At 42.4% G+C, this 120,348-nt stretch overlaps 1 protein-coding gene and 15 non-coding genes across 16 annotated transcripts; 10 read left to right on the forward strand and 6 right to left on the reverse strand.

The window, feature by feature from the left end:
- The first annotated feature begins 3,977 nt into the window (after positions 1 to 3,977).
- On the forward strand, positions 3,978 to 4,034 carry LOC148666118 (U7 small nuclear RNA). Its single transcript, XR_015938927.1, has one exon. It is a non-coding gene; the product is annotated as a U7 small nuclear RNA (small nuclear RNA).
- A 7,878-nt stretch (positions 4,035 to 11,912) lies between these two features.
- Positions 11,913 to 14,845, forward strand: LOC148666119 (zona pellucida sperm-binding protein 3-like). Its single transcript, XM_088631702.1, has 9 exons — positions 11,913 to 12,498; positions 12,600 to 12,715; positions 12,791 to 12,897; positions 12,979 to 13,153; positions 13,231 to 13,348; positions 13,547 to 13,647; positions 13,724 to 13,797; positions 13,956 to 14,222; positions 14,650 to 14,845. Exons 1-9 carry the CDS (start codon positions 11,941 to 11,943, stop codon positions 14,673 to 14,675), a joined length of 1,542 nt encoding a protein of 513 aa, XP_088487828.1. The 5' UTR covers positions 11,913 to 11,940; the 3' UTR covers positions 14,676 to 14,845.
- A 10,379-nt stretch (positions 14,846 to 25,224) lies between these two features.
- On the reverse strand, positions 25,225 to 25,297 carry trnak-uuu (transfer RNA lysine (anticodon UUU)). The gene has a single exon. It is a non-coding gene; the product is annotated as a tRNA-Lys (tRNA).
- A 2,884-nt stretch (positions 25,298 to 28,181) lies between these two features.
- On the forward strand, positions 28,182 to 28,254 carry trnak-uuu (transfer RNA lysine (anticodon UUU)). Its single transcript has one exon. It is a non-coding gene; the product is annotated as a tRNA-Lys (tRNA).
- Positions 28,255 to 30,652: 2,398 nt separating this feature from the next.
- On the forward strand, positions 30,653 to 30,724 carry trnat-cgu (transfer RNA threonine (anticodon CGU)). Its single transcript has one exon. It is a non-coding gene; the product is annotated as a tRNA-Thr (tRNA).
- A 15,143-nt stretch (positions 30,725 to 45,867) lies between these two features.
- Positions 45,868 to 45,949, forward strand: trnal-aag (transfer RNA leucine (anticodon AAG)). Its single transcript has one exon. It is a non-coding gene; the product is annotated as a tRNA-Leu (tRNA).
- A 455-nt stretch (positions 45,950 to 46,404) lies between these two features.
- Positions 46,405 to 46,478, reverse strand: trnat-agu (transfer RNA threonine (anticodon AGU)). The gene has a single exon. It is a non-coding gene; the product is annotated as a tRNA-Thr (tRNA).
- Positions 46,479 to 48,154: 1,676 nt separating this feature from the next.
- trnal-aag (transfer RNA leucine (anticodon AAG)) lies at positions 48,155 to 48,236 on the forward strand. The gene has a single exon. It is a non-coding gene; the product is annotated as a tRNA-Leu (tRNA).
- Positions 48,237 to 57,423: 9,187 nt separating this feature from the next.
- Positions 57,424 to 57,496, reverse strand: trnav-aac (transfer RNA valine (anticodon AAC)). The gene has a single exon. It is a non-coding gene; the product is annotated as a tRNA-Val (tRNA).
- A 109-nt stretch (positions 57,497 to 57,605) lies between these two features.
- Positions 57,606 to 57,678, reverse strand: trnaf-aaa (transfer RNA phenylalanine (anticodon AAA)). Its single transcript has one exon. It is a non-coding gene; the product is annotated as a tRNA-Phe (tRNA).
- Positions 57,679 to 69,963: 12,285 nt separating this feature from the next.
- trnal-caa (transfer RNA leucine (anticodon CAA)) lies at positions 69,964 to 70,076 on the forward strand. Its single transcript has 2 exons — positions 69,964 to 70,001; positions 70,031 to 70,076. It is a non-coding gene; the product is annotated as a tRNA-Leu (tRNA).
- Positions 70,077 to 75,923: 5,847 nt separating this feature from the next.
- On the forward strand, positions 75,924 to 76,036 carry trnal-caa (transfer RNA leucine (anticodon CAA)). The gene is made up of 2 exons: positions 75,924 to 75,961; positions 75,991 to 76,036. It is a non-coding gene; the product is annotated as a tRNA-Leu (tRNA).
- A 12,571-nt stretch (positions 76,037 to 88,607) lies between these two features.
- On the reverse strand, positions 88,608 to 88,701 carry trnai-uau (transfer RNA isoleucine (anticodon UAU)). Its single transcript has 2 exons — positions 88,664 to 88,701; positions 88,608 to 88,643 (listed from the first exon to the last, which is right to left on the reverse strand). It is a non-coding gene; the product is annotated as a tRNA-Ile (tRNA).
- Positions 88,702 to 98,381: 9,680 nt separating this feature from the next.
- trnal-caa (transfer RNA leucine (anticodon CAA)) lies at positions 98,382 to 98,494 on the forward strand. Its single transcript has 2 exons — positions 98,382 to 98,419; positions 98,449 to 98,494. It is a non-coding gene; the product is annotated as a tRNA-Leu (tRNA).
- Positions 98,495 to 104,569: 6,075 nt separating this feature from the next.
- Positions 104,570 to 104,651, reverse strand: trnal-aag (transfer RNA leucine (anticodon AAG)). Its single transcript has one exon. It is a non-coding gene; the product is annotated as a tRNA-Leu (tRNA).
- A 925-nt stretch (positions 104,652 to 105,576) lies between these two features.
- trnat-agu (transfer RNA threonine (anticodon AGU)) lies at positions 105,577 to 105,650 on the forward strand. Its single transcript has one exon. It is a non-coding gene; the product is annotated as a tRNA-Thr (tRNA).
- Positions 105,651 to 120,348: the final 14,698 nt, after the last annotated feature.

Below are 120,348 nucleotides of genomic sequence, written 5' to 3' on the forward strand. Positions count from 1 at the left end.
TTGTCCGGGCTGAGTCTCAGGATGGTCAGGAGGTGCTCTGCGAGAATGTCCTGCCCTTGGGAGCCTTCTGCTCCTGGGCCGTCCTGCCCTGGAATTCTCCTTTGAATTCCCTTTATAAAAGTCCACAGAATTCTCCACTGAATCTTCTCAGGCCCTCTGTGTTGCCTGTTTTTACCTGGAGGAACTTCAGCTCGTTGATTGGCTGAAAGTTCCATGGGCATCAGAGTCCCACGTGGGTTACTCGGCCCTACCAGTCCCTGATTGGTTGATCAAGGTGAGATATGAGTCACTTACTCCTGACACTTAGGAATGTAGTCCAGATGTCCATCTGGCACTCCCTAGACAGATAGGCGCCAATGGATGACCATTGATCATGATAGCCAGGCTTAGCTAAGTGCATCCCCCTTTGGGAGCTGTCCCTTATCAAAGGAAACCTTAAATCAGCCTGCATGAATAGTTTCTCTGTGGCTGTACCACAGAGATGAACAGAGATGGGACCATTTGGGAAAGCTCAGAACACTTAGTTCTTTCTTATTAATAACCCTCGCCGCTACACTGACATTTGCTCTGCTTTAAGTAATCAATGAAGAACACAATGTGCTTCACTAGACTCTGGTCCAAACAGGATTAAAAGCCAGCAAGTTTACCTTTTCAAATTGACGTCAGCAGGGACTAGATTGGCACTTTAACCAGTGCCTGATTGGCTCAGTCAGTAGAGCATGGAATTCTTAATCTCAGGGTTATGAATTAAATTTTGGGTGATACAGGTGTTCTCATTAATTAAGTTTCCTGTTCATCTTTGACCATGTTACATCTTGATGGTGACTCAGATTGAGAAAAAAAGGACTGATCTAGCTCCTCATCTGAGTAGATAAGTCAAAGACTCCGTAGATAACCTATTCATACCAAGCACTTGGATGCAGCTTTACCTATCACAACTAGTATTTAACATTATAATAGCTCCTGTCTATTTACACTATAATTTACACTAGTGTTTCCTTAAAAATTGCTTGTAAGAATGAGACATTACACATGTATTCCAATAAAATAAATATTATTAATCTTTTCACTGTAACAGTTTCACTGTGACTTGGCAGATAACTGGCAGTGATCAATAACCACACCGAAAAATATGGGAAAGCAATGGGGAAAATCGACTCTTCAACATGTGGAAATGTATTACTGAGAGGAGGAGTCCTTTTCTCTTAGGTCAACACTCTTTGTAAGAGTCAATTCTCCCAGCTCACATCCGCGGGTTTCCGTAGTGTGCCTGCAAAGAGTGATCAATTTGAGATAGGTAAACGTCCTGATTTTATTTAACAAAGCTAGATGCACATTTGCTAATGCTGCCTTCATTGTAATAGGCAGTTTATTTCTCGAAAGCATGTTATGTAAAAAAAGAAAAAATGAAAACATGGATAATAATTTTTCAAAGCTAAAGATTTTACTTTTGAGAAATGGACATTTTATGTTTCTGGGTGCTTTTCAAATGCTGGTTTTAGAACTTTGCTGTGCTTCAAGCATAATTTTTCACCTTATAAACTGGGTATTGAGTGTTAGGGTTAGTGTTTTTTATTTTGATGACTTAGTAAAATGTCTGGAATTTTTTCACTTTGATATTATAGAGCACTTTGTGTTGATGAGTGGCAACAATTCTCAGTTAAATACATCATGGTTCCATACTGTAACACAATAAAATGTGAAAAGGCCAAGGGGGGTGAATAGTTTTTATAGGCACTAAACGTATTACAAAAATATAATGCTTCATTTTATGGAAACTTCTTACTATAACCACCAACGCACTCGCTGTTTAAGCAATGGGGGTTTCACAATCCTCTTTCTCACTGGTAATGTTATGAGCAGGAAAAACACCATTGAAAATGGATTTCAATCACTCAAAACTAATAGTTGTCACACCCTCTACAGCTAGAGGGCGCTCCCACTCTGTCCTGTCCTAGTTTCCCTGTGCTTTGCTTGTCCTTCTGGTTTGTCTTTGTCTGGGGCTATATATTTCCGGGTCACCCTTTCCTCCTCATTCAGTAGTGAGGGTTCATATGTCTTCAGACCTGCCTAGCACCAGGCCATCTCCTCCGCGGCCTGATGGCTTAAGTTTCTACCTGACATCATCTGACCTCCTAAACGGGCTAACACCTGTTTTGCCACTACACATAGGGCCTATTTTGCTCTCCTGGCCATTCCACGGCATGCCCTTATAACTTCCGTGACAGAAGTTCCAACGCTGTGCTGCCCTTTTAATTAACATTGGCTGAAACAATGTGTTGTTTTTGTCTCTTAAAGGGTCTGCTCCTTTACTCCGTCTTGCCAGTGTCGTATAGAATTGAGTACCCATAAAATCTGAGACCCCTTTCAAAGTCTGCATGTGCAGTGGACATAAGAGGCTTGGCGCGTGTCGCAATTGTTGCCCTATCTACTAAGCCCATCCTCCAAGTTTGCACTTCTGTGATGTAGTCTCACAGGCCTGAGAGACATAGATTTCACACATGTAATTACTTATAAAAGCCAACAAACCTTTTCTGAGTGGTCTAAGGCTCTGTGTTAAGGTTGCAGTCCCCCTGAAAGCTGGGGTTATAGTCCTGACGTTATACTTCAACTAATTCTCAGTAAATAGATCTTGCAGTACTCTGAGTGCCAGCTAGCTATGTAACAAGTGCGCTATAAAGACAGAAATTACACATTGTTTGTGAGGCTGTGTGCTCCTGTATGGTCTAGTGGTTAGGATTCTGGATTTTCACCCAGGTGGCCTGGGTTAAACTCCCAATAAGGGAAACTTTTCTCTTCCCTTATGTTTTCCAAATAAGCATCTCAGTATAGAAAAGAGCCCTGTTATGCACTGTCGGGAGAGCTAAGCTTTTGATAAAAGAGATAGCTTGTTTCCTCCTGCTTTCGAACTGAAACCCTTCGGTGTGTTAAGAGAACGTGACAATCACTACACTGCACAAGGTGGGGAGGAGTGACTTGCAGAGAAAAGGACTCAATCCAGGAAAATATTTCCACATTCTGGAGAGGAGATTTTTTCCATTCCCCCACTTTTGCAGCCTGACCTCCTCTATTTCTAGAGATCTGTAGAATGTGGAGAAAACGTTTGAAGTTGTTACTGCTACCTCCCCTCGCTTTGAACAATGTGTGGAGTTTTTTGAGTCAAAAAGAGTGATGGTTCAGGCCCATGGGAAGATCCATATTCAACTGTGCATGTTGTTTTGTTCTCAGAGTTTGCAAAGATGGAGGACATTCGCACCTGGCTAAGCCAGTATTCTATAGCCCTTCATGGAAATGAGTTCAGAGGTGCTGACGGAATAAAAACAGGAGGTTGAGGAACACGGGGGTGTTCAAAGGCATTGAGGTTCCAGTCAAGGGAGCAGGTAGCCTGGCCTTGTCCATTATTAGAGCACCATAACCTAAAGAGATGGTTTCATATATATTGTTTTGGGTATATTTATTAAAGTTTCCTATTTTGTGATTCTTTGTGTTTGTTTGTGAAATTAAAATAGTTCTTAAAAAATAAATGGAAGGTTTTTCTGAAGTCAGAAAGCCAATTTATTTGGTGGAAAAACAGATTGGTAAAGCTCCAACAAATAAATCCAGTTTATTTGTTTACTTTTTTTTCTGAAACAACTGAATTAGATGAAGTGTGCTAATATGTAACCTAACACCAGTGTGAATAACTAGAAGAGGGGGGCAGCTCCATTCCAGACCAAGGGAGCTTTGAGATTGGCTGGGCCAGATCTCTCATTTGCATATATGATTTGGAAATGTAACACTAAACCTCCTTCTTGCATGGATTTAACTTGCACTCAAGAGTCACCTACTGTGTATTGCCACTTCAGTTTTTTTATGAGTAGCTGTGATTACCAGTTGACAGCTTTTATTTGTTGAATTATAAATGGTTTTGTATTATCACCCTGAATGTCCTGTACTCAAGGTTTGGTAGGGTATGTGTTTTCATTTCATTTACCAAATGGAATTTTTGCTCTTTTAGTATTTGTCTAGAAGGCTTTCTGATTCAGGAAGCCCATTTATTTGGTGAAAAAAGATTCTGTATTAATATTAATATTTCTCATACAACATAAATAGGGTCTTTAAGGAATAAAAAGATCTTGCACTTGGAAGTTTTAATAAAGCTGTGTGCTTCCATACACTCGAGCAGTTTTGATTCCTAATATTTGACCTTAGGTGTGGGAACGGGTCTTTTTTGCCATTTGATTTCCAATTGATCAGCACAGTATAGAAAATAGACCCATAAAGCAACCTCAGCAGTGACAAATGTGCAAAAAGTGATCACTTGTTTTTGCCCGCTTTCAAACTGAAACCCTTTGGTGTGTTAAGAGAATATGATAACCACTACACTGCGCAAGGTGGGAATGGGTGACTTGCAGAGAGTGTTGAACTTCGAGAAAGGACTTCTCTCAGGAATATATTTCCACATTCTGAAGAGGAGATTTACTCCATTTCTGTAGTCTGACTTCCTCTTTTGCTAGAGAGCTGTAGAATGTGGAGTCACCTATCCAGCTCTGGGAGCAGTGTGTAGATAACAGGTTTGTTACAGCCAGATGAGCACAGTAAATTAATACAGCAGAATAAACACACTGAGTATTTGAAGGGAATTAACAATCTTTTACGTCTCGCCATGTTCAATGCTGCTGTCATTTCTGTAATATTGTGATTATCACGTTCATCACACATGCGCAAGATCCCCTGTTTGAAATTGGGCAGAAACAGGTGTCTTTTTATCTTCTCACATTTTGCACTCCTGCCAGTGTTTTATGGATCTTGTTTTGTCTTATTGTAAGAATTCGAATTTCCTGTGTCATTCATCACATCACATCAAACAGCCAGCAGATCATGTCACCTTTCAGATAATCATTCTTCTGCTTCCTAAATTTCCTAGAGACGGGTCTTTTCAGCAGAACTGACAAACGTGGCAAAGCAACCTGATAAGACCAGGTCCTAGAAGTCACTACTCAGTCAGTTACTACTGCCGAAATGCAAGCCCTTCCTCCAGCCTGAAGAAGTTGATCCTACATTACTCAGGAAGAAGATGTATCTACCAAACCTCAGAGAGCTGAGTTGGATCACTCCCCTTCTGAATGACGTAACACTCTACCACTCCTCTTCATGCACTCATGCTGGAACTTTGGGAGGCTACTGCAGACAGCAGAGGTTGGATCATACACAGAGGTTGAAATAGCTCAGCTGAGAAAGCCTTAGACTGATGCTCTAAAGGTCCCTGGTTCAATCTGGGGTTTTGGCATTTTGTTTCGTTGCGCCATTTGTTCCTCTCTGCAATGCCCTGTGTCCAAAGTCACACTTCCCTTTCTCAGCCTGAATCCCAAACTAGAGTCTTTGTGTCCTTGAGTCCCTCTTTTACCGACACTGATGAAGTACAGAAATAACTTAACATGTTTTGCACTCCTTATGGTGTTTTATGGTGGGACCTGTATTTCTCTATGAATTTCCTTAGTGACAGCCCATTTGTTTTCAATATATTTCTGGTGAAGTTATTACATCGGTCTCCCCTGGTGGCTTGTTTTCATATCCCACTTCTGACAATGACTTTTCTTATGTCACTTTGATGGGAGTACAATTGGAAAAAAAAACTAAAATGTGTGTAGTTGTTTCCATATCAAACCTGTCTTCCATTTTATACAGTATTCCACAGGAGTGAATCAATTCCTTGTTTAATTTTGCAAATGATCCTGCTGTCAAAAAAACTAAATTCCCATGTAGCCAAGGAGTTGCTGAAAAGCAACTTCACTTTGATGTTTTGTGTTGTTATAACTAATTCATCTCCTTTTTAAAAAATAGATTTCTGTAGAAGAAAGGTGTCTCACACTACAGTTTAAATTGTAAACAGGTCATAGAAAAAGCTCCTTAGCTCCCTGTCAGGAATCAAACCCCACTCTCCTGTATGACAGGCAGGGATTCTCACCATGGTTAAATTGCAACCGTAATAATATTGACAACATTAATAAATGCATATATAATTGAAATTGAAAACATATCTAACACAGCATCTTTTCTGGTTATATACCACAATGCATTGCTGATATTTGTTGTTTGCCATTTAGGTTAAATACTGTCATGTTTTTCTCAGCAATCGTCTTTTGATGCGTAAGTATAAATAATGATAATACTATTTGAATACATACAGGTCTTAATATTATTTTGATTAAAAATAGTACGTTAATAAGCAATAAATGGCATATAAAACAGTGTGAAGGTGAAGATCACACAAAATCAACTACAAATGTGGGAATTTTACATTTTTAGGATTATAAATTGCATGTAGCACATTAGCAACACTACAGTAATGCTAATATAACAATAGTGTAAAAAAAATCCTGACCTAATTCCTTACAAATGCTGATACAAAATGTGAATGATTTCAGAGTTTCGGGAATTGGGTCTCCTGATAGAGATCAGAGATGAACTGAGGCATGTGGGAAAGTGTACAATGGAAGAGTCCTGTACACACAAGTGAGTCCTTGACAACATGGACAATCAAAACCTACTGGTATGATATTATATTCTCTCTGTGTTGTAGAAAATATTCACTACTAGTATTCTAGGTTACAGATAGGTCATTATATGACAGCTTACATCTGATTAATAGGATCCATCTCTGGCATACATTCTTATTTTTAGTTTATAATGTATAATCTTGCTAATTTTTTAATGCCAAAATAAAGTGTTTTATAAAAAGCTTCATGTTCTAAGAAATTACTACAACTTTTGAACTTTGAAATATTGCCACTTTGTATTCTAGGACTTAGCAAATACTGCAGAAAAGTGGAGTTAAAATGTGAAAATGTGTAATGGGTATGTCTGATTAGTTGATTAGTGAAGATCCAGTAGTAAAAATAGCTTCTAATATTATTTCTAATATAGTATTATTTCCAGATCAACCAGCTTTGGAGAGTAGGCAACAGTGATTTCAAAGAATGTGTGTTCACAGTGTTGTTAAGGTATTGCTTATAGATTTTTTAAATGTTTTTACATTACATTTTTACTTTGATCAAGTTAAAATATCCACAAAATTTAGCTTAAAGATACCTTGTTAACCACTGAATTTGCAAGGTGTAAAACTGCTAAATTGTCTTTTAAAATATAAGGATTACAGTAGTACATTTGATACTAAATATTTGAGTAAATAAACATTGAGTGAAAACTCGCTTGAGAAATGTCTAAGCTCAGGCATAATTTGGTTTTCAGACTTAAGACAAATTAACTGATGATGGAATTCAACTTCGCTGGCACAAACCAGAAAGATCAAAGACAAAAGAGGTGCCTGGGAGACACAAATCTTTTTAGAGCAATTAAAGTTAAGAACTTTAATTAAGAACTCTTATTCTATGTTGTACTTTCAAACCTTGGGTACTCTTTAATTAGGACAGACTTTATTGCTCAATTACTATGATGCAAGCTAAACTTAATACACTGATTAAGCTTTGATCTTAGTAAACCTTAATGGTTCTTTTTGAGATTATATTCAAGAAGAGATTAATCATCATTTGTCGATCATTTGTTCATTTGTTGGAGAACTTGACAATCTTTGACAATTATTATTAAATGAGCATTATACAAATGTGCGTTGATATTTTTAATATGTACCTTAATTGTAATATATATAAACACAATTGGTTTGATATGGATGTTCATTTGAAGGATTTGAGGAAACTATCAAGGATCGCAGAACAACCAAAGATACATTTGGGTCTCTGCTATTGGTAAAGATGAAAGAGTACCGTAAGTGTGAAGCTTGCATACACACGAGAGAAAAATCAGTTTTAATGCACTTCATTAAACTGATGGTGTGCTTATCAATCGTGCATAAAAAAATACATTGCAGAGGATGGTTTCGATCCATCGACCTCTGGGTTATGGGCCCAGCACGCTTCCGCTGCGCCACTCTGCTCACAGCTGTAACAGTGTGATTCAACACAACTGCTCTATCTTTGCTTTCTAAAAGTGCGCCCGAGATGAAAAGTTTCAACGGCAAACGCAGACGTCACTTTGAGCACTTGGTCTTTTATAGTACGAATCATCACACGCTGCTCTACATGGGCGTGTCTTTAAGATCGTTGAGAACCAAACCTTCTGCTTTCCGAGGCAACTGATTCTTTCCTTGTTAATTCACAAATCTTCAATGAGAATCAGTGAAACGAAAACCAAACACATGTACACACTCGCGTCCTAGCCTGAAAGAAAAATGATGGAAGCATTTGAGGAATAACAAGAGTAGTCTGAACAGCTCCAGTCTATCAACTGCTCTACAAAGTGATCGCTACTTCCACACCCAGTTTATAACACTGAAAATGATTCAGGAAGCACAGCAAAGTTCTAAAAGCAGTGGTTAAAAAGCGTCTAGATACATAAAATGACAATTTCTCAAAAGTAAAATCTTCAGCTTTTAAATATTGTCATCCATATATTTTCGTTTTTCTCTTTTTTACATAACACGCTTTCGAGAAATAGACTGTCTTGTAATGAAGGCTGCATTAGAACATGTGTATCTACATTAAAATCGGGTTTATGACTTTTGCGTTATTCAGCTTTCTTAGCGCTTGGGTCTCGATTCAGATATTGCAATGAAAGCAACAGGGGAGTAAGTTTTCCTTTTCTAAATCAAAGGTGATCTGCTCACAAGGAAGTATAAAAACTTCAGCGTTTACTTTTTGAAGACCGCAAATTGTCGAAACACTATTGCTTCATAAGCTAATAAGTAAGGTTTCTGAGCACGCATTGTATTACTAATGCTGTTATTAATTAAAAATAAGCTTAAATTCACATAATGGAATTTAGACGGCTCAAAGTAGTCTATTCTTTGGACAACTTTACTTGCCCGCTGAGTAGAGTTTAAAGCAACGGCAGCAGTAGCAGTAATAGCAACAACGTGGTTGGAGTGTCACAATACACTCTATGAAATTATTGCGGCTTCAGATCGTTTTGTTCTGTTGAAGCTGCCTACAGGCTCTGAATTGCTGACATTGGCTGTGATCTTTTTTCAGGTTTCATGAAATTCTTCACATATTTGAAATATTTAATTCGGGTTCGCCTAATACACGGTGCAAACCGTACCTGCAGCAGAATGCTGTGGCACATGAAGCCGTTTTGTTTATCGGTTGTAAGGATTTAGGAGCGTACTACAAATCGAGCAAGCGAAAAGAAAACTTAACAGGAGTGACTTTTTGGATTGCTAATTCATTGTGCTCTGCTCGTCTAGGTTCAAATCCTATCCTTGTCATGGTTAAGGCCTGAGACGTGTGTGTTTTTTCTTAACGGTGTTTGCATTTGTTTCCTCTTTACTCCTGTAAACTCAGGATTTTTTTTCCTTGGTGGCAACAATACGCTTCTGCAATACAGTAAATGGTAGACTCTGCTTTCAAATTAGCTGCACCGGGATTTAAAATTCAGGAATATGAATGGCCAATTGCTTACAGCTAGGGTTTTTACGTTTTCTTATTTAGCGATTTGTGTATCAATCTTTTAACAATTCATTAAAATGCTAACAATATGTAAAATCAAAACAACAGCACCGTTAAATGCTGGGGAGACAGGTAGTTGTTTTTTTCATCAGATGCCAATCTCTGATGCTGCTTTTCTCACATTTTCTGACAACTATTCCAAAGGGGCACCCTGTCAGCTCCTAATACGTTTTAAAAGTCTGCCTGCATGTTTGATTATTGTCGTTTTATTTAGAAAAAGTTCAATATTGATCATAACTAAAGAAAATTAGGATCACGAATAAAAAAAGGGCTGAAGATGCGAGTCGCTCTTGAATCAGAGCTGGGCGACACGGGCTTCTGTTCTGATATGATTGTACGAGAAGCGGGAGGAATCTCTTCTCTCCTATGGAGCATGAGCTGAATCAGGAGTGAGACATTTCGTATGCTCGTGCATATGTTAACGCATGACCTACATCGTAAAACAAAATTAAAAACTAACATTATGTTGTCAAAGACATTCATTTATATACAAACAAGAGACAGACATAGCAATGGTTCTACATTAACTTGTCCTACACTGATCAGACTAATTGAAATGTATGAAAGCCCGTTTCTGCCAGGGAGTTAAAAAACGCGCTATGGTATCGCAGAATTCCGACTAAGTAACTCAAAATTGCGACTTGGTAACTCAGAACTCCGACAATGAAATATGGGCTATTTCGAAGTCGCAAATGTGAAAGTCAAAGTTTTTAGAGTTTTTAGGTCGCAATTCTGAGATACCATAGTGCATTTTTTTTACTCCCTGGCGGAAACGGGCTTCCATTGGTTCTCAGTGCTGCGAAGCAAAAGCAATCTCTGGAAAATCAGACAAATTATTATCAGATCATGTCAAAAGCTGATCAGTATTTCTTTACTGGGAAGCAAAGAAATGCTTGTATTACACATTTTAATATGACATGTAATTACACATAAAAAATAGTAAAATTATTTTCATTGCGGTACGTGTTGATAGAACAGCCCCCTCGATAAAGGAAAGTGTGGACGGACGTGTCGCATGTTCCGTACTCTGTCTGACAGCGAGTTTAACACACTGTCCTTGGAAATTAGAAACTAATTGAACAATGAATTAATCTGAGCAAATTTTACACGTGTGGGTGATTTAATTCTGTCGAAATTGCGTGGAACTCCTCCGCTGAGCTCAGATACACACGGGAAAGTCTGCAGGCTTCTTCACGGAGTCCCGCCTCAGATTGGAACGCTGAGAACAATCCGGGTCTCTGTGTGTAATTGATTGTGTTGATTGAGCGGTAGTGTGACCATGTGTGTGGTAGCATAGTCCTGCCAGTATAAAAACCTAGTCACCGCGTTCACACTTTATGCTCTCTTGCTTCAACACAGTTTGGTGGTTTACTTGTCTTACTTCTGATGTGGCTGTCTCTATTCTATCTAATTGCATCTCTGACATAAAAATTTGGATGACTCAAAACTTCCTTCATCTTAACTGTGACAAGACTGAAGTCATGCTTATTGGTACCCCCCATCAACTTCATAAAGCCAGTCCTGTAACCCTGTCTGTAGATGGCTCTGTACTTGAGCTCCAATCAAAATTGAAAAACCTTGGGGTTATATTCGATTCTGGCTTAACATTCGACCCACATGTACAGCATACTGTCAAAACATCTTTTTTTCACCTTAGAAATATCGCAAGACTACGTCCTATGCTATCATTAACTGTGGCTGAAAAGCTGATCAACATATTTGTATTCTCTCGAATTGACTACTGCAATGCTCTGCTCCCTGGGGTATCTAAATCTACTCTGAACAAGCTGCAGTATGTCCAAAATTCAGCAGCCAGAATCCTGACCAGATCTAGTGCAAGTGTTCACATTACTCCTATCCTGGAGTCCTTGCACTGGCTTCCGGTCAAATTCCGCGTAGGCTTTAAAATCCTCATGCTCACCTACAAGGCTTTACATGGCTTGGCACCTCAATACCTGTCTGAACTTTTATCGCCCTACTCCCCACCTCGCAACCTCCGCTCTTCAAATTCTGCCCTCCTTACTGTCCCCCAAGCCCGTCTACATTGTATGGGCGACAGGGCCTTCTCCTGCTATGCCCCCAAGCTCTGGAACTCCTTGCCCAAGGATATTAGAGAGTCACCTTCTCTAAACTCCTTCAAATCCAGACTCAAAACCTTCCTTTTCAGAAAAGCCTTTACTTAACTGGTTCCATTCTTCACCCCTCTGCTCTTCTTAATACCATCTTCCACGGTCTCCTCTATTGTTATTGTTGTATTGTTGTAATTATAATTGTGTCCTGTCTAGTGAAATTTTCTTATTTATTGTTGTAGTCTTCTTATTTATTGTTATTGTCATCCTGTAAAGCGCTTTGAGAAGCCACCTTTAAAGGCGCTATATAAAATAAAGTTTATTATTATTATTATTATATAGCAGTTTAGCGGGACGTCAATTTGGCGATGCGCTCGTTTCTCTTTGTGCTGTGCCTGTGCGCAGGGGCTGGGCTCCCCGCACTAATCTCCGCCGGGCCGGCTGGCTGGGACTCTCGGGAATTAGCACTCCAGGCCGACTTCCCGGCTCTCGAAGACACAGCCCAGTCGGAGGACTTGAACCTGGCAGATGCGCCCTCTGAAGACCTGTCTGCAAGCGAGAACGACTCGCAGTCCTTGGCTCCCGATTTCCGCCACCTTCCCGTGTCCAGAGACGCGTACTCGCCCTACTTCGACAAGGAGAAGATGAAGCCCGAAGCCGGCAGCCGCCCCTTACCCGCCTACATCAAGAGCGTCCTGTTTCCTCCCCAGCGAGGGCGGCAGCCGGCTCGCCCGGCCATCGGGGGCACCCGAGGAGTGGCTGTGTGGTGCGACTCCAGCAGGATGTACGTGAGGGTCAGTCGGCTCCTGTTCGGCTTCAGCTGTCGGCCATCGGAGGTGACCTTGGGCAACTGCAGCGTCAGCCGAACCACACGCAGTTACTTCTACTTCATCTACGGGCTTCACGAGTGCGGTACCGAGCGATCGGTAAGCGGGTCTTCATCTACAGGCAGTGTAGCGATGTGAGCTGTAGGGCCAGTGTCGGGGTTGTCTTTCCTGGGAATATCCCTTCCTCTGTGACCCTGCAGGTTGTCCAGAGCCGCCTGGTGTACTCCAACACTCTCCGCTATGCCCCGCCCTCCTCCAGTGCACCTGTGCATCGCTTCATTCCCTTCTCCGTGCCGGTCAAGTGCTCCTACAACAGGTAGGCAAGGCTCTGCTGCTGCTGAGAAGCCGCTGGGAAAGTGTCCAGAAGCCCCTCATCCCCTCTGTCCTGCAGGTTCCACTACTCCTACAAGGTTGGCTATGTCCCCACGTGGGCCAGGAGAAGGACCTTCTTCAAGGACCTGAAGAACAAGCACAGCTTTGTGCTGCTCACCACCAACTGTAAGCTCCTTGAGCGAGTGGCTCCTCCTTCCTGCAGAGGGTGCTGTGTGCAGGTGTAATGCTGCCTCTCTCTCTCTCCTGCCCACTGGGTCCGGCTCTCTCCTAAGGATGAGTACTTCCTGGGTCAGCCCATGTACTTCCAGGCCACTGCCTACTTTGCCACAGCGGAGCAGAGGCTGTACATTCACTCGTGTTACGTAACGGAGAAACCGGACCAGCACTCCCAGCCCCGTTTCCCCGTGATCGACAACTTGGGGTACGGCCCCTTCTGGGAGGAGAGGTGGACAGGAGCCCCGAGAGCCTGCAGGGGTTCATCCTTGTCCTTGTCCCCAGGTGCATGGTGGACAGCAAGGCAGATGGCTGCCTGTCCAGGTTTGTCCCCTCCAAGCAGAAGGATGTGCTCCGCTTCACAATTGATGCCTTCCTCTTCCAGAAGAAGCTGTCCAGGAAGGTACTGCTCTCAAAGGCTGCTCAGCCTTCCTGCTCTACTGATCCATGGTCTGCTTTTCCATCCATGATCTAGATGTGAACCAGACTGTGGCAGCTGTAGTGCCTAGAGCTGCCAGCTTGCCTTCACTGATGGCAGAAGTTCCTTCTCTGTCCCTCTATTGGCCTTGATCCCTTAATGCTGTGACCATCCCTCTTGCAGCATGAAGTGACTGAGCTGTACATGCACTGTGTCATGGCTGTGGCTCCTGCTAAAGCAACACCAGGGACCAAGTCCTGCACCTACAACAGGGAGGCAAAGAGGTACTTCTGCAAGGAGCCTGCTGAGGGTGCTCTGGGACATGCCACGTGGGACCTCACCTGTCCTCCTCTCCTCCAGGTGGGAGGAGCTGTATGGTGACCATGAGGTCTGTGCCTGCTGTGAGTCCAGGTGTGCTGGCAGACAGAATGGAGGTGGGTCTGGTTCTCTATCCCTTGTTGATACATCTCTGCCCAACAGAGAACTATGAGGAATGATCCTTCCTGGGCAAAGTGGCTGTTTAGATGAGTAGCATCACTGTTGGTCTCCAGCTGAAGCAGATCCCTCGCTGCTGGGTGCTGCTTGTCCACAGGTACCAGGAGCCTGGTGACCAGCAGTAGGGTGGCTGTGGCACCAGTAGAGGGTCCTCTGGATGTGGAATCTGCCTGGACTGAGGATGAGGAGGGAGACCCTCAGAGCTCCAGTGAAGATGCTGAGGGGGCTCGAGGGGACAGAGAGGCTGCAGGACAAGATGCTGAGAGCACCAGTGAGGATGTGGAGGGAGCAGAGGACTTTGGAGAATCATCACCCCCTCCCCTCCCCCTTTTCAGCTGGGGGGGCGGCTGGAGTAGTAAGTGGGGTAATGTACCTAGGTTCAGTTTAAGCACTAAGACATGAGGAGACTAAAGTAAGTCTTTTTATCAAAGACTGTAATATTTCTAATGACCAAAAGCACAGAAAGGTGACAACTTGTTCTGCCACTAGCAGTGACAGTTAATTGGGAAGTATGTATGCAGGAAAAAAGGGAGGGGTGGGTTCATAAGGCCAAAACCATCACAAAGAATTAACCCACACCCTTCACTCTGTAGTTAATCTGATTTCTGAACAAAAGTCTTTATGCACTTTTTCATCAAACCTAAAATAATGGGAGTTTTGGGGGAACATGACTGACTTGCTGCACTTATTTGGGCTTCAGGAACAATACAACAGCATGTTAAAAACAAAGCTTTTGCTGTTGGTCTCATATTTAAGGTGTTTTTGAGATTAAATGCTTTCTCAATTGACAGGAGCCACTTCCTTATTCAGAGGGTAGTGGGAGTCTGGAGCCTACCTGGGCATCCTGCAGGTTACAGGAGTAATCACAGACTGTACCCCGAGAGCCATTGTGATATACCTCAACCCTCCCAGAGCAGGCACCTCCTCCAGCTAACCTGAGGGACCAGTGGTCTAGAGAACAAAATAAAGCTGATTAACAGACAGAGACACTTAATTTTAATGTTTCTTTATTAGCCCTATACAATTTCTTGCATTAGGAATTCATCTTTTCACATACCGCAGCTTTTCTCTGTGAAGACATAGACGGGGAGCAAACCTTGGGGTCAGAGCACAGGGTCTGCCATTGTATAGCACCCTTGGAGCAGTTAGGGTTAAGGGTCGTGCTCAGGGGCCCAACAGAGTAGGATTCCTCTGCCAGCTGTGGGATCTGAACTGGCAACCTTCCAGTCACGGGGACAGATCCTTAGTCACAGAGCCACCACTCTGCTACCACTTTATGCTCCAGTCTATTTTCTTCCTTCCTGGCTTGAAACATCTATTAAACATCAATGCAGAATACAGCTAGGCTACTCTCTGGTTCAGTGCACTGACGCGATTGGTTATTATTTTTTTTTAAAGTGTATGTAGCCCCTATCTTGTTATGTGGCGCATACCTGTGAAACAATTTAAGAACTGATTTACTTTATCAACTTATGGCCACATCCTGTAAACTCACTTGAACATGTTTCCTGGCCTGAGGCTGTGGAACAGGATTTGAGACTCCAAGGCACAGATGTCTTCTCTTCAGCTAAATGCAGTGGGGAAACTCCTCATTTGGAAGATGAAACAGCACCATCTGTCTGGCTGAGGTGAACTGCAGGGGTAGTGAGCTTCACGTACGGAACTGCTGGCATGCTCCCCTGGGACAGAGTGACTGTTGGCACAAGGAGGATGCTGTGGTCACCTGTACAGGTGAGTGGGAGCAGCTGGAGGTCTCAGGGTGTTCAGGGCTGCTCTCACTACAGGAATACAGACGTAAATAATAATGAAGAAGCCAACACATTCTGCCTATTAGAAAAACAATTAGTGTGAGCCCTGGCTATTAAATGCTCTATATTAATGTAGTGTGTATTTGTCTTGGCTATGATCTCTTTTGTGCTTTCTGAATCTCAACCATCCCTTTTCCTTTTTCTTCAGGTTTGGGATCTCAAAACCATCCAATGATGACGGGTAATGGAGTTGACAGAAGGGAATACGAGACGCTTCCATTCGTCTAAATGCTGCTGCTGATTCTCAGGAGTACTGCTGTCTATAAACCATGGCCTCTCTGTTTCATTTTTGTCAAGAAATACAGAAGAACTGCTGTGAATCTCCTCATCAAAACCATTTTATCTTGTATTACTGCTCTTCCTACTTCAACCAGCACTTCTTCCTTGAAGACGGGTAAAATCCCCAGTTTCTAGTCTCTGTACAGATGAACACAAGATTAAGACACAAGTTCATTTTCTGATCTGTCTCCTTGCTCAGGCAGCACCAGGACAACACCCCAGACAGGCTTGTCCATCTCACCCCTGGTCCTCCTGCTGCTGGGGGCTCTGCTCTTGTAAGTGCTTGCCCTGTTAGCGGGGCAGCTGATCCAGAACAGCAAGCTGAAGAAAGGTAGGGAGGGAATTCACCGTCCAAAAACTGTCCTCTAGTGGTCATTACTGTCACACAAAACTGATCTACATTGAACTTCAGGAAAACATTCTGCTCTAAATGATCAATTACATTCTGTCTAATTGAATGTGGATGTTGGATGTGAACAATTTTAATAGGGTGGAGAAAACCATCTTAAATTTAGGAAAGAGTATAAATAATTACAGATGAAGATCTGAAGAAATTTGCTGATTTATGTGATTATAAAATTTACTGTATATAGATGCAGCCATTCAAAACGAGCAGGCGATACCTCATTATTTTGCGGTGCGCTTGACGCAGCCTACCACGAGTTACCATAAATTCTCGTATAGTACCTCATAATACCACGTGGTACCTTAAGTAAAATAATAGTATCCGGAATTTCCACAAGGTGGAGCTAATAAAGCACAACCTCTCATGTTTGAGTTGTCGCCATCAAAGTCTTTAACGAAGATATTACTAATAGTATTAATCATGAATGACCTTGGACAAGCTGTAAACTCAAAGTATTGCCCTGGTCCACATTCTTTTTTTCGTTGACCGTCTTTGTAAAAGTAACACCACAGCGTTTCGCAATCACTCATTTGTTTCCAATCATGCAAAGTACAGTAATCTTTGAGAATTTCCGATTCACCATGCCTTTCGCATCACATGCTCATAAAAGAGATTGATTTAGGAACATAAACATATTACTGTATGCAAACTGTACTGTATACAGTATGTATATGTATATTTAATGTCTTAACTGTGCCCGTTTAAGTATTGAATATTTATATGGAATTTTACCACTGAAGGGAAATCTTGGTAGCTGAGCATAAAAAGAATAGGAGCATACTGCAACGCGTGTGAAGGCCATAAACGATATTAATTTTGGAACATAAACATACAGTATATATTTGATTAAAAGGGAATATAATATTGAATAGCGTATTTAAAGAAATTAATAATGATATAATTATATTCATGTACCGCAACACAAGAATAGTACACGCTGTACAATGTCTGCTGATACTGTTTCTCTAGGGCTTTTTCAACACACCTCATGCGACCTTGCCAGTGGTGCTGTGGGCTAGGTTACTGACTTGTACATCTCATGTAGGGTGTTTGAATCCAGCTACAACCATGACTTTTTTTTTAACAAACATTTCTTTGAAAAAATAAAATGGTGTAGGGTTACTGTTTTGATTTAAGGACGATCTGTCAAAGTGCAATGAAATACAATGTTATTGTTGTTTTTATCCTGTAAAGCGTTTTGAGAAGCCACCTTTTAAAGGTGATATATAAAAGCGCCAATTCTTATGGAATGTGTTTTCTTTCTTTTTTCAGCGTGGAATAAACCTATTACTTGATTCTTATGGATGCCCGGTTCCGCCGGGGATTCAATTTTTTTTAAAAATTTTTGTAATCGCGTATCTGAGGAAATAGCAGTATAACCTTATTCATGCACAAACAGGGGCATATTACATTATTAATTGGGGTGTCTCCTCTTGCCAGAAAGCTCTAAATTGCATTTTGAGTGCGGTTTTTGACTTTTTTTTAAATTGCAACCCATAAATAAAGCTGATACTGTTTAGACTTTTAATTATTTTAAACTGTATTACAGCAGCACAATGCAATGTAAATTGCAAAAATGCACTTGGAATCTGTCCAAGCCCTACTCTGTCAGGCATTTTCTTTTACTGTAAAGGACACAAAAACTCCCTTGCTTTTAACAGAGCGTTTCATAATTTCCAACTACAAAAATTATTTAAACTGCGACACTTATCATCCAACCAGAGCTCGAAATATCACAAGGATCCTCAAGAGCACAGCAAAGACTGTATTAAAAGTATACTAGTGACAAACTAGTATACTTTAGATCTTTTTTTTCTGAACCGGGGAAAATCTGATCATGTTTCTCTATAACAATAATAAAAAACATTATTTTACATATCACCTTTATGAGATATCACCTTAAGGACAGCACATACAAGGGTTAATTGCACAATGAACCGCGCCAAGAAATTTAAAATAGTCTTCTTTAGGTGTGAGGGTAGGAGTGGATCGCAGCAGGCATAATCAGCAAATTAGGAAAACAAAGAACAGGACAGGTGAGACGTGTATCCAGAGAGCGAGTGATCAGAAAAAGGAACTGCTGTTACGCCCAGGTTGTCGACGCAATTGTTTTAACTTGCTAATGCATCAGACACATTTCCTGGCGTATTGTGTTTTAAATAAAATAGGAGTCTTTCCCCGGTATAAGCTCATCGGTATGGTGTAAGTTTTATCTGTACCATACCATACAGTATATAGGTACAGAATTCAAGCTGCACTACTGTATCGCTTTGGTAAGGAGACGGACAATGGCCAAAATCACGAAGACTCTCTCACACCAAATAATGAAGATGAAAAGAAACGGGAAGTCAACACGGGACATTGTACAGCATTTGGCTTCGATGGACATCTTCGTTTCTGAAAGCACAGTGAGACGACATCATAAAGCGGAGAGGAGGCAAAGAGAATCTAAACTGAGGACGATTCAAAGGTAAATAACTTTCTAAAAATACCTTTCTTGCATGTAAATACAACTACGCACATTATTTTTAAAACTAACTGTTGATCTCTTTTTTTTCAAGTCCTATTGTGCGAGCTATCGACAAGCTGACTGATGAAAATGATGAGCTGCCGGCGATGCAAGTCCAAAGACGGCTATGGGCTGACCTCGGTGCGAACATTAGCCTGACATCGATAAGAAGAGTACGCAGCAGGCTTGGATGGAGATACAGAAAAACCAACACATGCCCCATGATAAGGCTAAAAAACAAAGAGGAAAGACTCAAGCAAGTGCTCCAATGGATTGAACAGGGGGAGGCATTTCAGGATGTACTTTGCGTGATGTACACAGGCATTCACGACAGCAACATACGAAATGTTTGCACGTACTGTATAGTTAAGTTATTACTTGGTTTTCAAAGTGCAATGAAATACAATATTGTTGTTGCTGCTGTTCTGGTTGTTTTTATCCCGTAAAGCATTTTGAGAAGCCACCTTTAAAGGCGATATATACTGTAAAACCGCTGATTCTTATGGAATGTGTTCCGCAGGAGATTCAAATTTTTATTTATTTTTAAATCGCGTATCTAAGGAAATCTCAGTATAACTTTGTTCATGAACAAACAGTGGCATGTTATATTATCATTAGTTTTTTTAACAAGGCTCACCAGCTAATGTGAATCGAAACCTGTCTTGCTAGCTTTTAAAGGGAAGAAGGTGACTATTCATAGTTATCAAAAATGACTTAGAATCGATCATGTTGCAATATTTTGAAATATAAAAGTCAATTGATTGTCCATAATATCGCTATTCTATTTTTTCGAAGAAATGTTTGTTAAAAGAAAAGTCCAGCACCAGCTAGATTCAAACACACAACCTGTGCATTGTTAGTTACACACCTAGACCAGTATGCTACAAGACAAATTGCATGAACAGGGAGGCGAAACAGCCCTACACAGCCCTGTCGCAGTACACGAATATAATTATACCGTTATTAAATTCTTTAGATACGCGATTCCATATTATATTCCCTATTAATCAAATTCTAAAAGTATGCTTGTTGACTCCGGTATCACGTTAGTTAAAGACTTAGATGCTTAGAATGTTTAGGGAGAAATGGAATACTGGTGTGTATTTTTTTCTTTAAAGTACCAAGACCAGCTATATACTGTATGTTTATGTTCTAAAATTAATATCGTTTATGGCCTTCACACGCGTTACAGTATGCTCCTATTCTATGCTCAGCTACTAAGATTTCCCTTCAGTGGTAAAATTCAATATCTACAACGGGCACAGTAAAGACGTTTACAGTAAGTCTTTCTACAACAGACCAACGGAACACGAGTGCCCTGTCGGTCAACCAATCACGGACCGCGTCATATTGCGTCATGATACGCGATACCGCAGCCAATTACCTGCGGTACGTGTCTGTACCGCACACTTTGAATGGCTGCATCTGTACGTCTTTTGCCCACTGGGAAAACTACAGCAGCAGGAGTAACAATAATGACAACAACATGTTTGGAGTTCGGCATTTCATTTATTCTGCGGAAACATCGTATCGGAATGAACTGCCTGAGATAAAAGAGTAATTGCGGCTTCAGATCGTTTTTACAGAGCATTGCGTTGTTCTGTTCATGCTGACTACACGCTTTACATTTGTCATTTACTGCAAGCGTTGCTTTTCCAGGTTTTTCTGAAATTCCTCGCATTTGAGCCAGCACTAAAATATTTCATTCCCGTCGCTGAATACATCGTGAAAACGGTATTTGCAATGGAATGCTGCCACACATGAAACCTTTTTGTTATTCGGTTCTGAAGTTTGAAAATGAAAATAAAACGGGGGTCACTTCATAGGCTTGAAAGAAGTCCAAGCAGCATAAAAACCCGCGAATTCTCACAAAGGCTGCACCTTTCTTCTGCTGCTGTTATAAATCAGCCTTAAACATTTGAATGCATACCTTACTACTGCTCATCACATTCACGTGTTTACTAAGCTTTTTTCTGTCCGTTATGTTTTTGCTAAGCAGTTTCTCCGTTTTCCTCGTACTGTGATTGTCAGCGAGCACAACAAGACTGAAACAGTGTAAAGGCAGGTAAAAAAGACAGGGTAAAACGCCTGATTGTCGGGAGTGGGATTTGAACCCATGCCTCTATTTGGAGAGCGAAACACAAAGCTTATAAGACACGAAGCTGTGAATTTGCTGTTTTAAACTGCTCGACTATCCTGAAAAAATGTGTGCTGATTGCACCAGTCGCATGCAATTTTCCGTAACTTTAGGATGATTGATACGAATGGACGAACACAATTTGTGGCGTTTAGCATGACATGGAAAACGGTACCGGAGCATTCGGGTCCGGAATACCAGACTCAGAAACAGTTTTTACCCCCGCACTATCAAACTATTAAACTCCCAGCCTTTCTCACTCTCTCCTCACCTCTCACCTATGATCTGAGCCTCACAGTGCCTTCTTTCTTACCAAAAACCCAGACACACTGAAAATCTACCTCTACCATACATGTCAAAAGCTCACTCCCCATCATTTCTATCCCTTTATTTCATTCTTTTGATGCATGGTTTTGCACATAACCTGTTACATTTTTGTTGTTTTGCACACTGCCTGTTGTTGTTTTTTGCACATTGGTTGTTGTCTCTGTCTTTCTTTTGTTATACAATTGTATTGTTGTTGTGTTTTTTTCTTTGTACTACTTATGTCCGAGAGCTAGCTAAATAGCATTTCGTTATACCATATACCTGTGTATGAGTATAATGACAATAAACTTGAACTTGAACTTGACATAGTCTTGCAGGCAGTATATTATTTTATCGTTTACTCGTTTAAAAAAACACGGTCTTCTCGTTCCTAAGTCAGATTTTTAGTGATTTCGAACGTTACTTCCAACCTGGACTGACAGCTCACCCGATTTGTTTGTGATCAGACCGTGGAGTGGGGGGCTGTACCAAGCGCACGTTCCTTTCCAATGCTGAGGCGATCATTCGGAAGATGGGTGTGAAGAGAGACAAGCTTTGTCGACTAAAAAACAAGGCAGGATATGCAAGAATACTAATCACTGGCTGCAGTTATGCTCTCTTACTATTGAGACTCCTACATATGGAGTTTTTGAAGACTTTGAAACCAAAGGTAAGCGGAGACAAATAAAACAGGCACGGGAGAGGCTTGAACACACAATCTTCGGTTTCCGAGACCAACACCTTACCACTTGTCCACCACGCCTTCAAGTAAATATGGGAATAATGTTGTTCAAATTATTTTTTTCTGAATCTGGTTTACATCGCCTGGAGGCAGCAACAACAATAAAAGGGATACTTAACAAGGCGATACACTGTAGCAGTGTGACTCCAACAGATGCTCCTGAAGAGCCTGGAGGTTTAAGCCAGCTCCTTAGAGCGCTTGGCCGCGTTGTTCTCAACAGCAGCTCTTCACCTTTTGTTGTTTGACGTAGTTGTTTTATAAAGCGTGGAAACGACCGCAACTTTGGCATCTCTGGCTATAGTTCTTCTGTAGAGCAGGCTTTCACACCTCTGCTTAAGTGCCCTTGAAGTCATTTTATTTTTACAGGAAGACGCATTCCCTAACGATCTCTCCTGTTTTAGAAATGCTTCATAAGGCGTGTTTGATTCAGGACAAACAGTATACTAATTGTACAATGCAGATTTATGCGGCATTCGTACTGGATTTGAGTGGGATTCTGAAATACTTCTTGCAAAGGTATTCAGACTTTCTTGAACCTATAATAAAAACACAGACCTGAAACTCCCTAGCTTCCAATCTCTGATGTTGCTGTCCTTAAACTCGGACGTGATGGTCTGCAGACGTGTGCATAATGTCCTGTTTTCTTACAGTGTAGACATTTTGCTGTTCACGCTCCGCATTCATCTGCTTTGTGCATTGTTAGTCCGCACCTGTAACATGTAATGTCAGCCGTCCCCTGTTCTTCTATATCTCTTGCATGACTGCGTCCTGCTGTTGGGCTTTTGGTTGTAAAGTTTGAGCGAACGCCCCGTTCAGTGTCACTTTGTCACTGTGGTCAGAAAGCATTCTTGATTCTGCTTGAGCATGAATTCGTGAATTCTAGCGACTGTAAGAGCTCTTTCTAAAGTCAGCCCTTCCTCCTGCAGCAATTTATAGTCTCTTATGTGCACATTTTTCCACAAGTTGATATCTTAACATGTCAGTTTCCAATACTCCAAAGTCACAAGATTTAGCCAGTTCTCTTAGTACAGTCACAAAAGCAACAACAGATTCATCCTGAGACTAAGTTCTCTGCCTAAATTTATGCCGTTCCAAAACCACTTTTCTCCGCGGTGTAAAGTAAGCGTCTAAGGCAGCTACAGTCTGTTCATATGTACCTTTTTCTCCAGGGAGGTTGGCGAAAATCCGCTGCACGGGAGCCCCGATACAGTGCAGTAGTGTAGCCCGTCTTACGGCATCCTGAGCTTCTGTAGATCCACTGGCTATTTAAAATAATCTGTACGACTCCATCCATATCTTGTATTCCTTATTCAAATACGGAGCTCCGAGGTTCAGTAGAAGCGGTTGAAAAAGCTGGGCCTAAGCAAACCTTCTCGGCGTGGCTGCCATATCTTCCATGGCGCAAGCTAAACGAAAAGTCCGAAAATTCAGAAGTTCGTTTCTACCAGCAAGAGAACTAAAATCTGCAGTGTTCTGCTCGCTTTGAGTCCGTCAACCACTCATCTCTCGTCGCCATAAATGTTGTGTATCTTAATAAAGAGACGTTTTTATATTATTTTAACTATTTTGTTAACTACACAGATCACGCCCTTACACCATATATTCCCGCCTTCTACTCTCTCGTTCTGTTGTCTCGCGATGTCTACTCACTATACTGTAACGCAACGGGGGCTCAGGCAGGCGCCCTTGCCGCATCTGGTCGGCCCCATCCCGACTGGAGGCTCGAACCCGGGACTTCCGCGTCTCTCTGCAGCGACCTAGCCCCGTGAGCTAAAGAGAGATCTCTCTACAGCCCAGTAGCTGTAGTCCTGCTATCACAGGGAAGGGCGGTGACGTCACCCGCTCTGGTATGCTGGCTCTTACACACAGTGCTTGTCGGCCGTAAGCGTTACAATACTACATTTAGCATGACTTCTTGTTGCAGTTGAGCTCAAAGCTGGAGATGATCTCCATATTCTACCGCCGTAACTAGTCCGAAACGTAGTACACAGTACACACTTTTTAAGTGAACTCAGGTTGTTAAAAAATTAAACCAGCGCCCTGTCACAGAAACGTACCCCAGTCTCCCGCGCAAAAAGCGGGGGTACTCAGCACTATACTAACGAGGAGCACTTGTCTGGAGCTGAGCGTCAGCTCTGTTTACTGTCAGCAGTCATTTCCTCATTTCTAAAGACTTTTTCACTTGCTCTCAGCTTTTAAAGACGGTCATAAACGCTCAAGAAGTAATTCATGTCAGTTGGAAGTCTGTTTCTGTTGTCTCAGCTCTTGATAAAGAAAAGCCGTGCGTGGGAGACTCCCTCTCTGAAGAAGTTTGCCGTCACCCTGCGAGGGAGAAGAGCCATCAATCACCGAGGCAACTACTGAGACAGTTAACATTAAACACGTGAAATGCGAGATGTTGTGATTTTTTTCCCGCTTAAGGCTTCTATCGTTTCTACTCTAACGAGAAAGACCTCTTTATTAGAAGTGAGATTTTAACAAACGTCTCCAGGGTTAACTGCGACCTGAACGCAACGCCTTAGACCACCAGCCATCTTGCCTGTGGTACTTAGAGCAGCGCTCAATAAAAATGATCAGAACCCGAAAGCGCTTCTTATGCGGATCAGTATATTCCGATACCACTGGTTCTGCAGAAGAAATAAGAAAAGCCGAACTCAAAGCAGTGTGTTGCCATTACGGGTACTCTGTCTGCAGCTGCTTTAAGATCTACTCACACCGTGTTGCCATTAAGGCTACCTAGTTAAAAAAAAAAACTTATCGTCATCTTTTTGAACGTGATTATTAGACACCCGTTAAATCTCCACCGAGGTTTCTTGAGAGATCTTTCAGCGAGCGAGTATTAAAAAACTACGTCGCTTCCAACCTCTGCTCTCACTGTAAACTCGGACGTGATGTTCTGCAGATGTGCAGTGTGCCTTTCCTCTTGTCGTATTCAAGAGTACTCACTGTGTGCGCTCCTCACTGCGTGTTCTGTACTCTACTGTGATTTAATTTAGATGATTACGTGGAGTAGAGTGACAAGATCTACTTGAACATTTTCGGTTTGTGAAATGAAAAACTAAATACACTACTGTAAATACAAGTAATGGACATTTAAAATAACCACAGTACAGCTAGAAGAGTGAAAGATAAGAGACTATTTAGAATGACATTCACAATAGACTTAAGAACAGCACAACCGCCCGAACAGGGACTTGAACCCTGGGCCCTCAGATTAAAAGTCTGATGCTCTACCGACTGAGCTATCCGGGCTCTTGAAGAAAGTCGACACTGTCGGGATCCTCACAAGTCACGTGTCTCTTGTGCCGAAGAGCAGTCATACCTGACCCGTCTGGAATGACCACTGACAGACTTTATCCAGAAGCCACGGCACCACTCCCAGTAGAATGAGAGAGAAATACAGCATGACATGGGTAGTTAAGGGGCTCCCACAATCCATCTTTCCTCACATTACTGATTTTTTTCAATAGCATTTTGACCTTTTTTCACATTCAGATTTTTTTCACATTTAATAAAATCTTTTAATCAACAACATTAAAAAGAAAACAAATGGAACATTTTTCGGAACAATAATTAAAAAAAAAACTTTCAATGCCTTGGTTGTATGCGTTTATTAAGGGAGTTGCAACAGTGTTGAAATGTAAAGAGCATTTCTGTAGAGAAAACGGCATTTTTTCTGCCTTAAGCTTAGGGAGAATGTCTTTTAGAAATTCTATTTTATAACACCTTGCACAGCCTCCCGGCAGACTAACAAATATTTTTTTTGAGAAATTGGCTCACACACCGGAAGACACTAACGTTTATTTACGTTAGAGTATGTGAATAACAGTTTAACCGAAAAAGTTTGTAATTGTGATTTTGTTAAAATTCAATAAATCGTCTATCATCAGTAAGTAATTATTAAGAAAGTGTTTTATTTCATAAATTATAAGACAATTTAGAGAGTTTATAGGTCATAAACGTCGGTTATGTTCTTTTAACTCTAGCATTCAGGATCCAAACCCAGGTGCGGACGGTTGTGTTTCTTGAATCTCTTGTAATCATCAAAAGTCGATGTGTCGTCCTTCAGTACTTTCTCGAGTTGTGCCATGGATATTTTATACGATCAATACTTGTCATGCTCTTTTGCATTTTCATTAACAAACGGAAAAAGTTCAAAGTGTGTTTATGGCTGTGCTTCACATCTACACGAGAGCAGTACAGGACAGTGCGGAGTTCAGAAGGAGGATTCGCTCGCTGAATGATCTCTCAAGAAATCCCGGGTAAGATTCAAGAGGTGTTTTCTGCAACAGCCACGGCAAGTGTGAAGCAATCTCTGGATTTCCTGAATTTGAACTAAATTATTAGGGTTAGGGTTAGTTCAAATAATTTAGGATTTAACAGAACTAAATGAGGTACATTTAAAACAGCAGCGCAACTCTGCAGCACGTCGAGTGTGCCTGCATTTAGTTGTGTAAACCTGGCTCTCTCTGAACACAAGGAAAGAGTTCTCACTCAACAGAAGATTGCAATGTGAGTACTGTAATATAAAGCACCTGGAGATGCCAGGGATTGAACCCGGGACCTCATACATGCAAAGCATGCACTCACTGAGCTACATCCCCAATGAAAAACGTAAAGGAACAGACTTAGAGATGTGCAGATGCTCACTGATCACAATCCACCACTCACGAAGAATGCCTGCAGTTTCCCACTTTCGCGTTTCCTCTACTACAGAATAAATTCATGGGAATGAAGAAATAAGGAAGGAAAAATAATCGCATTGAAGCTTCAAGAGACTGGGCACAAATTAATCTATTATTTTTGTATCCAGTCACACGTGCGACGGTGGTTAATTCCCAGACGGGGGAGTGCTTTTTTTCTACCTCCTTACTCGACTGTCTTTCAATTCTGTTTTATTTGAAAGCTTTTTGCATCTTTTAAGTGCTCTTGATTAAACTATGCATAGAAAAACAGCACTACTGATGATTTTCATGGACCGATGCACACTTGTTCTGTACAACTCGAGTGATAAAGCCCTGTCTGCAAATATTGTAGAAGAACATAAAAGGGTGAAACAACGCCCCAACCACAGGAATGGTAACAAGCAGGATCGTGTTCTTATTTGATAAGTCCTTTTGAGATGTCTTGTCAATGCACACAGGCGTTAGAGCTGAATAATTTACTTTTAGTGGTGTTTTTAAACAAAGATGGAACATGTTATTTCTATACCAGGAACAAAGGAGCTGACTTTAACTTTAAGAGGCAAAAACGACACCTTATCAAAGCTAATATCAATTAAAATGACATCACAACAAAAGAGTGGAGCCTTGAGTGAATAAAATTAGTTTTCATTGGACATATGTGTCTCCATAACTTTGTAGGTGAGAGAGAGGATTGTGATAATTTGCAGGTGCTTCTCGGAAGTGCGTTGGTGGTACAGGCGCCTTCCAAATAATTGAGTCGGGTTTGAATCCCAGCCAGTACAAACCCAAATCTTTTCAAGATAATTTGTGGTCCGCTAACACATCTTTTGAAACACTACAAGAGGTAACACCCCGTGTGAAACATCATGAACATTTGTTAAAGCCTGAGTTGTACATACTCTAACGTAAATAAACGTTAGTGTCTTCCGGTGTGTGAGCCAATTTCTCCAAAAAAATATTTGTTAGTCTGCCGGGAGGCTGTGCAAGGTGTTAAGAAATAGAATTTCTAAAAGACAGGCTCCCTATAACATCAAGGCAGAAAAAATGCTGTTTTCTCTACAGAAATGCTCTTTAAATTTCAGCACTGTTGCAACTCCCTTTATAAAGGGTGTGCACACGTATACAACCAAGGCATTGAAAGATTTTTTTAATTATTGTTCCAAAAAATGTTCCATTTGTTTTCTTTTTAATGTTGTTGATAAAAAGATTTTATTAAATGTGAAAAAAATCTGAATGTGAAAAAAAATCAGTAATGTGAGGAAAGATGGATTGTGGGAGCCGCTTAACTACCCATGTCATGCTGTATTTCTCACTCATTCTACTGGGAGTGGTGCCGTCGCTTCTGGATAAAGTCTGTCAGTGGTCATTCCAGACGGGTCAGGTATGACTGCTCTTCGGCACAAGAGACACGTAACTTGCGAGGATCCCGACAGTGTCGACTTGCTTTCAGAGCCCGGATAGCTCAGTCGGTAGAGCATCAGACTTTTAATCTGAGGGCCCAGGGTTCAAGTCCCTTTTCGGGCGGCTGTGCCATTTTTAATTCTATTGTGAATGTCATTCTAAATAGTCTTTTATCTTTCACTCTTCTAGCTGTACTGTGGTTATTTTAAATGTCCATTACTTGTATTTACAGTAGTGTATTTAGTGTTTCATTTCACAAACCGAAAATGTTCAAGTAGATCTTGTCACTCTACTCCACGTAATCATCTAAATTAAATCACAGTAGAGTACAGAACACGCAGTGAGGAGCTCACACAGTGAGTACTCTTGAATACGACAAGAGGAAAGGCACACTGCACATCTGCAGAACATCACGTCCGAGTTTACAGTGACAGCAGAGGTTGGAAGCGACGTAGTTTTTTATTACTCGCTCGCTGAACGATCTCTCAAGAAACCTCGGTGGAGATTTAACGGGTGTCTAATAATCACGTTCAAAAAGGTGACGATAAGTTTTTTTTAACTAGGTAGCCTTAATGGCAACACGGTGTGAGTAGATCTTAAAGCAGCTGCAGACAGAGTACCCGTAATGGCAACACAGTGCTTTGAGTTCGGGTTTTCTTATTTCTTCGGTAGAACCAGTGGTATCGGAATATACTGATCCGGATAGGAAGCGCTTTCGGTTTCTGATCATTTTTATTGAGCGCTGCTATGGTCTTAGGCGTTGCATTCAGGTCGCAGTTAACCCTGGAGACGTTTGTTAAAATCTCACTTCTAATAAAGAGGTCTTTCTCGTTAGAGTAGAAACGATAGAAGCCTTAAGCGGGAAAAAAATCACAACATCTCGCATTTCACGTGTTTAATGTTAACTGTCTCAGTGGTTGCCTCGGTGATTGATGGCTCTTCTCCCTCGCAGGGTGACGGCAAACTTCTTCAGAGAGGGAGTCTCCCACGCACGGCTTTTCTTTATCAAGAGCTGAGACAACAGAAACAGACTTCCAACTGACATGAATTACTTCTTGAGCGTTTATGACTGTCTTTAAAAGCTGAGAGCAGGTGAAAAAGTCTTTGGAAATTAGGAAATGACTGCTGACAGTAAACAGAGCTGACGCTCAGCTGCAGACAAGCGCTCCTCTTTAGTATAGTGCTGAGTACCCCCGCTTTTTGCGCGGGAGACTGGGGGTACGTTTCTGTAACAGGGCGCTGGTTTAATTTTTTAACAACTTGACTTCACTTAAAAAAGTATGTACTGTGTACTACGTTTCGGACTAGATAGTGCGGTAGAATATGGAGATCATCTCCAGCTTTGAGCTCAACTGCAACAAGAAGTCATGCTAAATGTAGTATAGTGAGTAAACATCGCCAGACAACAGAACGAGAGAGTAGAAGGCAGGAATATATGGTGTAAGGGCGTGATCTGTGTAGTTAATAAAATAGTTAAAATAATATAAAAACGTCTCTTTATTAAGATACACAACATTGAAGGCGACGAGAGATGGGTGCTTGACGGACTCAAAGCGAGCAGAACACTGCAGATTTTAGTTCCCTTGCTGGTAGAAACGAACTTCTGAATTTTCGGACTTTTCGTTTAGCTTGCGCCATGGAAGATATGGCAGCCACGCCGAGAAGGTTTGCTTATGCCCAGCTTTTTCCACCGCTTCTACTGAACCTCGGAGCCCCGGATTTGTATACGGAATACAAGATATGGATGGAGTCGTACATATTTTTTTTAAATAGCCAGTGGATCTACAGAAGCTCAGGATGCCGTGAGACGTGCTACATTACTGCACTGTATCGGGGCTCCCGTGCAGCGGATTTTCGCCAACCTCCCTGGAGAAAAAGACTGTAGCTGCTTTAGACGCTTCCTTTACACCGCGGAGAAACGGCATAAATTTAGGCAGAGAACTTAGTCTCAGGACGAATCTGTTGATGCTTTTGTGACTGCACTAAGAGAACTGGCTAAATCTTGTGACTTTGGAGTATTGGAAACTGACATGTTAAGAGATCAACTTGTGGAAAAATGTGCACATAAGAGACTATAAATTGCTGCAGGAGGAAGGGCTGACTTTAGAAAGAGCTCTTACAGTCGCTAGAATTCATGAAGCAGCTCAAGCAGAATCAAGAATGCTTTCTGACCACAGTGACAAAGTGACACTGAACGGGGCGCTCGCTCAAACTTTACAAACAAAACCCGAGCAGCAGGACGCAGTCATGCTAGAGAAATAGAAGAACAGGGGACGGCTGACATTACATGTTACAGGTGCGGACTAACAATGCACAAAGCAGATGAATGCGGAGCGTGAACAGCAAAATGTCTACACTGCAAGAAAACAGGACATTGTGCACATGTCTGCAGAACATCACGTCCGAGTTTAAGGACAAGTATCCCTTTTATTGTTGTTGCTGCCTCCAGTTTACATTTGGCGATGTAAACCTGATTCAGAAAAAAATAATTTGAACAACCTTATTCCCATGCTTATTCGAAGGCGCGGTGGCCAAGAGGTAAGGCGTCGGTCTCGTAAACCGAAGAGCGTGGGTTCAAGCCCCACCCGTGCCTGTTTCATTTGTCACCGCTTTCCTTCAGTTTCAAAGTCTTAAAAGAACTCGCAATGTAGGGATCTCAATAGTAAGAGAACATAACTGTCGCCAGTGATTAGTATTCTTGCATATCCTGCCTTGATTTTTTAGTCGACAAAGCTTATCTCTCTTCGCACCCATCTTCCGAATGATCGTCTCAGCATTGGGAAGGAACGTGCGCTTGGTACAGCCCCCGACTCCATGGTCTGATCACAAACAGATCGGGTGAGCTGTCAGTCCAGGTTGGAAGTAACGTTCGAAAGCACTAAAAATCTGAATTAGGAACGAGAAGACCATGCTTTTTTATACGAGTAAACGATAAAATAATATACTGCCTGCAAGACTATGTCAAGTTCAAGTTTATTGTCATTATACTCATACACAGGTATATGGTATAACGAAAGGCTATTTAGCTAGCTCTCGGACATAAGTAGTACAAAGAAAAAAACACAACAACAATACAATTGTATAACAAAAGAAAGACAGAGACAACAGCCGATGTGCAAAAAACAACAACAGGCAGTGTGCAAAACAATAAAAATGTAACAGGTTATGTGCAAAAACATGCATCAAAAGAATGAAATAAAGGGATAGAAATGATGGGGAGTGAGCTTTTGACATGTATGGTAGAGGTAGATTTTCAATGTGTGTTTGGGTTTTGGTAAGAAAGAAGGCACTGTGAGGTTCAGATCATAGGTGAGAGGTGAGGAGAGAGTGAGAGAGGCTGGGAGTTTAATAGTTTGATAGTGCGGGGGTAAAAACTGTTTCTGAGTCTGGTAGTCCGGACCCGAATGCTCCGCTACCGTTTTCCATGTCATACTAAACGCCACAAATTGTGTTAGTCCAGTCGTATCAATCGTCCTAAAGTTGTGGAAAATTGCATGTGACTGGTGCAATCAGCACACATTTTTCAGGATGGTCGAGCAGTTTAAAACAGCAAATTCACAACTTCGTGTCTTATAAGCTTTGTGTTTCGCTCTCCAAATAGAGGCATGGGTTCAAATCCCACTCCCGACAATCAGCCGTTTTACCCTGTCTTTTTTACCTGCCTTTACACTGTTTCAGTCTTGTTGTGCTCGCTGACAATCACAATACGAGGAAAACGGAGAAACTGCTATGCAAAAACATAACGGACAGAAAAAAGCTTCGTAAACACGTGAATGTGATTAGCAGCAGTAAGGTATGCATTCAAATGTTTAAGGCTGATTTATAACAGCAGCAGAAGAAAGGTGCAGCACAATGCAATTTGTGAGAATTTGCGTGTTTTTATGCTGCGTGGACTTCTTTCAAGCCTATGAAGTGACCCCAGTTTTATTTTCATTTTCAAACTTCAGAACCGAATAACGAAAAGGTTTCATGTGTGACAGCATTCCGTTGCAAATACCGTTTCCACGATGTATTCAGCGACGGGAATGAAATGTTTTAGTACTGGCTCAAATGCGAGGAATTTCAGAAAAACCTGGAAAAGCAACGCTTGCAGTAAATGACTACTTTTAAGCGTGTAGTCAGCATGAACAGAACAACGCAATGCTCTGTAAAAACAACCTGAAGCCGCAATTACTCTTTTATCTCGGGCAGTTCATTCCGATACGATGTTTCCGCAGACTAAATGAAATGCCGAACTTGCCGAGCAAGTTTAATACTTGCTTGTGAGCCCTAGATAAATTGGCTGCTGCAATTTCAGCAAGCGGAGTTCTGTTCAGCTGCCTGTAGTACACATTGCTGATTCCTTTTGTGAGGGCACGGGCAATCTTTCAACGATAAGGCTGACGTGCCAGTCGAAATTGTGTTTCCCTTTCACTCTGTTGTATTTGCCCTACTAGTACAACATCAATTGTGATGTCATCATTGCCCATTGGTTTGTGTCTTGTTGTCATTGTGTATTTTACATTACAGGAATTGGAAGTACTGAACTGAAGGTACTGAAGGTAGGAACTGAAAGTACAGACTGCTTTAATTATAAGAGTTTTTTTTCTGCTGTTCTCTTTCCTGATGTATTGGTATTTGAAGGCTATTGGGCAGCAAGGATTTATCTTCCTGAACTCTCTATATAAGATATGGGTCCATGATCATCTTAGTTTAGATGTACCTTTTAAAGGTGGTATTATTCTCCATTGTTCAGCCTTCAGACATACTTGGAAAGTTTTAGGCACAGACATAATCTTTCTTAATCCCCTTTTAGCCTGAGGTGACGTCCCAGAAGAGCTTGCCCCCTGGGAATATTCACTGTGCTCTTCAGGCTTTTTTTCTGATTCTACACAGATTTTTTCTCCTTCAAACATGTCACCACTGTCTGTGCTGCCGTGTGCAGCCCATGCATCTTCTGTATCTTCTGATGAACTTCTGAGCTCTGTGTTGCCTTCCAAACTATGTCCCTCACTTTGACTTGAAATATGGACTATAGATTGTGTACTGTCATCTGGTTTTGAATCCTTACCAATACTCACCTCCTTCTGCGCCCTAAGCACTTGGATTCTTACTTTTTTTCTATCTTCATGCCAAATCACTGATAACCATTTCCTGTTGCTGGAGTAATCCTCTCCAAGGACTCTGTTTGACAGTGTTGACAACATATTGTCATGCCACCTATTTTTTTTTTTCTATCTTAGAAAACTTCAGAAATTCTTTGATCTCACTCCCTACTCCACCAGCCCTTGACCACAGGTCTGGCATCCTACTCCTCTGTCCTCCTTTAACATGTGGCATTGCCAACAATCTGAAAAACAGGGAACACATCTGAATGAAGTGGAAACATAATTGAAATTCAACACCCACTGGATGTTAATAGTGTAGGAGTGCAACAGATGTACAAGTCCATTAAATATTTTTATTTCTGTGTTTAATTTTTGAGGGACCCTATATTTTGATATAGCATCAATCACAAAACAGCATTCTGTCAATGTCACAACCACCAGACCGGGGAGATCAACTCACAAAAGAACTAACCAGTACCAGCAGTGGGTTAATAATAACATGAGTTAATCCACCAGCACATGCTCTACTGTGCAGCAAGCAGCATTGTTTTAACCATTCAAACCCGCTTCCCGCTACTCGGTATTGAGTCTTCTCTTTGAGAGCTCTACCTCGCGTTTACTCTGAATCTCGCTTACTGGTTACTGAACTCCCTTTTGCCTCTCGACCTTGGACCTTACCTTCTGTTTTGAATTGTTTGCTTCTCTCTGTACTTCAAGTATTTCGATCTACCTTTCACCTAACAATCTCGCCTGACGTTCTGGATTGTTCGCCTGTCTCAATAACTACTTGCTCCTGCATCTGCATAGGATCTGCATACCTTTTCACTGAGGATTTCTGACAGTCAAAGCCACATAAAAAAACTAGAAAAGAAGTATGACAAAAGAAGTAAAACAGATTATCCTTTCCGATAACAACATCAAAGAGGCTAAGGAATTTCTACGGCTGACAGCTCCACATCATCTTCCCTTCATAACTAACCTCATTAGATCTCTCAACTCTAAACTCTACCAGTTTCTCACTACAGAGAAGGACAAAAAACTCAGTCATCTTCTACAGAAGAAAACCATCAACACCCCGGACACCCTCACCAACCCTAACCTTGTTGTCACCATACCTTCTGACCTTTCCCTTTCACAGGATGAGCGATCCCTCCTCAGCAAAGGGCTGAGTTTTGTACCAGTTCCCAGGAAGCTGGACATCCCCCAGACCAATGTCGACCTTAACCGCTTTTACCGCAGGATCCGTCTCAGAGCACATTTTGCCGACAATTCCTCTTCACAGGCAGCTGATGACAACCCGGTTATTGATGTCATTAACAACATTAATCCCAAATGGACTCCCTCCTCTGGCCGTTTTCCACCAGTTGATTATTTCATCAACCAATGCACTAATCAAGCTCCCAAGGCACTCTCTATACCCAGTAAACATAGGTCTAACCTCACCCAAGGAGAAAATCAGGCGCTCCAGTCTCTCCGCAACAGGGATGTTATCGTCATCAAACCAGCGGACAAAGGAGGTGCTGTTGTGGTGTGGCGTAAGGATCTATATATCTTTGAAGCCTCTAGACAACTAACTGACACTTCTGCCTACCTCCCTCTCCAACAGGACCCTACCACTGACTACCAAAAGGAAGTGGTATCCACCATTTCCCTTCTTATCAGCAGTAACGAGCTACCCCAGGAGGCGAACCGGCTCATCATGGAACACCCACAGGTATCTCAATTTTACCTCCTCCCCAAAATCCACAAACCGGACACCCCTGGACGCCCCATCGTATCAGCATGTAACTGTCCTACTACTTACATCTCAGCCTCATGAGACCGCTGGTTGAAGATCTTCCCTCATACATCAAAGACACCAACCACGTGCTCCAACTTTTCAATGATTTCCAATTTCAGGGTACCGAATGCCACATTTTTACCATGGACACCACATCTCTGTACACCGTCATTCCCCATAATGACGGCCTTACAGCCCTCAAGCACACGCTGGACAAACGCACAGTGCTTGGTCCACCCACCCACACCCTGGTACGCTTTGCAGAATTGGTCCTCACACTGAACGCATTCTCTTTCAATAATCTTTTTTACCAACAGGTCAGTGGAGTTGCCATGGGCACCAGAATGGGACCCAACTTCCACCTGTCCCTCAAATAGGAAATTAGTGCGTAAAAAAACATTAAAGAGCATAAGGGTTTTCATCACATGGACTTGTTTGACTGTTTAGGATTAATGTTTTGGTGCCAGATCAATTAAAGGACAACAACCAGAAACACTGGTTCTCAGACTGAACGCATTCTCCTTCAATAATCTTTTTTACCAACAGGTGAGTGGAGTTGCCATGGGCACCAGAATGGGACCCAGCTATGCCAATATCTTTGTTGGCTGGGTAGAAGAACGCTTCTTCGCTTTCTACACTGGCTATGTCCCTGACCTCTACAAGCTATATATTGATGACTGCGTCAGTGCCGCCACATGCTCCAACGATCAGCTTAAGTGCTTCCTGCATCATTTCACCAACTTCCACCTGTCCCTCAAATATATGGTTAACATATCTTCCACTACTCTTCCGTTTCTGGACATCAACTTCTCCATCAACTACCCCAGACTCTCCACTTCTGTTTATTACAAACCCACGGATTCACACAGCTATCTCTTGTTTTCACCCCAAACATACTAAAAATTCTCTCCCTTTTTCACAGTTCCTTCGGCTACAACAAATATGCAGTGACGACATCGACTTCCAGAACCAAACCCTCAAAATGTACTCCTTTTTCATCAACAGAGGATACCCCAGCAGTGTTATTGACAGGGCCCTTGCCCGAGCCAAAAACACCCCTCGGACCATCAACTCAATCAGGAACTCCCACCGTAACAACCGCATTCCTTTGGTGCTTCCCTAACACACTTCCTATCCCCAGGACTGTTAACGACAACTTTTCCATCCTACAGGATGATCCCTCCATTGGGGCCCTCTTTTCTGACCACCCCATCATCTCATATCGCCAATCACCTAATCAGCGCAACCTTCGTGTTCACAGCTCCCTTGACCGCTCTCAGCAACCATCCACACCAGGTCCTTTCCCCTGCAACAGAGCTCGCTGTATCGCCTGCAAGTACACATCCAACACCACACTCATTCAAGGCCCCTCAGGACAATTCTGGATCACCCAGATGGCATCTTGTACCTCCAGCAACCTTATTTACTGTATCTCTTGCAGTAAATGCCCAGTTTCTCTCTATATTGGAGAAACAGGAAGGAGACTTGGAGACCGCTTCAGAGAACATGTCAGGGCTGTGAAGGTTAAAGATCTCTCCAAAAACCATTGTTTCTCATTTCACCTCTGATGGCCATGACCACTCTAATCTCTACGTCTGTGTTCTCAAAGATGGTTTTCTGAACTCATACATTAGTAAGACTACTGAAACCAAACTTATCCTGCAGTTAGGATCATACCTTCCCCCTTCTCTAAACGACAGACTACTATTCTACTAAGTTTTTCTCCATTCATTGGAAGTTTCATTTCACACCTCTCAACACCTATTCTGACTTCACACCTCTTGATTGCCTCTCTTTCTGTCCCCTGCTCCCGCGTCTCAACCCTCCTCCCTCCCAGCCTTTGTTCTCCCACTACATTACCTTTGCCTACTGCCTTCTCTCTCTCACACCTGAAGAACGCTCCACGGCCAAAACATTGTTTTCTCTCTTCTTTTTTTCTTCTTGTTTCGGTGGTCTTTCTGATGTATGAGTTCGGAAAACCGTCTTTGAGAACACAGATGGAGAGATTAGAGTGGTCGTGGCCGTCAGAGGTGAAATGAGAAACAATGGGCTTGGAGAGATCTTTAATCTTCACAGCCCTGACGTGTTCTCTGAAGCGGTCTCCGAGTCTCCTTCCTGTTTCCCCAATGTAGATGGCTGGGCATTTACTGCAAGAGATACAGTAAATAAGGTTGCTGGAGGTACAAGATGCTGTCTGGGTGATCTGGAATTGTCCTGAGGGGCCTTGAATGAGTGTGGTGGTGGCTGTGTACTTACAGGTGATACAGCGAGCTCTGTTGCAAGGGAAAGTGCCTGGTGTGGATGGTTGCTGAGGGCGGTCAAGGGAGCTGTGAACAAGGAGGTTACGCAGATTAGGTGGTCGGCGATATGAGATGATAGGGTGATCAGAAAAGAGGGCCCCAATGGAGGGATCATCCTGTTGGATGGAAAAGTTCTGGTTAATGGTCCTGGGGATAGAAAGTGTGTTAGGGTGGTAAGGAAGCACCAAAGGAATGCGGTTGTTACGGCGGGAGTTCCTGATCGGGTTGATGGTCCGGGGGGTGTTTTTGGCTCGGGCAAGGGTCCTGTCAATCACACTGCTGGGGTATCCTCTGTTGATGAAAAATGAGTACATTTCGAGGGCTTGGTTTTCGAAGTCGATGTCGTCACTGCATAATCGTCATAACCTAAGGAATTGTGAAAAAGGAAGAGAGTTTTTAGTGTGGTTGGGATGAAATGAGATGTACAGGAGGTAGCTGTGTGAATCCGTGGGTTTGTAATAAACTGAAGTGGACAGTCGGGGGTAGTTGATAGACAAATGGATGTCTAGAAACGGAAGAGTGGTGGAAGGTATGTTAACCGTATATTTGAGGGACTGGTGGAAGTTGGTGAAATGGTGCAGGAAGAATTCAAGCTGATCGTTGGAGCATGTAGCGGCACCGACGCAGTCATCAATATATCGCTTGTAGAGGTCAGGGACATAGCCAGTGTAGGAAGCGAAGAAGCGTTCTTCTACCCAGCCGACAAAAATGTTGGCATAGCTGGGTCCCATTCTGGTGCCAATGGCAACTCCACTCACCTATTGGTAAAAAAGATTATAGAAGGAGAATGCGTTCAGTGTGAGAACCAGTGTTTTTGGTTGTTGTCCTTTAATTGATCTGCCACCAAAACATTAATCCTAAACAGTCAAACAAGTATCAAAACAAAATGCGTGAGGCTTGGGTCCCATTAGACTAGTGCCATGTGAAACCTGCCCTCCCCTGACTATGAAGTTTGAAGCCATCTTTCAGTTTAAAATCTTTACATAATGTTTGCAATAATATTGATGATTTATCAAATTGGACCCGTCTCTCGCCCCTCATTCTGCCTTCTCTTTCTAAAAGAGAATTCAAATCCCCAGCTAAATGGGATTGGGATTGGGGTTCCCATCCCAATAAATATACTCAGTTCCTGAATTAGGACATATCTGTCATGTGAGCAACTCAGACAATATATATTTAAGAGTTTAAATTAGACATTCATGAAACCCAGATACACCACCAGTGCTCTCCCTGGTTTCACTACAAGGTGCTGACATACCTCTACCATCTTATTTTTAATTAGAACAGCTATACCATCAGATTTATTTTCTTTGGACCCACTCCAGATTGATGGGCCCAATGTCCACAGTTCTTCCATATCCTTATGGCAGTTTTTAAAGGGTAACCCACACTCCTGTAACAACACAATATCAGCATTTACCTTCCTCACAAATTATAGTATAGTCCTTGCCCTTAACTTGGAGCGAATGCTTCTCACATTTATGGACACAATATTAAGAGCCATACTTAAAGTAGGACCAGGGGAAACTAAAAGCTCTGGCTACAATCATTCAGTAGGTGACACCTACCCAACAGCCCCCCCCCTTTGCTTTAATTGTCTCCTCCTCCACCACCCCCACAATCCATAGGATATTTCTCCACCTGCCCTCCTTGAGTCTCTGGTTCTAAAGCTTGGTCAGTAAGATCACATATATTGGAGACATCTAAACCCATGGGAGAACCTACCTGAGGACTCGGAAAATGATCTTCCCTCACTCTTCTGCTCGGAGTTAAATCATTTTCTAAATCCAATGTCTCTTTTAGACTGCACCCTCTGTTCTGTACATTTCATTTGAGCACTTTCAGTCTCCACAGGTGGCAGGCTATTGGAAGAGCAGTCGTCTTCCTAGTTTTGTTCTATTTGCAAAGGAATCTGGACAGTCTTTAAACACATGACCTTCACACTCACAGAGATTACATTTTCTCACGCTTGTACATTCAGTATATGCATGTCCAATTTCCTTGCACTTACCACACATCACCTTTGTACGCATCCACAAAGTGACCCAGCTCCCCACATCTCCTGCACGGTTTTGGCTGCCCTTGGTAGAACACAAGGCCTCTATTTTCACCTAATCCAATCAAAGAAGGAATGTGTTTAAATCCACCATAACCATTTTTATCTTCATGCAACAAAACAGGTACTCTCCATGCACAGTTCCAGATGCCATCATCATCCAAGACTTTCTGAAGCTCACCTTTCACTAAACAATACTTAGACAACCATGTCACAACATCTTCCTTCATCACCATCTCATTAAACATGCGAACAATCACAGTCCTATTAATTAATAATAATTGCTTACACTTATATAGCGCTTTTCTGGACACTCCACTCAAAGCGCTTTACAGGTAATGGGGACTCCCCTCCACCACCACCAATGTGCACCATCCACCAGGATGATGCGACGGCAGCCATAATGCGCCAGAACGCTTACCACACATCAGCTATCAGTGGGGAGGAGAGCAGAGTAATGTAGCCAATTCATAGAGGGGGATTATTAGGAGCCCATGATTGGTAAGGGCCAATGGGAAATTTGGTCAGGATGCCAGGGTTACACCCCTACTCTTTTCAAGAAACGCCCTGGGATTTTTAACGACCACAGAGAGTCAGGACCTCGGTTTTACATCTCATCCGAAGGACGGCGCCTGTTTACAGTATAGTGTCCCCATCACTATACTGGGGCATCAGGACCCACACAGACCACAGGGTGAGCGCCCCCTGCTGGCCCCACTAACACCTCTTCCAGCAGCAACCTTGGTTTTTCCCAGGAGGTCTCCCATCCAGGTACTGACCAGGCTCACACCACATTAGAAAGATCCATCAGCTTCTGCCATTCAAACATTCTAATCAGGCCCACATCTTTTTTTCTCCTCTATTTTCATCCAAAATTCTTCCAGTAACTTCGCCGATTGAAACTAATGTCAAAACCAATTCCCTTCAGCAAAGTAATTAAGCATTTGACATCTAATGCCTTAATCCTTTCTGTAACACCTTCCTTGAAAAGTCCAACCGTGAAATATCACCCGAGTGAGCCGAACCCTCACCACCCTTATACACCAAACATGAGCAAAAGTAACGGCGCATGCCGACTCTACAGGCCGCCATGGCCGTTACAAATGTGTCAAAAGCAAACTAAACCTAAACCGAAACCTCTTCTGTGCACCAAACCCACCAAAACCCTATTCCCTTAATCTTACACTTATACAAAAACTCCACTCTCGACTTCTGGGTTTAACCCTTTACATCTCGAACACTGGTTAGAGACTCAGTGTGTCCCAGGCTCAGCGGTTATATAGGACAGGACTCGGCGAGCTGCAGGTGAAACTCGTTGTTCTGTGCTCCCCGTGCGGAATGCGTGTCTCCTCCCTCCAGACTCATCAAACCGCCTTCATACTCTACAGCGGGAAAAAAAAACTCCCTTTACTGTCTTCATACAGTACATCCCTCTTAAATCCCAGAAACAGTCAGTACTAGGTTTCTCTGTTCGAGGTTACAAGCAGAAACAATAAAAGCGCTGAAAGCAGGAAGTTATTTCTCCTCATAGGCATAAATGTGTAAAAATAAATGTTCTGATTCCTAAAACCTAATAAAATCCATGTAAGTCTCCTTTTCATCCCTAATGCATATAACTGAATAGAAACCAGTCAAGTTCAGCTACTTTTCTGATGTATATGAATACACTAGTTCTGGTGCAGCTCTTACAACAAAGATACTTAAGAACTTTTTTTTCATACAAGCTCTTGCCTTTTTTAAATTGAATATTTTTTCATTTCAGTAAATCACACGAAACACCAGCAACACTCATTGTAAGCATCTGACCAATCACATTCCTGAATTTTAAACCCATTTAGTATTTATTTTTAACTTGTTTTATTTATTTTTTTAAATTTTAAAACCTGTTTTAAGTATTCTTTTTTAGCATATTGTAAGTGGATTTTTTCAAATATTTTATTTTTTAAATCATATCAACCCATTGTAAGTTCCCATTGATAATTCCTGAGCTTTATAACTGTGTATTATTTCTTTTTACCTTTTTTAATTTTTTTATTATTTTACAGAGCTTTTTAATATATTGTGAGCATTTTAGTGTCATTTTAAAATAGGACTATCAATGCTCCTGACTTTTAAACCTGTATTTATTCTGACATTATTCTCTCCACCTGCAGATGAGGGAGGTATTTGATTTTAAATTTGTTGATTTGGGGGGAAAATGTACATTCATTTCCTTGTATGTATCACCAGTGGGAAACTTTTTTTGGATGAATTGCATTTTTGGATGAATTGCAATCTTTACTTCAAGGCCTTCAGGCTGATATAGAAATGACGGGAGATTTAAATGACACATTTGATAAATCAGACAGGAACAGCATAACATCTAAAATGGCAGAACCCTCTAAAGTACTGAAAAAATTCCGGCACATTCATAATAAATACAATTTATTTAATTTAAAGCATAAAATTTGCTTTAAAAAGAAAACCACAATTTGTACGATATCATATTTCAATATCGACATTCAGATGAAGAATTTGAGGATTTGAATATCATTGAAGAGTACATCGATTTTGGGACAATGTTTGCATCTGAATAATCCTTCCTCCTGGAAAGAAGGAAAAAAAAGTTTTGAGTCTCAGTCTTCAGGATCCCCCCAAAAAAAACGTGCAAATTTGTTTCCGATGTATTTTGGATAAAGATATAACTCTCATAGAAGATTCATTTTATCAGTTGAATGCAGTCGATACTTTCGACTTTTTATATGATGATAGGACCTACATTTAGGGCTCAGTACTGATAACACTGCTGCTATTGATGGAGTAGAAATAAGTGATGTACTGGCAGTTTTTTTTCTGAGGCAAGAGGTCCTAGAACACCTCCTATAAAAATGTTAAGATTCAGAGCAAGAAATATTTTTCCACCTCACCTAATGCTATTGCATTAACGAGGCTGAAGTTGGCTTCTTATTCGCCAGCTGCTGCTTTGTGTTTTTCGTTCCATCTTAAATGCTACTGCTGTGATGTTATGTCGTCTTTCGCCTGTAGATGGCTCTCTACAGTCATTTTTAAAAATACTTATCCGGATGTATTATTGTACATTTCCTCAGTAAAGGGGAATATGTAAGTAGAGACTGTCCAAATTGCATTTTTGTATGAAACACATTTCAGAAACACAACTCACAATAAAACAAACTGGCATGTTATACCACGAGTAAATAAGACAAAGTCAAAACGTAAATTCACTGGCACTTCCTACATATTTTCCACGACCTTGCCTTCTGATCATAAAAAGTCTCAAACTCTTGCATTTTACAAGAAATTTTAATATAGCAGTTTTAAATGGGACATTTAGAACATGGCATATGAGACTAAATGGTTAACTGAGGATGAGCAGAGGGTGATCGAACCTACCTCCTGGTTATAAAAATGTCTAAAAATTCTGACACAGATGTGTGATAGACAATGGAAAAGACTATCAAAATCCTGAACTTCAGGACATTGTACTGTACCGTTTTTTTAAATACGACCCTCTGAACATGGCACGAGAGAATACATTGTCAAATGGTAAATGCAATGTTTGCTATATTTCTAGGGCCCTCCCTCCTGATTTTAAAATCATCTCATATTTCTGACATCAAGGTGTGAGACACAATATAACAGACTGTCAAAATCCTGAACTTCAGGACATTTTATGATACCATTTTAAAAATATGACCCTCTGAGCATGGCATGTGAGAAAATGGCATGTGAGAATGCATTGGGAAAAGGTGAATGCAATTTCTGCTGAATTGCTATTGCCCTCCCTCCTGATTACAAACTTGTCTCACAATTCTGAGACTGAGGTGTGAGACACAATGTAACAGACACTATTAAATTGTGAAGTACAAGAGATTATACTGTTACGTTTTTTTTTAATATTGACCCTCTGGCATGTGAGGACTTGTAGTCAACAAAGTAGCACACATTCTGCCAATTTGCTTTGTCCCTCCTTCCTCGATACCAAAACATCTTAGTATACCGACACTAAGGTAAATGTCTCTAAATCCAGAAGTTAAGTTGTCAAAGTATATCGGAGTCAACCGATACTGATCAGGTTCTGCTGCTGCTGAGCCCGCAGCCTTCACCATAAGGTCCAATTCCCCAAGCCTGTACCCTTCAGAAATTGCAGTATAGAATGAAAAAAACTCCAATAGATATCGGCCACTGTTGGCGATTTTCCTTTAAGAGAGATAGATAATACTTTATTAGTCCCGTAGGGAAACTGACAAATGATTCTCCAGAAATTCATCACTTTCACTTTCACTCCAGTGTATCACTTTAACTGAGACCTAGGAGTGTTAAGCTGTACATGAGTCTTTGTGGCTCGGTTGTTAACAAAAAGGGTGGTGGTTTGAGCCTTCCCAGGGACGCTATGAGCCTTTTAATGTACACACCCGTCTCACTTTACCTCCACGGCCGGTCTTGTACCGCAATCAAATACAGAGCCCGCAGGGGGCAGTAGACTCGCAAATATAGCTCACTGTGTATATAATGAAGAAGCGGAGGTTAGTTTCTCATCTGCATGTTGCAGAGCCTTATGCAACTCGCAACAACAGTTGGGGTTTGATCCCTGCACGGGCTATTAGTTGAAAGACCATTGTAAATGACGTGTAACAGATTTATCCAGCTGGCTTTTATGTTTCATACTAAATTGCTATCTTGAAACCAAAATAATTAGAAATATGGAACACAACTGTTGTTCCCCATGAAGGAAAGCTGTTTTACACTGACGTCACTCCTTTTTATTTAATCCAGATTTTAAAAACAACTCCGCCCTATCAAAGGAAAATGTTACACAAAAGTTGGAAAGCACACTCTAGAATCCATCTGTATATTAGATTTCCACAATCCGTTCAAGGCTGCCTATGTTAATCGTAAGTGTATAGATGAAACATTTAATATATTGTTCAGTTTAAATCAAAATGCTTTACTACTACAAGAGAGAAGTATAGTATGGAGGTTGCGACAAATGTGTGATTTCTTGGAAGAAAACTACTTTTCTTTGCGTTCGAAATTAATTCGAAACAATTGACACACAAACCCTTTGTCTTTTTAAAAGAGATTATATTTTTAAACAGACAAATGTATAAAATGTGTTTTTTTTACCTAGAGATTTTGGACAGGGGCGATGTATTACTAGTAGAGGCTGCTGACTAACACTGTACTGTCTGGGGATCAGCTCCATTTGCAATAAAAAAACATGCGTAACAAAGCTGGAGAGCAGCTGAACTTGTGCTCAGTAGTCAGTATGGTGCTGAGGGTTCAATACTGTCGTTGTTGTATTAGCACAAGCTGCACAGGCTCTGAATCAGACCATTTCAATTAGTCTGATCAGTGCAGGACAAGTTAATGTAGAATTATTGCTTTGTCTGTCTCTTGTTTGTATATAAATGGATGTCTCTGATAACTTAATGTTAGTTTTTATTTTAGTTTTTGTTTTACGATGTAGGTCATGCGTTGATATATGACATGTCTCATTCCTGATTCAGCTCATGCTCCATAGGAGAGAAGAGATTCCTCCTGTTTCTCGTACAACCATATCAGAACAGAAGCCCATGTCACCCATCTCTGATTCAAGATCGAGTTGCATCTTCAACATTTTGTTTTTGTTTCTGATCATAATTTTCTTTAGTTATGATCGATATTGAACTTTTTCTAAGTAAAACAAAACTAATCAAACATGCAGGCAGATTTTTGAAAAGTATTTGGAGTTGACAGTGCGCTCCTTCGAAATAGTCGTCAGAAAATGTGAGAAAAAGAAAGTTACGTAAACTCTCACACACAGCATTAAAGATTGGAATCTGATCATAAAAAACTAGCTGTTTCCCCATCAGTAATCAAACCCCGGTTTCCCGCGTGACAGGCAGGGACACAAACAACTTTACTAACTAGGAGCGCTCGCTAGCTATTAGGAGGCATTTACTCTTAAATATGTTACTGTTTTGGGTTTCGACTTTAATTTTCCCGATACCAGTTTTTTACAAAAGTAAAGGCACACGGCACATGTGTGGCACATCACATCCGAGTTTAGTGACAACTACCTCAGAGATTGTAAGCTGGGTAGTTTCAGATCACTTTTTTTTAAAGGTTCAAGCAAACCCGAATACCTTTGTGTAATCGTTTTTCATAAAGTGTAATTGTATTATAGCATGTGCCCTTGATGGTTTTCTTGATACGTTATATGTGCTCTTGTTTGTATTGTATGTAGTTTTGTTGTTCAAATAAAACGTAAAAGACACAACTTTCCGGATGCGGCTGCTGTAAAAATAAAATGACATCAAGGGTGCTGTACGCAGAGGTCTGAAACCTGCTCCACAGAAGATCTTTATCCAGAGGTGTTAAAGAAGTCAAGATCTCGCCATGAGAGGGGAAGCATCTCAGAAAAAGCAGGTGCAGTCGGTTCCACGGTCATAACGCCACTAAGTAGGGCGACAAGAGCAAAACCCACCCGGCTTCCTCCGGGCAAGTAATGAGACAAAGAGACAACGCACAGCGGGTAGCGTGGCCGAGTGGTTTAAGGCGCTGGATTAAGGCTCCAGTCTCTTCGGGGGCGTGGGTTCGAATCCCACCGCTGCCAGGTGCTTCTGTTGAGACCCCTTTTCAGCTGGCTTCAGACGAAAGGGAGGGAACTGTTTTTTGAGCAGTCTCTCGAGAAACTAAGCAAAGTGTTTAAAGATACTTTCTCAGCTTGACATCAAGGCACAAAACAAAAATGGGCTGGGGCGAGCTCCATTTACCACTCTTTCAGCTAACCGCCGAACTCCTGAACTGATTACACTGCAGAGCCACAGACGCCTCGCTTTTCTCCATTCTCTGGGTCAGGGTGAAAAAAAACTTGCTGGTATTAGCTGGCCTGCTGGGAGCACCTCTTCTTCACTGATAAGCAAGATTTGTGTTTCATCTTTCTCAAGCTGTATAGATTTCTTTCAAAACAAGTTGTTCCAGAAAGGAAACGAACACTTGCATTCACCTGAATTAAAAGGCATGGGATTTGCCCGTAAGGATAAATTCTGTACAGTAAGACAGGAAGAAAGGCACCGCTGGGAATCGGACCCAGGATCTCCTGTTTACTAGACAGGCGCTTTAGCCAACTAAGCCACGGTGCCGGCAAAGTGCTGTCCTTTGACAGCCACTTGGACACGTCTCAACTGCTCTGAGACATCTGCGTTCGGTGTGCACCGAGCCTGCTCGCCTTGCAAGTTGCCTCATTTACATGCGATAGCTCCACCACTAAGAGAAAGGATGAGAAATGGCTTTTACCTGGCACTTTTCATGTCAGAGGATCTCAATCTGCTTTCCGTGTACAAGAGGATGTCCAACTCATGTAGCTAAAGACGTAGACGACAGTGCTCCACTGAAATCTTGATCTCACAACCCTCGGCATGACTCCGCTGTGTTCTGCTTTAGACAAAGGGGGGAAAAGACTTCTTTCATCACACGTTTTGCACTGTTTACGGTGTTTGCAGTGCTCTTTCTTAAATGAAAACCAGGAATCGGCACCATATAAGGTGAGGCTAGATAATATTGGATCAAGTAGCCTCGCCATTCCATGCGTGACGTGAGCAAAGTGTAATTCCTGTCTTTATAGTGTGCTTGTTAGAGACTTAGCTGGCACCCAGAGCGCTTTAAATCCGGGATCAGCAGCCCAAGACAATAGAGCTTCCTTCGTCTATGTTTTTTGCGTGAAGGGGGAAACCATGCGTGTGCTGCAAACGATCTTAGTATCGAAGTGCCGTCCCACATAACCGATCCGAACAATCTGCTTTACAGAGGAGCACTGCCGGAGCTTATCGTTGCTAAACTGAAGACCAGGCTGACCTCTTCTGTGACTCTTGAACACTGAGTCTCAAGGTTGTGAATTCAAGCTCCACACTGGCGGTAAATTCCATAGGTAATGATCACAAATTCTTGCATGCTAATCAAAAGAAATATTAAGAAACTTTTCCCAATACCAGTTTTTTACAAAAGTAAAGGCACACGGCACATGTGTGCCACATCACGTCCGAGTTTAGTGACAACTACCTCAGAGATTGTAAGATGGGTAGTTTCAGATCAGATCACTTTTTGTATCAAAGGTTCAAGCAAACCCGAATACTTTTGCAAGAGACATTTCAGAATCCCGGTCAAATCCAGTACGATTGCTGGATCCTTTGAATTCAACTGAACTATAGCACAGATCTGCAGCCCACCATTAGAATACTGTGGGTGTGCTGTATAAGCCATACCGCCCAAAATAGTTCTAAAACAGGAGAAGCATCCTCGTTTAGGAATGTGGTATAAAGTGAAATGGTCTGGGAAGAGTCCTACGTTTGAACAGTTCAAAATAGACGTCAAGGGGTATTTACGGACTCTTTCGAAATGTAAGAACAAGCTGTGCGGACCTTATCTTTATTTACCTTGTGTAATCGTTTTTCATTAAGTGTAATTGTATTATAGCATGTGCCCCTGACGATTTTCTTGATACGTTATATGTGCTCTTGTTTGTATTGTATGTAGTTTTGTTGTTCAAATAAAACGTAAAAGACACAACTTTCCGGATGCGGCTGCTGTAAAAATAAAATGACATCAAGGGTGCTGTACGCAGAGGTCTGAAACCTGCTCCACAGAAGATCTTTATCCAGAGGTGTTAAAGAAGTCGAGATCTCGCCATGAGAGGGGAAGCATCTCAGAAAAAGCAGGTGCAGTCGGTTCCACGGTCATAACGCCACTAAGTCGGGCGACAACAGCAAAACCCACCGGCTTCCTCCAGGCAAGTAATGAGACAAAGAGACAGCACGCAGCAGGTAGCGTGGCCAAGCGGTCTAAGGTGCTGGATTAAGGCTCCAGTCTCTTCAGGGGCGTGGGTTTGAATCCCACCGCTGCCAGGTGCTTCTGTTGAGACCCACTTTCAGCTGGCTTCAGACGAAAGGGAGGGAACTGCTTTTTGGCAGTCTCTCGAGAAACTAAGCAAAGTGTTTAAAGATACTTTCTCAGCTTGACATCAAGGCACAAAACAAAAACCTTCTTGCGTCCTCTCAACCCAAAGGCGCTTTGCCACTTTTTTCGTTATGCAGGGAACGACATCTGCCCAGATCACTTTTGTGTCAATGCAAATCGTAGTGTGCCCTCCGTTTTAATGTTGGCTGTGCTGGCGTGCTGCTTCTGTCTGTGAAACTTGAATGTTCTGCTTCTTCACACCAAATCGTCGGCGGGGGTTGAGCTTGTTAAATCTTTGCGCATAGCGCTCCTTTGGAAGTACTTTGTCCAAGTTCAAAAGCGATCGTGGGATTTACTTCATGCGTGCAAAAAGCATGCCTCGCACGACACCTCTACATACCCGACCACCACTGCATCACACAGCTGCCAGCGCACCTCACCGTGCCACATAGCTGCAAGCGCACCTCACCGTGCCAGGCCACCACTGCATCATACAGCTGCCAGGGCACCTCACCGTGCCAGGCCACCACTGCATCATACAGCTGCCAGGGCACCTCACCGTGTCAGGCCACCACTGCGTCACACATATTTCAGCGCCATATATTTCATGGATATTATGGAATATAATGGATGGATATCTTAGTTATCTTTCTAGTTCACAGGTTTGCATGCATAATTTAATTTTGAAAGCCACTGAGACATCAGGTACTACTGTTGTATTTATGAAAAAGAAACAAAACAAAAAACATACTAACAACTGTGCCATCCTACTCCTTAGTTAATACATTTTATTATTCATCAACAGTTAACATTGTTAGCAAAATATTTTGAATTATATTTAACCCTATTTTTTCTTTAGTTTTGTATTTAACTTATTATATGATAGTCAGACTTAATGTATATTTGAACAATGAAAATATATTTTTACAAGATTTTACATTAAGCACTTAAAATTAATATGGTTAATAATAGTAAACTGTAACATGCTGTAACAAGATCGGTTAAACTGCTGTCATGGAAACTATAACTATAACTATCAAGGAAGCCACAAGAGAGAGTTCTCACCTGAGTAAGGTCTTTATTTCAATATTGCAATATTGGGAGCCCTGCTGCCACTTCGCCAAGTGCAACCAGAGACTCAATTTGTTACAAGCAGTACAGGGTTTTTATAAGACGTTGCGCTGTAAAAAAGTTCAGCACTTGGTCCCTTCTAAAACTTCCCCTTTCTCTAAGAGAAAACAGATTACATCATAGAGCGAGAGAAGAAAAACTAGATTTGTTATTCAAAGCTTATCAGTTACTTTCAGCTAATTCTAATGACCCAGACAGCATATATTATTTTGGTACATTGTCTTCTAAACTAACCTAAACAGTGTACTTTGTTGACTAACTGTTTTCTAAAATTCTGCACGTACTGTAGCATAGCAGTTATATCCTTGAAATATTATCTAAAAGCACCAATAATTTTTTTTGTAAAGCTCTCTACATTTTTAAGAATCAATTAACTCATTAGATTTCCACTACAATTCCCTCCTTTTATTCTTGAAAATAATTAAAAGTTAGATTCTTCATATGGACTCCCAGGAGGCTCCCATACTTCGGATTCTTGCGTTCTTACCAGAACATACTGATGCGCAAACATATTCATTACCATATTTCAAAGCATTGGAATAATATATTTTGTACAGCAACACAAAAACAGAAAGACAAGTATCACAGCTACTATAATCGGTGTTAGTAACTTAAAGAAAAACATTCCCCCTGGCCCAAACAGTGATTCTAACCAGGAGAGAAATGGGTGAGGCTGTAGAATGAGGCATTAAAGCACATACATAACGAGATGCATTAAATTTCTTTAACTTTACAGTATGATTTATAAATTTGTACCACAAATTACTCATATCCCCCTCATTATCAGTTTCATTCAGCCAGTTTGTATACAAAGAGGCTTCGCGTTTAGATTCTTCCTCTTTCTGGGTGGTGACAGGCTTCCACATAAAAAGGAAAAAAGGCTGTGCACATCAGTCCCAAGCATGTGATCCCCATCTATCCCTGTGGAGACATCACTCCTGCTCTTTGCTCAGTTCGTTTGTGACCTTTTTACAGTGGGAAGCATGAATTCAGGGCACCTGGCACGGCCCCCTCCACCTGAGCGAACACCACCTCTTTTTCCTGTCTTTCACCAGAATCCAGTCTCCTTATTCACGCATTAGTTCTTACAGCACAGGTAAATCCCTGTGGGCTGGAGCCCAGCATTTTTCTTAGGGTTTTTTTTACAAGATTGGTCAACAGCTGGGTAATAACTCTTAGAAAAATCTACACATTGTTCCACTGCCTCAGCTGTGCCGTTTTGCAGAACAATTCTAGCTGAAGTTGTAAAATTTCTCTTTGGTCCGTTCCTGCAAAACATCTTATTATAAACAAACAAACCATAATAATAATGTGCATCTATGGGAATCACTCCCAAGGGTAACCCCCCTTAAAACTATATTGTTCTACCCATCAGGTTCTGCCACAAGATAAGAGAACCTTTCCCATGAAATCATTTTTTGACCTTCATGATCCCTTCGGGGCGTACAATTAGCACAAAAGCAGCAGCTTTAGTCCACATGTTTTTCAAGCAGGATATTAACAGTATGATCATAACGAATAATACCAGACACACAAATATGTATTGAACCAGAGACCCTCTCCAGGTTCCTAGCACAGACTGTAGCCATGCACCAATGCCCCAAATATCTGGATTATAATTGTGATATATATTTTTCTTCATCATAGATATGCTTTGCTAAGTCATTAATTTGCTAACAATTGTCTAGAATACAAGTACTGTTTAGTCTTTGCTCACCTAAACAGCTGTCTATCACCCTAATAGAGAATGGCCTAAAACTGTGATTATAGCGAGGAGCATACAGTTATTTCCATTCTAATATATCTGAGTTACACTCAGACTAAAAGCAGGGCTATTTACCCATGCCAATTAACCTAAATAATCACCTCTACCAAAGGGGATTACTCCCATGAGCATCTTTTATAGCAATACAATCCCAACAGGAGCTCTGATTATTATTTGTGGCTGACTGATAAAGTATTGATTCCATATCCCCATTTATTAAAGTAAAACTCCTTACACTTAACAGGTACACTGTCACCCCCCCTCAGGAAGCTCAACAAACACAGAAACAGTGACAATATAATAATGTTCACTCAGTCTCTGGTGCAGTGGTTCGGTGTCAGCGCAATGCGTAGATCCAGCGATCTCATCCTGTCACTCAGATGGCAGAGTCGGTAGTCAGTTGCACTTGATATGGTCCTTCCCAGCAGGGTTGCAACATCTGGCAGGGTATATCTTCCTCACCCACACCCACTCGCCAGGTATCAGGTCGTGTCTTCCCTCTACTGGAGGTCTCCAAGCGTCCAGCACCTGTTCACCAGCCCCGTGCACCACTTCAATTAACAACCTACAATACTATGTGATGATATCAAACAACCTACAATACTATGTGATGATATCAAACAGGCTCTATTACACAGTTCTGTTTGATCCAGCCCGCATCCCATGGCGTTCCTTCAGTCTGATGTCTAGTCGATCTTTTAGAGTTCTGTTCCTTTATTCCACTGTTCCAGCAGACTGAGGGTGATCTCAGTCCATCTCACCCCGAATAATGCAGCCACAGCCTGTCCCTTGATCATAATATAAGCGGTAGGGCAGTGCCCACCGAGGGCTTATCTCCATCATCAAGTGTTTGGTAGACACAGAGGCAGTGACAGCAACCCACTGGGAAAACAGATTATAAGAGCCAAGGTTTCCCTTTACAATTGTAAATTGTAAACATTTGCTACTGCATGAAAGGTTTCTCAGGAGCAGGCCTTTTGAGCTGTAGCACCTGCACCTGAACTGTTGTTGAGTTCCTTTGATAAGCATCACATTGAGATACAGTACCACATAAGTGGCTATTGCTTCAAACATGGTCCCCACCCAGGTTTGGGTAACCGGCACACCATTTGACTCACACCCAGGTGTCCGACAGAGTGCATTTGTCGAGCTACAAAGGGCATTAGGCTGTGAGGGCATGCAGGGCGTTCAGTGTGCTGGCAGCACCACACTCTTTTCTTACCATGTCCTTTTCTCTGCTTTAGAGGCCTCAGCCTGAATATCCTGTAGCTGTCCCCTTTTCACCAACAGAGGTTTCACAGGGGTCTCAGACTCCTGTTCTACCAGGACTGCTCACCTGACAGCTACATCTGCAAAGTTGTTCCCTCGAGTAACTGGAAACATTTCTTTATTATGTGATTTACACTTTACCACAGCTACTTCAGTCAGTAGCTGCAAAGCTTCTAACAGTTCAGAGACAAACCCAGCATTCTTAACTGGAGTCCCTGCCATGTTGGGGAAATCCCTATTCCTTCACTGCCATCCAAAATTGTGGTATACACCAAATGTATATATACAGTCTATATAAATTGCTACAATTTTCCATTTAGCATATTTACAAGTTTCAATTAAATCTTTTCATAGTCTGCTAGTTCTACACCAGATTATTCACAGTTTATACAGCTAGGCAGGTAGCCTGCACAACACATAAACACGGCCCCTTGGCCACCGCATCAAGGGGTCCTGAATAATAATAAACCCACCAGACGATGCCTATCTCCATGCTCCTGCACCAGCACAACGGCTCACAACCCATTTCTTTCACTTACAGACAGATTACATACAGATGATCCGTCTGAGGGAATCCAGTCCAGGGCCAGTGCCTGCAAAAAAGCTTGTCTCAAAACATCAAAAACGGTTTCTGCTGCAGGGGTCAAGGCAATTTTGTCTTTAGACTGCACTACCCCCCTTAAACCAATACGTCACTAGACAAGCTCGTTCTGAGAAGGCATTCACCCTGGCTTTATCATGTAGTTGGTTTTATACTCCTTTTTTTTTCAAGATCCAGTACTTGGAGTAGCCCGGCCTTATGGATTCCCTCATTAGAGGGGTAGAGGGGTAAAACAATCACAATATCACATAACTCTATTGAGTTATGTTTACATAAATGCTATTTCATGCAGTAATTCCTTATAAAATGCTACAGTCTGGGCCTAAAATAGGTCTGGGGAGTCCCCCACCCACATCAGTAGTTGAAACTGTACATCTTTACCCAAGCAGACTCTGACAGCTTATATTTGCTTTAAACACAACCCTTGCACTCCTTCTCCTGTAGCCTCCTGTTACCTGTTAGAAAACTTTCTATCACATTTTTATGCTGTTTTAGTCTAAAAACAGAACAGCTGTGCTCCTGTATCCCCCAGTTACTGCACACTGTAAGATTATTTCACTTTTATTTCAATGCTGAGATAAATTTAGGAAGGCTACAGAGGGGCTTACTAGATTAAAACTGTTAGTTCACGCACGGCTCTCGTTTCAGCTTCTGACATGTTCTTTAATTGTGAAATCAAGCCTCTTTCTTACAATTTCTCCAAAAAACACCTTTTTTTAGTAACTACACACCAGCTTATTAGTAGTTTTGTCTTTGGGGTTTTATATCTCGGTATAACATTAAAGTCGCACAATAATTTCGACAAACTGGCGGCTCCCTTTTCTCCTCCTTGGGAGGTTTTTTACCTCCCATTTGGAGCACTCGCACTTCTGCATGCATGCTTCGCGAGTTATTAAATCAAATCTGTCTCCGCTGTCCGTAATATCAGGAAAGCATAGTTGTACATTCTTGGCAACACCAGGTTTTAACCCACTCAAGTAAATTTGTTTTATTACTGTGGAAGTATCTTCATTCACTTCCTTCTCATCGGCTAACCCCAAGTATACTATCCATAAAGCTATAAACCTTTCTGTAAAATCTGAAACATCCTCACTTCCTTCTGCGGACATGCTGTTACTTTTCTCTAATCAGTTTTCGGTGGGTAATGCTCTTTCAAAAATCTCCACACTAATTCCCACCCTTCTCCTAGATTCTCTCTTAAGGCGTTCTATTTCTTCTTTTGCTGTTTCTTTTTCTGCATATATAACTTCGTTTCGTTCAGCCATTGCTTTTAGCTTTTCCATCAGAGATTTTTGCGTCTCATCTATGATATTCTGTTGAATTCTCAAATATTCCTCTAAATATTGTTTATTTTTATCCAAATGTTCATACACTTTTCTACATTCCTGTTCAGCCTAAATTCCGTCTGACATATTTCTTTTAAGTTTCACTTTGGATTAATCAAACTTTTTTTTTTCTTCACACCAAACCATTTTCACGTCTCCCACGCGCCCTGCGGAATCCCCAAGTCGAGACAAACTGACGAACTATCACAATTTGGGAACACGGACCAGGTTCCAAATCCTGGCTTTAAACACACAGTTGAATCGAGTTACCATTTCGGCTCTTCTGCGAGTACAGTTCTAGTTACTACCTTCAGCCGTACTGCAGTCGTGTACCAGGATGCAACACCTGGATTGTTTCGCAAGGGCAGGGCGAGACGCTATTCCTTCAGCAATCCCTTTTTTTCTACCCCACCTTCACAAAACAGGATTCTAAAACACATAAACCATTAACTCATTTTTCTGTTGTACTCGCTTCAGCTTCAGGAAAACCCTGAACCCACCACAGCAACATGGAGAGGACAAGGGACTTTTTAGAAAAGAGGAGTCCTTACCTCTTTTTAGAAGCGGCCGCCTAACTTTTCCTCTCCATGTCCGTGTGGTTTAATTTAGATGGATACTTCTTCATCATTTGGGTTACATATCCGCCAATCTGCCTCCTCCTTTTTAGAGGACGTTGTAAACCTTTAGGAACAATATGATCTAGGAACAAGGTTATGTCACTGTAATTAGGCTTAAGACAATCAAGAACAAGGCGCTTGCCTTTCTTCTAAATTCTTTACGATCATCAGGCAATTAAGGAAAAGACTTAACTAATGCAAATAATTCACTAGGAGACCAATGTCAATGTACTGTACATATGTGGGAGTTCCTTCTGGACCTGGAAAAATGCACATTGGTATTTCACAAACAAGTGGCTCCGGACCGCTTTCTAATTTCGGTGGAGACTTTTTCTTTTTAGTACGCATGGCCATGACTTTAGCTGCAGCTTGCTGTTCTTTAGTTTCAAGACTAGTCTTTTTTTTTAAGCTTCCCATTATTTCTGTGATTCCTCTTTCCATTAAATAAGTTTTCCAATTCATTTTCTTTCATTTCTTCTCCTTCTCTTCTAAGTTTCCCCTTCTTCAGGAAACTTCTTTTTCCTAATTCAACTTTCCTCTGTCCATTCTGATTCACTTCATAGTTCCTTCATAGTTATGGGCCCCTAATTATCATATATAAATTATGTGCAAGTTCCCTTACACCTATTACCCTAGCTTTACAGTTCATGAACATAATTTTTTTCCCTAACCCAGGCTATAATTGTTTCTCCGAATTTGTCGTACGTGTACTTTTGCTGGACTGCTCGGTCCCATTTTCGTCTTTGAATTTTAATTTCCCATTTTTACCGATCGGTGCCTTACTTAGAACCTTATCACATTAACTACTCCGCAGAGCAAAAACCACACGTCTGTGTTAAGATAAGTTCTTTATATGAGTCCCAGACTCATCAAACCCGCGTGAGAACACCCCTGTGGCTCGCTTCTCAAACTATTTATTTTTAAGGATCACTTACTGGCGTCAGACAGCTGCCAATTCTCCAGACGCGTCTCTGGAAGGATAAACAGTTTATCCTCCGAGGTTCGTCCAATTTTGCTAAAATTGTCCGGGTCCGGATGGAGTTTCAGCAGCCGTTCGCGTTTAGGTTTGTGATCCCGTACGAGCCCCCAAACTGTCATGGAAATATAACTGTCAAGGAAGCCACAAGAGAGAGTTCTCACCTGAGTAAGGTCTTTATTTCAATATTGGAATATTGGGAGCCCTGCTGCCACTTCGCCAAGTGCATCAGAGACTCAATTTGTTACAAGCAGTACAGGGTTTTTATAAGACGTTGCGCTGTAAAAAAGTTCAGCACTTGGTCCCTTCTAAAACTTCCCCTTTCTCTAAGAGAAAACAGATTACATCATAGAGCGAGAGAAGAAAAACTAGATTTGTTATTCAAAGCTTATCAGTTACTTTCAGCTAATTCTAATGACCCAGACAGCATATATTGTTTTGGTACATTGTCTTCTAAACTAACCTAAACAGTGTACTTTGTTGACGAACTGTTTTCTAAAATTCTGCACGCACTGTAGCACAGCAGTTACATCCTTGAAATATATTATCTAAAAGCACCAATATATTTTTTCAAAGCTCTCTACATTTTTAAGAATCAATTTACTTATTAGATTTCCACTTCACCGGCATCATGCAAGCAAACTACATAAATATGAGAAAACACGCAAGAGAGTTGTCACTCAGAGTGTCGAAGGGTCGATGTATACTGGGGCTCAGTTGAAATGCAACGTCAGGACTTTTCCGAATTATGTCACACGAAGAGAGCACAGCCCTTTCCGCCCTGCCGCGTGTGTCTCGGTAACTCGATGTGATCGTATAGTGGTCAGTACTTTGCGTTGTGGCTGCAACAACCCCGGTTCGAATCCGGGTCACGGCAGAATAGGGGTGTCTGCTTTTACTACTCGCACGAATGAAGGCAAAAAAAAGCCAATCGATGTGAACGAACGGCGCTTTACAGAGGATTACTGCCTGACTGGATCGTTGATGAACGACAGAGGCCACTCCGACCTCTTCTCGGTTTTCTTCAATGACTTACTAAGGATCTTCTTCACATTCGCCCATGCAGGGGAAGCCAGTTACACCAAAGCAAACGCAGGAAAGTGCATTTCAAGCAGAGACCAGGAGGGACTTGTTTACACCGAGAGTGGGCGGAGAATGGAACAATGCGCCCAGCCCTGTTGCTGCAGCCGATTCTTGATGAGCTCTTGGGCTCACTAAGAGGCCCCCGCTGGATGCTAATCTTTCTGTTGTTCTTGCAGGTCCTGCGCTGCTTTTGAGCCGACAGAGCTCGCCCTGGTCTGTCGGCACAGCCCAATTGCAAATGATCGGCTCCGTGTACAGAAGGAACGTGCGTTTGGTACAAGAGTGAACGAAGGCACCGGAAATACATTGGGAACAAATGACCGGTTGCTCAAGACCTCTGTGAAGTACAGGAGCGTGCAAAACGAGGCTGTTTCCGCCCGGTCTCGAACCGGGGACCTTTCGCGTGTTAGGCGAACGTGATAGCCGCTACACTACGGAAACCTGCAGGGACCGCTGCTGGTGTCTCGCTTGCGTTTTGGGCTGAGAAAGGGACGCGTCACTTTAGGAAGGGGGCGCTGGAGAGAGGAACAAAGGGCGCGATGAAACAAAATGCCGAAACCCGGGATCGAACCAGGGACCTTTAGATCTTTAGTCTAACGCTCTCCCAACTGTGCTATTTCGGCGGTGCGCAAAGCCCACAGCCACCTGCTCCAGCCTTCCTGTGTTGTGGCATGAGCGCACCAAGAGTAGCGGGAGAGTGTTGCAGGAACGTCACTCAGAAGGAAAGCCACCCAGCTGCGCCCTCTGAGCTCTGTCCAGCGCATCTTCCTCGCATGGACTCCTGCCTGCGACGGGCAGGAAACAATTAGCAAGAACAGAACGACACCCCATGGGTGTCTCATGACCGCACCTTAGGTTGTGACACGTGCAGGTGTGAGGGGTTGCCGGGCTACTTTGGAGCAGAGCTTGGGCGGAGGGGGGGCGGGAAAGCAGACAAAGAGGTGACACCTCAAGTTCTGCACGATCACAGCTCTCCGCCGCCCCAGGCTTCCGCTCGATAAGCTACTGGACACACCCGCCCCTCCTCACACAGACCGTGGAAAAGCCCCCGAGTGGGAGGGCTCTCTCTTCCTCCCAGGAGGTCTTGGACACGACGCACAGACAGGGCGCGGGGAGCCGCCGCCTGCAAACACGGCTCCAGGCAGGACTCCACTCCGCAGGAGCTGCAGAGCAGAGGAGATGAGGGCAGCTTAGCTCCTGTGCAGAGACCTGAGCTGTTGTTGCTGCGGACGCTGTCTTTTCTGCACTCGGGGTAGGAGTGAATGTTGAGCACATTGAAGCGCTGCGACATGCACTGTACAGATCCCGCCACTACTGGGCCCGATTTCCCCGGATCGAAACCGGGCGGAAACAGGCCCATTTCGTTTGTTGCCACCCACACTGTTTGGGGGTTCGCCTAGCGCTGTGATCGAACAGACCCACTCACCTCTTAGTGTGGCGGGATCTGCACAGTGGATGTGGCAGCGCATCCTGCTTTCACTTCAATGCGCGTCCTGATGTACCCTGGTCTCCCGCGTGACAGGTGGGGATACTTGCCACTATACTAACGAGGAAGACATCGCTCTCTGCTTAGTGTGTAAAACACTTACTTGCAGCATTGTGGGTGCTGTGGTTTAAATGCTATTGGTTTGTGAACAGAATACCCCTATCCCAGTGCATTGTGCCACATTAAATAAAAGCACGAGAAAAAGAGATTCAGAACGCAAAGCTGTGTCAGTGTTCTGTGTAAAAAATCGGTTTGAACATCATGGGAGCTGTTTTTAATAAGCTGCTGAGTAAAGAATATTTTAATCTTCCTGCTGTCAGTAGTATTGTGCATATAGTTGACTCTTACCTGAATGAAAACAGGACGTAAAGGAAGGGTTTCAGAATTCAGACAAAGCTTTATTCCTGTGCTTACAGTCCGAGCAATTGGAGACTGCGCTATTCTGTTGCCTATGGTCATATACGGGTTTTTCGCATGAAGCCGTATTGAACAGTATTTCTCGCGTTGTGATCTTGTGTATACAGCGGTCCCCCGGGTTCCAGTTAGTGCGTAATTACGCATCGATGAAAAACCGGAGGTTTAAAAAAAGATAATTAGCTCACTGATACTTTGATGTAGAGGCTGTGGAAATATCCACGTCGTGGTCTTTAAAATGCATTTGGTTTGAAGGCGTTCTGTGCTTCCGTTGCGAAGATATGGACAAAAGAATATTCGTGCTTGTTCCAAAAAATGTAATATAAACGAAAAAGTAAAGGCTGAGAAAGCATTCACAATGTATTTTATGCACAAAGCAAGTATTCTCGCGATTCTAAGAGGTTTCGTGTAAACGCTACAGGCGTGGCAAAATCGTTTTCGAACGAAAAACGTTTCAGCAAGATAAAATTGCAGGATAAACACATTTTTTTCTTTTTCGTAGCGCTTGTGTTTTGTGTTTTGTTTGATTTAGCGAATTTTATACACTTTATTTCTGACACATGACTTAAAAGGCTGGTAGAGTATATTTAATACAAGAGCGCTGAACAACAATTTTCATCTATCGTATTGTCATGTTTTTTAAAAAAGCAAGTTAAATGCATATATAGTAAATGTTTTTTTTTTTCATATAATAGTGTTTATGGTCTGATAAACGTAATTCATTATTTAACGGACATTTGGTATAATTAAAAAAAAATACTCATTCACGAATGTAAACATTTTTACAATAACGTGTTCTATTGTGATCTTGCGCCCCATGCAGCAATATCACCAGACAGTTTAATGGTCTGTCGTCCTTTTACAGTTCTGGGTTTTATTCTGTCTTCAGATGCAACAGATGTATTTTTAAAATACGTAAATAACAATTCTGGTGCAGCAAAGCATTCTGATTAATTCAGATTCACTCTTCACGTGTGTTATAGATATCATATAATGTTTTTGTATCCACGCAAAACCTCGCATGAAGTTGATAAACTTTGCTTGTAACATATTTAACAAGGCACAGTGCCAAACTATTAAAATACATCAGAAAAGAACCCGAACTCATCTAATTGATGTATTTGAAACGAACGGGTGGGAGACTTTAATATGGCGTTCTGGAAATTCACTTTTAGGAGTTTTCGGAAGTCTGGACCCAGATATACAGTGAGGGAGGAGTGCTTTGACTTCCTGCTTTCAGCTCGTGCATTGTTTCTACGTGTGACCACCAACAGAGAGAGCTTTACCGGTTCACAGAAACGTCCCGGGAGTTTTCTAGGTTAAGAGGGAAGAATTAATGTAATAAATGGAGATGTTATTGCCGCTGGGGAGTATGAAGGCGGTTTAGCGAGGCGGTGGCGTGTGGGGGGAGGAGACGCGCATTCCGCACGGGCAGCGCAGAGCAATGAGTCACACCTGCTGCGCGCTGAGTCCTGTCCTATATAACCGCTGAGCCCGGACACACAGCCTCTCCAGCCAGTGCTGGAGTTTTTTTTTAAATAATACTTCAGAAAGTGCAGGAACTGACTCTTTTGCTCAGTTGAGGCTATAGGAATCTGTGTTTCTTTTCAGGCTGTCAGGAATAGCGCTTATTATATTTTTTTTTTCTCAGACTAAACAGTCTCATTGGGCTGAATTTCAGTTAAACGCCTAGTTTAGGAAGATCAAGAATGAGTTGGGGAAGACAGAGGTGGAGACTAATGGAAGTTATGAAAGCCATTAATGGGTTGTCTCTGCTTGAGCTTGATTTAGACCTTCGTAGTGTAAAGTCTAGGGGTTAATTGCAACAAACTGAAAGTGAAGTACTAACAGGCGTTCAACCCGTGTTTAGTACGCAGCTGTGGTCTGAAGTTGTGCTCCACCTTAAGTCCAATTGCAACGAACGTTGCTGCTATGCTTAGTCCACACCGTACTAAACCTGTTCTCAATTGCAACGAACACAGAGTAATAGTTGTTGCCCTCTAGAAGTGACTAAACTAGTGAATTATTTTAAACCACCTCTTAATATGGCTTGAGCAACTTAGTACCATACTTGGTGTAACGATGAATTGCATTAGAAGGCTCCAGAATATAGTGGAAATAATAGTTACCACATACTGAATTTATGCATCTGCTTGAAAACATTGTAATATTTAATTAAAATTGCTTAACACTCATACCACATTTATTCATAATGAAGCTGATTAATGTGTGTATTTACAAAAGTGACATTTACTAATTATGTTGAATGTTAATCATTACTAGTAGCTGTGAAGTTTAAGGTGCTAGGGAGTGAAGAGAACAGAACTTAAACTATTATTTATATAAATGTAGCGTGAGGCTTTAATATGTTCTATAAAATCGAGGAGTCAACTGGATAGATTTGTTAAATATTTTAGTGATGGGTCTCCGTATTTGTGGTTATTGGAGGAAAGCAGGGATGAGGAGGAAATAGGTGGCACCCAAGTATGTTAAAGGAAAAAACTCAGCATCTTAAGTGATTTATGATGGTTTACAGTCCCTTTTCTGTCCTGTGGCTGTGATCCAATGACTGTGTTGAAACAGCCAGGGTTGTGCTAGCTCTTGATGGACTGGTATGCAAACCAAATGACAGACAAGCAAAGCGTTGTTTACCAATTCTGAAAGCTCGTTCAATGTGGCTTCTTGTGTTTTTATGACTCCTGTTATAGCGCTGGTCTTGTAATGTTGTTGGATTGTGCGCAGGTGTCAGAAGATACCGTCATAAAGGATAGGCACGACTTGGCAAAACAACATGCCAGCAAGCACTTCCCCACTTTGAAAGGAAGATGTTGGAACTGATTAAAGAGCTTAATCTGAACTGATACAGGAGAGAGAGAGAAAATCAAAGTTCTGAAAAGTAAGCACAAGGCACACCCTGCTAAAGAAATGTATTGCCTTAAAAAAATGCTTAGAAGGTCAGAGGAACAATTGTTGTGTTGTTTTTTTTTTTGCTCAAGTATTTTTATAAGTTTAATTTCCAGTTCTGTTAAAAATAAAACTTAACTTTACTGATTATTAGTCGGTGTCTTTTGTAACAATTTAGCTGTAATGATGTCTGCTTATTCATCTGGAGTGTTAAACAAAATTAATTCTGCAATAATACAGTAGTGTTTAATTTCAAATGGACAGCTGCTGTTCTCATTTGTTTCATGACTAATTATAATTGGCTATCTCATTAATAACTATGTAGCCTCATCAGGTGAATCGTCGACTAAATGCAATTCTTAAATTAAAAACTAACTGATTTGTCAGGAAATTTTGTTTGAATATAAATGAAACAGAAAAGTAATTGTATATTAATGTGGCCTACATATTATTCTACTAATCAGAAGTGTTCTGATGTACAGTCCTCTCCAGTTCGGGCTAATTAGTACAACAAGGCCGAGCCCTTGGAACCGGATTAAGCACAAGTTGAGCTGAGCTCCAACTTTGTTCCACATGTTTTTTGCTGCAATTGAACTTGGAGCGGGAGATGATCTCCAGAATGTACCATACTAACTTAGTACGCGGCTGTGTTTTAACTCGGGAAGTCCATTGCATTTGACCCTATGGGTTTATATACATGGGTTTCTCTGCATACACTACCATAAGGGAGGAATGGTGAGTTAGAGGGAGGGCACCAGTTTGGTTTATCAACAATTCACCAAACTGAGTAGAACTACTCAGTTCTCACAAAGTCTAGGCTAGGTGTTACACCCCACTGTGTTTATGTAGATTAGACAGTTCTACTTGGGGAGGGGAAGGAACTTTCAGTTTTCTGGTGTCATTGTTACCGTAAATTCTCCTATAATACGGCAAGCAAAATAATAGTATCCGGAATTTCCGCAAGGTGGAGCTAATAAAGCTCAACCTCTCATGTTTGAGCTGTCGCCATCAAAGTCTTTAACGAAGATATTACTAATAGTAGTAATAATGAATGACCTTGGACGAGCTTTAAGTGTAAACTCAAAGTATTGCCCTGGTCAACATTCTTTTTTTCATTGACCCTCTTTGTAAAAGTAACACCACAGCATTTCGCAATCATGCATTTGTTTCCAATCATGCAAAGTACAGTAATTTTTGAGAATCAATTCACCAATGCTTTCACATGCTCATAAAAGAGATTGATTTAGGAACATAAACATATTACCGTATGCAAACTGTACTGTATACAGTATGTATATGTATATTTAATGTCTTAACTGTGCCCTTTAAGTATTGAATATTTATATGGAATTTTACCACTGAAGGGAAATCTTAGTGCCTGAGCATAAAAAGAATAGGAGCATACTGCAACGCGTGTGAAGGCCATAAACGATATTAATTTTGGAACTTAAACATACAGTATATGGCTGGTCTCGGTACTTTAAAGAAAACATACACACCAGTATTCCATTTCTCCCTAAACATTTTAAGCATCGAAGTCTTTAACTAACGTGATACCGAAGTCAACAAGCATACTTTTAGAATTTGATTAAAAGGGAATATAATATGGAATCGCGTATCTCAAGAAATTAATAACGATATGATTATAGTCGTGTACTGCGACAGGGCTGTGTAGGGCTGTTTCGCCTCTCTTTTCATGCGACTTCCCTTGTAGCCCACTGGTCTACGTGCCCGATTACCAACTCACGGGTTGTGTGTTCAAATCCAGCTGGTGCTGGACTTTTCTTTTAACAAACATTTCTTCGAAAAAATAGAATAGGAATATTATGGACAATCCATTGACTTTTATATTTCAAAATATCACAACATGATCGATTCTAAGTCATTTTTGATAACAATGAATAGTCACCTTCTTCCCTTCTGACAACGGTCCCTGCTTCTGCTTCCTGCTTCTATTGTGTGTGTGTGTGTAATAGAGTAAATTTTTATAGAGAAATGGAGGCTGGACAGTATGCGTTACAATATAAACATTTATATTGATTTAAATCGTGTTTTGATTTAAATCGCAAACGCATGTTTAATTATATGTGTTTTTTAATCATAATCAGACTAATGCAACATAAATTGATACAGTATCTTTGTCTTCTAAGTATCTTAATAAACTTTCAGCATAGCTTTCTACCCGTTTAGATTTATTTTTCTTGGGATTTTGGGATCAAACGTGGAAGGATTAGATTGTAATCGTTTTCTAAAACGTATTTGAAAAATAAAATCTATACCTGCCCAGACTGTACGCCTTCCTAAACCCCACCCTGACCACTTTCACTCCTGTCCTGCTCTTCCCCGCGCACCCCAGCCGGGCACTCTTCGGCCTCTGCCCGGGACGAATGTATATTTTGATCTTTACACCCGGCATGGCACCGAGGGAGCGTCTGCATTTATAACTTAGTTTTTAAAATTAGTCAAGCAATATGAAGATCTCCTTTTACTTTTAAGTCCCTTAAAGCACAGCTACTCACCACTTAAGATTGCTTTTTGATACCATCCTTACAAAAAGCAGAAACTTTCCGATGACATACAGTACAAGTGGAAAGATTACAGATTTTAATCGTCTTTAATTTTGTTACGTTATACGTTTTAGGAACGTTTCATCTAAACAAACACCACAAAACTATTCTCGATTGTATTTCTGAATGTTATGTTACACCTGCAGTAGTTCACTGTTTTAAATACATCGAATTAAGAAAGTTATGTGTAGCACTTTAGATCTTTTTTTCTGAACCAGGGAAAATCTGATCATGTTTCTCCATAACAATAATAAAAAAAATTATTTTACATATCACCTTTAAAAGTGGCGTCTCAAAGCAATACTGTAGACTGTAAAAACAGTTAAAAGGGACCAAGGTAAATACCAGACAATCGCAAACGCGTTTTCAATAAAATTCTTTTATTCATTCAGCAGAGAGTGAGAGGGACATCCAGCAGAGAGAGACACACACACAGGTTTCCATTGACAAACGTAATTGTTTTTTTACATTCCTCTTGTCTAACAGGAATGTTTTGTTTGTGGACAGACTGTTAGACGAGAGGAAAAGAGCACCTTCTACGAAGCATTTCGTTGATCCGATCACGAATTATTTTCCAGTCGCACAAAGTAAGGGTTGAGAATCTCCGATTCACCATGCTACTAATGGTTTCCCGGAGATTGCAAGGCAAGGCACTTTTGCCTCTGGACCCATCGAAATTTACAGACGTGGTCCACCCCCAGTAAATTTCAAAAGTCACAAGATTTCGAAACATGAGGGCGGCGTAGCAGTCGGCTCTTGCTTTCCCGTCTATGCCGATGCACTGCAAGTACAACCCCCCCTCCATCTCCTGAGTGATGGGTAGCAGTTGGACATCTGGGAGAATTATTCGTCCCACTGGCGTCTGTGAATTCCGCTGTGCTTCCTGGGGGGAGATAGACGGCGGGGACAGCATCAACCAATTCCCATGCGGTGGTGAACGGAGAGGCCGGGATGGAGTGTCCTGAGGCGGTGTGTGCTCTGCGGGGGTCAGAGCTTCCGCCAGGCATTGCAACCTGCGCGGCGGGGAGAGGCACTTTTCGGGAGACAGCTGCTCAACTGTTTGACTGCTGGAACATACTGTCTCCTTCCTCTGCATTTTCAGGAGTGTCTCTAGCCTCCCAGTCCTCCCCAGTAATGCATCGTACTGCTCCCGCTGCTGCCGAAATGTCTCCACACAGATGCTGCTTCTACAGGTTGGCACCCTGGCCAGTGGCCGAGAGCAGAGACCCACGGCCTGTGGCAAAATAACATAATTCATGTAAGAAATAAAGTCACACAGTAGTATTCATCAGTCGCGGAACAGAAGTCAAAATAAACTTTTCTTTTTTTCCGTCTTACCGCTTTCTTTTTTACTGTCCTGGTGGTAGATCGTTTCGCCCGTGCGGTGTTTTCTTGAAGAACAGGCTACGAAGAAATAATTATAATTGAATTTAAAATTCAAAACGGCAATAATACCTTGTAATATACGCTGTAATCACGTATTTCAGATGAAGTCTGCTGTATTTGCTTACCCTTCGCTCTTTGGAAGCTGGGGCGGCAGAAGCACCCCGTCTCTTCCTGTAAAAGGTCTTGGTCTCCATACTGTACTGTGGTCGCTGTAGTGCAGGTTCGCAGTTTTTTTTGTGATGGGAGCTCACCCAATCCCTTTGTGTATTTATGCTATATTCACATGTACGGCTAGAATGTTCATTGTCTTCCAATGAAAGGCGGGTGCCTCTTGCCGAAGTCGGGAGACATTAGAGGCTTGCCACACCCGGACTGTTAAACCAACGCATTAGCACGTCAAACCCCTTTGAGGAGCCGGGTGCAATAATTGTTTTGTCCCTTGATTTACTGATCTGCATTAATTATGGAAATCGAGTTCCTGCTCTTTGCAGACGACCTGGTCCCGCTGTCGCCCACAGAACAGAGGCTGCGCCAGAACCTGGCGCTGCTGGAGCAGCACTGTCAGACCTGGGCGCCGACAGTCAATCTGGACAAGACCAGAGTTATGGTTTTCCAGAAAAAAAGCCAGACCTCAGGGAAACAGGTACAAATTCACACTTAACAACACATTAACACCTAACAACGGGAGCAGGGACGAATAAGCCCAGTACCCACTATTGTTAAACATACAGAAAAGAATATTAAAGTATTGAATATTAGTATTGGCTTTAGTATTAGCCATACAGAACATTAAAGTGCCCCTTTTCCATTCAGCAGGTGCCTGAGCCGCTGTGTCCTATCTTCTGACAGTCACCGTTGTGAATGTCTGTAGAGTGTATCTTATTTTTAGTACTAAAATAAATACTTAGTACTTTAGTACTAAGTACTAAAATACTAGTACCGAGGGAGCGTCTGCATTTATAACTTCGTTTTTAAAATTAGTCAAGCAATATGAAGCATCTCCTTTTACTTTTAAGTCCCTTAAATACATTGAGCACAGCTACTCACCACTTAAGATTGCTTTTTGATACCATCCTTACACAAAGCAGAAACTTTCCGATGACATACAGTACAAGTGGAAAGATTACAGATTTTAATTGTCTTTAATTTTGTTACGTTATACGTTTTAGAAACGTTTCATCTAAACAAACACCACAAAACTATTCTCGTATTTCTGAATGTTATGTTACACCTACAGTAGTTTACTGCTTTAAATACATCGAATTAAGAAAGACTTTAGATCTTTTTTTCTGAAGCAAGGAAAATCTAATCATGTTTCTCTATAACAATAATAAAAAACTTTATTTTACATATCACCTTTAAAAGTGGCATCTCAAAGCAATACTGTAGATCGAAAAACAGTTAAAAGGGACCAAAGTAAATACCAGACAAACACAAACGCGTTTTTAATAAAATGCTTTTATTCATTCAGCAGAGAGTGAGAGAGACATCCAGCAGAGAGAGACACACACACCGGTTTCCATTGACAAAATTGTTTTTTTTCAATTCCTCTTGTCAAACAGGAATGTTTTGTTTGTGGACAGACTGTTAGACTAGAGGAAAAGAGCGCCTCCTTCTACGAAGCATTTCGTTGATCCGATCACTAATTCTTTTCCAGTCGCACGAAGTAAGGGTTGTAAAGCGCTGATTCTTATGGAATGTGTTCCGCCGGGGATTCAAAAAAATTATTTGACAATTTTTTTTTTTTCAATTCCTCTTGTCTAACAGGAATGTTTTGTTTGTGGACAGACTGTCCACAAACGTGAGACTGTCTTTCTCAGACTTACATTCCCGAATGTCCCCCGCCCCGGTCAACAATCCTAGGAAGAACACGAAACAGCCTGTTAATAAAATTTTTACAATTTTGTTCGGTCAGTTCTTCCTCCCAGAATTTACAGATTGCATCGATCAGTTCCTGCTTTGTGACGGGCTTAGCAGTTTTCCGAACGTAGTCTTTCAACGAATGCCAAACCATCTCTATCGGATTTAGATCTGGGGATTCGGCTGGAGTTTTCACCCAGTTCACTCCTTCTGCTATAAGCCTCGCCCTTGCTGCTGTGTGTTTCGGATCGTTGTCTTGAAAGAGACGGTGCCTTGATCCAAACTGCTCCCTGATATATGGGGCAGCATGCTGTGTGACCACAACTTCCTCGAAGAATACACGGTCCATAATTCCTTCGAAAATAAGAAGTGGTCCCGGGCCTCTTCTAGATATACCCCCCCAGACGTGAACCTTCAGTGGATGTTTGGGCTTTGGCTTGTCCACATATCTCCCCTTTTTGCAAAATGCCATTGTTGAAAACTGTTCCAGAGCCACTGTTGTTTCGTCGGTGAAAAGTACATCCTGAAATGCCTCCCCCTGTTCAATCCATTGGAGCGCTTGCTTGAGTCTTTCCTCTTTGTTTTTTTGCCTTATCATGGGGCTTGTGTTGGTTTTTCTGTATCTCCATCCAAGCCTCCTGCGTACTCTTTTTATCGATGTCGGGCTAATGTTCGCACCGAGGTCAGCCCATAGCCGTCTTTGGACTTGCATCGCCGGTAGCTCATCATTTTCATCAGTTAGTTTGTCGATAGCTCGCACAATAAGACTTGAAAAAAAAAGAGATCAGCAGTTAGTTTTAAAAATAATGTGCGTAGTTGTATTTACATGCAAGAAAGGTATTTTTAGAAATTTATTTACCTTTGAATCGTCCTCGGTTTAGATTCTCTTTGCCTCCTCTCCCCTTTATACTCACTGTCTCACTGTGCTTTCAGAAACGAAGATGTCCATCGAAGCCAACTGCTGTACAATGTCCTGTGTTGACTTCCCGTTTCTTTTCATCTTCATTATTTGGTGTGAGAGAGTCTTCGTGATTTTAGTCATTGTCCGTCCCCTTACCAAAGCGATACAGTGGTGCAGCTTGAATTCTGTACCTATATACTGTATGGTATGGTACAGATAAAACTTACACCATACCGATGAGCTAATGCCAGGGAAAGACACTCCTATTTTATTTAAAACACAATACGCCAGGAAATGTGTCTGATGCATTAGCAAGTTAAAACAATTGGGTCGAAAACCTGGGCGTAACACCATTTCCTTTTTCTGATCATTCGCTTTCTGGATACACATTTCACCTGTCCTGTTCTTTGTTTTCCTGGTTTGCTGATTATGCCTGCTGTGGTCCACTCCTACCCTCACATCTAAAGAATACTATTTAATACTAATAAGAACGTTGAAATCTTTGAATGTCATCTCTCTATATATTGCGCTGCTTTTTACTTGGAGTAAAACTATTGGATTGAAGGGTTAAAATGTATTGTTGTTATTTGGAGAAATCAATGAACTCGTGATTTTATATGTTTTAAAAGACGGTCATGCGCACAGAAAAAAGACAGTGCTGATTATTTTTCTGGAGACGGAGCACTGATGACCTATCCGAGCCAATTGATAAAGCCCACCCAGTGGATACTCTAGCAGAACGTGGAAGAACGTTCACCATTGTAACCAAGGCAACCACAGGAACAACATCAAGAAGCACAATCAATTCCCCATTTAAATCTTTCGTGTAAGGTATGCCATGTGAAAGCATGAAGTAAATCCCCTGATCTCTTTTGAACATGGACAAGGTATTTCTGATGGAGCGCAATGAGCAAAGATTTAATAAGCTACTCCTGCTGATGATTCAGCTTAAAGAAGTAAAAGCTTCACAAACAAAAGTAGCTCGCTACCACAGCCAATATTAAATGTACTTGGTGGCACATTACCATTTGCATTGGCTCAAAAGTGGTCTCGGCAGACGTTGTTCCCTACGTAAAGCTGAAAGCGCCAAAGAGCATTTCCATTGAGAAAAAAAAATCTTTCTTGATGTTAAACATAGAGAGCCTGCCTTTTAGAAGTTCTCCCTCTAAGCACCTTGTGCAGCCTCCCGACAGACTAACAAAAAGCGCCTTTTCACCAACTCAATTTATAATACGCCCCTCAAAACTCACAACCGAATAACAATCCATCCGTATATTTGATTTCCAAGATCCATTCAAGGCAACTTGGCTCTTCGCAAGCAAGTAATTTCAGGGAAGAAACTCAGTTTAGTCAACTACTGGTGCATTCAGCACACCACTTGCTTGTGCTTGTCAGGGTGGCCAAGTGGTCTAAGGCGCCAGACTCAACAACATGTGTCATTCCAGCTGGCTTGGGTGTTCTGGTCTCCAAATGGAGGTGTGGGTTCAAATCCCACTCCTGACAGCTTCTGCTTTTACCTCTCTTGAATTGTTCCAGTGCTACAGTGAATGACTGAAATATAAAAGCAGCAGAAGAAAGCAAGCAACTCAGTGCAATTTGTGAGTATTCTGCACTGTTAAAATGCACAGGTTTTCATACTTTTTGGAATTCGTAGCTCAAGAAGTGACTCCTGTTTCATTTTCTATTCACCAACTGGATTTGCATTCCGCCCCTCACACCTCACAACAGAATAACAAACGGCTTCATGTGCCACAGCATTCCCCTGTAGATTCGGTTTGCACTATGAATTAGGCGACCCCGAATGAAATATTTTAGTGTTGGCTCAAATGTGAGGAATTTCATGAACCCTCAAAAAGGAACGCTTGCAGAAAAAAGCCAGCAATTCAAAGCGTGTAGGCAGCATGAACAGACCAATTCTGCAATTTCTTTTATCGCGGGCGGTACTTTCCGAGTCGATGGCTCTGCATTAGAAATGAGAAGTGCTGAACTCTAAACACGTTCTTGCCATATCTGCTACTACTGCTGCTACTCCTTCGTCCTCGAAAAAAGAAAAGACAGGCATGTTTTGAGTCTCAAAATGATCTTCTGGATCCACAAGAAACATGTAAATTTGATTGATTCCGCAGTATTTTGGATGTACTGTACTTATAACTTCCATTGAAGAGAGATTTCATCAGTTGCATGAAATTGAAACTTTCGACTTTTTGTCTGGTATTGAAAATATGTTAAAAAAAAACATAAACAATTTTCTTACAAACAACTCATGAATTATTGCCAGGATCTATATTTAGTGTTCGGTAGTGATAACACTGCTAATATTGATTGAGTAGAAATCTATGATGTATTGACAGGTTTATCTGAAGCAAGAAGTCCTAGAACGCCATCTATGAAGTTTTAGGATTCATACCAAGAAATCCCTTTTGTTTCCCACCCCAACTGCTGCTTTTGCATTACACATTATGTGAACATTACCAGTTTTGGTAGCTTCTGGGCACGATTTTCCTAAACTGAAACTTATTACAAAATTCTTGTAAATCAGGACTAATTTTAATATCAAATGAAATTACTACAGAAGAAAAGGCTTAACTGAAATATGAATAAGACTATGCAAGCCTAAAAAGTAGAACAATTCAATTTCTATAACTTATTTTTTAAAGTTTTGAGAAATTGGCTCACACACCGGAAGACACTAACGTTTCTCTTTGTTAGAGTATGTGAATAACAGTTTAACCCCAAATATTTGTAATTGTGATTCTGTTAAAATTCAATAAATCGTCTATCAACAGTAAGAAATTATAAAGAAAGTAAAAAATTGTTTTATTACATAAACTATAAGACAATGAAGAGAGTTTACTTTGCTTTTGTTCTTTTGACTTAAGCGTTCAGGATCCGAACCCATCTGCGGACGGTTGTGTTTCTTGAATCTCTTGTAATCATCAATAGTCGATGTTTTGTGCTTCAGTTTTTTCTCTAGTTGTACCATGGATATTTTATGTGATCAATACTTTACATGCTCTTTTGCATTTTCCTTCACATACAGAAAATTTCAAGGTGTTTATGTCACTGTGCTGCACATTTACGCTGGACCACCTGTAACAGTACAGGACACACAGTGAGGAATTCGTGCAGCTTTCAGCTCAGTGCGGAGTCCAGAGGGAGGACTCGCTCACTGAATGATCTCTCAGGAAATCCCGGGTGAGATTCAAAAGGTAAACCTGGCTCTCATGAACACGAGCAAAGAGTTCTCACTCAACAGAAGATTGTGATGTGAGTACAGTAATATAAAACACCTGAAGATGCCAGGGATTGAACCCCAGACCTGTGGAGCAGTAAGTGACTTTTAGTGCTGACATAAGAGATACTTACATAAAGTGCTTTTACTGACCATATTACAAATCACAGGAAGTAAGGTCTTAAAACATTGGGCAGTAGTGGGATTTAAACCCACACCCCTGAGAGAGTGGAGCCTAAAATCCAGCATATTAGACCATTCAGCCACACTACCTCTGGCCCCTTCTCCTTTCCTCTCATTGCTGAGTATAGGTGCCTTCATCCAATTGAGCCAGATTTGAATCCCAGCCAATGCATCTCCAAATCTTTTCAAATGAATCTGTGATCTTGTAGCACATCCTCTGAAACCAGCAATCGAAATTAGAAACGTCTTCTTCAACACTGAAAAGCTCAATTAGGATGAAGCAGTTGTACACAGGACAGCAGTACCATATGTGTTCTTGATTGATTCAGACTCGTTCTCAGTGGTTCTTGCTCACCAAAAATCTTAAAAGCTGAGGAAGAACGCTACGAAAAATACTAATCAAAATACAAAATAATAATCATTATTAACCAGAAACAGCAGAAAAACTGGTCACAATTGTGATTATGTCGCTTCTCTGCTTCAGCAAGGCCAATAAAGGACTCTCTGAAAGTAGTAAAGCACTAAAGCACTGCAAAACTGAATTCAAAATCATATTAGGAATTCTGAGTGGTGCCTGCTTACATGCAATCCAATACGGATGTTGTCTTTAAATAAGAATTCCCTATGTTTCCTTGCCTTTACCCTGGAGTGAAACTATTGGATTGAAGGAATTCTTATGACAGGTTTACAAAGTGCTGTTGATATTTGGATAAATCTATGAACTCGTGATTTTTATATACTTTAAATAATGGCCATACGCACAGAATAAAATTACTGATGATTTTTCCTGAGACGAAGCACAGCTTATCTTTCCAAGACAGCTGATAAAGGCAAGCCAGTGGATACTCTAGCAGAACATGGAAAAACGTTCAGCTTTGTAACCAACAAATTCCCCATTTAGATCTGACATAGTGAAGTATGCTTTGTGATTGCTTGAAGTGAAACAATCTCTTTTGAACTTAGACAAGTTATTTCTGATGGAGCGCTATGCGGAAAGACTTAATCAGCTCTACCCCTGAGGATGACTCGACTTGAAAATGCAGAACATTAACATTTCACAGATAAAAGGAGCACAACCGACATTAAAATTGAGGGCGCACTGTGATTTGCACTGACTCAAAAGTGATCTTGGTAGACAAACTTCCCTGCTGAAGGTGGAAACAAGAATTTGTGTTGAGAAGAAGAAACACTTTTTTCTCCCTACTTTGATGTTAAGCTGATAAAGTAGCTTTTAGCACATTGCTCCACTTGGTGGTTGTAACACAAAAACTCTTAGCAGCAGTGGGATTCAAACACACACCTCCAACGAGACTGGAGCCTTAATCCAGCACCTTAGACCACTCAGCCACACTAACCACTGTGTCTTGTCTCTTTGTCTCATTACTTGCCCGGAGGAAGCCGGGTGGCTTTTGCTCTTGTCCGACAGTGGCGTTATGACTATGGAACCGACTGCACCTGCTTTTTCTGAGATGCTTCCCCTCTCATGGTGAGATCTCGAATTCTTAAACACCTCTGGATAAAGTTCTTCTGTTTAGTTCTTCTTCTATTTAGAACTATTCAAACATAGAACTCTTTGCTGATTTAGGTGGTATATTTCCTCAATTACAGGACAGCACAAACAGTTCTTAATGCAGAAATGGAAGCCTGTCTAAATTTTCCTTTCTGTTAAAGACATTTTGGGAAGCACTTTTTTTGGGACACTGATTTTTCTCCTTTGGGGAGCTAAAGAAGATTAAAGGGTGTGGCACAGTGGTAGTGTAGCTGATTCTAGCTCTGAAAGTTGTGAGTTCAAATTAGGTTGGGGTCAGCTAAGAGTTCTTCACCATCTGCTGGTGCTGAACCCAGACTTCTCACCATTTAGTTGAGTTCTTCTCAATATCTCAGCATCTCCAAAACATCATGTCCAACTTTAGAGACAGCTACATCAGACAATGAAAGTTTGAGACCACTTTATTATTACTGGTTCTAGCAAACCTGAAAGCTAAGGTGTTTCAGGTCACTTTTTTAATTAAAAAAGTGTCTGAAGCCTCTAAATAAAATTAGGCTTTTTTAATTGTGTATGAAATTCACTCCCATGGGCTCTGAAAGGGGAAATATACTGGGATCCTCGCAAGTGAGGTGTCTCTTCTTGTGGTGAAGCACAGTCATACCTGACTTGTTCAGAATGACCCAAGACAGACTTTATCCAGAAGTGACGGCACCACTCCAAGTAGAATGAGAGAGAAACACAGCACGACACAGGGAGTCAAGAAGCTCCCACAATTCACCTTTCCTCACATTACTGATTTCTTCACTAACATTTTGACCGTTTTATAATCATAATGACCGTTTCACATTAAATACGTTTTTAAACCATCAATATTTAAGAAAAAAACAGTACTTTTTTTTCAATTATTAAAAAAAAACATTAAATGCCTTGATTGCATAAAGTTTCACAGACAGAAGCAGCACGCCAGCACAACCAACATTAAAATGGAGGGCACACTATGATTTGCATTGACTCAAAAGTAATCTCGGCAGACGTCATTCCCTGCATAACGCAAAAGGTGGCAAACCGCATTTGGTTTGAGTGGACGCAAGAAAGTTTTTGTTTTTTGCCTTGATGTCAAGCTGACAAAGTATCTTTAAACACTTTGCTTAGTTTCTCGAGAGACTGCCAAAAAGCAGCTTCCTCCCTTTTGAAGTCAGTTGGAAGGGGTCTCAACAGAAGCACCTAACAAGGTGAGATTCAAACCCAAGCCCCTGAAGGGGCTGGAGCCTTAATCCAGCACTTTCCACTGTTCAGCCACAGTTACCACTGTACTGTGTCTCTTTGTCCCATTACTTGCTCAGAGAAAGCCAGGTGGCTTTCGCTCTTCTGGTCCGACTTACTGGCATTACGACTGTGTAACGAACTGCACCTGCTTTTTTTGAGATGCTGCCATTCTCGTAGTGAGATCTCGAATTCTTTAACACGTCTGGATATAGTTCTTCTATGAAACAGGCTTCACACCTCTGCGTACAGCGCCCTTGATGTCATTTTATTTTTACAGCAGCCGCATCCGGAAAGTTGTGTCTTTTACGTTTTATTTGAACTACAAAACTACATACAATACAAACAAGAGCACATATAACGTATCAAGAAAATCGTCAGGGGCACATGCTATAATACAATTACACTTTATGAAAAACATTTACACGACGTAAATAAAGATAAGGTCCGCACAGCTTGTTCTTACATTTCGAAAGAGTCCGTAAATACCCCTTTACGTCTATTTTGAACTGTTCAAACGTAGGACTCTTCCCAGACCATTTCACTTTATACCACATTCCGAAACGAGGATGCATCTCCTGTTTTAGAACTATTTTGGGCGGTCTGGCTTATACAACACAGTATTCTAATGGTGGACTGCAGATCTGTGCTATAGTTCAGTCGATTCGAAGGATCCAGCAATCGTACTGGATTTGACTGGGATTCTGAAATGTCTCTTGCAAAAGTATTCGGGTTTGCTTGAACCTTTGATAAAAAAGTGATCTAATCTGAAACTACCCAGCTTACAATCTCTGAGGTAGTTGTCACTAAACTCGGACGTGATGTGGCACACATGTGCCGTGTGCCTTTACTTTTGTAAAAAACTGGTATCGGGAAAAGTTTCTTAATATTTCTTTTGATTAGCATGCAAGAAAATGTGATCATTACCTATGGAGCCTGCCTTTTAGAAGTTCTCCCTCTAAACACCTTGTGCAGCCTCCCGACAGACTAACAAAAAGCGCCTTTTCACCAACTCAATTTATAATACGCCCCTCAAAACTCACAACCGAATAACAATCCATCCGTATATTTGATTTCCAAGATCCATTCAAGGCAACTTGGCTCTTCGCAAGCAAATCATTTCAGGGAAGAAACTCAGTTTAATCAACTACTGGTGCATTCAGCACACCACTTGCTCTCGCTTGTCAGGGTGGCCGAGTGGTCTAAGGCGCCAGACTCAAGGACATGTGTCTTTCCAGCTGGCTTGGGTGTTCTGTTCTCCAAATGGAGGCGTGGGTTCAAATCCCACTCCTGACAGCTTCTGTTTTTACCTCTCTTGAATTGTTCCAGTGCTAGCTGACAGTGAATGACTGAAATATAAAAGCAGCAGAAGAAAGCAAGCAACTCAGTGCAATTTGTGAGTATTCTGCACTGTTAAAATGCACAGGTTTTCATACTTTTTGGAATTCGTAGCTCAAGAAGGACTCCTGTTTCATTTTCTATTCACCAACTCGATTTGCATTCCGCCCCTCACACCTCACAACAGAATAACAAATGGCTTCATGTGCCACAGCATTCCCCTGTAGATTTGGTTTGCACTATGAATTAGGCGACCCCGAATGAAATATTTTAGTGTTGGCTCAAATGTGAGGAATTTCATGAACCCTCAAACAGGAACGCTTGCAGAAAATGCCAGCAATTCAAAGCGTGTAGGCAGCATGAACAGACCAATTCTGCAATTTCTTTTATCGCGGGCGGTGCTTTCCGAGCCGATGGCTCTGCATTAGAAATGAGAAGTGCTGAACTCTAAACACGTTCTTGCCATTACTGCTACTCCTGCTGCTACTCCTTTGTCCTCGAAAAAAGAAAAGACAGGCATGTTTTGAGTCTCAAAATGATCTTCTGGATCCACAAGAAACATGTAAATTTGATTGATTCCGCAGTATTTTGGATGTACTGTACTTATAACTTGCATCGAAGAGAGATTTCATCAGTTGCATGAAATTGAAACTTTCGACTTTTTGTCTGGTATTGAAAATATGTTTAAAAAAAACCATAAACAATTTTCTAACAAACAACTCATGAATTATTGCCAGGATCTATATTTAGCGTTCGGTAGTGATAACACTGCTGATATTGATTGAGTAGAAATCTATGATGTATTGACAGCTTTATCTGAAGTCCTAGAACGCCATCTATGAAGTTTTAGGATTCATACCAAGAAATGCCTTTTGTTTCCCACCCCAACTGCTGCTTTTGCATTACACATAATGTGAACATTACCAGTTTTGGTAGCTTCTGGGCACGATTTTCCTAAACTGAAACTTATTACAAAATCCTTTAAGATGAACCATGTCCAAAAATTGTAAATCAGGACTAATTTTAATATCAAATGAAATTACTACAGAAGAAAAGGTTTAACTGAAATATGAATAAGACTATGCAAGCCTAAAAAGTAGAAGAATTCAATTTATATAACTTATTTTCTTTATTTTTTGAGAGATGGGCTCACACACCGGAAGACACTAACGTTTCTCTTTGTTAGAGTATGTGAATAACAGTTAACCCAAAATGTTTGCAATTGTGATTCTGTTAAAATTCTATAAATCGTCTATCAATAGTAAGAAATTATTAAGAAAGTAAGAAATTGTTTTATTTCATAAACTATAAGACAATGAAGAGAGTTTACTTCACTTTTGTTCTTTTGACTTAAGCGTTCAGGATCCGAACCCATCTGCAGACGGTTGTGTTTCTTGAATCTCTTGTAATCATCAAAAGTCGTTGTTTTGTGCTTCAGTTTTTTCTCGGGTTGTACCATGGATATTTTATGTGATCGATACTTTACATGCTCTTTTGCATTTTCCTTCACATACAGAAAAAGTTCAAGGTGTTCATGTCACTGTGCTGTACATTTACGCTGGACCACCTGTAACAGTACAGGACACGCAGTGAGGAATTCGTGCAGCTTTCAGCTCAATGCCATGTCCAGATGGAGGACTCGCTCGCTGAATGATCTCTCAGGAAATCCTGGGTGAGATTCAAAAGGTAAACCTGGCTATCTATGAACACGAGCAAAGAGTTCTCACTCAACAGAAGATTGCGATGTGAGTACAGTAATATAAAACAACTGAAGATGCCAGGGATTGAACCCCGGATCTGTGGAGCAGTAAGTGACTTGTAGCGCTGACATAAGAGATACTTACATAAAGTGCTTTTACTGACCATATTACAAATCTCAGGAAGTAAGGTCTTAAAACATTGGGCAGTAGTGGGATTTAAACCCACGCCCCTGAGAGAGTGGAGCCTAAAATCCAGCATATTAGACCATTCAGCCACACTACCTCTGGCCCCTTCTCCTTTCCTCTCGTTGCTGAGTATAGGTGCCTTCATGAAATTGAGCCAGGTTTGAATCCCAGCCAATGCATCTCCAAATCTTTTCAATTGAATCTGTGATCTTGTAGCACATCCTCTGAAACCAGCAATCGAAATTGGAAACGTCTTCTTCAACACTAAAAAGCTCAATTAGGACGAAGCAGTTGTACACAGGACAGCAGTACCATATGTGTTCTTGATTGATTCAGACTCGTTCTCAGTGGTTCTTGCTCACCAAATAACTTAAAAGCTGAGGAAGAACGCTACGAAAAATACTAATCAAAATACAAAATAATAATCATTATTAACCAGAAACAGCAGAAAAACTTGTCACAATTGTGATGATGTCGCTTCTCTGCTTCAGCAAGGTCAATAAAGGACTCTCTGAAAGTAGTAAAGCACTAAAGCACTGCAAAACTGAATTCAAAATCATATTAGGAATTCTGAGTGGTGCCTGCTTACATGCAATCCAATACGGATGTTGTCTTTAAATAAGAATTCCCTATGTTTCCCTGCCTTTTCCCTGGAGTGAAACTATTGGATTGAAGGAATTCTTATGACAGGTTTACAAGGTGCAGTTGATATTTGGATAAATCTATGAACTCGTGATTTTTATATACTTTAAAGAACGGCCATACGCACAGAATAAAATTAATGATGATTTTTCCTGAGACGAAGCACAGCTTATCTTTCCAAGACAGCTGATAAAGGCAAGCCAGTGGATACTCTAGCAGAACATGGAAAAACGTTCAGCTTTGTAACCAACCAGGTATGCTTTGTGATTGCTTGAAGTGAAACCCACAATCTCTTTTGAACTTAGACAAGTTATTTCTGATGGAGCGCTATGCGGAAAGACTTAATCAGCTCTACCCCTGAGGATGACTCGACTTGAAAATGCAGAACATTAACGTTTCACAGATAAAAGGAGCACAACCGACATTAAAATTGAGGGCGCACTGTGATTTGCACTGACTCAAAAGTGATCTTGGTAGACAAACTTCCCTGCTGAAAGTGGAAACAAGAATTTGTGTTGAGAAGAAGAAACACTTTTTTCTCCCTGCTTTGATGTTAAGCTGATAAAGTAGCTTTTAACACATTGCTCCACTTGGTGGTTGTAACACAAAAACTCTTAGCAGCAGTGGGATTCAAACACACACCTCCAACGAGACTGGAGCCTTAATCCAACACCTTAGACCACTCAGCCACACTAACCACCGTGTTTTGTCTCTTTGTCTCATTACTTGCCCGGAGGAGGCCGGGTGGCTTTTGCTCTTGTCCGACAGTGGCGTTATGACTATGGAACCGATTGCACCTGCTTTTTCTGAGATGCTTCCCCTCTCATGGTGAGATCTCGAATTCTTAAAACACCTCTGGATAAAGTTCTTCTGTGGAGCAGGCTACAGACCTCTGCGTACAGCACCCTTGATGTCGTTTTATTTCTATAGCAGCACCCATCCGGAATTTTTGTTTGTTTTACTTTTTATTTGAACAACAAAATAGATTCAATATAAACAAGAGCACATATAACGTATTAATAGACTCGTGAGGGGCACATAAATAATTCAATTAGACTTTATGGAAAAAAAGATTAAACAAAGTAAATAAAAACAAGGTCCACACAGCTTTCATGTTCCTACATTTCGAAAGACTCTGTAAATATCCATTTACGTCTATTTAGAACTATTCAAACATAGAACTCTTTGCTGATTTAGGTGGTATATTTCCTCAATTACAGGACAGCACAAACAGTTCTTAATGCAGAAATGGAAGCCTGTCTAAATTTTCCTTTCTGTTAAAGACATTTTGGGAAGCACTTTTTTTGGGACACTGATTTTTCTCCTTTGGGGAGCTAAAGAAGACTATAGGGTCTGGCACAGTGGTAGTGTAGCTGATTCTAGCTCAGAAAGTTGTGAGTTCAAATTAGGTTGGGGTCAGCTAAGAGTTCTTCACCATCTGCTGGTGCTGAACCCAGACTTCTCACCATGTAGTTGAGTTCTTCTCAGCATCTCCAAAACATCATGTCCAACTTTAGAGACAGCTACATCAGACAATGAAAGCTTGAGACCACTTTATTATTACAGGTTTTAGCAAACCTGAAAGCTAAGGCGTTTCAGGTCACTTTTTTAATTAAATAAGTGTCTGAAGCCTCTAAATAAAATTAGGCTTTTTTAATTGTGTATGAAATTCACTCCCATGGGCTCTGAAAGGGGAAATATACTGTTGGGATCCTCGCAAGTGAGGTGTCTCTTCTTGTGGTGAAGCACAGTCATACCTGACTTGTCCGGAATGACCCAAGACAGACTTTATCCAGAAGTGATGGCACCACTCCAAGTAGAATGAGAGAGAAACACAGCACGACATGGGGAGTCAAGAGGCTCCCACAATTCACCTTTCCTCACATTACTGATTTCTTCACTAACATTTTGACCGTTTTACAATCACAATGACCGTTTCACATTAAATACGTTTTTAAACCATCAATATTTAAGAAAAAAAATATTATTAAAAAAAAACATTAAATGCCTTGATTGCATAAAGTTTCACAGACAGAAGCAGCAAGCCACCACAACCAACATTAAAATGGAGGGCACACTACGATTTGCATTGACTCAAAAGTGATCTCGGCAGACGTCATTCCCTGCATAACGCAAAAGGTGGCAAACCGCATTTGGTTTGAGTGAACGGAAGAAAGTTTTTGTTTTCTGCCTTGATGTCAAGCTGACAAAGTATCTTTAAACACTTTGCTTAGTTTCTCGAGAGACTGCCAAAAAGCAGCTCCCTCCCTTTTGAAGTCAGTTGGAAGAGGGTTGGTTACCACTGTACTGTGTCTCTTTGTCACATTACTTGCTCAGAGAAAGCCAGGTGGCTTTCGCTCTTCTGGTCCAACTTAGTGGCATTACGACTGTGTAACGAACTGCACCTGCTTTTTTTGAGATACTGCCATTCTCGTAGTGAGATCTCGAATTCTTTAACACCTCTGGATATAGTTCTTATATGAAACAGGCTTCAGACCTCTGCGTGCCCTTGATGTCATTTTATTTTTACAGCAGCCGCATCCGGAAAGTTGTGTCTTTTACGTTTTATTTGAACAACAAAACTACATACAATACAAACAAGAGCACATATAACGTATCAAGAAAATCGTCAGGGGCACATGCTATAATACAATTACACTCTATGAAAAACGTTTACACGATGTTAATAAAGATAAGGTCCGCACAGCTTGTTCTTACATTTCGAAAGAGTCCGTAAATACCCCTTTACGTCTATTTTGAACTGTTCAAACGTAGGACTCTTCCCAGACCATTTCACTTTATACCACATTCCTAAACGAGGATGCATCTCCCGTTTTAGAACTATTTTGGGCGGTATGGCTTATACAACACACCCACAGTATTCTAATGGTGGACTGCAGATCTGTGCTATAGTTCAGTCGAATTCGAAGGATCCAGCAATCGTAATGGATTTGACTGGGATTCTGAAATGTCTCTTGCAAAAGTATTCGGGTTTGCTTGAACCTTTGATAAAAAAAAGTGATCTAATCTGAAACTACCCAGCTTACAATCTCCGAGGTAGTTGTCACTAAACTCGGACGTGATGTGGCACACATGTGCCGTGTGCCTTTACTTTTGTAAAAAACTGGTATCGGGAAAAGTTTCTTTATATTTCTTTTGAGTAGCATGCAAGAAAATGTGATCATTACCTATGGAATTTCCCGCCAGCGTGGAGCTTGAATTCACAACCTTGAGATTTAGTGTTCAAGAGTCACAGAAGAGGTCGGTCTGGTCTTCAGTTTGCCAACGATAAGCTCCGGCAGTGCTCCTCTGTAAAGCAGCTTGTTTGGATCGGTTATGTGGGACGGCACTTCGATACTAAGATCGTTTGCAGTGCACTCAAAAAACATAGATGAAGAAGGTGTCACAGTAAAGTGAACCCAAGGGCGAGGGATGTTCCTGCTTCGTGTACATCTACACCACCTAGCAGTACAAACGGGGTGCTAGGGCCCTTCTACATTACCACAGGTTCTGTTTGTCTCCCAGAATCACCAATGCACACACAGACCAGCGACAAGCATTTGTATTGTATAAGTGCCCTTTTTATTTTCCAACTACATTCACATTCACTGTCACCCAAAAACACAACGAAAACAGAATTCACAGCAGCAAAAGGTCCTTCCCAGGGTCAAAATGAATACAGAGGGGCAGCAGTCTTTCCTGTAAAATACATAAGAGAGGTTACTCGATCGTCTCTACTTAGTACCTGTAGTCTCTGATGGCCCACTTTGAGGAGAGGGGTATCGCCCAGTCCTATTTCCCCAGTCTCTGTTCAGGTAACAATAGAAATCCTCTGCGACTATATTACATTCCTCTCAGTTTGAATCGGCTAACTGTGCCAGTTTCCTTGTTCCTCACCTTCAGGTGTTAAAAGTCTCTGTACAGTACTTCTGTTCCAATGCCAATGTCTCCCGTTGTCGTCAGTTACTGAACCAGTAGTTCCTAGCCTCCAGGTATTAAAAGTCTCTGCACAGTTCCTCCCTGGTCTCACACTCTGCAGCTTCCCTTCTGCTACCTGTGTCGTTTCCAGGGTCCAGTGGGAATCAAGAGCCCCCTCTGTTCTGTCTCAGGTATTTTTATCCCTCTTCTTAGCCAATCCCTTTCAGGGGGGTTTCCACTGTCCCTGTCAGAATCGGGTTTGCCCAGTATTTTTCCAGGAGGAAGCTTGTGTTGTTTGAGGGGTGTGGGAGTGCTGAGCTAGGTGTCATGGAACCTTATCAGTTCACCCCTTGGTCTGGCTAAAACTGGCTCAGCGACTCCTCACACCTCCAAGTCTCGATACCTAATTGCTCCCTGAACGACTTGGGTGTGACTGTTGTTACTGACTGTTCCTGTATTAATTGGGACAACTGCAGTCACCCCCTTGAGTGAGAGGCAACATTGACACCATCCTGGAAATCAACATAACCTAATCAATCACAGCCTGTTACTGCCTCAATGACCCACACCCTGTAACACAAATCAGCAAAACCCAATCAATCCCAGCCTGTGACTGCTTCAAAGGCTCACATCCTGCGACACAAGCTTCACCTGGAGCACAATGGCTGTGTTTTCAGCAACGGAAACTTCCTGTTGACAAGTCAGTGTTTGTGTTGCATTTTCTGCTCAATGGAGCTGTATTAATGCAGGCACACGTGCTTCCACGGCAAGTTATTTTATTAGTGCTCACAAACCAACACACTGCAGACACCTCTGATACTGTCACTGCTTGTGGGCCAAATGTTCCTGCCGTCAGCCTACTATACCATGTTCATGCACATCTAGAAATATTACTGCTGTAGTACAGGAGCGAAAGACGAAACGAAAGCACACCCAGTTTAAAAAGGCACATTTGTCAACTGCTGAACTTCACAAGGATGGGATTCACACCCACATGGGCAGAGCACAATGGATTAGTAGTCCATCGCCTTACCACTCCACCACCGCATCCCAGAAGTTAGCCTCCTGACATGAGTTAGTGCTCAAGATGGTCGTATTTCCTCTACTCAAGGATCATTTTCCTCTTCCACCTGCGATTTCACTATTTTCCTTGAAGATGTCAAACATAAAAAGGATATTGAGCTCCTTGGACTTGAAATTACCAGATAAAAGCCATTTCTCAACACTTGCTCAGCGAGCAGGCTCAGCGCACACAGAACACAGTTATCTCAGAGCGGTGTGTCTAAGAGGCTGTAAAAGGAGAGTGCTCCATTGGTGCTGTGGCTTAGCTGGTTAACGTGCATGTCTAGTAAATAAGCTTCTGGGTTCAAATCACCACAGTGCTTTTCTTCCTCTCTTGCCATGCAGAGTTGGTCGTGGACAGCAACAGGTGTCTGCCTTAACTTTAATGGAAGTGTTCATTTCTGGAACAACTTTTTTAAAAACAAATTCCACACATATTGCGATAGATAAAATACTAATCTTCCCTGTTGGTGCAGAATAATTAGTGCCAGCTAGCAAGAAAACGACAACAATTTTTTTTTTGTCTTTAGCGTAAAACCTGTGAATGTAGAAGAAAAGATGACGTGTGTCAATTTTTATGGCACCGTGAGCTTGTCCTTCAGTCAAACACGTCGGTAATTCAAACACACCCAGAGACGCACTTCGAATTAGCTTTGACCTAAATACTATCTACTCCAGATGTGATTGGGCCTCTTTCCACATCCTGATATATGCAGAGAACACAAGCTTTTGGCACGAGTGAATATAAATGTAAACATAAATGCTATTCAATATATCGGAATTTTGTTGTATTTAAAAAATATTTTAGCTGGGGATCCTCAAATCAGGAGTGTAGAAAAGAGCACCGTAAAACACCATCGGGATTGCAGAACGTGATAAAAGTGTTCTTTAAAGAAAAAGTGAAAATAGTGAATTTGTCTTTCACTTAGACGTTCATTGAAAGCTCAGTAAACGATAAAGCAGAAGCTCGTTTTGTGAATTCTCCTCGCATCAGATTGTCTTGCTTCGACCTTTAAATTGTACACTGTGTAGACGCTTCACTCTCCCTAACTCAATTAAAAAGCCGCAGGCAAAAGTGCCTGTCAGTTTAGTTCAGTGGTAGAGCATGTAGCGGCGAGGCTTATTAATAAGGCAGAATTAAGTGTTTCTGAGCTTTCCCAAATTAGGCCTCATATCTCTGTTCATCTCTGTGGTGCAGCCACAGAGAAACTATTCATGCAGGCTGATTTAAGGTTTCCTTTGATAAGGTTTCCTAGGACAGCTCCCAAAGGGGGATGCACTTAGCTAAGCCTGGCTATCATGATCAATGGTCATCCATTGGCGCCTATCTGTCTAGGGAGTGCCAGATGGACATCTGGACTGCATTCCTAAGTGTCAGGAGTAAGTGACTCATATCTCACCTTGATCAACCAATCAGGGACTGGTAGGGCCGAGTAACCCACGTGGGACTCTGATGCCCATGGAACTTTCAGCCAATCAACGAGCTGAAGTTCCTCCAGGTAAAAACAGGCAACACAGAGAGCCGAGGAGATTCAGTAAGATTCAGGAGAATTCTGTAGACTTTTCTAAAGGGAATTCAAAGGAGAATTCCAGGGCAGGACAGCCCAGGAGCAGAAGGCTCCCAAGGGCAGGACATTCTCGCAGCGCGCCTCCTGACCATCCTGAGATTCAGCCTGGACAACCACGGTACGGCCAATGTGTCCGAGTGCCAGAACTTTCCTTTGTTCTAAGAGTCTAGAGCGGAGGTTGCCAGAGAGTAACCAGAGGATCCACCCGAGGTTAGCACCAGCAGCAAGCCTCGTGAACAGGTCGGAACTGTGGACAGCTGAATCACTATTCAGAACTAGCGCTTCATCAGGAACGAACCGGTCCTCTTCCTGACTTGCTGGGACCCACAGTCATCTTTTCTCCTGTGCACAAACTTTGCTAGTTAAATCCAACACTAACCAGCCGGTCAGTGAGCATCAGCAGCGCACCGTCGCAAGCCGCACAGCACAGCCTGTCACGGAGCCAGAGAGCGCGGATTGGACAGCAACAGCCTGCAACTGTTTCTTTGTGCCCGCAGGAGATCTGAATCCCCAGAGATTAGATGAGTATTCAACTTCAATGCATTACAGCTCGAGAATTCAATTGTTATCCCAACCAGTTGATATCAATTTAATTCCTAAGAGTTATGTACTTGTTTTGAGCATCTAATGTAGAAGTTATAACCAAGTTCATTTACAAAACGATCTAAATGAATGATATACCGAACGTATGTCCTCTTGATGTGTAACTCTTCATAACTGACTGACTATATACCTTTTGTATTCTGATAACCCTCTCGATAAGATCTGTTAGGTTTATATGCATATTCTATGTATTAATAAATGTATCCTCGTGTATTAGTACCTGTGTGTGTGCGTTGTTTGAGTTATATCGCATGGTTGGATTCTAAAGCCACCAAAAGAATCAATTTTGTGATTTACTGGTGCAATTAATAATTGTCCCAGTAAATGCCCAAACCCTACAGAACTGGTGCCTTCAGAGAGCATACTACTTTACAAGCACTTGCATCTCATTTATAAGGCTTTGTTTTCTACTGCCACTCTGGATTTCTTTTTAAACGCAACATCTTATCTGTGATTGTCTTTCATGTGACATCCCCCGTGTGTGAATTTCAGCATGACACATAAAATCGTTTGAGATGCTATTTTTAAAACAGACCAAATGAAAGACCTAGTAGCTAAATACAAGTAGAAAACACGTGAATCAAATTGAGAAAAATAGTATTGTAATGGTTGGGGGTTCAGGCAGGCACCCTTGCCATTGCCACTTAAGTCAGCCCCCCACCGTCGGGGACTCAAACCTGCAACCGCCACCATAGCTCAACAGGGACCCAACCGCTTGAGCTTAAGGACGGTCTCCCTTTAGTTCAACAGGCTTGGTCCCTGTTGAGTGATGCCAGAGGCCTGGGTTTGAGTCCCCGATGGTGGGGGACTGACATGATGTGGCAGTGGCGAGGATGCCCATGTGAACCCTGGAGCGTTACATTGGTGTCAGCAGTGGGATGGGATAGCCCTTTGCTGAGGTTGGTGAGTTAAGCGGGGGAGAGTGTAATGCATATGGCCACCATTGAGTGTGTAAGAGCCGGCTTACCAGAGCGGTGATGTCACTGCCCTTCCCTGTAATAGCAGGGACACAGCCGGAGGACTAAAGGGAAATTGCTCTTTAGCTCAACAGGCTAGGTCCCTGTTGAGTGATGCAGGAGGCCTGGGTTTGAGTCCCTGGTGGTGGGGGGCTCTTGTGAACACCGGAGTGCTACAGTATTACTAATAGCAGCACAAAGCTCACAGTGGTGGCTTCAGGGTATCAGAGCCAGTGGTGCAATGGATAATGCGTTTGACTTCAGATCAGAAGATTGTAGGTTTGACTCCTCCCTGGCTCGTTAAGTTTTTAAACTACACTTCTCAGCGTACACAACCCTTCTATCGACTGGATGAGTCTCCCGTTACGTCTCCAATTCTTTCCACACATTCTGCTTGTTTCACCACCGTTACTGTTGGACCACAGCCACAGAATGGAGGAGAGATACGGTTCCGATAAACTGTCTTAAATAATCATGTTGAAAAAGGTGACAACGTTTTTTTTCTTTAACATAACCTTACATTTGCCAGTTCAGTTCAAGTTATTTTCTGTACCTGCAAATTCCCCAATTTTTCTGCTGTCTCCTGAGAAAGACATGTGTCAAATCACAATAAGTAATACAATCTATTCAGTTAACACCCAGATGTAACAGAACACATTTAAGACTTACAGTACACCCCCTTTAAATATGTATTTCCTTCATTTCAGTTTTCTTACCTCCCCAGGATACCTGAAAGTTCACTATCCCATATTAAGGACAGTACATGCATTACCGGTAATACAGCTACTAATAAAGATATACATTAATCTTAATTATTAATAAATTAAACTTTTATTAATAAAGACATGTATTCATCAAATTCATTGTGAATAGTTGTGGTGTCTAGAAAACAATTTTAGCTACAGTAAATATTTCAAGCGAGTGGTGCGTTTGTTCGTTACTTTGTGACTATATTATTTCCACTACATTCAGAACAGTTCAAATGCGATCGACTGTTCCTGTACTGAGCTACATAAACCCTGTGAAGAGGTGGTTTAAGTTAGTCTCCTACATCGGTAGCATCTAATGGGCAGCATATGTTATTTTAGGTTTGTTGCAATTGAGAACAGGTTTAGTATGGAGCTGCTGACAAATTTCAGCAGCCACGTTCGTTGCAATGACCCGTTGTAGGGTCATTGCCAATCAGCTGCAAGAAAAAAAAACATCATTTGTGCCTTTATTTAAAAAAAGAAAAACAGAGTAGTAGTTTATGTGGTAATTTCAGGTTCAATGTAAGAACTTAAGTTAACTAGTCCCACAGTAATGCGTGGGGTCCTATCAATAGAAAAAAAATACTTGTAACCCAAAAACACAACAACCACGATGCGAGAAGCCTTCCGGGAACCTAGGTAAATCACTGTAGTAGTCTAACGACTACAGAAAATAAAATAAAAAAAATACTTAAAGGAACAACTTCAAAACAAAAAGAACATTAAAAACAAATCTGGGAAACAACAAAAACAGAATCTAATGCGAGAGCTTTTTCAAGTCTTTGGTACCCCATCATGCTCCCTTAGTCCCAGTAGACCTCTCATCTAAGATATCTCTCATCTATCTGTGTAGAGATCAGCTGGGGGTCCACAGCTGATGGGAATTTAAGTAGTGACCTGCGTCAGGTGCAAAGGAAAAAGTATAGGTTTATTCCATGCTGAAAGGAGAAGGAAACACAACATGGAACCTTCTTCGGGTGTGACGTGGAATAAACCTTTACCTGTTCCGTTGATGTTAATTTAGACCGGATTTCCAGCAAATACCTAACAGGCTACAATCCCGTTAGATAAAGTGTTAAGGACGACCTATAAGTAGCAGTATCTAAAGTGGACAGTTGCTTTCAGTAGCTAAAGACAGGACACGCTGCTCCAGGTGAGGCTCGAACTCACAACCTCGGCATGACTCCGCTGTGCACTGCTGTATAAGTACCGCGCGCTGACCGATTGCGCCACTGGAGCCGCGGAAAGTGCTTTCCCTTCACACACTGACGTTGAACAAACACAGGGTGAAAACGATTTCGGCACGTTTTCCGTCTCTCCGTGGGAGAAAGGGACAGTAAAAGAGCGAGGAAACTACAAGGGAAGAAAATGAAAAAATAGTGCTCACTGCAAAAGAGGGAGGAGAGAGATGGTCAGACACGTAAATCAGCTTGGCGGATTTACACTATTTATGAGTCTTCATGTGTCTGAAACTGTCCAGTTTGTATTTTCGTTTCAAAAATCCAGTAAACTTGAATAAGACAAGAAGGCACACACTGCACATCTGCGGAACATCACGTCCGATGTTTACAGTGACATCAGAGATTGAAAGCGAAGTCGTTTTTTATTAAAAGTTCAAGGAAACCTGAATATGTTTGCTAGACGTATTTCAGAATCACAGTGAAATGTAGTACGATTGCTGCACAGATCTGCAGTCTGCAATTAGAATACGGTTTGTGCGTTTTCTAAAACTGCAGAGATACATTTCGGAATGCGTCTTCCTGTAAAAATTAAATATCTATTTTATTTGACGGGCGCTATAAGCAGAGTCTGAAGCCAGCTCCACAGAAGAACTATATTCAGTGGTCCAAAAAAGTGAGTATTTCACTAAGTGAACAATTACTGTACATCATAATCATATTTGTTTTACTTCTCCTGGCATTGCAATTTGTGCAAAGATTTTTTTCTTCAAAATGTATTAGCCTTGATGGGAAAAAAACTAAACTGTGTGCGCGGTGGTCAAGTGGTAAGGCATCGGTCTCATAAACCGAAGAGCGCGGGTTCAAGCCCTCTCCGTGCCTGGTTTGCGTACCACGATATACCTTTATCTAAATCGTCAATTGTCTTGCAATGTAGAAATCTCTGTAATAAGAAAAGAAAAGTAGTTAATAATCCTTTAACAAAGCAACGGGCATCCTCCACTGCTTGTCAGGATGGCTGAGTGGTCTTAGGTGCCAGCCTCAAGATCTCAATCGTGTGTAGTGACAGTTGTTATTCACAACCCGGATTTCTATGGAAGCCCGTTTCCGCCAGTAAGCAAAAAAAACCTCTATGGTATCTCAGAATTCCGACTTAGCAACTCAGAATTGCGATTTAGTAACTCAGAATTCCGACTTTATATCTCACATTTGCGACTTCGAAATAGCCCATATTTCAATGTCTGTCCTTTTGTTATTGTAATGGATTCGGGTTCTAGGGCTTGTGCCCTCGCAGCTCCCACCCTAGTTCGTGCCTCACTGCATTAGCTCGAACCCAGGTCTTGCCAGCTGAGCTAAAGAAGACCTTTTTTAAGTAAAAAGGACATACAATGAGATACCATAGCGCGTTTTTTTTTACTCCCTGGCGGAAACGGGCTTCCATAGATTTCCCTTCATGGTCATTAAGATGTGTAATTTGAATGTTGCTTATATAAGAACAGTTTCTTCAAAAGTTCTGTCAATTAACAGTGGAGAGCTAGCCGATGTACGTTTTCATGAAAACTCTCTTTAAGGCGATTACAATTATCTTGAGCAAATCTGCGTCGTATTTTTTTTTTAAAAAGTTTAGCTCAAGATGCAACAGGAGTATAAATGAATTCTCCCGCCCTACATTCCAAGATATGGAATCTTATTTTTCTTGAAGTGTCTGATGTTGGTCGTTATTGGAAATTGCCCGGTGATATCGACTCAGGTACTCAGTTGTTACGTGCTGTAATTCGATACATCCAAAGCATTTATATTCCCTCAAATTATTAATAAGGCCAATAATGTATTAAACATTACATGCCACTTTTTCTCTAGATGATGTTCACGATGGAACAGTGAGAAAGTCGTGCCTAGATGTGCTTGAACCAGCACCTTACTATCGTTTTAGTCCCGACCTGACCGCACTGAGCAATGGTACGACAGAGACTCCAACGGGTCGGTTTTCTCCTTTTACAGTTTTTGGGAAAAAAATAATCTGCACTTTTAAGCAAGTATTTTATTTCAAATTTTGCAAAGTGTAAGTTTTTCTTGGAAAACGTTGTTTCAGAAAGAAACTGAGTTGATGGGAATAGCCCTGTCAGTAGAATATCGAGCTTTTCATCTCAGCTAGTTCTTCTGTGGAACAGGCTTCAGAACTCTACGTACAACGCCTTTGATGTCATTTTATTTCTACAGCAGACGCATCCGGAATGTTTTTTTTTTTACTTTTTATTTGAACAACAAAATAGATTCAATATAAACAAGAGCACTTATAACATCAGTAGAATCGTCAAGGGTACATAAAATAATACAATTACACTTTCTGAAAACGATTAAACTAGGTAAATCAAGATAAGGTCCGCACAGCTTTAATGTTCTTACATTTCGAAAGAGTCTGTAATTACCCTTTTTCGTCTATTTTGAACTATTCAAACTTAGGACTCGTACCAGACCATTTCACTCTACCTACAGTATATCTCTTTTCGTAACGAAAATGTATTTCCTGTCTTAGAAATGCTGTGTGCGGTATGTCTTGCACAACGTGGACTGCAGTTCTGTGATATTGTCGAATTCGAGGGATCCAGCAATCATACTGGATTTGACTGGGATTCTGAAATGTCTCTTGCAAAGGTATTTGGGTTTGCTTAAACATTTAATAAAAAAGTGATCTGAGACTTCCTAGCTTCCAGTCTATAATCTCACTGTAACTAAACTAGGATGTGATGTTTCGCAGATGTGCAGTGTGTCTTTACGCTTGGCATGTTCAAGACTATTCGTTGCGTGAGCTCCTCACTGCGTGTCCTGTACTGTATTGTGATTTCGTTGACATTATCTACGAGGAGTACAGCGACTAGAACGCCTTGAACCTTTTTTTCGGTATATAAAAGAAAACGCTAAAGCACATACAAAGTAACTAACATTTCCTATATGTAGGTTTTCTGATTATATCTCTACTTTACTTAAATACCTTAGTGACAGGCGATTCTTTCCGATATTTGTTCCGGCGCGGTTATTGATCCCATACTAAAGATTATTTTTATAAAGAACATGTCACCTGCAAACTGGTATCGAGAAAGTTTTATAATATTACTTTTTATTTAAAAAAGTAAATTTATCATAACCTATATGATTTCTTACCAGCGTGGAGCTCGAATTCACAACCCCGAGATTAAGTGTTTGGAACTAGCTGCGCCACAGAAAAAAATGAAATCTCTTATTTACATTAAATACTGCGGCTCCTGACCTTTTCTTCTCGTCAGAGAAGAGGTCGGTCTGGTCTCCAGATTATCAACTATAAGATCAGACCGTGCTCCTTTGTAAAGCAGTGTTGGTTCACATTGCTTATATGGGGCAACACATCAACTCGATGATCGCTCGCTGTACACGCATGCCCCCCTTCACTGAAATAACATAGACGAAGGAAACTCTCTTGTCTTGGGCTGCTGTCACCCGGATTCAAAGCGCGGGTATTGCGGTCACAGCACTGACCACTACACCATCGCGGCGAGCTGGGACAGACTATCGTTAATTTTATTCAAATGCTCACAGTGTCTTTAATCTGATGGATTCATATACCGTGCTCATGAGAAAGTCACAAACCTGTCATCTACACACTGTTCCCAGATAGGTGATTCCAGATTCTACAGCTCTCTAGCAATAGTGGAAATCAGGCTACAGAAATGGAGAAAATCTCTTCAAAATGTGGAAATATATTCCCGAGACGAGTCCTTTCTCAAAGGTCAACTCTGCTTGTAAATCACCCCTCCCCACATCGCACGGTGTAGCGGTTATAACCTTCTATTAACACACCAAAGGGCTTCAGTGAGAAAGCGGGCAGAAACAAAGCGATCTCTTTCATTTTTACGTTTTGCACGCCTGACGGGGTTTTACGGTGCTCTTTTCTACACTGAACTGATCATTTGGACATCGTAAGGGAAGAGAGACACATTTCTATGTAATCAGGAAACCAGGAATCCCAACCGTTAGCCCGTTAGTGCCACAGAGAAAAAAAAAAACGTTTCAACGAGATAAAATTGCAGGATAAACACATTTTTTTTCTTTTTCGTAGCGTTTGTGTTTTGTTTGATTTAGCGAATTTTATACACTTTATTTCTGACACATGACTTAAAAGGCTGGTAGAGTATATTTAATACAAGAGCGCTGAACAACAATTTTCATCTACCGTATTGTAATGTTTTTTTTAAAAAAAACAAGTTAAATGGATATATAGTAAATGTTTTTTTTCATATAATAGTGTTTATGGTCTGAAAAACATCATTCATTATTTAACGGACATTTGGTATAGAACTACAATCTAATCCTTCCACGTTTGATCCCAAAATCCCAAGAAATATAAATCTAAACGGGTAGAAAGGTATGCTGAAAGTTTATTAAGATACTTAGAAGACAAAGATACTGTATCAATTTATGTTGCATTAGCCTGATTATGATTAAAAAACACATATAATTAAACTCGCATTTGCGATTTAAATCAGAACACGATTTAAATCAATATAAATGTTTATATTGTAACGCATACTGTCCAGCCTGCATTTCTCTATAAAAAGTTACTCTATTGCACACACACACACACTAGAAGCAGGAAGCAGAAACAGGGACCATTGTCAGAAGGGAAGAAGGTGACTATTCATTGTTATCAAAAATGACTTAGAATCGATCATGTTGTGATATTTTGAAATATAAAAGTCAATTGATTGTCCATAATATCTCTATTCTATTTTTTTTGAAGAAATGTTTGCACAAGCTGGATTTGAACACACAACCCGTGAGTTGATAGTTGGGCACGTAGACCAGTAGGCTACAAGAGAAGTTGCATAAAGAGAGAGGCGAAACAGCCCTACACAGCCCTGTCGCAGTACACGAATATAATCATATCGTTATTAAATTCTTTAGATACGCGATTCCATATTATATTAGCAGAAAAGCTTAAAACTACCACTTTTTCACACGCTATTTCACATGCTAGTTATATACTTCGATGCTTAAAATCGTTAGGGAGAAATGGAATACCGGCGTGTATTTTTCCTTTAAAGTACCGATTCCTGGAATCTGACTGGCTGACACCCCTCTGAAGTGGTTCCATAAAATCTGGTATACGGAAAAGAAAGTGTTGCTACATACAAGTATCTTTTAATACAGTCTTTGCTGTGCTCTTGAGGATCCTTGTGATATTTTGAGCTCTAGTTGAATGATAAGTGTCGCATTTTAAATCATTTTCGTAGTTAGAAATTATGAAACGCCCTGTTAAAAGCAAGAAAGTTTTTATGCCCGTTGAAGTAAAACAAAATGCCTGACAAAGTATGGCTTGGACAGATTCCAAGTGATTGTACAAATGTGCTAAAGAAATTATACTTTGAGTATACAGCTTGTCCAAAGTCATCCATTATTAATACTATTAGTAATATCTTCGGTAAAGGCTTTGATGCATAAATATTTCTGATAATGGTAGGTTGTGTACTTTTGTCCAACTGAGCAATCTTGCTTTCATAAAATATACCAACATTTTAATGACTGATGATTAACATGCTGTAATACACAGTTCAAAATTAAAAGCTCAAATGCTGTACATGAGAGGTTAAGCTCCCCCTGGCGGTTTTACAAGGTGACGCCGGATAGTTTCTGGGATGACGTCAAATGACGCGATTAACCGCGTGATACTGCGTGACACCGCGACACGCCCACCGGGGTATGCCGCGAAATACCCCACCCATTTTGAATTGCTGCATCTGTAATACCTTGTGATACATGCAAGACATCTGTAAACGAAGATGTAATTACAATAAAATTGGCAATTCACAGAAAACCACAATTTGTATAATATTATTCCTCGATATCAATGATCAATTAAAGGATTTGAAGAAACAGCAGCAATAGCAGATGATTTTGGTTTTGAACCCATCTTTACACCTCAATAATCCATTTGTCCTCGAAAAAAGAAAAGACAGGCATATTTTGAGTCTCATAATTATATGTGAATATGTGAATAACAGTTTAACCCCAAATGTCTGTAATTGTGATTCTGTTAAAATTCAAAAAAGCATCTATCAATAGTAAGAAATTATTAAGAAAGGAAGAAATTGTGTTATTTCATAAACTGTAAGACATGAAGACATTTACAGGTTATATCCTTTGCTTTGTCTTTTAACACAAGTGTTCAGGATCAAAACCCATATTCGGACGGTTGTGTTTCTCTTGTAATCATCAAATGTCATTGTTTTGTCCGTCAGTTCTTTCTCGAGTTGTACCATGGATATTTTATACCATCAATACTTTTCATGCTCTTTTGCATTTTCTTTCACATACAGAAAAAAACTCAAGGCATTCTTGTCACTGTGCTACACAGTACAGGACACGCAGGGAGGAATTCGCGCAGCTTTCAGCTCAGTGCGGAGTCCAGAGGGAGGACTCACTCAGTGAATGATCTCTCAGGAAATCCCGGGTGAGATTTAACATCCCGGGTGAGGTTTTTCTGCAACAGCCACGACAAGTGTGAAGATGTTCTCTGGATTTCCTGAATGTGGCTTTAAATTAGTTCACATTCTTTGGTAGTTAACAGAACTAAATAATTTGGAGGTACATTTAAAACTTCAGAGAACACTGTAGCACTTCGAGTTTAATTGTGTAAACCTGGCTCTCTATGAACACGAGCAAAGAGTTCTCACTCAACAGAAGACTGCGATGTGAGCACAGTAACATAAAGCACTTGGAGAAACCAGGGATTGAACCCAGGACCTCATACATTTAAGACAAGCACTCTACCACTGAGCTACATCCCCAACATAGACACGTGTGGAAGTGACTTAGAGATGTGCAGGTGCTCACAGAACACAATCCATCTTTTGCATCTTTTAAGTGCTCTTTAAAGATGCATAGAAAAACAGCAGTACTGATGATTTTCATGGACTGATGCACACTTGTTCTGTACAACTCCAGTGATAAAACCTTGTCTGTAAATATTGTAGAACGTAAAAGGGTGAAACAATGCTCCAACTGCAGGAATGGTAACAGAAAGGATCATTTTCTTATTTAATATGTCCTTTTGAGATGCCTTGTCAACGCACACAGACGTTAGAGCTGAACAAATATTTTGTACACAAGACGGCAGTGCGATATTAGAATTCCTGTCTTCTTGATGGATTCAGACTCCTTCTCAGAGGTCCATGCTCGCCAAATAAGTTTACAGCTGTAGCGGCAATGCTTGTTAATAAGCCAGAATTAAGCGTTGCTGTGCTTTCCTAAATGAGGCCCCATCTCACTCTCCCTCTCTGTGGTGCAACCACAGAGAAAGTGTTCATGCAGGCTGATTTAAGATGTTTTCTTTTCATAAGGGACAGCTCCCAAACGGAGATGCACTTAGCTAAGCCTGGCTATCATGATCAATGGTCATCCATTGGCGCCTATCTTTCTAGGGAGTGCCGATTGGATATCTGGACTGCATTCCTAAGCGTAAGGAGTAAGTGACTCATATCTTGGCAGGGATTGGCAGGGCGTGGTAACACCACGTGGGACTCCAATGCCCGCCAAAATCTCAACCAATCAGCACACATCTGTGTCTTGGTCAAAAACGGAGCGCAAGCTCAGATCGGGGCTCTCCTTGGCCATTTTCGCGCATCCTCAGAGACAATCACGTGACAACTGCTGTTGTCTGCAGTGGGACTTGGACTTTGTTCTAAGCACGAGACCGAGGATCCCGTACGTACTCAGAATTCTACCAACGTGAATGCTCCGCTTGATCAACGGCAGCCTACAGTTGGACCCTTGTCGACAACCTGAATAGCTTATTCAGAAGCAGCGCTGGTCCGGGAACGAACCAGCTTCTTCCCGGGCAAAAGAGTGACTTGTGAGGACTCGCAGTCACACTCTGTGCATAGAGACTTTCTACTAGCCAGCCGGACTGCTGGTAGATCCCCTCGGAGCAACGACTGCCCTGCGCGCCGCAATCAGATTCCTCCGCCCGTCCAACTCTGAGCTGGACCTCGACTGGTTGGTCAGTAGCCAGAGGACGCCGGGACAATGCCCATTGGACAACCGCTGGAACCGAGGCTGCAACAGAGCCTGTCAGCTGGTTTGGTGTTCGTGCCGGGAAATTCCAAATCCATACACAGCGGATAAGTAAACCCCATGTTCTACATTGCGTCTCGAGAATTCAATTGTACCTCAACATAAGTTGTTATCAATTTAATTCATGAGTATTGCATTTACTTCCGAGTTTAGAGTAACAGTGGGTAATAACACTGATTAGCGATTTGGTAACCGAACGATATATATTGACATATATTCTCTGTTGTGTATCTCTTTGTGTTTGCATCTCGTCGAGATTATATACCTTGTGTATTGATAACCCTGCTTGTATCCAGGCAGACTGGTATATGTTTGGTGCACAATTTATATTAATAACTGTATCTCGTGTATTGAACCCGTGTGTGTGCGTTGTTAGTTGTTCTGACAATTGATTTTCTAAAAGCCACAACGAATCATCTCGTGATTGCTGCTGCAATGAATAATTGTCTCAGTAATCCCATCAAACCTCTACACAGCTAAGGAAGAGTAGCTCGGAAAATACCCAACTCAACAAGCGAGCGCGTTGGTTGCTCTTGATCTTAATGCAAGGAGCTTTTTTTTTTCGCATTAATGATTATTATCCAGAAACAGCTGCACAACTGGTTGCATTTGTGATTATGTCACTTCTCTGCTTCAGCAAGGTCAATAAAAGACTCTGAAAGTAGTAGAGAAAAACTGAATTAAAATCATATTAGCAATTCTGAGCGATATCTGCATACAGGCAATCCAATAAGAACGTTGAAATCTTTGAATGTCATCTCTCTATATATTGCGCTGCTTTTTACTTGGAGTAAAACTATTGGATTGAAGGGTTAAAATGTATTGTTGTTATTTGGAGAAATCAATGAACTCGTGATTTTATATGTTTTAAAAGACGGTCATGCGCACAGAAAAAAGACAGTGCTGATTATTTTTCTGGAGACGGAGCACTGATGACCTATCAGAGCCAATTGATAAAGCCCACCCTGTGGATACTCTAGCAGAACGTGGAAGAACGTTCACCATTGTAACCAAGGCAACCACAGGAACAACATCAAGAAGCACAATCAATTCCCCATTTAAATCTTTCGTGTAAGGTATGCCATGTAAAAGCATGAAGTAAATCCCCTGATCTCTTTTGAACATGGATAAGGTATTTCTGATGGAGCGCAATGAGCAAAGATTTAATAAGCTACTCCTGCCGATGATTCAGCTTAAAGAAGTAAAAGCTTCACAAACAAAAGCAGCTCGCTACCACAGCCAATATTAAATATACTTGGTGGCACATTACCATTTGCACTGGCTCAAAAGTGGTCTCGGCAGACGTTGTTCCCTACGTAAAGCTGAAAGCGCCAAGGAGCATTTCCATTGAGAAAAAAAAATCTTTCTTGATGTTAAACATAGAGAGCCTGCCTTTTAGAAGTTCTCCCTCTAAACACCTTGTGCAGCCTCCCGACAGACTAACAAAAAGCGCCTTTTCACCAACTCAATTTATAATACGCCCCTCAAAACTCACAACCGAATAACAATCCATCCGTATATTTGATTTCCAAGATCCATTCAAGGCAACTTGGCTCTTCGCAAGCAAATCATTTCAGGGAAGAAACTCAGTTTAATCAACTACTGGTGCATTCAGCACACCACTTGCTTTCGCTTGTCAGGGTGGCCGAGTGATCTAAGGCGCCAGACTCAAGGATGTGTGTCTTTCCAGTTGGCTTGGGTGTTCTGGTCTCCAAATGGAGGCGTGGGTTCAAATCCCACTCCTGACAGCTTCTGCTTTTACCTCTCTTGAATTGTTCCAGTGCTACAGTGAATGACTGAAATATAAAAGCAGCAGAAGAAAGCAAGCAACTCAGTGCAATTTGTGAGTATTCTGCACTGTTAAAATGCACAGGTTTTCATACTTTTTGGAATTCGTAGCTCAAGAAGTGACTCCTGTTTCATTTTCTATTCACCAACTCGATTTGCATTCCGCCTCTCACACCTCACAACAGAATAACAAACGGCTTCATGTGCCACAGCATTCCCCTGTAGATTCGGTTTGCACTATGAATTAGGCGACCCCGAATGAAATATTTTAGTGTTGGCTCAAATGTGAGGAATTTCATGAACCCTCAAAAAGGAACGCTTGCAGAAAATGCCAGCAATTCAAAGCGTGTAGGCAGCATGAACAGACCAATTCTGCAATTTCTTTTATCACGGGCGGTGCTTTCCGAGTCGATGGCTCTGCATTAGAAATGAGAAGTCCTGAACTCTAAACACGTTCTTGCCATAACTGCTACTCCTGCTGCTACTCCTTCGTCCTCGAAAAAAGAAAAGACAGGCATGTTTTGAGTCTCAAAATGATCTTCTGGATCCACAAGAAACATGTAAATTTGATTGATTCCGCAGTATTTTGGATGTACTGTACTTATAACTTCCATTGAAGAGAGATTTCATCAGTTGCATGAAATTGAAACTTTCGACTTTTTGTCTGGTATTGAAAATATGTTTAAAAAAAAACATAAATAATTTTCTAACAAACAACTCATGAATTATTGCCAGGATCTATATTTAGTGTTCGGTAGTGATAACACTGCTAATATTGATTGAGTAGAAATCTATGATGTATTGACAGCTTTATCTGAAGCGAGAAGTCCTAGAACGCCATCTATGAAGTTTTAGGATTCATACCAAGAAATCCCTTTTGTTTCCCACCCCAACTGCTGCTTTGGCATTACACATTATGTGAACATTACCAGTTTTGGTAGCTTCTGGGCACGATTTTCCTAAACTGAAACTTATTACAAAATTCTTGTAAATCAGGACTAATTTTAATATCAAATGAAATTACTACAGAAGAAAAGGCTTAACTGAAATATGAATAAGACTATGCAAGCCTAAAAAGTAGAACAATTCAATTTCTATAACTTATTTTTTAATGTTTTGAGAAATTGGCTCACACCCCGGAAGACACTAACGTTTCTCTTTGTTAGAGTATGTGAATAACAGTTTAACCCCAAATATTTGTAATTGTGATTCTGTTAAAATTCAATAAATCGTCTATCAACAGTAAGAAATTATAAAGAAAGTAAAAAATTGTTTTATTACATAAACTATAAGACAATGAAGAGAGTTTACTTCGCTTTTGTTCTTTTGACTTAAGCATTCAGGATCCGAACCCATCTGCGGACGGTTGTGTTTCTTGAATCTCTTGTAATCATCAAAAGTCGCTGTTTTGTGCTTCAGTTTTTTATCGAGTTGTACCATGGATATTTTATATGATCAATACTTTACATGCTCTTTTGCATTTTCCTTCACATACAGAAAAAGTTCAAGTTGTTCATATCACTGTGCTGCACATTTACGCTGGACCACCTGTAACAGTACAGGACACACAGTGAGGAATTCGTACAGCTTTCAGCTCAGTGCGGAGTCCAGAGGGAGGACTCGCTCGCTGAATCATCTCTCAGGAAATCCCGGGTGAGATTCAAAAGGTAAACCTGGCTCTCTATGAACACGAGCAAAGAGTTCTCACTCAACAGAAGATTTCGATGTGAGTACAGTTATATAAAACACCTGAAGATGCCAGGGATTGAACCCCGGTCCTGTGGAGCAGTAAGTGACTTGTAGCGCTGACATAAGAGATACTTACATAAAGTGCTTTTACTGACCATATTACAAATCACAGGAAGTAAGGTCTTGAAACATTGGGCAGTAGTGGGATTTAAACCCATGCCCCTGAGAGAGTGGAGCCTAAAATCCAGCATATTAGACCATTCAGCCACACTACCTCTGGCCCCTTCTCCTTTCCTCTCGTTGCTGAGTATAGGTGCCTTCATGCAATTGAGCCAGGTTTGAATCCCAGCCAATGCATCTCCAAATCTTTTCAAATGAATCTGTGATCTTGTAGCACATCCTCTGAAACCAGCAATCGAAATTGGAAACGTCTTCTTCAACACTGAAAAGCTCAATTAGGATGAAGCAGTAATACACAGGACAGCAGTACCATATGTGTTCTTGATTGATTCAGACTCGTTCTCAGTGGTTCTTGCTCACCAAATAACTAAAAAGCTGAGGAAGAACGCTACAAAAAATACTAATCAAAATACAAAATAATAATCAGTATTAACCAGAAACAGCAGAAAAACTGGTCACAATTGTGATTATGTCGCTTCTCTGCTTCAGCAAGGTCAATAAAGGACTCTCTGAAAGTAGTAAAGCACTAAAGCACTGCAAAACTGAATTCAAAATCATATTAGGAATTCTGAGTGGTGCCTGCTTACATGCAATCCAATACGGATGTTGTCTTTAAATAAGAATTCTCTACTGTATGTTTCCCTGCCTTTTCCCTGGAGTGAAACTATTGGATTGAAGGAATTCTTCTGACAGGTTTACAAGGTCCCGTTGATATTTGGATAAGTCTATGAACTCGTGATTTTTATATACTTTAAATAACTGCCATACACACAGAATAAAATGACAGTACTGATGATTTTTCCTGAGATGAAGCACAGCTTATCTTTCCAAGACTGCTTATAAAGGCAAGCCAGTGGATACTCTAGCAGAACATGGACAAATGTTCAGCTTCGTAACCAACAAATTCCCCATTTAGATCTGACATGCGAGGTATGCTTTGTGATTGCTTGAAGTGAAACCCACAATCTCTTTTGGACTTAGACAAGTTATTTCTGATGGAGCGCGATGCGGAAAGACATAATCAGCTCTACCCCTGAGGATGACTCGACTTGAAAATGCAGAACATTAAGGTTTCACAGATAAAAGGAGCACAACCGACATTAAAATTGAGGGCGCACTGTGATTTGCACTGACTCAAAAGTGATCTTGGTAGACAAACTTCCCTGCTGAAGGTGGAAACGATAAATTGTGTTGAGAAGAAGAAACACTTTTTTCTCCCTGCTTTGATGTTAAGCTGATAAAGTAGCTTTTAACACATTACTCCATTTGGTGGTTGTAACACAAAAACTCCTAGCAGCAGTGGGATGCAAGCCCACGCCCCCAAAGAGACTGGAGCCTTAATCCAGCACCTTAGACCACTCGGCCACACTACCCACTGGGCCCTCTTTTTTTGTCTCATTACTTGCCCGGAGGAAGCCGGGTGGGTTTTGCTCTTGTCGCCCGAATTAGTGGCGTTATGACAGTGGAACCGACTGCACCTGCTTTTTCTGAGATGCTTCCCCTCTCATGGCGAGATCTCGACTTCTTTAACACCTCTGGATAAAGATCTTCTGTGGAGCAGGTTTCAGACCTCTGCGTACAGCACCCTTGATGTCATTTTATTTTTACAGCAGCCGCATCCGGAAAGTTGTGTCTTTTACGTTTTATTTGAACAACAAAACTACATACAATACAAACAAGAGCACATATAACGTATCAAGAAAATCGTCAGGGGCACATGCTATAATACAATTACACTTTATGAAAAACGATTACACAAGGTAAATAAAGATAAGGTCCGCACAGCTCGTTCTTACATTTCGAAAGAGTCCGTAAATACCCCTTTACGTCTATTTTGAACTGTTCAAACGTAGGACTCTTCCCAGACCATTTCACTTTATACCACATTCCTAGACGAGGATGCTTCTCCTGTTTTAGAACTATTTTGGGCGGTATGGCTTATACAACACACCCACAGTATTCTAATGGTGGACTGCAGATCTGTGCTATAGTTCAGTCGAATTCAAAGGATCCAGCAATCGTACTGGATTTGACTGGGATTCTGAAATGTCTCTTGCAAAAGAATTCGGGTTTGCTTGAACCTTTGATAAAAAAAGTGATCTGATCTGAAACTACCCAGCTTACAATCTCTGAGGTAGTTGTCACTAAACTCGGACGTGATGTGGCACACATGTGCCGTGTGCCTTTACTTTTGTAAAAAACTGGTATCGGGAAAAGTTTCTTAATATTTCTTTTGATTAGCATGCAAGAAAATGTGATCATTACCTATGGAATTTCCCGCCAGCGTGGAGCTTGAATTCACAACCTTGAGACTCAGTGTTCAAGAGTCACAGAAGAGGTCAGCCTGGTCTTCAGTTTGCCAACGATAAGCTCCGGCACTGCTCCTCTGTAAAGCAGATTGTTCGGATCGGTTATGTGGGACAGCACTTCGATACTAAGATCGTTTGCAGCACACGCATGGTTTCCCCCTTCACGCAAAAAACATAGACGAAGGAAACTCTCTTGTCTTGGGCTGCTGACTCCCGGATTTAAAGCGCTCTGGGTGCCAGCTATGTCTCTAACAAGCACACTATAAAGACAGGAATTACACTTTGCTCACGTCACGCATGGAATACTTGTGACGTGGCAAAGTGTAAGTGTAGCAAAGTGCGAGGCTACTTGTTCCAATATTATCTAGTCTCATCTCATATGGTGCCGATTCCTGGTTTTCATTTAAGAAAGAGCACTGCAAACACCGTAAACAGTGCAAAACGTGTGATGAAAGAAGTCTTTTCCCCCCTTTGTCTAAAGCAGAACACAGCGGAGTCATGCCGAGGGTTGTGAGATCAAGATTTCAGTGGAGCACTGTCGTCTAAGTCTTTAGCTACATGAGTTGGACATCCTCTTGTACAGGGAAAGCAGATTGAGATCCTCTGACATGAAAAGTGACAGATAAAAGCCATTTCTCATCCTTTCTCTTAGTGGTGGAACTATCGCATGTAAATGAGGCAACTTGCAAGGCGAGCAGGCTCGGTGCACACCGAACGCAGATGTCTCAGAGCAGTTGAGACGTGTCCAAGTGGCTGTCAAAGGACAGCACTTTGCCAGCGCCGTGGCTTTGTTGGCTAAAGCGCCTGTCTAGTAAACAGGAAATCCTGGGTCCGATTCCCAGCGGTGCCTTTCTTCCTGTCTTACTGTACAGAATTTATCCTTATGGGCAAATCCCATGCCTTTTAATTCAGGTGAATGCAAGTGTTCGTTTCCTTTCTGGAACAACTTGTTTTGAAAGAAATCTATACAGCTTGCGAAAGATGAAACACAAATCTTGCTTATCAGTGAAGAAGAGGTACTCCCAGCAGGCCAGCTAATACCAGCAAAGTTTTTTTTTCACCCTAACCCAGAGAATGGAGAAAAGCGAGGCGCCTGTGGCTCTGCAGTGTAATCAGTTCGCGAGTTCGGCGGTTAGCTGAAAGAGTGGTAAATGGAGCTCGCCCCAGCCCGTCCTTATTCTTTTAAAGAGGATAAAAAATTAACTTCGCCGCCATTACTACCAGCTTTAAAAGACTGCCATGGGCACGGAAAAAAAACAAACTACAGATGACTTTTCTGGAACCGAAGCAGAGATTCCTTTACGAACCAACTGATAAAGCTCAGCCAGTGAATACTGTTAACAGAATGTGAAAGCACGATCAACTTTGTAACTGCAACCACAGGAAAGCAGCAAGAAGCAGGCTCCATTCCCCATTTAAATCTGTCGTGCGAGGCATGCTTTTTGCACGCATGAAGTAAATCCCACGATTGCTTTTGAACTTGGACAAAGTACTTCCAAAGGAGCGCTATGCGCAAAGATTTAACAAGCTCAACCCCCGCCGACGATTTGGTGTGAAGAAGCAGAACATTCAAGTTTCACAGACAGAAGCAGCACGCCAGCACAGCCAACATTAAAACGGAGGGCACACTACGATTTGCATTGACACAAAAGTGATCTGGGCAGACATCGTTCCCTGCATAACGCAAAAAGTGGCAAAGCGCTTTTGGGTGAGAGGAAGCAAGAAGGTTTTTGTTTTGTGCCTTGATGTCAAGCTGAGAAAGTATCTTTAAACACTTTGCTTAGTTTCTCGAGAGACTGCCAAAAAGCAGTCCCCTTCGTCTGAAGCCAGCTGAAAGGGGGTCTCGACAGAAGTAGCTGGCAGCGGTGGGATTTGAACCCACGCCCCCAAAGAGACTGGAGTCTTAATCCAGCGCCTTAGACCGCTCAGCCACGCTACCCGCTGTGCACTGTCTCTTTGTCTCATTACTTGCCCGGAGGAAGCCGGGTGGGTTTTTCCTCTTGTCGCCCGAATTAGTGGCGTTATGACCGTGGAACCGACTGCACCTGCTTTTTCTGAGATGCTTCCCCTCTCATGGCGAGATCTCGACTTCTTTAACACCTCTGGATAAAGATCTTCTGTGGAGCAGGTTTCAGACCTCTGCGTACAGCACCCTTGATGTCATTTTATTTTTACAGCAGCCGCATCCGGAAAGTTGTGTCTTTTACGTTTTATTTGAACAACAAAACTACATACAATACAAACAAGAGCACATATAACGTATCAAGAAAATCGTCAGGGGCACATGCTATAATACAATTACACTTTATGAAAAACGATTACACAAGGTAAATAAAGATAAGGTCCGCACAGCTCGTTCTTACATTTCGAAAGAGTCCGTAAATACCCCTTTACGTCTATTTTGAACTGTTCAAACGTAGGACTCTTCCCAGACCATTTCACTTCCACATTCCTAAACGAGGATGCTTCTCCTGTTTTAGAACTATTTTGGGCGGTATGTCTTATACAAAACACCGTAAACAGTGCAAAACGTGTGATGAAAGAAGTCTTTTCCCCCCTTTGTCTAAAGCAGAACACAGCGGAGTCATGCCGAGGGTTGTGAGATCAAGATTTCAGTGGAGCACTGTCGTCTACGTCTTTAGCTACATGAGTTGGACATCCTCTTGTACAGGGAAAGCAGATTGAGATCCTCTGACATGAAAAGTGACAGATAAAAGCCATTTCTCATCCTTTCTCTTAGTGGTGGAACTATCGCATGTAAATGAGGCAACTTGCAAGGCGAGCAGGCTCGGTTCACACCGAACGCAGATGTCTCAGAGCAGTTGAGACGTGTCCAAGTGGCTGTCAAAGGACAGCACTTTGCCGGCGCCGTGGCTTAGTTGGCTAAAGCGCCTGTCTAGTAAACAGGAGATCCTGGGTCCGATTCCCAGCGGTGCCTTTCTTCCTGTCTTACTGTACAGAATTTATCCTTATGGGCAAATCCCATGCCTTTTAATTCAGGTGAATGCAAGTGTTCGTTTCCTTTCTGGAACAACTTGTTTTGAAAGAAATCTATACAGCTTGCGAAAGATGAAACACAAATCTTGCTTATCAGTGAAGAAGAGGTACTCCCAGCAGGCCAGCTAATACCAGCAAAGTTTTTTTTTCACCCTAACCCAGAGAATGGAGAAAAGCGAGGCGCCTGTGGCTCTGCAGTGTAATCAGTTCGCAAGTTCGGCGGTTAGCTGAAAGAGTGGTAAATGGAGCTCGCCCCAGCCCGTCCTTATTCTTTTAAAGAGGATAAAAAATTAACTTCGCCGCCATTACTACCAGCTTTAAAAGACTGCCATGGGCACGGAAAAAAACACACTACAGATGACTTTTCTGGAACCGAAGCAGAGATTCCTTTACGAACCAACTGATAAAGCTCAGCCAGTGAATACTGATAACAGAATGTGAAAGCACGATCAACTTTGTAACTGCAACCACAGGAAAAACAGCAAGAAGCAGGCTCCATTCCCCATTTAAATCTGTCGTGCGAGGCATGCTTTTTGCATGCATGAAGTAAATCCCACGATTGCTTTTGAACTTGGACAAAAGGAGCGCTATGCGCAAAGATTTAACATGTTCTTTACCACCCCTGGGTGCTGCAGGTGCTTCAGGTGGAGAAAGGCCTGCAGGTAATACAGTACAAGAAGCTGCTCAGGCAAGGTGATGTCTTGCCCAGTCTGTGCAACACATCTCTTTTTGCAACCATCAACACCTTCCAGCAATCCTTCGTACTTGGTTCTGGACTCTGCAACTGTCTATATCTGTTTGAGAAATTCGTACTCATCAACTTTTTTTGTATTCAAATTAAAAGTACAACTGAAAGAAGTTTTATAATGAAAATGACCTAATTTTAGTAATCTCTTGGCAACATTCTTACTGTTCTTCTTCTGAATATCCTTTAGGATACTTTGGAAGTTGATGATGAGGTTAGCCAGGCTGGGATCCTCTACTTTCACACTGATATCATTTAGGATGTAGCCCGGAAAATGGTTTATGTTCTTAATATAATTAGCAATGATTTGGTGAGACAGTCCAGTGGTCTTCATTTGGTTACAATAATTGTTGTTTTGGATAGGCCCTTTACAAAGTTTAAGGAAGATGCAGATGGATCCATAAAAACAGGAATCTGGAAACATTTTCTACCTGATAAATGTAGAGTCACTATGTTTATGGCTGAGATTTCACATGGGTGAATTTTAAGCTAAGGAGTAAAAACATGTGCTATGGAAATATCACTGCTCAATTTTAAATGCCTTTAAAAAATAAATACCTCCTGAGAGCAATCTGCCACTCCAAGATCCTTGGTAAGGTCCTGTTTAAACCCAGCCAGGTGAGGAGCATCCAGGGAGTGCGTTCTGTCCAGTCCAGCCTGGGTCACCATCTTCCTGAAAGCCTGCTGATGGCTTTTAAGAACTGGGGGGACAGAAGGAATACAAAATACACATTTAAACATTTTTACTTCTAAGACAAACTAGAATACAAGTATAAAACAAAAGATACATTTGGAAAAAATAGAAAGTTCCCCAGAACTCACATCTTCCCCTTCCTCTTCCACTTCAGTCTCTGGCATCTCTTCCTCCTGGACAGCAGCCTCTTGCTCAGGGCATCTGGACCACTGGTATATCATTTTAACATACCCTTACATAAAGGTAAAGGTTAGAAATGAAACAGAAGAACCCTTATAAATTATAAATATCTTACCTTGCTGATGTGTCTTCAAGATTCCACATAAAACAGTCCATGGACTCCGCCAGTCTCACATTCTCACCACACATGAGCCCTATGCTCTTGCAATCCCTGACCTGCCGATTCCTCAAGTGATTCAACAAGTCCTTCCTGGCCTGGAGAAGGACCTTGCTGATCTCCTCTGCTGAGGCTCATTTCATACACACCCTCTTTAGGTGAAGAGGAAACTGGTCAAATGTCTTCAGGCAGGTCTTGCACACCAGAGGAATCCTCATGGGTGTCTTTTGAAAATAAATAACTTTTGTGTAAAGGAACAAGTCAAGACTGTTTCAGTTTCTTAACCGAGCCTTAATTTTCTCTCCAATAGCTTCACCATATTGTTTATTGTATTTTTATCAGAATTATACCTTGCTCTAAAATAATGACTTTATAAAACAACTTAACTCTTACTTGGTCTTGTTCGCAGTCTTTCCAGTAGAAGTCGTTGTAGAATTTAAAAACTGCTGTGATAATTTGATCTGCCCGAGTGTCCTTCCCTAACCCAGTATTGATAGTTTGTGTACTGTAGGGTCCAAAGGTGGTGTTCTGCAATTTCCTCCCATAATGTTTCTTTGATCAGTTGGAAGTAAGTGTGAAAGCTTCCTCCCAGTGGGGAAGCTCAAGATCCTCTAGTTGTATGACAGATTTTCGTCGTAGTGCTCTTCGAGGATCTGCAGTGTGGTGTGAAGCCAATTTTTGGCATTGCTTACCAGCTTCAGATATGTGAGTTTAGGTGGCTTGGCAGGTTTTATGAGTTCCTCGGTCTTCCGTCGTAGGCTGGCGGGTGCTCGGTTCTCCCGTCCAATAAAACTGCTGTGTTTTGTAAATGGTGGACTGTTTGGATCATTTTGTAGATGATCCTGGTTCCTTGGTGGAAGGTATCCTGTCTGACATGTTTGCTGTGTAGGCAGTGTGGAGGGTGACCATATGGTTGCGTGCATTGTCAACTCTGGATTGATCCATACTTACCATTTAAATGCCTAAAGCTTCATTGACACCGTTAGGTTTCCACTGTTAGGCAGCTTTAACTCTGTAGAATCTGTGGCTCCATAGGAAGACTATCTTGCCTTTCTGTGTGTCGCTATGTTTCTGCCTGGGTCTTCTTCAGGCATTGTTCTGGAACACTGTGTCCATGCTGGCTTGTTTTTATCCTGTTTTGTAAGGGGCAGTGTGTTGTAGTTCCTCCTAGGGGGCTAGTTTGTATCCTATGGTCTGTGTTCCTTCTGTACGTTTCTGTATGAGTAGGTGCAGTTTCAGTTGGTGAATGGGTTTCTGCTTTCCCTGGTGGGGATTATGCATGGACCATTAACATCTCAATAGGCAATCAGGGTCTTTTGTTTTCCTCCCTAGTAGGACTGTGCAAGCTGTGTGAGTTTCCATAGCTGATTGGTTTCAGTTATTCTTCTGTTTGTTGCGTGTTAGTATGGTGAAGAGTTCCAGTCCCTGTAGGATCTGGCTAGTTAGGAGAGGGGAACGAAGCTCCTTCTCCCAGACTTTATCCGAGAGGGGACCATCTGGGACAAGGAGAGGACTCTCCTTCCAACGACTAAAACCCTCCCAGTTTTTCTGATGTACAGGTCTTGTGTAAAGATAGTATTAAGTCTTTTGATCCACTCCCTTTCCTTTTTCTTTCTTTCTGTCTCTGTCCAGTTGGGGTTGCTTTCCAGTCCCGTGGTTCCTGATGTACCTGTGTTGTGTCAGCTGGGTTCGGATGGAGTTACCCGTTCCCCCCACATAGGTCACCCCGCACTTTTTGCACTGGATGCTGTAGATGGCGTTATTGATGTTTTCTGAGAGTGCCCTTTGCAACTGGAAGATTTCTTTAGTTTCTTTGTTTTGGATAGTTGTTTTCTGTTATGAAATGTTTGGCTCTTGGTGTATATGATCTGTTGTGTACAGGTTTTAGCTTGCTTTGGTCTAATTAATGCTAAAGGTTTTTGTTTTTTTCTGTGTGCAGATATGATTTTGTGCTCCCTCAGTATGTTTGTGTTTTCTAATATCATGGTTTTTGGTTGGTTTTTATGCTGAGTTGAAAATATGATGTGTTGAGGGGTATTTTTCTGTCATCTGGAGTTTTTCTATTTAGAAATGTTTGTGCCACATTTTTGAGGAAACTTTGTGTGTATCTTCTCTGGCATAAAGCTTGGAAGAGTGTTTATTTGGCTTCCTCAAAGTCTTGTTGTTGTGTACAGATTTTGTGGAAGTGTAGGAGTTGTGATTTTACCAGTCCTTTGAAAGTATGTTTTGGGTGGAAGCTATCCTTGTGCAGTAAGCCGTGTGAATGTGTCTTTGAAAAATACCTTGATGTCCAGTTTGTCTGTGTTGTTGAAGGAAGAAACTTTGTATGTGGTGGTGTCTAGGAAGTCTATCAGGCTACCATGCTTGGTGTATTTGAGTTTAATGGACCTGTGGTGTGTGTTGAGGGTGTTAATGATTTCTTGTAAGGCTTGATATGTGCTGCCTATATGTTTATTTTTTATATCTTTGCCCTGTGATGGACTGGTGTCCTTTCCAGGGTGTAGCCTGCCATGTGTCTATTTCTTGCCACATTTTAAAGTGGAGTTATAATCTTACTATTTTTACAGTTTTAAATTGACATTTACAAATGTATATTAAAGCAGCTACCCACCTGAACTAAACTATGTCAGCATGTGTAGTCTGCAAAGGAACAAGTAATAGGTTTATTCCATACTGAAAAGAGAAGAGAGAAAACTCAACGTTTCGTCTGTGAAGCCTTCAGGTGTGAGAAAGACAGGGCAGGTTACAAAGATTAAATAGCACAGAAGAACAAAAGCTGGGAGAGGGGAGGAGGCAGGAGCGGCAGAGAGGCCACTCAGGAAGTGCAAAGTGGAGAGAGGTGAAGAAAGGTATGAAGTCAAGACCTACTAGAGAATAGAGAAGATTACATTAAAATAAGTCAGTCATTGAGAGATCCTGGCCATTTGAGGTGAAAAGAAAAACTATGGGCTTGCAGAAATCTTTAACCTTCCCAGCCCTAATATGTTCTCCGAAGCGTTCTCCTAGACTCCTTTCGGTTTCCCAAATGTAGATAGCTGGGCATTTTTTGCAAGCGATACAGTAAATGAGATACAGGATGTTGTCAGGGTTATCCGGAATTGTCCTGTGATGCCCTGAATGTCGTTAGATATGTATTTGCAAGTGATGCAGCGAGTGCTGTTGCAGGGGAAGGTGCCAAGTGCGAGGGAGCTGTGAACAAGAAGCTTATGTGGTGGTCAGCGATAAGAGATGATTGGGCGGTCGGGAAAAAGAGTACCGATGGAGGGATCGTCCTGTAAAATGGAGTCATTGTTAATGATGGTCCTGGGGATAGAAATTGGGTTAGGGTGGTAGGAAAGCACTGAGGGAATGCGGTTGTGAGACCAGGAGTTCCGGATTGAGTTGATGAGCCGAGGGCTGTTTTTGGCCTGGGAGTAGAATAAAGTGACACCTTTCGTCAAACTTTTTGACAGGTACCACGCCCCCTTTTTCAGGCAATGGGAGGCCGCCATGGGCAGATGTCCTGCCCCCTTTTTGGCTAATGGTGCATCATTACGAGTGGATGTCCCGCCCCCTCCAGAGCCAATGGTGTGTCATTATGAGTGTTGTTGTCCCGCCTTCCACTCCCTGGGCCTCAGGGTCCAAATACCCACCATCGCATCCCCCTCAATTTATAAATAAGTGTATGAAAGCACGTATTAGCGACGAGGGTTGGAAGGTGATCAAGTCTGCCGTAGGTTTCAGCGCGCTCTATTATAACCCTAAGGAATCGGGGCGTTACGGCGGTGTGTGGGGAGTCTGGTGAGGGCCGCGAGTTCCCGGGGTGTAAGCGGCACCAGCCGCAGCCAGGTGTCAGACTGGTTGACCCTGATAGCATGTCTCAAAAAACATCAAGCGCGCGCGCACACACACACACACACACACACACACACACACACACACACACACACACACACACACACACACACACTGAGTAAAGTGGGCCGCGAGATCCCGGGGTGTGGGCTGTTGCAGCCAGGGTCCGGTGACAGTGTGGTTGACCCTGACAGCAAGTCTCAAAATACAGCAAGGGCGTGTAAACACACACACACATACACACACAAAGTCTCCTCCAAACTCGCCGCGGTTTAATATTGACTATTTGTAGCGACTCTTTATCATCAGTCGTTGACGGTTCACCAACACCAGATTCCCCGTACGTGCTCACATGACAGCCACTGTCACACACCACTGAGTGCGGGGTCAGCTTTTGCTAAAAAGAAGACGAAGTGTTGAAAATGATATACGCTAAGCGCAGATTGAAACAACAATTCCATTATCAGAAAAAATATTTTAGCAACTTACCTCTTCAGTTTGCATAGCAGAGGAATCCGATGATTCACTACTCAAAGAAGCCATCTTCGCAGCAGTCAATATCGGGGCCTGACAGCTAAGGTGTCACACTTCAAAACCGGCAAGTCGGCTCATTTAAGCATAAACTCCAAATCCGTAACCATGCCTACATAGCTCAAGACAGTTTTCAAATGGTTGTGATGTTTTAGAATGCCCCACCATATCCCCCTGCCCCAAAATCACACGTGTTTTATCGAGAGCGAAAAGTAATCACGTTGAATTAAAATACGTAAGCTTATTTTTAATGAGAAATTCTCAACAGCTTTACAAAAGTTTGAAATACTTTTCCACATACCGTGAATGTAAAGTCTTTAAACCTTAAAAATATTCACATGCAACCCAAACCTCAAATGATGTGTGTTTGCCTAGAAAAGAAATTACATTGAATCAAAAAATGTAACTTATTTTATTTTTTGAGAAGAGCATTGTGGGGCTGGTCTTTATATTTTAGTGTTAACATAATAGAATAAGACACATTTAGCAGCGATAACTTTTAAGCACAAGCAAAAAATTGATATTTATAATGCTTATAGATTTTAACAATATAACGGACTTTACTAAAATGATTACTTTTAAAATAAATCCTCACCCAGGCATCTGCCGTTAAAGGTTATGGGATGTAGACCCACGGTATCCAAAGAGGAACAGCTCTTTCCAGGGCACCCCGTCAAGAACAGCTCCTCGGACAGCGCGAAACAGGCCATACAGCAGATCCGTCAAGCACGCCCTCAAATTCTTCAATCCATCACAACTGAAAAAAAAGAGGTGCAGCAGCCCCTCCGTCCACTTCCTGCACACAGGGCAGAGGGAGTCCTCCTCAACATGGAAGCGCTGCAGTACCATGATGAAGTCCAGCTGCTTGCATCTCTAGGGCAGGAAAGGCAGCCTCAGACATGCCCAGATCCATGTCGGCTCGAGGTGGCGGAAGATCTTACCACAGAACTCCTCAGAGATTGGCACACTGAACCGTTTCGCCACCATCAGCCTGTAGAACATGCTGGTGGTGCACTCCAGGAGGTCCACCCCACGGTCCCCCCACTTCACCCTCAGCTCCAGCCAGGCTGGGCCTGCTGCCCCGTCTTGTGGACGGAGATTCTCCAGCCAACTGTCCGGGAGACCGAGTTTGAGCTGCTCGTAATCCTGATGGATCTTACTGACAGGCAGCTTGTTGTCGACCTCTCGGACAGCGTCGACAATAGCCTGGGTGGGCAGAAAACTGTCCTTTACTTCATAAAGAAGATCCTTGACCTTGGATATGCCAGCCTCGTAGAGCCGCCTGTTCCATCGAGACCCCAGCAGGGGGTTGAGGAACAGAGGCTGCTCCAGAAGCTGGGCCCGGGTCTCCGGCGTGTAGGAGACATGCTGGGACATGAACTCCCCCCACGCCAGCAGGACCTCCCTGTAAAAGGGGGGCAGATGTTTTACCAGCCACGGAGTCAGCCTCATCAGGAGGGTCTCCTGCCCCAAGCCCCCACAAGTCATCGAGGTAGCGTACCATTAAAAATCTTCCAAATGCCGACATTATCCAGGTCAAGGAATTTCTTCACTACTTTCAGCCTAAAGCTTTTCAGCTTCAGGCCTACATCACACAGCTTCAGCCCACCCCTGGAGATTTCCCCAATGAGGGTGTCATGAGCAACCCGTGGAGGCTTCCCCTCCCACACGAATCCCACCACAAGTTGCCTAATCTCGTTCTCTACCCATTCAGGAAGAGGCATCACAGACACTGGGTACCACAAGAGGCACAGGCACAGTGTGTTAACGAGCAGGACCCTTCCCTTTAGGGTCAGGGACCTGTGTCTCCACTGATTTAGCCTGGCCCTCATCTTAATGAGCTTCTCCTTCCACAGGAGAAGCCCAGTGGCCTGCTCATCAGCGCTAATGTAGACGCCAAGGACCTTCAGGTGACCCGTCTCCACCCTGAAAGGGTAGCCGAGGAGCGGTGCAAGGTCTGCCCTCCCCACTGGCATGACCTCAGACTTCTCCAAGTTTACCTTGGCGCCCGAGGCAGCGCAGGAGGCCTGCACCACCTCCAAAATGGCCGAGATCTCCACCACCTCTGCCAACGTCAGTGTGGTGTCGTCAGCATATTGGTATATCAACGAGGTGGCGGTGCCCCCAGGCAAGGTGACACCGCACACCCCCTCCTTACTGGGGATCGCCAGACCCAGGGGCTCAGCCACTAAGGAGTAGAGCAGAGCTGACAGAGGGCAGCCCTGCTGCACTGACCTGGTCACTGGAAAGAAGCTTGTGAGGGAACCGTTCACCTTGACACAGCTCATGATCCCCTTGTACACGAGCCTCACCCAGGAGATGAAGGCCTCGCCGAAGCCGAAGCTCTTCAAGACCTCAAACAGGAAGGAATGCTCCACACTGTCGAAGGCCATCTCCTGGTCCAGTTTCAGGACGTATCCGCCCTTCGGCTGCTCCCGCATAAGGTCCACGACATCTCTGATGGAGCACACAGTGTCCGCGATGTCTCTCCCCTTGACGCAGTAGGTCTGCGAAGGCGACAGGATTCTGGGCAGAACCTTCCCGAGCCTCAGGGAGAGAACACGAGTTAGGATCTTATAGTCTGTGTTCAACAGACTGATCGGGCGAAAGTTTTTCAAAAGGGAGGGATCCCCCTGCTTTTTGTAGACGAGAGATCACCCCCCTTCTCATAGATGGGGTCAGAGCGCCGGTCCTGGCAATCTCCTGGAATACCTCCAGAAGGAGGGGCCCCTGGGACTGCTGAAAGTGTCTGTAGAGCTCGGAGGAGAGCCCGTCCCACCCTGGGCTCTTGTTAGGAGACGAGCCCCGAAGTGCCTCAAGCACTTCCTCCAAGTTCAGCGCACTGTCACAGAGCTCACGATCGGTCTGTGACAGGCAGGTACTCACCCTGGCCAGCATGGCCTGGGTCTGCTGCTCATCCACCCATTCGGACCGGAACAAGGTGCTATAAAAAGAAAACACCTCATTCCTAACGGCCTCAGGGGCAGAGAGCCGCACACCGTCCTCTCCCACCAGCTCCTTGATGAAGGAGCTGCGGTGCCTCTCCTCCTCCAGGACGAAGAAGAACCTCGTGCTCTTCTCGCCCTCGGCCAGATACTGGGCTCTGCTGCGCACCCTGGCTCCTCTCCACTTCTCCTCCTCCAGGGCTTGCAGCTCACCCCTCAGCTCCAGCAAGAGCTCGCAGCCCCCGCCGTGATCTGCCAGGAGCCCGAGCTCTGAGGTGATCCGAGCCCGAAGCTTTCTCTCCCGCCTGGCCTTCTCCCGCCCCCGGGACAGGCCATACGAGATACTGAACTCTTTGATGGCGTACTTGAGATTATCCCACCAGACCAGCTTTTCTGACCTTATTAAAGCACCAGAGGCCGGGGCCCCGGTCCTCCTGTGCCCCTGCTAGAGAGAAGTGAAGCACAGCATGGTCGCTCAGGGTCGTGAACACATAGTGCATCCGGCTCAGGCACGGGAAGAGACTCATGTGCCCCAGCAACAGGTCGATCCGGCTCTGTCTCAAGACACCTTCAACGACCTGCCGCCGAGAAAAGTCCCTCCGTGCACCATAAGCCTGACGCCACGCATCCACGAACCAGTGAGCTTCCGCACTGCGCTCCAGGAAGCTGCGAGCAGCGCTGCTCTTAAAGGTCATCCCAACCGCGACATCGAGCGCACTCAGTGCACAGTTAAAATCTCCGACGACCAGCCCTGGCTGCTGAAAGCAGCTCGCCTCCAGCTGCTTGAAGAAGGCGAGCCGCTCAGCTTCCCCATTGTGGGCGTAGATGTTGCTCAGCTGCACGGACTGTCCAGGAAACCCAAGACAGACCTGCAGGAGCCGGCCCTCCGTGTCGTGGTGCAGGAGCCTTACGCTCTCGTACACTCCCCTCTTCACCAGCACAGCCACCCCCCTCCTGCACAGGCTGGAGGCGTTGCTGTAAAACAGCTCCCCGTCCCACTGTGCTCGCACCTTCCGAACACACTCCTCGTCCCAGAAGGTCTCCTGGAGGCAGACAACATCCGTCCGCCCCAGCAGAGCTAACACTGCCCCCAGCTTTGCTCAGTCCCTCAGCCCGTTGGCGTTTAAAGAGGCGAAAGTTGCCATCACGCATATGGCCATAAGAGTGAAATTAATTCTCCGGCCCGCGCGACAGTTCCCCCGCCCTTTCTGCCACATTCTCATTGCCAACACTTGCCGCTTCCTCCCCACCTCCTGTCTCCGCCACCGCAGAGACATCAGGGATGGGTCTGCGGACAACTCTTGAACTGGGCTTCAGGTTGGGCTGAGGCCTGACGTGGTGCCACTGGATCCCAGCCTTCGAGGGCCCAGGCGGTTGTACCCCGGCTTGCCCACTCCCCTCCCCCTCCTCCCTGTCCTCCCTCTCCACCCCATCCATCTCCACCACCTCCCCTTCCCCCTCCATCTTCATGCCCTGTAATACCCCTCCTCCGTCCCTGCCCCATCCATCTCCAGACACCCATCCTCCATTCCTACTTCCACCACTTCCCCTACCTCTCCTCCCATGACCATATCCAACTCCCCTTCCTCAGTCTCTGCCAACGGTGCCTGACCGAGTATTGAAGAGGCTCCCTCACCTGGCAGGCCGGTGTCTTGTGGCCGCTGCAGGGCAACCGGGCGCTTCCCCTCAGGCTCCTCTGGGTCCTCGGGCGTCTTTTCGTCTGGGCCTATGTCCACCTTGCCAGGGTCTTTTCGCCATTGCCACTGCCGCTTGGTCACACGCCTCGCAGCAGCGCCTTTGCTGACCCCAGCAGGCTTCTCATGCCTGGACCCAGAAGAGGGCCCTGCTGGCTCACTGGTAAGCTGGGGAACCGCTGACGGTGATGGTGGTGGTGGTGCTGGTGCCGTCGCCTCCTCCCTCTGCCTCTCTCCCTGCACAGGCTGGGGTGTCAAAAGCCCACTGGTACGCTGAGGGGCCGCTTCTGGTGGTGGTGGTGCCCGTAGGATCTCAGCTGCACCACGCTGCACCGCCGCATGTTGTGGAGCAACCTCCCTCTGCTTCTCTTGCGGCACAGAGTGGGATGCAGCAGGATTGTTAGGGCAACGGGGCGCCCCTGCTGGTGGAGATGCTGGCTGGTCCCCGGCTCCTTTCTGCTGCGCTGTACCCAGGATTGGAGGGGCCTCCCTCTGCCTCTCCCCTATCACCGGCTGGGGCGTTGCTGGCTCACTGGGGTCCTGGGGCGCCGCTGCTGGCAACTCTCCATGCTCAGCTGCAGCGGCCACTCGTAGTCCATCTTCAACCCCCTCGGCGTTGCGGGCAGCTGCTCCTGCTCCGGCTGGATCTTCCGGCTCCGGCTCGCAGTTGCAGCTCATGAGCGCATGGAGGCAGTCCGGGCACTTGGCAGCGGTGCAGTTCCTGGCGCGGTGGCCGGGCTGTCTGCACTCATAGCAGAGGAACTCGGGGCAGTCCTTGGCAATGTGCCCCGAGTCCAGGCAGACATGACACACCCTTTGTTGCTGGTCGTGGAGGACCCTGAAGTACTGGTCCCCCTCTGCCGTGGCGAAGCGGGTGCTGTATGGCAACGAGGCTACATGCCATCAGCAATGGTGGTCCCAGGGCAGTGGCGCATCCTGATGTCCGAAATCACTCTCACCCCCCAGCTACTCAGCTTCTCCTTGATAGTCTCGTCTGAGATATATGCCGGGAGGTGGAGGAAGGAAACCACTACCTCCTTCTGCTCCAGCCAGCGGCAGGGTCCGCGTGTTCTTTTGAGTACAGAGTCAGTTCAAACTCTTTTGGCGTCTGGGGGCGGCAGGCAAAAAGAGAGCCCTCCCCACAGACGCCATGCACCGCTGCGATAATAGCACCCGCAGATGGTTTCTCCACACCGCTCACATCCACCACAACAGTATGCGCCCTTGCAAAAACCCGCCGGGGGGGTCGATCCGAATTCCTCATCCTTCTCTTTCCTACACCACTCTCCTCCTCCACTACAATAACATTCTCTGCCTCCATGTTTTTTCCTTCCATTAAAACACAAACAGGACTCAGAAAGCAACAAAAAAGCAACAACAAAAAACCAAAAGTCTCTCCCCTCCCCAAACAGCGCTAGGCTGAAGGGGAGGGCTTCAAAAATCAACCAAAAATTCACAAAAAACCACAAAAATTCACAAAAAACAAAGTCTTACTTGAGACAAACAAATGCTCTATTCCTCTCCTTCTTCCTGCTCTCACGCTGACCACGGCCCCTGTGACGTCAGAGGGCCTGCTCAAGGGGGTGTGGCCGTAAGCGAGAGCAGGGCTCAATGGCACCTTTCTTATAGAGAGGACAGCTCCGTCACCTCTTTTACGACGCTGCTTTTTTCCCTTGCATTTTTTCTCTTCTTCCCACGTTCTCTCTCTTCACTGCCTTCGTCCCCACTCTATTTCACTTCAGTCTTTCACTTGTAGCGGCAATGCTTGTTAATAAGACAGAATTAAGTGTTGCTGTGCTTTCCCAAATGAGGCCCCATCTCTCTGTTCATCTATGTAGTGCAGCCAATGAGAAGCTATTCATGCAGGCTGATTTAAAGATGTTTTCTATTGATAAGAGACAGCTCCCAAATGGGGATGCACTTAGCTAAGACTGGCTATCATGATCAATGGTCATCCATTGGCGCCTATCTGTCTAGGGAGTGCCAGATGGACATCTGGACTGCATTCCTAAGTGTCAGGAGTAAGTGACTCATATCTCACCTTGATCAACCAATCAGGGACTGGTAGGGGCGAGTAACCCATGTGGGTCTCTGATGCCAATGAAACTTTCAGCCAATGAACAAGCTGAAGTTCCTCCAGGTAAAAACAGGCAACACAGAACTATTCAAAGGAGAACTCCAGGGGTGCGAGACAGTTCCAGGGCAGGACAGCCCAGGTGCAGAAAGGCTCCCAAGGGCAGGACATTCTCGCAGCGCGCCTCCTGACCATCCTGAGACTCAGCCCGGACAACCACGGAACGGCCAGTGTGTCAGAGTGCCAGAACTTTCCTCTATTCTAAGAGTCTAGAGCGGAGGTTACCAGAGAGTAACCAGAGGATCCACACGAGGTTAGCACCAGCAGCAAGCCTCGTGAACAGGTCAGAACTGTGGACAGCTGAATCACTATTCAGAACTAGCGCTTCATCAGGAACGAACCGGTATTCTTCCTCACCTGCTGGGACCCACACTCATCTTTTCTCCTGTGCACAAACTTTGCTAGTTAAAGCCAACACTAACTAGCCGGTCAGTGAGCATCAGCAGCGCACCGTCGCAAGCCACACAGCACAGCCTGGCACGGAGCCAGAGAGCCCGCAGGATATCTACATCCCCAGAGATTGGATGAGCATTCAACTGCACTGCATCACAGCTCGAGAATTCAATTGTTATTCCAACCAGTTGATATCAATTTAATTCCTAAGAGTTATGTACTTGTTTTGAGTATCTAATGTAGAAGTTATAACCAAGTTCATTTACGAAACGGTCTAAATGAATGATATACTGAACGTATGTCCTCTTGATATATGTAACTCTTCGTAACTGATTGAATATATACCTTTTGTATTCTGATAACCCTCTCGATAAGATCTGTTAGGTTTACATGCATATTTTATGTATAAATATTTTATGTATAAATATTTTATTAATAAATATTTCCTCGTGTATTAGTACCTGTGTGTATGCGTTGTTTGAGTTATATCGCATGGTTGGATTCTAGCCATTAAAATAATCATTTAATTATTTACTGCTACAATTAATAATTGTCCCACTAAATGCCCAAACCCTACAGAACTGGTGCCTCGTGAGAGCACACTACAACTGTATTATTATTATTATTATTATTATTATTATTATTATTATTATTATTATTATTGAGAGACAGGCTCACTGTCTGTTCCTCAGGCTGGGACAGGAGATCACACACTGTATTTTTATTATTGAGAGACAGGCTCACTGTTCCTCAGGGTGGGACAGGAGATGACATACTGAATTATTATTATTGAGAGACAGGCTCACTGTATGTATTTTTATTACTGAGAGAGAGGTTCACTGTCTGTTCCTAATGCTGGGAAAGGAGATCACACACTGCATTATTACTATTGAGAGACAAGCTCACTGTTCCTCAGGCTGGGACAGGAGATCACACTGTATTATTATTATTGAGAGTCTGGCTCACTGTTCCCCAGGCTGGGAGAGGAGGTCACACACTGTATTATTATTATTGAGAGACAGGCTAACTGTCTGTTCCTCAGGCTGGGACAGGAGATCACACACTGTATTATTATTATTATTGATAGACAGGCTCACTGTTCCTCAGGCTGGGACAGGAGATCACACTTTATTATTATTATTATTATTATTATTATTATTATTATTATTATTATTATTATTGAGAGACAGGCTCACTGTCTGTTCCTCATGCTGGGACAGGAGATCAAACTCTGTATTATTATTATTGAGAGATAGGTTCACTGTCTGTTCCTCCGACTGGGACAGGAGATCACACGGTTTATTAATATTATTGTTGAGAGACATGCTCACT

Source organism: Lepisosteus platostomus, chromosome 5 (assembly GCF_059453375.1).
Source record: "Lepisosteus platostomus isolate fLepPlt1 chromosome 5, fLepPlt1.hap1, whole genome shotgun sequence".
In the NCBI taxonomy this organism is placed as follows: Eukaryota; Metazoa; Chordata; class Actinopteri; order Semionotiformes; family Lepisosteidae; genus Lepisosteus; species Lepisosteus platostomus.

Coding starts and splice junctions, on each gene's coding strand:
- LOC148666119 (XM_088631702.1), top strand. CDS start 11,941: ATGCGCTCGTTTCTCTTTGTGCTGTGCCTGTGCGCAGGGGCTGGGCTC. Junction 12,716..12,790: donor GTCAAGTGCTCCTACAACAG/GTAGGCAAGGCT, acceptor TCTGTCCTGCAG/GTTCCACTACTCCTACAAGG. Junction 13,154..13,230: donor CCCGTGATCGACAACTTGGG/GTACGGCCCCTT, acceptor CCTTGTCCCCAG/GTGCATGGTGGACAGCAAGG.